The 135,442-nt window shown below is 56.6% G+C and overlaps 8 protein-coding genes across 20 annotated transcripts; 3 read left to right on the top strand and 5 right to left on the bottom strand.

The window, feature by feature from the left end:
- Positions 1-561: 561 nt before the first annotated feature.
- On the bottom strand, positions 562-6,959 carry LOC147597402 (actin filament-associated protein 1-like 2). Of its 6 annotated transcripts, none has more exons than XM_086767810.1 (18): positions 6,809-6,959; positions 5,405-5,599; positions 4,249-4,377; positions 4,087-4,146; positions 3,910-3,986; positions 3,586-3,676; positions 3,294-3,511; positions 3,037-3,216; positions 2,736-2,819; positions 2,478-2,571; positions 2,190-2,407; positions 1,971-2,101; positions 1,773-1,893; positions 1,577-1,670; positions 1,313-1,462; positions 1,064-1,224; positions 869-982; positions 562-783 (listed from the first exon to the last, which is right to left on the bottom strand). In XM_086767810.1, exons 1-18 carry the CDS (start codon positions 6,822-6,824, stop codon positions 757-759), a joined length of 2,160 nt encoding a protein of 719 aa, XP_086623936.1. In that variant the 5' UTR covers positions 6,825-6,959; the 3' UTR covers positions 562-756. The 6 variants fall into 6 exon arrangements, with proteins under 6 accessions (XP_086623936.1, XP_086623935.1, XP_086623934.1 ...); XM_086767809.1 differs by having other exon boundaries at positions 869-979; positions 1,577-1,673; XM_086767808.1 differs by having other exon boundaries at positions 1,577-1,673.
- Positions 6,960-7,079: 120 nt separating this feature from the next.
- Positions 7,080-17,865, bottom strand: DMTN (dematin actin binding protein). Of its 4 annotated transcripts, XM_086767817.1 has the most exons (17): positions 15,880-16,092; positions 11,910-11,973; positions 11,540-11,596; positions 10,970-11,044; positions 10,694-10,849; positions 10,542-10,586; positions 10,321-10,429; positions 10,131-10,187; positions 9,903-10,055; positions 9,691-9,800; positions 9,497-9,602; positions 9,336-9,400; positions 9,200-9,248; positions 9,007-9,014; positions 8,693-8,752; positions 8,521-8,601; positions 7,080-8,431 (listed from the first exon to the last, which is right to left on the bottom strand). In XM_086767817.1, exons 3-17 carry the CDS (start codon positions 11,555-11,557, stop codon positions 8,318-8,320), a joined length of 1,206 nt encoding a protein of 401 aa, XP_086623943.1. In that variant the 5' UTR covers positions 11,558-11,596; positions 11,910-11,973; positions 15,880-16,092; the 3' UTR covers positions 7,080-8,317. The 4 variants fall into 4 exon arrangements, with proteins under 4 accessions (XP_086623943.1, XP_086623940.1, XP_086623941.1 ...); XM_086767814.1 differs by lacking the exons at positions 7,080-8,431; positions 8,521-8,601; positions 8,693-8,752; positions 9,007-9,014; positions 15,880-16,092 and adding an exon at positions 17,781-17,865 and having other exon boundaries at positions 9,162-9,248; XM_086767815.1 differs by lacking the exons at positions 7,080-8,431; positions 8,521-8,601; positions 8,693-8,752; positions 9,007-9,014; positions 15,880-16,092 and adding an exon at positions 13,472-13,493 and having other exon boundaries at positions 9,162-9,248.
- A 2,587-nt stretch (positions 17,866-20,452) lies between these two features.
- Positions 20,453-25,144, bottom strand: FGF17 (fibroblast growth factor 17). Of its 2 annotated transcripts, XM_086767883.1 has the most exons (5): positions 24,780-25,144; positions 24,558-24,594; positions 22,556-22,733; positions 21,425-21,531; positions 20,453-21,090 (listed from the first exon to the last, which is right to left on the bottom strand). In XM_086767883.1, exons 1-5 carry the CDS (start codon positions 25,142-25,144, stop codon positions 20,794-20,796), a joined length of 984 nt encoding a protein of 327 aa, XP_086624009.1. In that variant the 3' UTR covers positions 20,453-20,793. The 2 variants fall into 2 exon arrangements, with proteins under 2 accessions (XP_086624009.1, XP_086624010.1); XM_086767884.1 differs by lacking the exon at positions 24,780-25,144 and having other exon boundaries at positions 22,556-22,700; positions 24,558-24,581.
- Positions 25,145-27,216: 2,072 nt separating this feature from the next.
- On the bottom strand, positions 27,217-28,800 carry NPM2 (nucleophosmin/nucleoplasmin 2). Of its 2 annotated transcripts, none has more exons than XM_086768007.1 (8): positions 28,719-28,800; positions 28,511-28,596; positions 28,299-28,418; positions 28,129-28,222; positions 27,795-27,931; positions 27,569-27,597; positions 27,419-27,455; positions 27,217-27,261 (listed from the first exon to the last, which is right to left on the bottom strand). In XM_086768007.1, the coding sequence occupies exons 1-8, from the start codon at positions 28,780-28,782 to the stop codon at positions 27,217-27,219; spliced, it is 612 nt and encodes a 203-aa protein (XP_086624133.1). In that variant the 5' UTR covers positions 28,783-28,800. The 2 variants fall into 2 exon arrangements, with proteins under 2 accessions (XP_086624133.1, XP_086624132.1); XM_086768006.1 differs by having other exon boundaries at positions 27,795-27,901; positions 28,117-28,222; positions 28,719-28,782.
- Positions 28,801-30,823: 2,023 nt separating this feature from the next.
- Positions 30,824-32,874, top strand: PBDC1 (polysaccharide biosynthesis domain containing 1). 3 transcript variants are annotated; one of them, XM_086767902.1, is made up of 6 exons: positions 30,824-30,880; positions 30,966-31,031; positions 32,010-32,069; positions 32,149-32,289; positions 32,373-32,484; positions 32,606-32,874. In XM_086767902.1, the coding sequence occupies exons 1-6, from the start codon at positions 30,863-30,865 to the stop codon at positions 32,725-32,727; spliced, it is 519 nt and encodes a 172-aa protein (XP_086624028.1). In that variant the 5' UTR covers positions 30,824-30,862; the 3' UTR covers positions 32,728-32,874. The 3 variants fall into 3 exon arrangements, with proteins under 3 accessions (XP_086624028.1, XP_086624026.1, XP_086624027.1); XM_086767900.1 differs by having other exon boundaries at positions 30,847-30,880; positions 30,948-31,031; XM_086767901.1 differs by having other exon boundaries at positions 30,850-30,880; positions 30,951-31,031.
- Positions 32,875-34,167: 1,293 nt separating this feature from the next.
- On the bottom strand, positions 34,168-64,566 carry XPO7 (exportin 7). The gene is made up of 27 exons (XM_086767903.1): positions 64,399-64,566; positions 62,634-62,727; positions 61,640-61,806; positions 59,450-59,542; positions 56,054-56,158; positions 53,626-53,791; positions 52,994-53,067; positions 51,525-51,644; positions 51,106-51,252; positions 50,125-50,297; positions 48,858-49,051; positions 47,676-47,781; positions 46,229-46,364; positions 45,209-45,282; positions 44,019-44,099; positions 43,436-43,499; positions 42,153-42,261; positions 41,578-41,684; positions 40,997-41,085; positions 40,162-40,269; positions 38,998-39,080; positions 38,244-38,458; positions 36,990-37,128; positions 36,496-36,656; positions 35,186-35,284; positions 34,778-34,905; positions 34,168-34,681 (listed from the first exon to the last, which is right to left on the bottom strand). The coding sequence occupies exons 1-27, from the start codon at positions 64,564-64,566 to the stop codon at positions 34,588-34,590; spliced, it is 3,294 nt and encodes a 1,097-aa protein (XP_086624029.1). The 3' UTR covers positions 34,168-34,587.
- Positions 64,567-80,323: 15,757 nt separating this feature from the next.
- On the top strand, positions 80,324-84,766 carry DOK2 (docking protein 2). Its single transcript, XM_086768052.1, has 5 exons — positions 80,324-80,467; positions 81,429-81,725; positions 81,858-81,966; positions 82,355-82,536; positions 82,608-84,766. The coding sequence occupies exons 1-5, from the start codon at positions 80,405-80,407 to the stop codon at positions 83,496-83,498; spliced, it is 1,542 nt and encodes a 513-aa protein (XP_086624178.1). The 5' UTR covers positions 80,324-80,404; the 3' UTR covers positions 83,499-84,766.
- Positions 84,767-104,770: 20,004 nt separating this feature from the next.
- GFRA2 (GDNF family receptor alpha 2) lies at positions 104,771-128,192 on the top strand. Its single transcript, XM_086767840.1, has 9 exons — positions 104,771-105,063; positions 109,413-109,727; positions 112,218-112,301; positions 116,084-116,432; positions 124,821-124,930; positions 125,013-125,153; positions 125,236-125,411; positions 125,750-125,803; positions 125,996-128,192. The coding sequence occupies exons 1-9, from the start codon at positions 105,024-105,026 to the stop codon at positions 126,122-126,124; spliced, it is 1,398 nt and encodes a 465-aa protein (XP_086623966.1). The 5' UTR covers positions 104,771-105,023; the 3' UTR covers positions 126,125-128,192.
- Positions 128,193-135,442: the final 7,250 nt, after the last annotated feature.

The following is a 135,442-nucleotide window of genomic DNA, read 5'->3' on the forward strand; positions in this document are numbered from 1 at the left end:
CCCCGTCCACACCTCACACCGGGATGGGGATGGCCCCCCATGAAAACCAGGCACCAGGACAAGGGCAGCCCCTTCCCCAGCTCACCTCTTCCCACGATGTAACCCGGTAAAAGCCAAGTTTTATGAATTTTTTTTTTTTTTTTTTAATCCTTAAAAAAAAAAAAAAGAAAAAAATGTTTCTGCAGTGAAAAACAAGCCATGACGAACAGCTGCTGGAAAGCAGCCCAGGGCACAGCCCGGGTCCCAGCAACTCTGGGAAAGCTGGGTCAGGGGTCTGCAACTGGGTGCCCCAAGCAGCCCCCTGCACTCTGCGTGTCCCCCCCTAGTTGCTCAGTCTGGGGTGTATCTGCACCCACCCATGTGAGCGGGGGTCTCCAGGGGGGCTGGGGTGCTGCTGGTGTGACCGTTTGGACCGGACCCGCGTTGAGGACAGAGCCAGTGACTCATGAGGTTGCAACTGGGAAATTTGTGCCCAAAACCCAAGGTGCTGGGACAGGCGAGAGGGCAGCGAGCCGAGACCCCCAGCCCTTGTGCCAGAGAAACCAGAAACCCACAAACGGAGAGTTTATATGTGTGTGTGTATATATATATCTCTATATAAAAAAAATAGATGTGCGTAGTCGTAGCGTTGATACTGATGGTTAAAATCCAGGATACCAGGCTGCTCCTGCACGATCCACGTGCTGCCGAGAGATGCCCGGGCCGGCAGGTACGTCTGCGGGGCGGGAGCTGCCCCGGGGGCTGCTGCGGCGTTGGTCACATCGCAGACTTCATCTCCCACTCCTGGAGAGGGGCCGAGACGAGCGGTCACCCCCTCAGCATCCCCGTGCCACGCGTGGTACCCAGCCCACCTTCGCCCCGCCGGTACCTTTCTCTTCTGCAGCACTTTTCCCTTCTCCACGATGACCGGGGAGGGAGATGGTTTCAGGGCGCTCTTGGCCGACGCCGTGCGCTTCAACAGCGGTGCGAGGAATGAGCCCTGCTGGAAAAACGGGGAGAGGGTGATGCCTTCCCTCTCAAACCCTTCATGGGCCCTGCAGCCTGTCCCCGGTGTGCCCCCCACCTCGGAGGCAGCCGAGCTGGCGGTGGCCGCGATGTGGCCCTTCAGCGACTTGCCGATGGCCAGCAAGTTCATCTCGGAGCCGGCTTTCAGCCTGCCTTTCACGCGGCAGGCCCTCTCCAGTTGCCCCACCTTCTCCTCCAGTTTGGGGAAGGCTCTCTTTCCTGCAAGGACAGAGGGGACACTGCCAAGCCCGGGTGCCAAGGGCCAGGCAGCCCCCGGCACAGGGGCAGAGCCCCTCTGCGGTCTTACCGATGAAGATATCCAGCCCATCCCGAGCTCCTTTCCTCTCAGGCAGCGTCAGGGTGCGCTGGGATCGGGAGAGATCCCTGCTCCGGAGCTCAGGGCTCACCTCTGCCCGCTGCGGGCTGGTGGCCCTGCCCCGGAGAGCCGCGGCCGACGCTGGAGAGGAAGGATGCTGAGAAGGGCACCATGGCCTTCATCCCAACATGTGGGGCTGGGGTACACGGGGGGACCCCACTGCTCCCTAGGATGCAGAATCCAGCCCCTGCTCACCTGCCTGCGAGGGCAGGGCGTTGCCGCAGGCAGCGGTGGGCAGTGCGGACACGGGTCTCCTGCGCTGCCCTTGCACGGCTCGGTCCAGGCTCTGCTGCTGCGGAAGGAAGCCCGTGGGCAAGCGGCCACGGTGGGAGCCAGTCCCCCTCGCCCTGGGGCTCGTGTGGAAGGGCTGAGGGGCGTCGGAGGGGGTTACCAGCTGCTGCAGCCGCTCCGTGTTGGAGTAGAGGTGTTTGGGGGTCTCAGCTGGTGGGAGCTGCCCGAAAGGGTCATCCATGTAGGTGTTGGGGGTCGGGACACGGCGCAGCAGCAGCCCACTGCAAGCAGGAATGGGGGTCCCGTCACTGGAGGAGGAAGGCTGGGATCGGCCATGCTCTGGCCAGGGTGTCCTTACCCCGCGGCAGGGCAGCTGCCGGCATCGCCCAGCCTGGGGGTCTCGGCGCGGGAGCTGTCGCCGGCCGGCTCCCCTCCTCCCCTGGCCCGCAGGGTCTTCAGCCAGGCTTCCCGCTCCTCATCCGAACGGGTCTGGTGTGGGGCAGAGGGTCCAGCCTCAGCGGGTCCCCCCCAAGTGAGGGGTTTGGGGGGTTGTGGGGGTGCCGGGGAGGTTGCTCACCTGCAGCAGGGCGAGCTCCCGGCCTCGCTGAGCGATGCGAATGCGAAGATGCTGGGGGGAACCAGCGGCCGCCCCCGGGGACACCTCGCAGCCCTCCAGCCGCAGGGCGCAGACGGGGCGCTGAGTGCTGCCCGGCTCGGGGAACATGCGCAGGGCTCCCCGCCGCACCGCGCACCACAGCCGCTGCCACCGCCCGCGCAGCCGCACCGCCAGGAAACCTGCGGGACCCCCGTCAGCGGTGGCATGAGGTGCGGGGACACCCCCTCGCCCCGTCCCCACGCACCGCACCTCCTTTGGCATCCTCTCCGGGCTGCGGGCTGCGGGCAGGGCTCTGCTGGGAGAAATCCTTCTCCTCCTCCTCACCGCGCTGGGGCCTGGCAGCCTGCGAACAGAGATCCAGAGAGCCCCTTCCCCTGCAGCTTTTAACCCCCCTGCACCCTGACCCCCACCCCACGGCAAAGCATCACCCAAGGGGGACAGCGGCAGGGGGAATCGGGGCATCTTCTTGTCATGCTTGGGGGTCCCGGGGGAGGACAAGCGGCTCACCCTGCCCAACCTCGAGGAGGGGGACGCTGGGATGCCAACGGCTGCCAGCCCGCTCGGGGCATCGCTGCTGACCTCCTCGATCACCTGCCAAGGAAGAGGGAAGCGCTGCATCCCTGGGCTCCCGCTCCCCCATCTAACGGGGCTCCAGGCACCCCTGGGGACTGGGGACAGAGGGGTTCTCCAGACCGCCATCCCCAGCCACCTCGGGAGCACCCCAGCAGGGCTGTGCCCCCCGTTTTCTCCCCGCCCACCCCTCCCTCCTGCCCACGCAGAGCTCTGCCAGGCTGCAACACCTCCAAACCTTCCTCCAGTCCTCAGCCTGCTGCCGGCTCTGGAAGCCGATGACCAGCGCCTCGCCCGCCGTCCCCGTCACCTTCAAGGCGTGCGGCATCTTCTTGCCACGCTTGGCTTTGTAGGCGACGCGGCAGCCTCGCAGGTCCAGCTCCAGCGCCGGCTGCAGGTCGGCGGCGCACCCGAAACACTGCGGGGGCACGGGGGGGTCAGCAGAGCTAGGGGACCCCGCCCCCACCCTCTATCCGTCCTCCTCCGGCCTCTCACCAGCAGCACGTGCTCCCGGATGATGAAGAGCTGCTTCGTCCACTGCCCCAGCCAGCGCTTCCTCCAGAGGAAGCCGCAGAGCTGCGCCTCGGGGCGGCCGGGGGGCTCGGCGCCGAGGCCGGCGGCCGGGGGTCGCCGCAGGTAGTGGGCACGGTCCGTCACGCCATCCTCATCCTCGTCGTAGGACTCGTAGTGGCTGCTGTCGGTGTCGGTGCCACCTGAGAGCCAGGACGGAGTCAGGGTGCTGGGTGCACGAGGGTGCTGGGGGGGGGGGGCGTGGTGGGATGCTCACCGGAGCCGGAGCATCTGCCGCGGTCAAGGGGTTCGGCATCCTCATAGGAGTCATCGGGTGGTGGGGATGGTGAGGCGCCCGGCACCTTGCTCTGGGGAGAGAAGGGGTGCTCCGAAAGCGCTGCCCCCCGGGTTGAACCTCGCAGGGTCCCTGAGGGGCTGCTGGGGGGCTCTGCCTGGAGCCGGCAGGCAGCACCGGAACCTTTCCAGCCTGGCTGGTCCCCTGTGCAAGCGAGGAGCAGTGCCGGGATGGCTGCTGGGTCCCATTCTCACAGCCCCCCAGGCATTCCCGCAGCCCCCCAACCCCTCCGCTGCCCACCCTTACCCCTCCGTGCAGGCTCAGGGTGCTGGGTGGGGGGCACTCGCGGGCTCTCCCTCCCGTTGCATCCGCCGTCCTGGTTCCTTAGGGGGGGAAGAGCAGGACTGGCAGCTGTGTGCCGGGTCCGGAGCATCCCCAGAGCCGCCGGTGGAAACGGGGTGTGGGTCAGGGTGTGCGACTCACCCTGCGGGGTCCCCGGGGAAGGCGAGAGGCAACGCATGATCATGTACTCTGCATCCTCTGCTGCGGGGGGAGCACCCAGTCACAGCCCCGCTCCTGGCCCCGTCCCCGCGCTGCCCACCGGGCTCTGACCGCGGTCCCCCCCACCCGCAGACCCACGCTCACACGGGGGGCTCTGTAGTCGGGAGAGGAGATCGGCCACCGATTTTTTCTTGGCCCGAGCCGCCGCGCTGAGGCTTTCCCGGTCCAGGATGAGCAGGAAGGATCGCAGGTCCGACAGCAGCTTGTCCAGGTCTGTGGGGACAGGGACAGGGACAGGGATGTGCCATCACACCGTGTAGAGGAGGATGAGGGCAGGGCTGGCAGGGGGTCTCTGATGGCGGGCAAAGAAACGTGGGGGTTACGTGCCCCGTGCCCCCGCTCCCGGCACCTGCCCCGGCTCCGCACAATCCCGCTATTGATGGGCCTGGAGTGCCGGGTGAGGATGAGGAGGGGGGACGGGGACCTGAGGTGCTGAAGGCTCCTCTGTGTGTGCTCACAGAGCGGGTTTGTTCCCGGTTGGGCGAAGGGAGCCATGGCCGGGGGCTGCGTCGGGCAGCCCAACGCACTGCTCCTCTGTGCCATGGAGGAGGAGGAGGAGGAGGCATGGCGCATGGGAGCAGCGGATGAAGGCTGCTCCAGGCACACCGAAAATGCTGAGCATTCACCCGCTGCCTGCTCCGAGGGCAGGGACCGGGGTCGGGGCTCAGCGCCAGCCGGGGACCCCGACCCTGCTGTGCCAAGGAGAAGGGACGGAGCAGGACAAGGAGCTGCTTTGTGCCTCCTCGCCTGGCTGGGGAAGCCAGGAATCCCACGCCCTGCGTGGCGGGATGCTACGGCACTGCCTCCGCCCCGTCACCCCCGAGATGGGGGAGACCGCGGCGGTGGAGCAGGCAGATGCCCCCCGATCCAGCCATGCATCTCCAGGGGGTTTGCATCGCTCTGCTCCGGCTGCTCTGAGCTTTCCTCCTTGCTCCTGGCTGGGATGAAAACCCACTGTCGAAACCCACTCCCTCCTGGCATGTCACTCCACTCGGCTCCCGGCCTCCTGCCCTCGCCATCCCCCTGCCATTTCCCAGCTGGAAGAGGGACAACCCCAGTGAAGCTGCTGCTGGGCTGCTGCCCTGGTGACACCCTGTAATGCTCCGGGTGACCCCAGTATCCCTCTGCCCTGCCACATGCCTGCATCCTGCTCCACTCCGGGCTGGCGGGGATGCCACACAGCCCCAAAGGCAGGGGCAGCCCCCAGGGAGGCGAGAGTGTGTGGGGGAAAGGAGCCCACCAGTCCCACGTGTGTCGCAGGGGACGTGGGTGAAGCCCCTGCAGAGATGCTGGCATGGGGGGAGCACTATCCCCCTCCCCGGCGTCCCCGGATGGGGAGCACACACCCCTGCCCGGAGGGAGAGGAAACATCTGGCAGGGCAGCGAGGCTGAGCAATGCCGGAGCTGGGCCCAAACATCTGGATTTCCCTGGAAACTGGGAAAGGGAAAGGGGGGATCAGCTCCCTGGAGGGGCTGGCGGGGTGGGCTGGGGCAGGGGCCGGCCGAAGGGACCTGCGGACAGATGGCAAGCGTCGGGGTGACGAGGACTGTCCCCCGTGCCCGTTGTGCCTGGCTCTCCCTCTCCCTCCCTTTCTCCTCTCCTCCGCCCAGGCCGAATTCCTGGGCAATGACATCTCCGTCCACTCGTCCCCCCCCGCATCCTCCCCCTGCACTGCCCCCCGGCAGACCCCGATACCCTTGGTGGGGCAGGGGACCCGTGCCCCACGGTGCCCGGCCGTGCCCGCAGCCCGGTGCGGAGAGGGCAGGGGCTGCCCTCACCCGTGAGCCCGCGCCAGCTGCCTGCGGCCGGGGGCCAAGGGAAGGCAGCCGAGATGAAAAACAGCTGCCTGGCTCCCCGGGGCGGGAGGAAAACGCCCCCCAAAACACACAACCGCCTCCTAGCAAAGAGCCCTGCTCTTTCGGGACGTGGCCCAGCGCGATGGCATCCTCATCCTCGGAGGAGGAAGGAGAGGGATGCCCAAGGGATGCCAGGGGAGCGCACCATCCCTGGGTGATGCCAGCACCCGGGCGATTCCGGGCTGGCACCTCTGCCCCACGGCCACGTGCGTTTTTCTCCATGCAACGAGGTGCAAGAGATGCCCCGGGCTCAGCCCCGCGGGGTGCGGGGTGGGGGGGGAGCAGCGGCTCAGGGGCACCCCAGGACCCCGCTCCGGCGCTCGGGGCGGCTCTCGCCCAGCGCAGGATGACTCAGAGGAGGAGGCCGGAGGCCGTCCTGAGCCCGGAGCTGCTGCTGACCGCCGAGCGACCGGTCACTGTGGGGAGGCCCTGGGCAACGGCTCGAAGCCCGGGGACCCCCAAATTGCCCCAGGGAGGGTGCTGGAAGAAGCGTCCCGCACCCTGCCATGGCACCCTGCCATGTTCAGGGGCACCCGAGTGCCCGTCCCTGCTCTGACACCCACGCCTTGCCCCCCTGCACCCCTTCCCTCCCTACAGCCCCACACACCCTCCCACTGCCCCGGCCCCACGCTCTGCAACCCCCCTTTTTTCCCTTCCACCCCCCCCCCCCCTTCGCACGCATCCACCCCGCACCCCCTTTACACGCACCCACCGCCGTGGGCACCCCTGCTCCACCCCACGCACACCCCCTACCCACTCTTCACCCCCCCCCACCCCCGCCCCGTACCTCTCTGCCGGGCCATGGTGCGGGCGCGCTCACATCGCGACGGAACCGGTCCCGGGACCGGTACCAGGACCGGGGGGCAACGCCGTCCCCGGTCCGGTTGGGTTCGCCCCCGCCCTGCGGGCCCCCAGCACAGCCCGACCGGGGCGGGAGGAAGGCGGGGAAGGGCTCCGCATCCTCCTCGGATCACCATCGCCATCTGCAGGGACCCGGGGCCGGGGGCGGGGGGATGGATTTGGGAGGGGGATGAAGCAAAGCAGCGGAGCCAGGCGGGTTAAAGCCATTTCACCTTTAATTGTAAGCAAAAAAACCACTCTCACGCGGATTCTCCGACACCAGCAAATAAAATAAACTCTAACAAAACAAGAGAAAGTGAATCACTGTAGTCCAGTCAGAAAACAACCCATAATTATATATATATATTTATAGATACGTCGTTTGTAGCAGTGAAAGGCAAGTATGGGCCAGTGATTTCCCAATAAATTACATTCTTTACATCCCAACAAGGTCTAGCGGCTGGAAAGTGGCTGGAAAACAGAAACCGGGGAGCGTGGGGGGCCAGGGGTGCAAAGGCAGAGGGATCCTGCCCGAAAATCGTGTGCCTGAAGAGGGGGTGGGAGAGGTGTGAGAAGGGAAGGTGCTGCCCGGTGCTGAGCCCCGCTCCGTCCTGCCCGGCCGCATCGCCCCGTTTCGTCGCCTCGGTGCGTCCCCGATGCGTCACCCCGCTGCGGGTGCATCTGCAGTTCAAAATGCGGCAGGAGCTGCCCCGGGGTCCCACCGGGACCCCCACTCCGCCACCCATCCCACAGTGCTCTGAACTTGCCGGCATCCCAGCCGTGCCCCTCGCCAGCCCGGTGCCCGGCAGGTTTTGGCAGTGAACGTGTCCCTGCGGTCCTGGCTGCAGCGGCTGGCGCAGGAGGGACCCGGGGGGGATGTTAAAAGGGGGGCTGGAGGGGGGCAAGGTGGGGTGCAGGCCTGGCTTTGCTGGGAGCACATCGGTCTGGCAGTGAGTTGGCCTCCAGGCTCTGCCCAAATCTTGGGGTGAGGGTGTCGGGGAGCAGAGGGACACCGTGGGGGGCAGAGGGGCACCCCGAGTTGGGGGGGCCGAAGGCAGCCAACCCCAGGGAGAAGGGAAGCCGCCCCGCTGCCCACACGCCGGCGCCAGCATGCTGCCGGCCGGCCGAAATCAGAGCCAGGCGCTGCCCCTGCCAGCGTGCCCGGGGCAGGGACAGGGGGGCACAAAGCACAGAGACCCCCCCACATCTCCCCTCCCGGCTGAACCGTGCCTGCTCCACGTCTGCCCCCAGCCCCATCGTCCCGCTGCGAGCCAGGCGGCGGGGGCAGGTTTGAGCCCCCCCTGCCCCGAGCCCTTTTGTCGCAGGAGGAGCGAGGTGGGGGGCAGAGCCGGGGGGGCTGGGGGAGAGGGGAAGGGGGGATCCTAGTAAAAACCGGCTGAGAGCCCTAAAGCGGTTACACGGCGCGACACGGACTGAGCTCGGGGCCGAGGAGGGCTCAGAAGAGGAAGGCTTTCTTCTTCAGCTCGTTGCGCTTCCAGAGGGCCAGCTTGCTGAACTCCTCGGGGGGCATCTCGAAAACCCGCAGGAAATCCTCGGGGGAGAGGTGGCGCTGCGGAGTGGGGGAACAGGAGGGTGATGGGGTGCCGGGTACCCCCCTACCTCCGCATCCCACCCCCCGACCCCGGTTTGGCCCCCTACCTCCAGCCTGGTCCTGTCCACGCCGGGCGGCAGCTTCACGCGGCCTCGGTTCGTCACCATCAGCATTTCGTAGGGGTAGATCTGCAGGGGGTTGGGGGGGGCGAGGCTGTAAGACCCTCTCCGCAGCCCCCCTCATCCCCGCCCAACCCCCCCAGCCCCCAGCCCCTCTCACCTTTTGCTCCAGCATGCTGGGCAGGGAATTGCCTCTGTCCATGCGTCCACGCTGGCCGTTCTGGGAGGACAAAGCCCAGCGTCAGCCGTGGTGACCCCCACCCCCCCAAAAGGGCTGCCCTCTCCCACCTGAACAAAGGTGATGGGACTGGCACACCCTCCTCCCCCTCCCCACCTCCAGCTCTCCCCTCCAGGACCCATCACAGGGGTGGCCCTGGTGTCTGTGTCCCCCCTCCCTGGTGTCCGTGTCCCCCCTCCCCGGCATACATCACCCTCTCGTTGGGTCTCCTCACCGGCAGCCGGACGAGCGCTTACCTGCAGGCCTGGAAAACAGAGAGGAGCAGGACTCAGCCCCGGGGACCCCTCGCTGCGTCCCCCCACCACCCTCCCCCAGGCCCAGGAGATGGTTTCCCACCCTCTGCTGAGCCCAGGCTTCCATCCCAGCATCCCCCATCCCTCGGGACACCCTTGCATCCCCCGGGACATCACGAGGGATGCTGATGCTCACCCGGACTGCCCTTCTCACTGCCTGCCGAGCTGAACTCTGCCGACTGCAGCTGCGAGGGGACGAGGGGAACAGCATCAGAGCAGGGACCACCCCCCAAAAACCCCCTGGGAGGCCACGCGGCTGCCTGCCCACTCACCCGGGTGAGGGTGCTCCGGCCGGAGGCGGGCAGCGAGGAGCTCTTGTAGCTCCCCATGTGCAGAGCTACGAGAGAGCAGGAGAGAGTCAGGGGGTGCCGGCAGACAGAGCCGCCGCCTAGGGATGGGGAGGGACGGGATGCGGGAAGAGCATCCCACGTACACGTATGGAAAGGTGTCCGGTCTGGCAGCGAGCGGGTTTTTCTCCGAATAGGGAGAGATTTCTCCATTTCCTCCTTCAGGATCAGCTTCCCGAGGTTGGAGGTGACCTGGGGGCGAAGGGACACGGGCAGGGGGTTGGTTCCAGCACACCCCCAGCCGCTCGCAGGGTGCCCGCCCACCTGCTCTGCCCCTCACCTTGCTCAGCTCCTGCCTCTGGAGCTCACGTAGGTTCTTCATCTCCTCTGTCAGGTCCTCTTCCTCCTCCTCCCCTCTCTTGGAGGCCATCCGCCTCCTCCACTCCGTCTCTGGGGGAGAAAAGGGGACATTGTGTCCATCCCCAGCACTCCTATGGGGCGTCTGGGGGGAGATAAACCCCCTGGCGCAGCCCACCCCCTCCCCTCGCCTACCCACGACGGCCAGGGACGGGGGGCACGGCCAGTAGTCGGTCTCGATCTTGGCGGGCTGGTTGGGGTCGGGGGGCTGCGCCGCCGGGAACTTGGAGGATTCGATGATCAGGTCCTCTATGAGATGCTTCCCGTGGTGGGCGCCGGGATGGTGGTCTGTGGGGTGCGGGGGGGGGGGGTGAGACAGCGCCCTGGGGTGCCCCTTCCCGTGGGATGGACACCCCCCCTCACCTTTCTGCCTGTAGATCGGAGGCTTCTTGTATATGTTGAGCTCTGTCGTGTCGGTCTCTGCACGGAAAAAGGGAGTTGGGGGGCTGGGAAAGGTGTTTGTGCAGACCCGCTGCCCGGACCCCCATGGTGGGTCTGTACTTGGGGTCGGGGGGGGCCCTGAGGGGGGGGTCACGGTGCCGGGGGAGAGTACCGGGTCGATGGAAGTGCTGCACGCTGCTGCGGGCCGAGCTGCTGCTCTGGCGAGAGGTGGGCTGCGGGGTGCTGCCGGGGGTCCGGCTCTCCAGCCATTCCCGGATGACCTGCGGGCAGCGAGACCCCGGCAATTGGGCATCACCGCCCTCCTCCTCTCCTCCTCCTCCTCAGAGCCCCCGTGTGCATCCCAGAGCTGGGGCGAGCGGCATCGCTACTCACCTCCGGAGACGGGGGAGGAGAGATGGATTTGGGAGACAGTGAGCGCTGCAGAAGGCAAGAAGGGATTTATTCCGGTAGCCCCACAGAACCATCCGTCCAGGGGGGCTCCCAAAATCAACCAGGGGACGTGGGTGGCCCAAGGGGACCCTCACCTCTCTGCTCCGCGGCAGCTCCACATGCTCCATGAGCGAGTAGGTGAAGTGGGGTTCGTAGATCATCAGGTCGGGGCGCTCGATGTCCAGGATCGCTTTGTCCTTGGGGATGGCGGCCAGGTCCTTGTAGCCCAGAACCTCGTTGTCCATTTTGGCCTGGAAGGAAGGGAAAACACCTTCGGTTTTGGGTGTAAAAAGGGAATATTGGGTAATGGGGAGTGTTGGCCCTGCCGGGGTGGTGGAGGGGGTTTGGGGAGGCACAAAGCCACCTCTTACCACGATGCTGGAGGGCGATCCGGGGACGCTGGACCCACGGGAGGAACAGACGCTCCCAGGGGAGGTCAGCGGTTGCTGGGGGGAAAATGGGAGATTTTAGCAAACATCGTCCCCGGCACAGCCAGGGGGACACGCGGAAGGAGCTCAGGGTCACGGTCAGGACCCCAGGGCATGGCAAGGGGGGGGGCCCGGGGACACCCCTGTGCCCCACGGACCTCAGTGCACCGGGGCAAAGCGCCCTTGGGGATGGGGTGTTTTTGGATGGGCGCTGGGGTCTGCTTTGCTCCAGCGTCGCGGTTCGGGGCAGGGGACACCCGGGAGGTGACAGTGGCCTGGCCGGGACACGTTGCCACTAGATGGTGCTGCCAGGCTGGCCTGGGAGGAGGAGGAGGAGGAGGAGGAAGGCAGGGCCCTGCTGACAGCATCCCAGGGTGACTCTGCCCATGTCCTTGGCCACCAGCCCCTGCCCTTGGCCACCAGCCCCTGCGGCCCTTCCCTAGGTGCAGGGGTCCCACGGCTCCCAGCTCCCTGCCAAGCCCCCCCAGCACCCTGCCCATTGCCCCCCCTTACCTTCTGCAGTCTTTCCATTCAGCTGTGGGCTGGAGGGGCTGTGTCAGTCACAGGGTCCTGCGTGGGGAGAGAAAAGCTTTTGGGGCACTGCCAGGGTGGGCACGGAGCACCCCGAGGTGCCCGACAGCAGGGGGCTGGGCAGAGCCCGGCTCCCCATCGCCCTCCTGCCATGGGGCTGAGCCCAGCAGCCCCCCATGCACCGGACTCTGATGCGTCACGAGGCTGGCATGTCCCCACCACCAAATATTGACGCACTGGCAGCAGGACAGGCTGGCCAGAGGATGCCATTGTCCCCCGCGATGGCAGAATGGCTCTGTGTCTGCCCCTGGGGCAGGGGAGAGGTACGGGGGCATGCCAGACCCCCACTCACCTCTGCCTCTGTGGCTCCGCATCCCTCTGGGAGCTAACGCCGGGCTGGGGCTCGGGTGCTGCCTCTGCGATGGAGACAAGAGAGGTGATGGTGGCTTGGAGGATGATGAAGGTGCGAAGCTCAGCCTTGTCCTCCTCACAGACCCCCCTGATGCCCGCAGCACCCTGCGTGCCACCCCTGCCCGTACCGGCTGCCGGCCCCGCTGCTCGGCGGCTGCTGACGAGCGCTGGCAAGCGGAGCAGAGGTAATGAAGCCCTTTGTCCCCCTGGCAGCCAGTGGCCTCGAGAAGGCTCCAGCGGCCGCGGGACGGGGCGTGCTCAGCCCCTGCCCCGCAGCCCCCGGGGGCCTGAGCCCTCCCTGTGCTTTAAACCCACAATGCCGCACACAAAGGGGAAAATTCCCCATTCTCCTCAAAATTTCTCCTTTCAGATGGGAGGGCGTGCAGGAAAAACCTCGTGCAATCCGGGCAACAACAACAACCACCCAGAGCCCTCCAGCCTTGAAGCCCACCCCCTCCACCACCACCTCTGGGGACCCCCAGCCCCGCTGCCCCCCAGCCCCACGGCTCCCAGCGTGGATGCAGAATCCATCCCTGAGGGATGCAGAGGTGGAGAAGGACCAGAGCATCCTCCAGCTGCTGACAGCCAGCCCAGTTGCGAGGTATCCCCCTTGGCTCGCTCGTCCAAGGGTCGAGCCGGGACAAGGAGGCTCTGCCAGTGGCTCCTTGCAGACCACCCTGCCACAAATAACCCCCAGTTTTGGCACTGGGAGGGTCTGCGGGACCCAGTGCCGGTGGGACGGGAACCCCCGGATCGGCACCGAGAGTGGCACAAGGCTGCATTGTCCGGGGAAGCGGCGGCCGCCTCGCGCACCCATGAGCTCACACTTTCCAGCGACAGAACCGGGGCAGCCCACCGCCTCCAGCTCGCGGCCCACCGTGGCGCAGGGGGCACGGGAGGGCTGGGGGCAGGCAGTGGGGACGCAGTGGCGGTGAGCAGATGGATGAGATAGCAAAGAGCAGGAGGCAGGGGAAGCGGCGGGAGGGTGGGTGCGGGGACGCGTGAATGCGGATGCTGAGGGCGAAGGAAAACAAGCCGGAGCCAGGGGCGCGGAGAGATGCTGTGACGGAGCCGAAGGGCTGGCGAGGGGTGCTGGGGCTGCACAACCAGCTTGGGCACGGTCCGCCCCCCGAGCCTGGGGACATGGGGACGCCTTATCTGGGGCAAACAGGGAGCCACCGCCCCGATGGCAGCCTCGCTCCCCATGGCAACCTCCAATCTCCCCAGCAGCCCTCGCTGGCAGGTTCCCCGCACGCTCCCTTGCTCCCAGAGATAAGGCCGGCCTGGCGCGTGTTTGGGATTTTCCTGGCCAGGAGGGCGAGGGGGAGCGGGGCGAGGTGGGGTGGGGTAACGCCGTGCCCCCCTCCCAGAGCGGGTACCCACGGCCCTTGGCCCGGAGTGGAGAGAGAAAGGCGCTGGGCAGGGATGCGTAGGAAGAGGAAGAGCGATGGAGGGAAGGATGGATGGACAGACAGACGGACCATGTGCGGGCAGGGGGCTTACCGGGCTGCAGGGGTGCCGCGCGTGCTGGGGGGAGGCCGTGGGGAGGGCCGCCGCTGCGGCGGGAAGAGGCCAGTTCCCTCCTCCCCACCCCGAGGAAATCCGGATTTGATTTTTCGCAGCCGCCAAAGCCATCAAGCTGCCGGCAGCCGGGCGGGGGGCCAGGCTGCACAAACCCCCTCGCTTTGGGGGGAGCAGGCAGGGACGCCCTCAGCCTTCCTCCCCTCACCCTCCTCCTCCTCCTCACCGCCTGCCCTGCCCTTGCCGTGGAGCTGGGCACGGGCACCCTGCAGCTCCCGCAGCTGCCCCGGCTCCTCGCCAGCGGCGGATGAGGGGGGAACACGACGGGGTCACAAGTTCCCCGAACAGACGGTTCCCGCCAGCCCTGGGAACGGCGTCCGGCACTTTCCAGCCCAGCCCCGGCCTCCGCCTCCTCCTCCTCCTCCTGCCACAGACCCCGAACAAACACGGCACGGGAGAGGCAGCGAGCATCCTCCCGGCCTGGCCGGGGGGAAACTGAGGCACCGCCGCACAGTGTGGGCCCCACCAGCAACTCGATCGCAGCGGGGCCGAGGCGGCGGGGAGCACGTGGGTCCCCGACCCGCGTCTCACCGGTGTCCGGTTCCTCCTTTGTCCTGTTTCTCGTCCTTTCCCTCCCCACTGGAGCATCGCCCGGCGACCCTTCGGCTATTGACAGCCCATCGCTTCCGTGCCGCTGCACCCTGCCCAGGGGACGCCTCGGTGGCCTTAAAAGCCACCGGCTGCCAGCGCCTGGCCCCTGGGATTTTTCCATCCCCTGGGGCGGAGGGTGCACCCTGTCCATCTCCCCTCCCGCAGACACAGGGCTGCTCCGTGCCTCAGTTTCCCTGCCTGGGGAGGGGGATAGCAGCAATCTGCCCGGCCCATCCTGGAGAGGTTGGAGATGAAGGGGGCATTTCCACCTCCTCCGGCTGCTCCGTTCCTCCCATCCGAGGGATCTGGGCCAACCCAACTGCTCTGCTGGCCACCAGCCCTGCCGGGAGGCTCCGAGCCCCCCCGGGTTTAGAGTGGGGATGCCCAGCCCTCTGAATGGGGGGATCCGATCCTGGCCCCCCTGCCCTATACGGCCTTGACGGCCACGCTGCTGCCCAAAGCAGGCAGCGGCTCACGTGGCACGTAATCTGGGATTAAAATGGGATTAGCCTGCTCATCCCACACGCAGAGGGGCCGGGAGGGACCTGCCAGGGGTCTGCGTGGAGGACGCATCTCTTCGGGGCTCCTGGCATGGGTCTGGGGATGACCCTGGACCCCGAGGAGCCCCCAGTTCTACAGGCCCCGGGCGCAGCATCAGGGGATGCCCTGTGTTGAGCACCCCGGGGTGGCAGGTCCCCGGGTACCCCGATGCCACACACGGGGCCGCCGCAGCGAGGCACCTGCCTGGGGGGACACTGGGCAGGGGGATGTGGCCGGGGGCTCCCCAGAGCCCAGGTGGCAGCTGGTGGCCCAGGTCTTCTCGGGAGAGGCTGGGCTTAGCCCAGGCTGACCACCAGCCCCACACGCCCACGGCCAAGAGCTGACCCCCCCTGTGGGAGATGCCCCCCTCCACGGCCAAGAGCTGGGGGGGCTGAGCTTTGCACCCCAGTTTTCCCCTCCCAGGTAACTCCCCAATGTCCCGGGGGTTGGGCAGTGGGAGTTTGGCCCCCTCCATGCCTTGTCAGTGGGGCTGGGTGTGGCCAGGAGAAAGGGGCGGTGGAGGAGGGGCTCCAAAATCCCATGCCCATGGCAAGACCCCGATTGCCACAGCCTCACCATGCTGCACGCAAACCCCGTCACAGCCCGCGCCCGGGGTGATGGGAACGGGGCTGAGACTTCACAAACTCACTCCACAAATGGGGCTGGGAATGGCCTCCTCCCTGGGGACACAGGGTGTGGATAGCAACGTCCGTAGGGAAGGAGGGCAGGCGACGTCGCTGCTGGGAGGGGGTGTCCCGGGGAGGGGTGTGGGGTGAAGTGGGGGTGCTGGGAGAGCTGCGCTGCCAGGGAGGGGACACGGGTGGGGGCCCGAGGAGGGGTACATCCTCCCGCGATGGAGTCTGTGTCCCCGCCTTGGGTCACCGCCCTCCCTGTCCCCACGGCCCCCCCACGGCAAGGACAGCTGCCTTTGCAGTGCCGGGCGTGGAGGTGGGGGGGGACACGGCAGAAGCCGAGGGACGAGACGTGGGGCTGTCTCCAGCCCCCCCACCCCCCGAGAACGGGGGCTACGCAGAGCCGGGGGAGGGGGAGCGACGGCACCGGGACGGCGACGGGAGAGCAAAGCGCGGCCGATGCCGAGACCCCGATGAACCGGCCCACCCACACCCCCCTGGCCGTGGGTCCCCCACCCGTGGCCACCTCCCTCCTCCCCACCGAACGTCGGGGACGCGGCCACTCACCTAGGGACGGGGACACCGCATGCCTCCAGCCGTGGGGATCTAGAGGGGGACGAGGGGGGCACCCCTGGCCTCCTCCGCTCGCTTTGGCTACCAAATTACCCCGTGGGCTGCTGGCCCCGCTGCCCCGGCTGCGGCCGAGCCACCGGCGACGCGCTTGCTGCTGCGGCGCGCATCCGAGAGCGTGACAGCGGGGCGCGGGCGTGCGGGCGGGTGCGTGCGGGCGTGCGAGCCTATCTCCCAAACCCAGCACCCCCGGGGCTGTGCCGCCCGCCGCACCGATAAACCCGCTGCGGGGGTGCCGGGCTGGGGCGCGCGTGGGTGAGTGGGTGCGTGGGTGGGTGCGTGGGTGGGTGGGTGCGTGGGTGCCGCTCGCCTCTCCCCACCTCGGCTGTGCTGGCTCGGTCTCTTTCCGAACAAGAGGAGAATTAGCCGGCATCATGACGAAGCAGTATTGGCTCCCGCCGCTTCCCCGGCACAAAGAGGGAGGAAAACATCCACAAACCCGGCCTGCCGCACAGAGCCCGGCCCGTACCGGGGGTCCCCAGCACCCCCCTCCTCCAGCCCCCCCCGCAAACAGCATCCCCTGCGCCCCCCACCACACCCAGGCTGGGGTGTTGGCATCCCCGAGGCGGGGGGGGGGGGGTGGGGGGGGCTGAGCACCCCACTGCGCGTGGGGTGGGCTGGGCTGCAGGATGGATGGTCGGTAGTGGGCGAGGATGACACCCCCAATCCGGCGCAGATCCCAGTCTGGGGCTGGGGGGGGGTCCGAGAGCGGCACCCATCCCTCACTGCACTGGGAGGGGAAACGGCAGGAATTTCCATCTCCGGAGCCAACGGAGCCCAGCAACAGCCTGGGAGGTGTCGAGCATCTGCTAAAAACCAAACCCTGACCTCTGCAAACGCTGCCCTGTCCCGGGAAGAGCCCCCCCATCTCAAACCCCCAGATCCTGGGGGGCCGCAGTGCAGCCCCTGGGCTGGGCTAGAGCAGGGAGGCTGTGGCCACCCTCGGAGCCCCTTGGCACATGGGCTTGGCCCAGAACCCATTGACTGGTGAGGGACTGGTACCACGGCTGGACCCCCCCCCCGGGGGTGGCGGGGCTGCGTTGGTGCCGCAGCACCGGGAGCCGGTGTCTATTCCGGGCTCTGTGTGGGAGAGAGCTGCCTGGTGACAGCAGCTCCGTTTCTGGATCCTCTCCCCGGCGCCGCACTCGATGCTGTTTGCTGCCTCAGTTTCCCTCCTGGCTCAAGCGAGGGCTACCGGAACCCCTGGATGCACATCTGGGGGGATGCATGCCCAGGGATGCGCATCTGGGGGGGTGCACACCCACGCCCTTTGGCGCCAGGGCCAGCCTGGCTCATTGGACCAAGAGCACCACGGCCTCGGCCCCGAGGTGCCCCCGTGCCCCGACACCGGAGGGGCTTCGCCAGCCCCAGCCGCGCCGGCCGTCCCCTGGGGCCGTGCACATGAATAATCGAGGCTGCGGCTGCCTCCTCCGTGCTAACCCAGTTTCTCAAGCATGAAGACGACTGCAGCGGCTGCTTGGCGGCTGCCACCTGCGCCTGGGGGCCGCTCGGGTGTCTGAACCGGCCACGGCGCCCGCCGTGGGCTCGGCACCCCGCACCGCGTGCCCAGGGCCTGGGGTTGCCCGGAGGGAGGAAGGAGTTTGGAAATGCGCGCACCCTGCACCGGCCGGACAGCCGGGCACCACGCGCTGGCTCTCACACCCTCGCGTGCGCCCACCGCGCCTGGACACGCTCACCGCGTCCCCCCCGCGTGCCGCCAGCCCCACAGCATCGCCCCTCATCCCGGCGATGCCCTTCAAAGCCAGACCCAGGACAAGCTGCTGCCAGCCCCCTGGCAAGGGGGGGTTCTGAGGGGGCAGGGGGTAGCAGGGCCCTACCTTCAAGCGAGCCCATGGCCTGCCGCAGGCAGCTCTGCCCGTCCGCCGGGAGCCATGCCTGCGCCGAGCATCCCCTCCCCTGCGCCGCACCGCACGTTGCTACAGCGACCGCCTCCCGCCGCAACCGGCTGGAGCCGAGCGATGGAGGATGTGCAGGAGCCGCCTTCGGCCTCGCTGAGCGATGGAGGATGTACAGGAGCATCCTTCGGCCTCGTTGCCCTGTGGGACAGGAGCGAGGAGCCTTCCCGCAGCCCCAGGGTGGGACACAGCCCCTGCATCCCTCCACGAGGCAGCTGCCCGACCCCAAATTTTCCCCTCTGCCCCATCGCAGGGCTGCTGGGTTTGCAGGGAGCATCGCCCCAGAGAAGCCCAGTGGCAGCAGCCTGCTGAGGGCTGGCCTGGATGTGTCCCATGTCCCAGGGGACACTGGCCCCTGCCCCCCCCAGTGATGGGAGGCCTCTGTCGGGACTGGGACGCTGCGGGGTACAAGGACCACGGGGCCGTGGCCGGCAGCAGGGCAGGGGGCTGTCACCCATCACCTCCGCAGTGAGGTGGTTGCTCTAGGGTCATGCCCACGCTGGCCGCGCAGCCCCCCCTGAGCATCCTAAGCCCCCCCAAGCACCCCAAGGACCCCCAGCACCCCCCAAAGCAGAGCCTTGGGAACGGCTGGGCATGCCGCGGCGGGGCGGGACATCCTCCAGTGCACTTTCTGCACAGAGGACATTCCTGTCCCCACCTCCGCCCCCCGCCCCAGGTCTCACCTCAAAAAACAAGAAAGAAGCAGTGTGAGGATTTCCCCCCCCCCCCTTTCCCCGCTCATAATTAAAAAGGACTCACCCTTCCGAGCCCTTTCTATCCCGGGAGGTCGAGAAGAAAGAGAGGGGAGGAAGGGGAAAACCCTGAAAGAAAAGAGAGGAAGGGCTTGGGAAGGAGAAGAGAAGGGGGGGCGAAAAAGGGACAGGGAAAAAATTAAAGCGGAGATTACACAAAAGGAACTCCTCTACCTTTGAAGCTAAATTGGGGAGGGGGTGGTGGGGTAGGGAGGGTCCGGACCCAGTCGGCCCCTTTCTCAAAGCCCTCTCCTTTCAAGAATGTCTCGAATTCCTGCGGAAACAAGGAGCCGGGGCTGTGGGGCCGAAGGAAACGGGGCGCGGGGGGGGGGGGGGGAATAAAATTACCCCAGCCGCTCGGCTAATTCCTGCCCACCACACCTGGGCAGGCAGCGCCGGGCGCATTGTTCAGCTGTAATTGCTGGGTGTTGCATTTCTTTTTCTGCTTTAAAGCTTCATTTAACTCAAACTGTTATAATTTTCTCCCCACCGCCCCCCCACCGGCCGTGTCCCCCCACCCCGCATTAGGCTTTGTAGGGGCTGGGTGAGCCCCGGCGAAGGGATTACCTCCTCCCCGCCGTCCGGCTGCCGCCTCCCAGGGCCTTGGCGGAGGGGAACGCAATTACGGGGAGGGTGGGCCGGCACGGGCTGGGGGCACTGAGCTGGGGGTCGGGGGGGACAGGTTGGCCGGGTACCACGCCAAGGGCAATGCCGTGTGGGGAAGCAGCCGGTACCACACCAGGTACCACACTGGGGGTGATGCCATGTGGAGAAGCAGCGGGTACCACACTGGGTACCACAGCAAGGGTGATGCCATGTGGGGAAGCAGCTGGTACCACACCAGGTAGCACACTGGGGGTGATGCCCTGTGGGGGAAGCAGCAGGTACCACATCGGGTACCACGCCGAGAGCGATGCCACGTGGAGAAGCAGCGCATACCACCCTGGGTACCATGCTGAGGGCGATGCCATATGGGGAAGCAGTGGGTACCGCACTGGGTACCACAGTGGGTACCACACCAGGCGCGATGCCATGTGGGGAAGCAGCAGGCACCACGCCAGGTACCACACTGGGGTTGACGCCACATGGGGAAGCAGCCGGTACCACATCGGGTACCTCACCGAGAGCGATGGCATGTGGGGAAGCAGCCGGTACCACACTGGATACCACACAGAGGGTGATGCCCTGTGCACCAGGATGCAGCAGACACCCCAGGGCAGGGAACAGGGGAGCACAGACAGGGACTGGGACACAGGGAGGCCCCACCAGCAGCCACCCTCATCCCCCTCCCATGCGGCATCGCATCCCCTCCCCGGGGTGGGCGAGGAGACCCTGTGCCTGCAGCCAGGCCTTAGCACAGGAACGAAAACTCCCCCAGTCCCCAGCAGTCTAGACACTCGCTTTTATTTGCCTGGGGGTTTCCTCCTTTACACAAATGAATTCCAAAGTCTAACTGTTTAGGCCTAAAACCGACTCGTAAAGGAAACAGCAGAGCTTGTAAAAACGCACAAACAACCCATCCAAACCAATAAAAATAACCTAGGGGCAGTTCCACTTTGGCCAGGGGAGGCTGGTGGGCACCCACGCGTGTCCCCACGCCTCTGGGAAAGGGCACGGAGCATCGCCTCCAATAAATAAGGCAGAGACCCCATGGCTGTGGGGATACAAGTGCTGGCCCCGGGGTTTGCATGCCTGGGGACCCCCAGCCTCCCCTCTGGAGACAGACAGACTGACCAGCACCCCACACTCCCCATCACCCCACTGATCCCGGGGCTCTCCATCCCACTCCAGTGGGAATGTCCCGTGGAATCGTGGCCAGTCCCATCCATCCCTGGCACTGAGAACCAGATCGGTGTGGGACAGGGCGTGTGGATGGGGGCTCGCAGCCCTCGGTAGCATGGGGACAAGTCTCTGAGGGGCTGCCAAGGGGGGCTGGGCAGAGGGGGGTGTGGGGGGTGAATGTGGGTACCACAGGATGCTCCGGGGATGAAGGGACCCAGTGACCACGCCCGAAGGGTGCGCTCCCCGACCTGCCCAAGACGAGTACAAAAATAGAGCATCTTTTGGAAAAAGTGAGGAAAAAAACAGTGCTGAAGGGTGCCGGCAGAAAGGGCAGAGCCTGGCGAGGCTGAAGGCTTTGAGGATGAGGAGGGGCAGTGCCCAGCCAGGGGCGAGTCCGGGCGTTACGTGCGCGGGCGAGGGGCTCGGGTGCGGCGCGTGCGGCGCGTAGGGGAGGATGAGCCCACGAACTCGAACTGCTTCTGCCGCTCGGCGTTGTTGGGGAAGGGCAGCTGCCCGCGGTAGAGGCGCTTGATGAAGTGGGCTTCCCGCTGGTTCTGGCGGCTGCGGGAGGCTTTGCGGGGCCGGCCCTTGCGCGTGAAGGCCATGTACCAGCCCTCGTAGCGGGCGTTCTGGAAAGCCGTGTAGTTGTTCTCCAGCACGATCTCCGTGAAGATGCAGTCCTTGCTCTTCCCGTTGGGCTGCGGGAGATGGAGAGGGGCACTTAGCACCCGTGGGGACGGGGCTGAGGGCGTGGGGATGACACCCCCCACCCCATCCCTGCCGCTTCCACCATGAGACCAACCCCAGCACCCCACGGCCAGGTCTCCGGGGGCTTCTCCTTGCAGGAGCTGGTGCTGAGGGAGGAGAATGGGCAGTGGCAGCTTCTGGGGGGCAGGGAGAGCCCCCCACCGCACCACCCAGCCCCTATGACTTGGGACTAGCCGAGCGTCCTGGCTCCAGCTACCCAGTGGGATGCCCAAGCTGAGCTCCGGGGACACGCGGAGGGTGAGTGTGGGGGGGACCAGGACTCACTTTCCCGACGAGCTTGCCCCTCTTGCTCATGCAGATGTACTTCTCGCTCTCAGCCCCCTTGATGCGGACGCGGCTCCCGAAGGTGTCCGTCTCCACGATGAGCTTGGCTGCGAGGAGAGGACCAAGGAGGGGGGAAAAAAAAACATGTCCCACAGGGGCTGCAGCACCCTCACCACCTCCCTCCCCTTCTCCCTGCCTCCCTCTCCACCCCGGCATCCCTCCCTGCCCATCGCCTGCGGGGCCAGGAGGATGGCGAGCCCCCGCAGCCGCGGGATGCTCCCCAGCCACGATGCTAAAGAGCCTTTGTTAAAACCCAACAGAGTCAAACCGGGCGTTGGGGAGAAAAACAGCCACTTCCACCCCCCCACCCCGCCCCCGACCCCAGCACATCCGCATTGTCGGTGATTCAATGGGTTCTCCAGGGCCAGACCGAGCCCAGCGCCCGGCGGGTTAATTATCCTTGTCCTCATTGTTTGTCTACAACGCAGCGGCGGCTGCGAAACGTTGGGAGCCGACACTGAAACCAATGACCCCGGCCAGCCCCGCGTTCCCGACATCCCGAGCCGGCAGTGAGAATTCAGGGAAAGACCTGGAAAGGTGGGGAATCGGCCTCGCCGCTCACCGGCTTTTGAAAAAGCCTTTCCCGAAGCTTTTGGATGCTTTGCAGGGATGTGATGCCCATCAGCGTGGCGTCAGGGCTGGGGAGGCCCTGGAAAACCATGGGGAAAGGTGATGTGGCCGGGGTGGGCTGCCCATCATGTACGGATATTTAAGAGGCTGATGCTGGGATCTGGTGATTCTCCTCCCGGAAAAGCTGCCTGTCTCACACCGGGAAGAGATTAGAGAGCAGAATCCCTGCATACAGAGCTTATAAACGCTGCGTGGTACCAGGGAAATGCGAAATTTGGAAGTTTTGAGGTCAAGGCTGGCTGGGTAGGAGCTGTGCTCTCATGGGAGTTATTTAGCAGATTTTTTGGGTATAAAACCACCCAGCTGGGGCGATGAAAACCTTCCTGCACCCCTCATTCCACCCGCAAATCTCCTCCGGGAAGGGACGTTTCCCCAGTTTTTCCAGCCTACGTCCATCCCGGGCTGCGGATCAACCCCTCCGGGCAGCCGGCGGCCCCTTACCGAATTTGTTGCCGTCCTCGGCGGTGGCGGTGATCCTTTTGCCGTTCACCTGGACGTGCTTGCCGCTGGTCCGGCTGTAGAGCTGGTACTCCCTGATCTGCCGCCGGCTCAGCTGGTCGCTCACGGCACCCTGGTCCCTCACGTACTGGTTAAAATTAGGAGACGGTTGATTCTCCCCCTTTGTTTACAAAGGGAAAAATAAAATCAATTTGTTTTGGAGAGCCGACGGCAAGGGGACGGAGCGGGGAGCCCGGCGGGGCGGGAGGGCTGGGGTTGGCCCCCGGGGGGACACGGAGATGGACCCACCACCCCCGTTCGTGGGTCTGGGAGAGCCCCAGCCATCGCCAGCCAAACTGGTCCCCTGCGAGCAGCGATGAAGGCACTGAGCAGACACTTTGGACCGAAAAGACACTGGTGCAGTGGGTGAGGAGAGGAAAAAACGCTGCTTTGCACCCCATGAGGAGGATGCAGGGTCTCCAGGGAAGGATGCTCTCCTCCGGGCATGGTCCCCTGGGATCGGGGTCGAGCTGCAGCTGCCGGCCCCGGACGGATGCTCAGCAGCATCTCCTGCTCGGGCAGCACCCGCTGCTCCCGGGCGGGTACGAAGGGCAGGCTGGGATGCAAGGGCTGAGCTTGCAAAACACCCCCTGGGACCCTCACAGTGGGGTAAGACCCACCCAAAGCCGGGCTGGGTGTCCCAGGAGCGGAGCTGTCCCCTCCCAGTCCATCCCAGCCCCGGGACCAGAGGAATGAAACATCTTGTGGACCCCAACCTGCTCCGTGGCTCACGCTAACGGGGCAGCACAAGCTCACGAGGGTTATTGTGGGGTAATTAGTGCAGATGAGTTGGGGAGGGGGGGAAATTAGTGCTGGGGTCAGCCCCCATCCTCACACTGGACTCAAACTGGAGCATCTTAAGGGAAGACTTGGTTTCATCCCGGCGTGAATGGGAAGCCGGGGCTCAGGGTAACATCGCAGCTGCCCAAGGGATGCTGGCCCAAAAACCAGCTCTGAAACGGTTGTGGGCCCGGGAGCTCACCCCGCAGGGATGCGTTTGGGGGTCTGGTGCCCAGTTTGGGGTGCACAGCCTCGGCTGGATGCATGGGACCTGCGGGACCCCTGGGCCGCAGCATCACCTCGCTGGGCGCGAAGCCCGGCGCAAGGGGACACGGCCCTGCCTGCTCTTGCAGAGGGGGAACAGCGGATGGTGGGGGGCACTGCCTGCCCCCCAACTCCCCACCACTTTTGTCTGCCCCTGGGGACTCATTTCCTGCCAGGATCCACTTTAAAGCCTTTGGGGCTGGCCGAGGAGGTGGGCTGGGGGAGCGGCCCCTCTCCATCAAAGGCGGTTCCCTTCCCCTCTCATTTTCAAAGAAATAAAAGCATTTACCTTGGGAAAAGAAAAAAAAAAAAAAAAAGAAAAAAAAAAAAGAAAAAAGGTCCCGAGCAAGTATTAAGGCTGCTGGGGCCGGCAGCTACGGGGGTTTTGTTCGGGCTCTGGAGCAGAGGGTGCTGATATGGAACAGTGCATTTTAATAGCCACTGCCTTTCTAAAGCACACAAAAAGGGATGGTGCAGCCGGAGAGGGTGGGGGGGAGAGAGAAAAGGGGGGGGTCTCGAACCTCACACCACCCCAGCTGGCGTGATGGGGGACACCAGAACCTGCTCTGCCCCGTTAACCCCCTCGGCAGCCGGCCTCGGCGCGAGCCAGGGCAGCGTCCGGCCCCGGGAGCTCAAGGCTGAGGGATTTGGCACGTCCCGAGCAAGGCTGCGAGAGATGTATCGCCTGTCCCGGGACGGCTCCCCCACCGCCTCGCCCCGGGCCCCTCCATCGCAGACCCCCCGGTAGCATCCCGTTGCGGCCCCTCCCGGGATGATGCTGGTGGGCACAGGCTGGTACCCAACCCCGCCAGCATCCTTCCCCCCGCCCGCAGCTGGGCACCGCTCAGGGTGGGCGCGTACCGGCCGCCTCATCCCCCCTTAGTAAAAGATTTCCACGTACCTGGGTCTGACAGGAGAACATGAGGAGCTGGAAACATCTGCGGTGGGAGACCAAAAAAAAAAAAAAAAAAAAAAGAGAAAAAAAAAGGGAGAAACAGGGAGGTTTGTTCAGGGTTAGTTGTTTTATCTTCTCCCCCCCCTCCCCCCCGCACAAGTAATAGAATAAATAAGAATAAAACTCCTGATAAACCCGGGTGGGGAAGAATTGCGACAAGGGGCTTACATGGAGAGGTTCTGCAGGGTGAGGGGCTGCATGGCGCTGGCCGAAGCCCCCCAGACACCGGCATGAAACGAAGGCAACGGTGACGGGCTCTCCGCAATCCTGCCCTCCCTCACCGCCGGCACATCCCCGCCGGGGCAGGGAAAGCCGAGGAGCAGCCTGTCCCCTCCTTCCTCGGGTGATCCCCCCGTTCGGGGCGGGAGAGGGAAAAGCGGGGTGAAAGCCAGGCTGCGGCCGCGCCGGCGAGCCCACGTGCGATGCCAACGTCTTCGGAGCAGCGGCGGCGACGGAGCATGGGGGAGGCAGCCGGGGTCGAGTCCTCTCCTCCTCCGGCCCTGCGGGCTGCGTGTCCTATGCTTTGGGGACATCCAGATCCATCCTGTCCCCAGCCTCCCCACCCCATCAGCCTCCCGTCCTTGGGCTGGACCCCAGTTTGCGTCTCGCTCCAGCAGCAGCTAGAGGGAAAAATTGTCAAGGGCGGCCCCCCCGGCTGCGTCGAGCCGCCAGCCCCCACCCGCTCCCAGGCCGGCGATGGGAAGTGTGATGCGGGCAGCCTTTAAAGGTTGGGGAGAGCCCAAAGAGGGGCCGAACCCCTCCCGGGGGGCAATCCGCACTGCGGAGGGCAGGAGGATTGGGAGGGAAGGAGGAGGGGATGGGGGAGGCATGGCCGCTCGGGGTGTCCCCATGGCGGAGAGGAGGATGGCGGGGGGGCATTGGAGATGGAGGGTGATGCTGTGGGGCACGGTGGTGGTACTGGTGTGGGAAGAGCCCCCACCGTGGGGAGAGCCGTGCCGGGCCTCGGGGCGAGAGGATGCTTTTTGTCACCCTCCTTTCACCAGGCATCACAGGGAAAAGCACCGCAGTGTTTTTTTACCAGCTGGTTTAGCACTGGGGGGGGGGGGGGGGGGGGGTGTGTGCTCTGGGGACCCTGTCGCAGCCCCCCACGCACCCACCATCATCTCCCTGCATCAGGCATCACCTCCCCGTCAGGAGACAGAGGCCGTGCGCCCCTGCACGCTCCGTTTGCCTGGCCCAGGAGGTGCTAAACGCCCCATAAATACCCCGGCAGGGAGCTGGGGTGATGCCCCGGGGGGTAAAACACCCCTGGGGGGGGTCCCAGAGGGGGTCACACGCAGGATGAGGGGTTTGGTACAGAAAGCTTGTGCCTCAGTTTCCCCATCAGCACAAGGTGGGTGTCAGCCCCACAGGAAAGGTACGACGGAGATGGGGGGGTACCCACACCCCCCCCAGTTGTAGGAGGGTGGGGGGCCTGGTTCAGTGCTAACAGCCCAAATTAGACCTCCCCTGGTGCCTTCTCACCTCCCGGGCCAGGAATTCACCCCAAACCACATTTTGCAGCCCCCAATAGCCACAAGTACGTCACCCACCCGGCTCAGGGGTCTCCTTCCACCCCAGCCCCCATTGGGGCCAGCAAACAGCCCCCCCCCCCCCCTCATCCTACCCCTGGGCTGTGCCCCCGCCCCCCCCGGCTGTGGGGGATGACTGATGGCCACAGAGCCATCATCACACCCAGCGTGCGACCCCCCGGTGTGGGGCAGAGGGTCCCAGGGAGCCATCAACATGCTGGTGGGGGTCTGGCTTGTGCAAGCAGCCCCCCCCGGGGCGAGGAAAGGCTGGAGGGACAGGGCTGCCTGTCAAAACCTTCTGCGTGTGGCCCCTGTCCCCCCTCCCCAGCCCCATCCCGCCACCCCAAACGGGGCACCCTGCTCCCCACAGATGGGGACAGACCCCCCCCCAGCCCTGGCTCAGCCCCCCCCTGCCCCACACCTGGAGCGGACTAAAGCCTGCCTTTGTGGTGGGCTCGACTCCCCTCTCCCAGCCAATTTGAGGCACAGCAGTGTCCCCCCCCGCCCCCCACCCCATGCGCTCCCGAGGGGCGCCGGGCCCTCCACAAACACCCGCTGCCTCCAGCCCAAGGCCGGGTCAATGGGTTGCAATCATCTCCCCGCTGCTCCCTAATCCCCCTTTGTCTCCTTTTCATCAAGACCCCTTACCCCCACGCGGGACGGCGGCGAGGGGGGCTGCAGTGCCCCCCCACCCCAACCCGAGGGGAAGGATGCCACCAGAGCCAGGGCACAAGGCTCCTCGTGGTCCTCAGGGAGGCAGGAGCATCCCCTGGACTAGGATGCAGGATGCTCCCACACTCCCCCCACCTCCCCCAGTCCAACCCCCCCACCCCAGCACAAAGAGCCAGGAGTGCAAAATCTCCTTTATTGGGGAACACCGACACCAAACCAGCAGCTTTCCGGCCTCTTCCGCACCTGGAAGGGAAGGAGGAAGGGTCTCCCATGCGGGCATCCCAGGCTGAGCCCACTTTGGGACCCCAGCCCCACTCAGCTCCCACTCCCAGCCCTGTGGGGACCCTCACACCCGGCCACCCCGTCCCACCGTACCTGGCCGGGCTCCGCCGCAGCTCCGGCTACTTCTTCACTGCCACCTTCCTGCCCCGGCCAGCTCCTTGCCCCTGCGGGCAGGGGGGCACTGCTCAGCCCGGGGGGCACAGCCCAGCCCGGGGGGCACAGCCCAGCCCTGTGTTTCCCCCCCCATTTTTCAGTTCAGCAGCCCCTTCCCCACCCCAAGAGCTCCCAGTCGCCATCAGCGAGCATCAGCCCACGTCCTACCTTGCTGGGAAGGGGATCCTCGGGAGAGACGTTGTTCCTGCTTGGGGGAGAAGGGGAGGGCTGGGATTAGGGGGGCAGGGTCCCGGCAGGGTGGGGGATCCCCTGCCCGGCGGCGGGGCCGGTGCGTGGTTTCCCCTCCGTCGTACTCACAGCTCCTCGTCCTTCTCCAGCCTCTTTTTCTAGGGGAGAGAGAGGAAGATGAAGATGGCAGCGCCAGGTGGGACAGGGGCTCACTCCGGAGCCTGTGGCTTTTCCTTCCCAAGGGATGAAGATCCTGGAGCAGCCCATCCCCGGGATCAGGGCATGGGGATGCTCCCAGCAAAAGGGGCTGCACCCCCATCCGCCCTCCATGCCCCCCAGCCAGGGGGGTGCTTACCTTGGCAGCGCTGCCCCTCTTGGCAGCTTGGCCCTTGGGGGGCTTCTTGGAGGAGGGCTCTGCTGGCTCCTCTTCCTCAGCATCTTCCTCTTCCTCTTCTTCCTCCTCTTCCTCATCCCAGAACAGGTTGGGTATCACTGCGGGAGAGGCTGGCTGAGCCCCGGCTCGCAGGGAGGGGGTCGCAGGGCAGCGGCACCCCAGTACGCACTGGAGGAAGGGGGTCACAGGGCAGCAGTACCCCAGTACGCACTGGAGGAAGGGGGTCACAGGGCAGCGGCACCCCAGTACGCACTGGAGGAAGGGGGTCACAGGGCAGCGGCACCCCAGTACGTACCAGAGATGTGCTGCCCACTGATGTAGAGGGGGCCGGAGCCGGCTCGCAGGCGGAAGGTGACCGGAGGCGTCAGCTCCAATCCCACCAGCATGGTCTGGAAGAGAGGAGCGTGGTAGCACCCAGTGGCTGCAGCCCCGTCCCCGGGGTAGCCCCCCGCCCCAAGCACTCACCATGGGCAGCACGGAGGGCTTGAGGGTGGCGAGGGGCACCGGGGCGTGAGGATGCCCCTCCTCAGCTGGCACGATCTCCACCACGTGGAACTCATCCCGCGCTGTCTCCCCCAGGCAGATCTTTAGGGAGCAGAGCATCGTATCGCCCTGTGACGCCCATCTGGGCACCCAGGACCCCGAGGTTTTGGGGAGGGGGACCAGGGACCACCTACTGTCCGCAGGGCCAGCTGCTGCTCGCACTGCCACTCCTCTGGCACCCGGAAGGTGTAGGAGTCCTGCTCGCTGCTCAGCTCGCACCCTGCGGATGGGTGGGTGTCAGAGCGGGGCTGTTCCAGCCTGGGGGGGTCACAGGGGAGGGGGGAGCAGCCCAGTGAAGCCCCCAGCCCCACAGGGATGCTGTGGGGGGGAACTAGTGCTTACCCCAGATCAGGGACACCAGCTTCTCGGACGGGCTGTTGATGTCCGTGCTGTCCGTCAGGGACATGGCTGCAGGATGCCTTGACCTGGGGAACACACAGTGGGACCCCCTGGGCTGTGAGACCCCCCCCCCCCCCCCCACCAGCTGCAGCCCAGGACCACCCTTGTACTCCCCCAACACCGTGTCCCCAGAAGCAATGCAGCCAGTTACTGCTGCTTTACTGGGCAGCTCACCCCCAGACTCAATCTAATGACCAGCCAAGAGCAGCCCCCAAACACACCAGCAGCACCCCCTGCCCAGGGGCCTTATAGAGGCAGAGGAGACCCCCACCCAATTACCCACCCAATTAGCACCCCAGCCCAATGAGAGCAATGAGACCCTCAGGTGTGTGTGGGCTGCAGCTCTGCCCCTCGTCATGGCTAACGAGCAGGGCAGCCCCTCCATCCCAATCCCGCCCTGGGGGTCCCTGCAGAGCTTCCTGGTCCCACAGCACCCCAAAAGCTGCATCAGCATCCTACTCGGGGTGTCCCCAGCGAGCCCCAGCCCACAGCAGGGCGGTGGTGAGGGGGGTTCAGTGTCCCCCCGCTGCCCCAGCCCCCTGCTGTGGGTACAGAGAGACCCCTCGGGGGTCTGCGGGGCACCCCAGAGCTCCGTGGGGCTCAGCAAGAGCAGGGAGCCAGCCAGCTGGGGTCCTGCCCCGCGCCGCCCCGGCGTGCCACGGACCCCCACTTCCTGCCGTCCCTGTCACCATAAATTGACACCCAAGTCATCTGCTGCTGCAGCTGCCCTCTCTGCAGCCCCTTCCTTGCTGGTTTGGAGCTGGAATAACGTTAAATATCTGTAATTTAAACAATCTGCCTTTGTCTGAGCCACCGGTCACGAGTGGCGTCCCTCAGGGGTCCGTGCTGGGCCCGGCCCTGTTCAACATCTTTGTCGGCGACATGGACAGTGGGATAGAGTGCACCCTCAGCAAGTTCGCCGATGACACCAAGCTGTGTGGTGCTGTTGACACGCTGGAAGGGAGGGATGCCATCCAGAGGGACCTTGACAGGCTGGAGAGGTGGGCCTGTGCCAACCTCATGAAGTTCAACCAGGCCAAGTGCAAGGTCCTGCACCTGGGTCGTGGCAATCCCAGGCACAAATCCAGGCTGGGCGGAGAATGGATTGAGAGCAGCCCTGAGGAGAAGGACTTGGGAGTGCTGGTGGGTGAGAAGCTCAACATGAGCAGGCAATGCGCCCTCGCGGCCCAGAAGGCCAACCGCATCCTGGGCTGCATCAAGAGGAGCGTGGCCAGCAGGTCGAGGGAGGTGATTCTCCCCCTCTACTCTGCCCTGGTGAGACCCCACCTGGAGTACTGTGTCCAGCTCTGGAGCCCCCAACACAAGAAGGACATGGACCAGTTGGAGAAGGTCCAGAGGAGGCCACGAAGATGCTGAGAGGGCTGGAGCCCCTCTGCTGTGAGGCCAGGCTGAGAGAGTTGGGGCTGTCTGTGATGAGGTGGTGGAGCACTGGCCCAGGTTGCCCAGAGAGGCGGTGGATGCCCCATCCCTGGAAACATTCCAGGCCAGGTTGGCCGGGGCTCTGAGCAACCTGATCTGGTTGGAGATGTCCCTGCTCCTGGCAGGGGGGTGGCACTGGGTGGGCTCTAACGCTCCCTTCCCACCCAAACCATCCTGGGATTCTCTGAAAGGCCATTCTGTGACCACCCACTGACGGACCCTCTACCCAAACCGCGCCCCCCCCGAGGGAAGGCAGAACAGGATCGGGCACGCGTGCTGGTTTCCACGCTGCGCGAAGAGACCCTGAGCCGTAATTAAAAACAAAATAACAAGGCGCGTGTGTTCGGCGGCTGAAGATGCGCGCGTTTTGTGTACAAACAACAGACAATTTGGGGTGCGCCGCCCCGGGACAGGCACCCCCACCCGCGCGCGGGGGCCGAGATGGCAAACAGCCCCGCTCCGCGCGTGGAGCGCCTCCTTGCCCCACGGACCCGCATTTGGGGACCACACCCCCACCACGCCCCCCCCCTGCCCCGCCGTGGGTCCCTGCCCGCCGCGCCCCTCCCGTCACCCCGCGTGTCCGCCGTCCCCCGTGGGCGCAGGCGCGCGTGGGCGGGGCCGCGGCGCCGTTTCCGGCAGCGCTGGCGATGGCGGCGGCGGGGCTGGTGGGGTTGGCGGGGGCGTGGGAGGGGGGCGTGGGGCTGGTGGGGGGGGGTCCCACCGGTCCCTCAGCAGCTTCTCCCCGCGCAGGGACCCGGCGAGGCCGCCGCGGCCGCTCACGCCCTGTCGCTACCGGCCGAGGCTTTCGGGAACGATGTGAGTACGGGGGGGGGGGGGGGTCCCGGTCCTCGGGGGGGGTCCTCGGTCCCAGACCCGGTCGTGGAGGATCCCAGCCCTGGGGTGTCCCCAGTCCTGGGTGGTCCCAGCCCATGGGGGTTCCCTACACTGAGGGAGGGGGGGGTCTCAGCTCCAGGAGAGGGGTCCCAGCCCAGGAGGGTCCCAGTCCTGGGGAGGGGATGTCCCAGTATTGGAAGAGGAGGATCCCAACTCGAGGAGGGGGTGCGTCCCGGACTTGGGAGAGGGGGTGGTCTCAGCCCCAGGGAAGGGGTGGGAGGGATCCCAAGTGCAGGGCAGGGGGGTCCCAGTCCTGGGGTATCCCAGTCCTGGGGGATCCCAGCCCAGGGGGTTCCCTACACTGGAGGGGGTCTCAGCCCCAGGAGAGGGGTCCCAGCCCAGGAGGATCCCAGTCCTGGGAAGGGAGAGGGGGAGTCCCGACTCCAGGGGGGGTGGTCCCCAGCGTTGGAGGGGTCCCAGCCCCCCAGGGAAAGGAATGTCCTGGGAAGGGGTGGGAGGGATCCCAGGCACACGGCAAAGAGGTTCCAGTCCTGAGGGATCCCAGCCCTGGAGGGTCCCAGCCCCAGGGGAGGGGATGTCCCAGTCCTGGGGGATCCCAGCCCAGGGAGAGTCCCTACACTGGGGGGGTGGTCCCAGCCCAGGGGGATTCCCTGTACTGGGGGGGAGGGTCTCAGCCCCAGGAGACGGGTCCCAGTCCTGAGAGGGTCCCCAGCACTGAGGGGGTGTCAGCCCCTAGACGGGAGGGTCCCACAGGGACGGGGTGTTTGGGGGTCTGCGGGTCCATAGCATCACCCATGTACCCCCACCATGGCTGTGCTGGGGGTCTGTCTGGCCCCAGACCCCCACATGCCATCCCCATTTCCCCCTGTACCCCCCATGGGGAGGAGAGGACCCTCCTGGGGTGCGCAGCCCTGCCTGACCCCACTCCTGTCTCCGCAGCCCCGCGTGGAGCTGGCCTGGGCCATGAAAGCCCACCAGCATGCCCAGGTCTACTTCAACGTGAGTCCTGGGGGGGCCGGGGGGGTGGTGGGGCTGGTGGGGGGCAGGTCAGGGTTAATCCTTTAGTCTTGCTGTGTAGCTCATTTCCTCCGTGGACCCCAAGTTTCTGAACCTCACCAAAGTTGACGACCAGATCTACAGCGAGTTCAGGAAAACCTTCAGGGACCTCAAAATCGACGTGCTCGACCCAGAAGAGCTGAAATCAGAGCCTGCCAAGGAGGTAGGTGGGGAGCACTGGGGAGGGGGAACCCAAATTTCCCCCCTCTCCCTGGGCTCCAGGGGCGCGGATGCTTCTCTCCGCAGAAGTGGCGCCCGTTCTGCCTGCGGTTCGAGGGGGTGGTGGAGGATTTCAACTACGGCACCCTGCTGCGCCTGGACTGCCGCAAGGACTACACCGAGGAGAACACCATTTTCGGTGAGCGCGGGCTGGCAGGGCTGGGCTGGGGGGGGCAGAAGAGAAGAGGGGTGCGTGAGCCTAGGGGAAGCCGAAACCACAGATCTGCTCTTGTTAATTTTTTCCTCCCCTCTTTTTTTAGCCACCAGAATCCAGTTTTTTGCCATCGAAATCGCTAGGAACAGAGAGGGCTGTAACAGCGTCGTCTACAGCAGTGGCAGGGAGCCGGCGGCCGCCGCGGCAGAGGAAGCGGCGTCGGGGTGAGGGTGGGACGAGTCCAGCCGGTGCTCAGCCGAGGAGGGGCAGGAAGCCCCCTTCCCATCCCTGCCGGGGAGCGGCTCTCAGGGGGGAGAGCAGGGCTGTACCTGCCTTCCCTCCTTCAGTTCAGACTGTAAATAAATATCTTTTTTTTTTTTTAAAAAAAAAATTATTTGTGCTGCGCTTACCCAAAACGCTAAGTATGGCTGGATCCACCTCGATTTTGGCTGGACCTCCACCTGCAGCGCTCAAGGCCCCTGTGCCAATCTACCCCCACAAATCAAATACGCTTTGTCTTTTTTAAAAAAAACAAAAAAAAACCCCACTTTGTTTGGAAATCTCACCCCCCCGCAGCAGGCAGGGGTCGGCTCCTGCCCGCGGCGCACGCGGGGGCGCAGGCGATGGCCAGGCAGACACGGCTCAGTAGAAACCATTGAAGTTTTATTTGCAGTCACAATGCTTACACTGTATGCAGCAAACACCCTTACAAGTCAACCGGCAATCTGCTCACGCGAAAAAAGGACCCAACACACAATCGCCAGAGGAAAGAAAACAAAAAAAAAAAAACCAAAACAAAACAAAAAAAGGGAATAAAATTAAGAGGAGGTGGTGTCTGGGAAGAGAAACTGAAGCCCTAAGGACTGAGTGTCGGTGGGCAGAGCTGAGCAAGAGGATGCACACGACTAGCAGCAACAATAGTGGGAAAAGTACAAGGCAAACAGGTTCCCTCCCCTATCAGCTGTCCTCAGAAAGTCGATTTGATATCCAAAACATTTATTATGGTGACTTGGAAAAAAATGGAATCATTTCAAGGGGGGTGTTAAATACTTCATGCTAGGCAAACCTTGTTATTAAGAACCCTCCGAGGGCGCAGGGGCCAGCCGCGCTCCTGAGGCTGCGGCAAGCTTGTCCGCAGCCCGAGCGCCCCACGCGTGCTGCCTGCTCAACTGAGATGGGAAAAGAAAAAAAACAAAAAAACACCCACAAAAAAACTGAAAGGAGAAGGCAGAGTGAGGAGGTCCAGGGGGAAGGAGGCGAGGGCCCTGCGAGAAGCGGGTTGACGAGGGGACGGCGCCTACAGCTACAGCGGGGGAGAGGAGAGACACCCACGAGCAAGCACGAATGAAAGATCCCGCGGCATGGCTTAGAGTTCCTAATAACAAGGGCAAGACGGTACCAGGGAGTCGTGATTTCCAGGGGCTTAATAAGAAAAAATATACATTTGGAATTTTACAATGCCTTTTTCTTGTTGTTGTTGAATTTTTTTTTTTTTTTTTTTTTTTTTGCTTCTCTCTACACTTGTCACTAAATATATCTCTGCACTTTCACACACCCACCCCTCGCCCAGTAAAGCTTCAGGCCTGCAGGACACGCTTTCCTCACTCGCATACACAACCCTCACGCCAGCACCGGTGCACCAGGACTCTGTAAAAATTTCAATCACGCTTTGTTTTTTTTTTTTTTTGTTTTCTTTTGTTTTTGTGTTTTTTTTTTTTAAACTGAGTCAATATAAACCTTGTTCAAAATGTTATGAAAAAATGTACATGTTTATACAAGGCAGGCTGCAGCAGAGCGCTGGCGTTCCACGCAGACATTCGGGTAGGGAGACGCTGGATTCTTGCACCTGGCTTATGCCCTTTCCACCCCCTCCCACGGAAACAGAAGCACCCTGCCCTGGTGAGCTCAACAACCCCTTCCTGTTCCCTCCTCCCTCGGGACGTGGAGTACGGCCCAAATGGAGCGCCGCAATCCAGCCCTGGGGAAGAGCAGGGATTAGAAACGCCCTCTTTTCTTTCCATCGGAAACGGTAACCCCTCTGGGCCAGGCCAAAGAGATGCTGCTCTGCAGAGGTGGAGTTGGGAGACGTCAGCTCATCATGTCGTTGCTGTTCACGCCGTAGGTGGAGTTCTTCATGGAGTCGTTCACCTCTCGCCTGAACGCCGACAGGTTTTGTGTAAACCTAAGGAAAAAGCAGAGCAGTACGTCACAGCAGGAGTTTTGCTCGCCACGAGGAGCGCGGACACCGAGCTGTGGGCTCAGCACGCCCCACACTGACCTGTCCCTGTTCTTGGTTAGGAGGTTGCGTTCGATGCCTTCCATGAGGTTCTCAAAGCAGAGGTGCATCGCCTGCTGTTTCTCTGGAGGCTGGCTGTTCACTATACTGTTCCTCAAGTCAGAGAAATACTGGGGGAGACAGGAGAAGGATGGGTTGATTTTCAGAGGAATAGCCAGCTTGGCTCTGGGACACAGGATCATAACATCCCTCTCAGTGTGAGGAAACGAGTTACAGCTCCTCAAGTGACTTCTAGGGCTGGACGCCCTTCCCTCTACACACGGTCTTCTCCAGTCCCCACTTTCCAACCACCTGCTCTGACACCCCTCTGCTCCCTTCAGCCCGACGGCTCCCGCATCTCCCAGCCCAGCCAGCTCCTCCAGCTGCCATCGGAGGGTGGGACGTTTTTACCTTTTCGTTGAGCAGGATCAAGCCGAGCAGAGGCCGAGACATTGACCACTGGTTCCTGCAGTCCTCAAAGATGATGATATTCAGCACTGTTGACAGCATCTGGAAGAGGGAAAGCCAGGTTTAAAGCCAGCTCTTCCATCCCAGCTCTCTCCTCACCTGAGGAGGTGCTGAAAGCTGCTAAGAGTATTTATTCCTGATGCACTCCATCCTGTCCCAAGGCAGCCAGGGGAAGATTGTCCCATCTTTACTTAAAAAACATAATAGCAAGCGCTTAAATGTAGAGAGCATAAGCTGAGGGGTCCACACTAGGGGCGTCTGCGTTCCCTTCCACAGGCTAAAGCCAAAATCTAAGCTAGCTGCTTTGGAAGATGCAGTTTCTCTTTTTATCCTCAGAAAACACAGCTTCTAGCCTAAAAAAAGCCTGCTTTTCTCTGCATTTGATCTATCAGCAAAGGTGGAACAATATAGCCTGCTTTCACGTGGGAGTCGTGCTGACAGTTTGACAAGTACCGGCGAGCAAGGTTGGATAACGCCGTCAGAAATGCACTGAGCGCTGCTGCTCAAAGCAGCACAAGACAGAGAGAAGACAAATCCCAACAAGCTCTGTGTTTATCAGAGGTGTTGGGGAAGGAGGCAGGAGACAGATGGCAGATGTGCTACCAGCATGTAAAAAACTCCATTATCAAATTCACCCCGCAGAGGTCGTTCCGAAGGCAGGCGGAACGGCGAGCCAGGGCACCAGGCTGCACATCCAGCTTTCACGTGGTTGCGACACGAGCGTCGCGGCAGAGAGATTGGTCCCGTACGCTGCAGTCCGCGCAGAGCCTCGTTAAGCATGGGGACCCCACAGGGCCTGCTCTGCTGCGAGTGCACATGTACCACTGAATTGTTCCAAGGATTTAAACAACCCCCCTTTTTTTTTTAAAAGCAGAAGAGCGCACGCTCTCTGGTTGAAGGTATCTTTGCTGGCTTCATTTCTATGAACTGCCAGCACCGTCCATAACTATACCTCTCTTTAAAAGAAAAAAGAGAAAAGCTCATTCTTGACTACTTCCTTTTGTATCTGAAACGCAGAAGTGGTGCTCCTTGCACATGCCCCCGAAGCATGGCTTTGAATCGGACCCACCATATGATGAACGCGTAGGAGAAATGCAACACTAGCAAAAAAATCGTTTTTGCTCCGGAAGAGCCTGAGGCTCTAGAGCAGGGAGCGTGCAGCCTCTGTATTACATCATGCTAAGAGAATTCAGGGCTCATCGGGGAGTTCACCGTGCCGTGCCACAACAAGGCCCCACGCCTTCGGTCTTTACCTGCTGAATCATCTCTGGGTGCTGCTGCATGATGTGCAGGAACCGGTCGCTCTCCTGGGTCAGAGGTGTGGTCCTCTTCTTGGTGCTGCGAGACAGCTGCTTGAAGAGATAGGTGACAATGTGGTCCAAACAGGAGCAGCAGCCTGTGCAAACCATGGTGTCTGCAAGAACAGGAAAGGGGAAGATATTGGGGCACTGCCAGCATTTCCCTTGCTCTGATCCAACTGTGCGGGCTCCCAGGGAAACACCACCATTTATCTGGGTCCTTTTAGGGACTCTGCAAGCAAGAATCACCTGAGCCTAAACAGGTCAGCAACTTCCTCACTGATACATTCACTATCTCTAACGCTCCAGCTTTAACAGAGGTGAAACTCCACCCATTCACAAGGAATATCTTCACTTATCTGTTAGCCCGAAATACCACGCACTCAAAGCAACCAAAATCTTTCCCCACTTCCAAATCACAGCCCGAAGACCACAACAGAGGTAGTTACCTAGTGCAGTGAGGCCTTCTGAAATGGAAGAGAGAATATACATGATTACATGAGGCTCCAGACTGGCTATAAAGTTCATGTGGTCCTGGGTAAGAACTTCCAGCAAGGAATAGTACGACTGGCTGAGCTTGGGATAATCCTGCGGAGAGAGAAAGAGAGAAGGACTTTTAAGGCCCCATGGCTAGCCTGTACCCATCAGTTAAGGCTTCCCACTAGACCCAACCCATTCATTAATCACCTGAAAACTGCTTACTGGATCTCCTGGAAAGAGAACAAACCAATCTCTCACAGCACAACTCGTGGGCCAACGTATTTCCCCCCTTTTCCCCTCATCAAGAGCCTTCCAAACAGGCTCCAGCAACAACGGCCCAGCAGGCTCCCAACACTGTTCTATCAAAACATCTTTCCCCACCGCTTTGCTCTTTTCTGAACGGGGAGTGTTAGCTGAGTAATGCCAGTGCCGGAGATGCAGAGACAGGACTGGCTCTCCAGGTGTCCGTGCAGAGTGCCAGATCACATCAAAATCAACGCGCGCGGCGCTGGGCTCAGCAGCCTGCGCTGCAGTCAGTGCCACAGATCCCTCAGCAGCCCCCACACTCGGGGGGAGACTCTGCTGGGAGTCCTGCAAAGCGGCCTCATCTCAAGAGCAACGGTTTGGCCACCAATAAGTTAAATCACGACGTGCTGAATGCAGTCATGGAGATGGCAGCAACTTCTTTCAGATCCTGCTGTGGTAATAAGATAGGCAAGACTTGGGAGGAACATATGCTGCCCTCTCTCCTCGATATTTTGCCAAGTAGGACTGTGCTGCAAAATGGGTTTCTGTTTATGAGGTCTGGATAGGAGCAAGACTCCGTAGGTGGATGTCTTCAGCAAGCAGGTTGTGCTGGAACTGCTGATGCATCCAGATTTCTGCCCACAGGCAACACACGGAAGAACAATCCTTCTCTCGGAGGAACTGTTTTTTTCAGGTAGAAGAGCAATCATTTTGTTAATTGCTCTGCTGAGACTCGAGGCATACCCCACCGGAGAGCTCAGCTGAGTAGGCCCTTGAGTGGTAGGCTTACAGCCTTCAAGCAGGACCTGCCGCCGCACATTCCAGGAGCTGTAATTTCCTGCCGTCCTGCGCCTATAGCTGGGGTTCCAGCAAATGGCACAAGTCTCTGTGATTGAAGTATTCCTTTACCGTATAATCTTCCAACCCTGCCTTCCCTAGCCATGTGTTTACACCACTAATCGCAGGTGTCGGCTTACCAGAAGGTCACTGTGAGGGATGGAAAGCAGAAGCTTGATAAAAGTTTGCAAGGCGTTGTCCAGTGCATCATCCCCGTACAGACGGAAGACCCCAAAGTTGACGTAGCTCCCACTCAGTGCAGCCTTCAGCATCGAGAAGCAGATGGAAATCCCCTTGAGCTTCAAGGCATAGACCTGATCCTTCGGGACCTCCCCAAGCGTTAAGATACGGTTTCCTGCATGAGCACAGAAACAGACTCAGTATTTCGGCAACCACACCAAACCCTTTCTTCCCCAGGGTGCAGGAAAAAGAAAAGTAGAGCCACGAGGAGTGACTGAGAAGTCAGACACAAGGACCAAAGACTTATTACCCAGCTGAAGGTTAAGGAACTTGTTAAAGTGTGGCTCTACTAGAACCATGGAAATTTTGCTGCGGAAACAGGACAGCATGAGGGCAGGACTGCTCTCCATTTGCTGCTCAGGTTTGCCCGTGTCACCTTGCACGCTCACAGGGGGCTCAGCTGGGCTCCTGCTCATCGCTGTCATTTCCTTCCTCGTTTGCACGGCAAAAACCCTCCCCTTCTGCTTCTATCCAGCACTTCAAGCAGAAGCATCTCCCTGTATCTAAGCATGCGTTCCAGCAAGCGATTTGGCACTGCTTCCCAGCCTGGGCTCGCTCTCCGAGCTGGCAAGGGCCCCAGCCCTCCTTCCCCAAGCAAGCGGAGGAGTCAAGGGCAGACCGAGGCTGCCCAGATCCCACCTGCTGTGCACTCACCATACGTAGTTATCATTTTACTTGTTTCTCGGAAGAGCAGGATGCCATTTGGTGAGGACACATCAAACTGCAGCCGTTGGGATCTAATGGAAAGACAGGGAATAAATTGGAGGTCAAACATACCCGGGAGTGAAAACAAAGCCAATACTCCAGTACTTCCACGTGCTGCTGTGTAGTGGGGCACCCTCCTCCCAGGGCTGCTCCCCAGAGTTCAACAAAACACCCTGGTCTGGTAGAAAATACTGCTGTTCATTACCAAAGCCAGACAGGACACAGCCGCTTAGGGCCAGACGAGCTCTGCTGTCGCAGAAGAAAGGGCCTGTATTTCGCAGACGTTAGGAATATTACAAGATTGACGTCGGAAGCCCTGTCTTGGCACTAGTCACTAGGCTACTGTACACAAACACAGCGAACATCTCGGGAGCGGCATTGTAGGGCAGGCTGACTAGCTCCTATTCATAACACCACCGAGAATTCAGAGCTTGGCATTTTTTCCCCTACAGTGAACAGATCTTACAATTGAAGTGCAGCGAGTTGTCCAGTTCACCTCTGAAATGAGTGGGTGTATTCCAGTAAGGTTTGTCCCGCTGCAAAGATGCCACTGGGATGTGGCAAACAGTCTGACAGCACAGAGTCAACTCTCAAACGACTGCGCCTGAACCTCATGTCCCTTCCTTTAGGGTTGTGTTCAACTGGCTGTAGGCCAGAGCAACATCTTGGCAGCCTTCCACCGCCAGATTAGACAGCTTCTGAATGATCTGAATAGCGTCAGAGGTACCTCTCTGCTGGCAAAAAGAGCTGATGCTCTGAAGCAAAAGTGGTCATCTGGCTGCCAGACAGAACAACGCTCATTTTAAACACAGGTTTTAAAAATTAACGTGAGTTGCCTGCCTCCATCTTAGAGTGCCGTCCTTGGAAGCAGACGCTGAACAAATTCAGTGCTTATTGATTGTGTCTCTTGGTCTGAGTCATGGCACGACTGATATCTGAACTGTTAGATGTTTTTTCCCTGCTGAAACAACGCCAGTTTCCCCCCCTGTCCCCTTGGCAGCCTTTACAGCATAAACAGACCAGGCAGAGAAAACACAACTGGGCACCACCACCCACACAAAGCAGTGGACAGACACAAAGCCCCGCCAGCTTTCAGATGCTGAAGGTTCGTACCTGTTATGTACCAACTCAGCCATCAGTTTGAGGACAGGTGTAGTGCAGGCTGGGTCATGGTACCACAGTTCAATTGCCCGCTGTAGGATTGGCATGTAGGATGGGTAGCTGCAGGGTGAAAGCTAAGGAACTTGGTTGCTTTGCACGAAGAGAAAGGGTTACAACTTCTACCAGAAAAGGGGTATTTTGTGTACCGCACCCAGATCTTGCAAAGGAGCTTACTTAACAAGGTTAAATAGAGATACTGCTTGCTGGGGTCTGCTTTATCACAGAAAAAAAAAAAATAATAATAAAAAAATCTTAAGTCTGTTGAAGGAGTTGATACACACTTCTTACACAAGCACAAACCAGAAGCAAAAAGGTTTTGAATGAAAGGGAAGACAGATACAAAGATCTGTCTCTGCAACAGACAGCTGACCTTCACAGGCCAAAGAGAAATCGGGAGCCCAGATACTGTGCTCTTTAAGCAGCTATGCTCTCATCAAGAGGACAAAGATACCAACTGCTGTTGGTTTTGGGGAGCAAGAGGAAAGCTTTTGTTGCTGCTGAGACACAAGCATTCCATTAGAGGCCTTTGTGCTTTACAGGTCAAGTCTCTTTAGGTCTATGGGAAAAACCTCAACAGGCCAGCTTTGAGCAGATTCCCAGGCTGACTCGGTTGCAGACAGACCAAGTCAAATCTATTTTCGGGCTTAGACACAGGACACCGAGTACTACAAACGTGAAGAGAAATCCCAGTCAGGATTTAGCAGGGAAAACAGGGCCCTTGGATGCAGTCAGAGTTCTCCCCTCTGACAGACAGGAAGACTCCAGTTTTAGTGCAACAGAAGGATACATCCACTCAAAGAGCATCATGAAGCTGGTCTTGGCATTGAAGGCAAAGGCTATTCCCCTCAAGTCTCTCACCAAACCAACCAAAGTTCTCTGTATTGCAAAAGAAAAAGGATGGTAAAACATAAACACATCCGGATCTCTTTCTCCCTGGCTCCACCAGCCCAGAGCCACTTCCCTTCCTCCCATCCCAACAGCAACACAGCTTTTCTGTGCTGGATGCCAATTCCAGGTTAGGCAGCTCTTCCTCTTCAGTGCCAGAAGCCCTCTTTAATCGAAGCCAGTGCAGTGACAGTACTGGGGTATTTCATTCCCAGCAGAACGGAAGCTAGCAGACGAAGCTCACTGCTCCAATTATCAACTACACCTAGGCCCCAGGGGATGCAAGGCACACCACCGCTTCCCCATACACTGAAATAAAAGCACCTATCACTCCATCACCTACTTGTCTTGTTCAGAGTGCAGCAGAATGGCTCTGCTCTGCAGGAGTTACTTGCTCTTTCCTGTCTGAACTGAAAATGTCAAAGCCCCTCAGGGAAAGAGCAGTGAGAACATGGATAACAGGGAAGGTCCTGCCAAACTCACTTTTGCCTCTTGTTCGTTGAAAGTATTTGTGCTGAACATCTGTGCCACGGTCTCAAAGGCAGCTGTGAGGGGAAGCATGAACTGCTCGTACTGATCCTCATCTTCCCCTGAAAGAAAAAACAGGAAATCAGGAGGAAACAGACCGCACATCCCTGCGCCCTGCAGTACTGCCTGTGCTAGGGATTCAGGCAGCGCTCACCCACAGAGCTACAGGCAGAGACCACAGGTTTCCAGACGGGTGATCTATCACTGACAATATCTAACTTAGAGAAAACACTTAGAAAAAACCCTGCCACCTCAGGAAAACATCTGGAATATTATGAAGGAAAAATTTAGTCCCAGCCTCAGTGCCGTGCACCTCTGGACTAGCTGTACGCAGCAACACGGCATCAAACCCACTCTTGAGCTTCTTTCCCCTCCTTTTTCTTATCCCCATTTGGCTTCTCCCGTTCCAGCATCCTTTCCTGCAGGAGCTTACAGCTCCCTGAACAGCAGGACCTAGCCTACCGCAGAGCCCAGCATCCAAACCACAAAGTCATCATTTTGCTCTGGCTCCCAAAAAAAGACCCGCGTACCTAAATCCACCATGAGAAGACGCCCAAGTGCAGTGTAGAACGTAGTCCGACATCTCATGTCAGTCAGGTTAGACTGATTGTTAATGCCCAGGAAGGAAAAGTGCTCACTCTGCAAACGGAGGAGAAGAGATGGGTTAAAGGGGAGCGACCACCTCGAACGGGCTCCTTTATCAAGGGCTGAGGGTCCCTCATTCCTCTCGCTCATTCTCAGCCTGGGCGAGGATGAGAAGCGGCGAGCTACACGGTTATTTTGCTGACGGCCTCGCATCTCGGAGAACAGGCCACCAGAGGGCAACAGGCACCGCGCCTGCACACCACAGAGCGGCATCCTATCTGCTGGCAAAGAAACCGGTGCTATCATCTTTCATCTCGGAATTCCCCAGGACCAGAGGAACAAGGAAGCCTTGCTTTGCCTCCAGAGCAGAGAAGCGATCTGGCCCCTTACTCATGGGGACCCTTCAGGCGTTAAGGCTGTTGAAAACCAGTCCTCTGCAGGCAAGTCCCCAGTTACTCTGCCCACGTTCTCCACGGAAACAGGAGCCCCAAACAACGCAGTCTGAATGCAGCTTCTGGACCAAACGCAGGATATGGGACTGCCTGCAAAATATCCTCTAGTTCAAGAAACACAGCACCTTCTTCAACCAGTCAATGCAAACCTTCTGGATGCGGTGCTGGCAGTGCTATCGCTACAGCATCGGAGCATCAAATGACCACAGGCTCCCAGAGGCCAGGCAGAAATCTGATACTTTGCTGCCATCTTCTAGTTGCTCATTCTAACGTTTTTGATTTCAAGTCAGCATCCCAGATCTGCACAGGGCGTACCATCCCGTAGTGACCAAGGAACAAGGCTGCTACCCTGACCACTGCAAGTGATGGCACTTCCTCCAAATCAGCACTGAAATGCTCTTATATTTTGCATTAAATTACACAAACAGTGCTCACTGCTAGCTGATACTGCTGCACATGCAGGCAGACATCTCACACATTTCACTCTGGAGATGGCAGTCTTTCTGTGGAGAGTAAAGTGACTCCCACATTAACCCTTCGGGGATGAAAGGTACCACATCATTACAGTCAAAAACTGAGGGGCAGGCTTTGAACAAAGAGAGATGGAACGCAGATCACATTTTTCTAGAGGCTCATCTAGCACGATGGAAGCATCTGGGAAACAGGTAAACTTCAAAAGTGTGTCCAGCCGTTAAAATTAGGGGCTTATCTCAGCTGCACAAAGGCAGACGGAGGAGTGTGCCGCGAGACGAAAAGCAGAAGGCGAAAGGACTTACCGTGTGATTGTTCAGCATGAACTGTACGGCGCTCAGTTTCACCAGCTTTCTAACACTACTGTATGTAAAGGGGGTGTTAAGGAAGCAGCAGAGTCAGCAGAAAACTTCTAGCAATGCTTGCAAAGCACTTTCCAGGGCAAAACTGGAAGGTGATGTACATCTGTATTACTCGATATGTTCTAGCCTCCCTTCCATTTGTTTCAAGCAAGTTACATACATCTCTACTGCAGGGATCTGCAGCGACCATTTTTACTTACTCTGTCAGGAAGAACAAGTAGAAAATCATAAGGCAGAGTGACTGTGAATAAGTTAACTGTGCATGGTAAGCTACAAAGCAATTATAATCCAAAATAATAAAAAAAAAAACCCCTACAATGTTACAGCCATCTACTCCAATTCAACAGCTCGGTAAGACGTTGACCAAGCATTTGCACTCTGCTCTTCTCACCACCCCAAAGATGAAGCAGTCCAGAAATCTGCTACAGGCAGAGTGCTCCTGTTCCCGTCGAGCATCTGAGTCACTCTTCCCCCATCCTGAGGTTTAAGCGTCCTGCGCACCCAACAGCTCTTCCGAAAAGGATATCCAATGGAGAGGTCATTGAGCAGCTGCAGCGTCTTGGAGGTGATAGGCTCGCATCGACCCCAGTACTTCAAGTTGGTGATGCTAGGGAAGAGGAGAACAAGGACGGATCAGAGGGGTTTGCTCTGCTTCCCCTTTGCTGTGCGGCGGATTCTTTCAGTTCAAAAGTCACCCAACATCATCAGCTCCACCCTCCACCGAAACCACAGACATCACAAGCCACAAAATATGGGTATAAAATTACTGTACTTACATTTGGTTGACTAGAAAATTATCCTTCAGATAATCTTCACTACTTGGGTCCCAAGCTACACTGGCCCATACCCAGGCCCTTGGAATTCTGTGGCACTCCAGGGCTGGTTTCTGCAGCAAGGGTAAGAGAATTCTGCGGCAGTGACTACATGCAGACGTATGCAATTCTGCACCTGCACCATCCACTGTCAGCTGCAGAATTCTAGTAGCCCTTGCTTCTTCCAGGAGAGCCATTTCACCCCTTGGGGATGACGCGCAGCCAGGGCGCGTGAGGGTAGTAGGCAAGGCCCCATGCACGTGAAGACGGGGGCGATGCTAAAGAAATTAAGGGGGAGCTAGCGGCTGCACGTCACCAGGCGCACGGCACTGGGCGTCAGCACTGGAGCTGCTGAATTGGTTCAAAATATTAATTGAGTCTGCCAAAGACATGACAAAAAGCCAGTTGCCAGGTTCGGTCCAGAGGAGAGCTGCCAAGGAACAGGCTGAACAGGGTGCCGACCAGAGTGGAAGGATTTTAAGAAAAAGACTTGCGCTACTCTGGTACTGAACAGCACAATTTGCAAAGAAAACCTCTGAAGGAGCGTCCCCTCCCCATAGAGCTTTCGTGGCTGGTGATTGCCAATAGTCAAGTGACAGGGCATGAGTGCTTGAGGCTGTCCCCTCTCTCACTTTGGTTTTACTAAGCAGGCACTTGAAAGAGAATCCATAATCCTGGTGTACGGCTTATTTTTGTGTCTTCATAGCCCAGGCTAGAATCCACGGTGGGTAAATCAATCCTGGATAGCGTGTGTGACTTAAGCCCTGAGAAAAGCTGTAATTCTCTCACATAGCCAGATGTTCCTGGCTTTAGACTGAACAACACTCCCTCATATTCCAGTTTTCCTGGTTACACCTTCAAATAAACCCTGGAATCTCTGATGCCTGCAAGCAAGAACACTTACATTTTTCCTATGAAGACGCTCAGGACCATGGTCTCATCATTCAGCCCCAGGACCTCTGAGAGACGGCGGTACAGCTGGAGGGGGGGGAATAAAACCAAACCACCAATTTAAAAGCTGTCAACAAAACAAGTTAGTATCAAGGATTATTTCTTTTTCACTTCTTCTCCCTCTGTGGCACGCAGGCCTAGGAGGGTGCATGCTCTGGGCTTTCCTAGATCCGTCAAACAATGCACAGAGATGCTTGTGATCTGATCCAGACCAATACTCGACCTAATCATTGCTTCCTCTTGTCTACCGCTAGTCTTGGCAGGTTCAGAATCTGTATGCAGAAGCTAGGCACTTGCTTTTCCTAGGGAAAGGGAGGAACTGTGCTCCTCCACCTACACACAGTATCTTAGTGAATTTGTCTGAAACTCTAAGCCCCTTGTCACATCACTGCTCCAAAGTCTCTGGGGTGGGGAGGGAAGGTCATAAATCATTGGAAAGGAAGAGAGTCTAATTCTGAAGCAATGATGTTCCCATTCTTTTTTTTTTTTTTAATTCAATAAAGGCATTTTGCATCTTAAAAGATGCACCAAGGCATTCAAAGCGCAGTACATCTAGAATTGCCTTGAGATGAAGAGAGCGGATATTTATCTTCACTTTAGAGCCGAGGAAGCAAGGCACAGATGCTCCTCATGAGTGTACGAGGTGGTGCGACTTGCACACTTTCACAGGTACTCATTTGAAATCACAGCAGAAACCTGGCAGATAACAAAACTGAACCCAGGTCTCCAGTTCCAGGCTAGTGTCATAGTCACTGGCTCCTTCCTGATGCACACAAAACACCATTTCCAAAACAGCTCAGGGTTTGCAACATTAATACTGGACATGTATCTAGAAAAGACAGCAGTCACGTCTCTCAAATAATTTCAGCTATTGAGAAAAGAAAAAAGGCAATGCTACTTGCTTTCATTTTAAAAGGGAAGCTTTTACTGGACTTGGCATGGCCAAAGGGATACAGCCAATGGGACTGATTACCTTGGAAGACTTCTGCACCTGATCTCCGATATAGATCTTCCGGAACTGCTCAAAGAAGCTCAGCATGGCAAGCTCCAGCTTCTCATTCCCAGCCTGCGCCAGACGAGAGTCCGTCAGGTTCATCAGCTGCAGCACCCTGGAGAGAAGTGGGAAAACCAGATTTTGCTGCGGGATGCTGGGAGAGATGAGGGATCTGTGGCACATGGTGCGTTTCCAGGCTGCATGCAGCAGTATTTTTTACTTTCTGTGGGCATTGCCATTTTGGGCAACTGACAAAACCAAAACCAAGACACTGACTAGGGCACATTCTTCTGTGCAAGGCCTTCTCTATCCCTTCTAACAGGGCTGCAAGGCCTTGGTCTAAATTTGCTGCAGAAGTGAGTTTCGGGTGCCTTAGCACACTTACCCAGTGACTGGTCCATCATGTTCTCAAACCCACCTGAGAAAGCACTACCAGTTCCCCTCACAAGAGCCAGACTCTAACCAACACTCCCACTTCCGTTTGGCTTTTGGTGTGAGCCCTGCAGAAACAACGCTGTGACAGGTGCACGGGCTCAGTGAGCAGACCTTGCTGGCAAGGAAGGGGTGGAGGGATTTTATGTTAAATAACACACATGCAGGAGAACAGGGGGGACAAAAGCAATGATATTCTTTGTTTGGCAAATGTCAGAGTGAGAGAGAAGATAAAACATAAGGAGACTTCTACGGACAGGTATCGCGTACGCTGGCACTAAAGGTAGCTGAAATATATACGGAGTCTCATTATTTCCCCTCCGATAACTCATCAGCTATGTGGGAAGCCAGGGCTTGATGCTTTCTATTAGCCACGGCTCCCCAACAGCCCAGCTTCCACACACTCACAGTTCAGCTCCTTTTCCTACGCCAGCTTCCAAGCAGAGCAACTAGGCTCTGGACCAGAAGCCACTCCGAATTGAGTCAAGGTTGTTCATGAGCTACACGTTCTCACATCTACCAAATAAAGCTTGCAGTGGAGAGGACTTACAACCTCAAAAAGGCAGCATGTGTTAGAAGACAGTATAAAGTTTGACTGTCACAGAAGAGCTACAATATTCACAGTGTATTTAAGGACAAGACCCACTTTGGATTATTAACTAGGAAAAAGACTTTTCCCCCTACTCCAGCAAAGAACCCTCATGCATTTAGTTCTATGCCAGTGCATACATTTAAGTCTGGTATAGTTCCCTTCTCACATGCTCTTCCCCTCTCATTCTCTTTCTTACAACCCAGGTTTCCAAATTTAGCCAAGCCACAGCAGAAGTCTGCTGATTGGCTCTAACCGGTGCCACCAATCTCTTCCTTCAGGATGGCCAATTCCACGCTGTTCTTTACAGTGAAGAGAGGGGAAGAACATAGTGTCAGTTTCATAACAGCAATTCTTTTGTTGACTTCAATAGTAGAGCAGCTAGAAAACAGTTAGCATCCCTACCGACAAACCAACTCGCCATCCATCGCATCCTGCTCATCCGTGCTGGCGAACGAGACCCTACCACCAATCACTGCCCCGATAATATAGACGAGCCACGTCAGGCGCCCTGAAACCAACAGAGGACATCAGAACCAAGCACGTCACACATTACATGGAGGAAGCTGAGGAGATTTGCATTTTATATAGGCAAAGACAGGATTCACAAGGACTATCTTTCTGCTTTAGTGCCCATCTATACCAAAATTACTGAGTTTTCCACTTGGTGGAGAACAGGCACGACTTTGCTAGCGAAGAAACAAGAATGTCAGGTCTGCCTGGAAGATTTTCGTTACTTAAAGCTCTTCCACTGCAGAAAGCCACTTTCTTGTAAAACTGTATTCTATGTATTTAAACACGTGCAGGTGCCAGCAGGCAGTGTTTATTCTTTCAAAGTACATGTGGCTGGTGGGGAAGTCAACATCATATGGCATTTGGCCCACCCAAAAAAAACCAGATCAGACAATACTGTTTCAGAAGGAAGAGGAACAGTTTCCATCGTTGGGCTGATGCGCTCAACTCCTCCACTGAAGAGGAAGCCAGCCGCACTGTTATAGAGGGGGCATAACATGGCCATACCCGAAGCTCCAAGGAGCTTCTTTACGGTCAGTGCCAAGCAATTCCTAAACCAAGCAGCTGTGCAAGTACAAAACCTCCACGCTGAACCCTCCCAATGCTGCAGACAGACACCTCCTTCAGACAGTGACACCAGCCGAAAACCTCACTCCCAGTTACTCATTACCAACTACGTGTTGGTTTCTGCCACATAGCCAGTGGGGAGGTTCAAATGAGTACTCCATGTCCTGCCTCAAATAAAAGAGGGATGGGGCAGGCAGTGCTGCCCACCTGTGGATGGGGGAACATCCTCAGAACTTGTCTCTGAAAGACTGGGCAGGGAGATAACACTAGATTTCCCCAAAAAAGGAATGCAGTCAGTTGTAGGACAGTGATATCTTCAGCCAGCACTGCTCTGTGCAATGGGAGTGTCTGTCCACAGTCAGAAATATTCTACACCATACAGGCACCTCCTCAAGGGAACATTTGTGAGATCTGCTTCCCCATTTATAGATTTCACCAGGAATGCAGGGTCTGTACTTTTGAGAACAGGCAGCCTATCGCAAGTTCGCAGGCCACAAACACGCTCACCTTCCTGCACAGCAACGTCCATGGGGCTGGCGGTGGCACTCTGCAGCAGCTCCTGGTAGGACTGGGCTGACTGGTCGAAGAGCTGCACAAGTAGAGCGCAGGTCTTCTCGTACTCGCACCGGCCGATGGTGGACAGCTGATCTAGCTGCTGTTGCACCAGGCCAGTATCATCCAGTGGATCCTCCAAACCATCCCTAAGCAGCAAGAAAGCAGATTAGAAAAGGAATTTAAATGCAGAGACAGCCTAACACATAACATAAGCTTATTTCTATCAGGTGGAGGATGCTTTTCCAGGCATACAGCAATGCCAGTGACTAAAGCCTCTGCCTCTACTGTTTGTAATGATGGAGAGCTGCACAGACTGACGTAACTATCTGACCGTTCCTGCGGCCGTAAACCAGAATGGTAGTGCTTCAGGTGGAAAGGTCATCAGGACCAGCAATGAGTAAGCTCTTGTTACATCTTTAACATTTATCCAGGGCTTTGAACAGAACATGCAGTGCCAAGAACAAGGTCTGCATAACAAAGCTTTCCATCTTTCTCAGTGTCTTAGTTGCCTTTTCTTTCAGATACACTAACCTCAACACTAAGTTCATTATGAACTCCAGAAGTAGCCAAACCTGCTGTTTCTCCCTAAAAAGGGATAAGCCAATCAGTCTTCCTTAAGAGAGGCGTTATTTTTCTATATTTGACCATTTGTTTTCATTAAATACAAACACACACAAGGTGGAATTAATCCCACACAAATTCAGGCACTGCAAGAGAATCCTGTAGGCTGCCCCTACACTCAAAGGGAAAAAGAAAGAAAGAAAATAAATAAAAAAAAAAAGACACTTTAAGGTATAATTTGCACCATCCCACAGCAGAGATTTAAAAATTAAGTGAATCACTTTGCATACTCAACTCCTCTCTGCTACAAGGGCAATTCAGAGTGTACATGGTATGCTGCAGATGTATGATGCTAGGTAAGATGAATTCTACCCATAACACATGGGAGACCATTCAGATCAATCCCAGCCACTTGAGACCAAGCAAGGTCAAAAAAAAAAAAACAAACCAAAAAAAATACCCCAGCTTAAAAATGTCTTTTTTTTTATAAGAGACAGAACATGCGATTTAGGTAAGGGTCCCTTAGAAATCCTTTGGTGACTCACAAAACTTCCTGCAGTCACGCTCATTGTTAAAAGAAAACTCAGAAGAGACACACTAGAGCCTTCAGCCTCCGGAGCGATAAGCAGAAGTGCTGCCCTCTCTCTGCTTTTCTTACCTCAATATGATGTGCACAGATTCCAGCCTGGACGTGATGTAAGCTTTTGTGACTTCTGGTGTGTACGTTTCGAGCATGTGAGGCTCTGTGGCTTTAACGTAGGGCACTGACGCAGCCAGCCGCTGCCACAAGCTTAGGAGATAGTGAACGCTGTTCGGCGCAAACTCCCAGTGCTTCCAGGAGCCAAGAGGAAAAAAAGAGGCAAGGAAACCACCAAGTTATGGCCTTGATGATTTTATCCATATTATTGAGACTCACGTAGCACTAGATATGGCAATATCTAAAAGCTTTAACGATCCAGTTGCCAATTTTAACAATGAGTTTCAGTTCACACCTGAATTCAGTGGGCATTATCAGCATTCAGTAAAGACTGAAAAATAATCCCAAGTTCCTAGGCTGTGTAGCTGAGCCAAAGCCTTTGGCCCCAACTACTGCTCAGCTCATACTGCAGCGTGCCGCCGACAGCTCCCCAAAACAGAACAGTTTAAAGTTGTTTTCCAGATAAATATTACAGTTTAAAAAAGGCATTAGGTAAGCTCTACTTTTTTTAACCATGTTCTGTGCAGGGATACAGTTACAAGTTGTACACCAGTGGAAAACTCAGTGGGAATACGGCATGATATTCACATTACTAGCAATTCCTGCAACTGCATTTTAATAGTGGAGTGACACATAATTCTAAAAATAAGCCTTATTTAAGGTTTTTTTTTTTTTTCCTCTCCTCTGCTAGGACATGGAAAGACTCTGGAGGCATAGCAACCTTGCATTGCCCCACATGCCGCTCCTATTCCATTCACTAGGAATTAACAGAATAATCAATGCTACATCGCAGGATTCTGCCACAGAGTCTGCAGGGTTTTTTTTCAAAAATAACATCTGTTCTTCGCCCCTTAATTCACTAGATAAGAGAGTCATAATTTTGTCTGAAGAGAAGACAAGGGGCATACACACCCATCGAGGGTAAGCAGAACCATTTTCTACCTGCAGGCTGGTCACGGTGAAGTTGGCAATGAGTCGGATGACCTCGGGGTAGTTCTCCACCTTCACCAGCTCTCCCAGCTGGTAATTGCTTTTCAATCGGGCCAGCAATCGGCAGAACTCGTGGTAGTTATTTGGGTCTGACAAACTCTGAGACGGAAAAAAAAAAAAAAAAAAACCAAACAAAAAAAACAGAGGAGAAGAACTGAGAAACAGCATTATTTCGCAATGTAATGGCAGTCTGTTACAAGAGGCACAGATACATGGTGGAACGGTAGGAAAAGGAAAAGAGCAGCAAGACGTTGCACCCTTCTCCCCAGTGGCACAAGTGGGATACGTATGCTAGAAAGTATTTTTGGGGAAGAAACTTGATGCAGAGGAAGAAGAGGCACAATTCCACTCCCTGCATTTGAAATACTCACCTGTGGGTTTTCCAGTATTCGTTTAACTCCATCAACGAGATGAGATAAAAACTTTGCTCTTTCTGCATTGTTGAAGAGAGACCTACGTACAGAGGCTATCTGCACTAAGCAGGATAAAACCTAAAGAGGCAAAGAGAAGAAATAGAAAGGGAAGGATTACAACAATAAAATGAACAGGACATCTCCTTTTCATGACACAACAAATTCTTTAAGCCTCATGCTCCTTTGCATGCTACACAACAGCTCCTTCACCTTTGCTATTCTGTGTAAAAGCGTAGAAACAAATTACAGCAGAGATAAAAATGACACCAGCCAAAGGAACGTCTCCATCCCAACAGTCAAAGATATGTTCCAAACTGCTCCCAAAAACGACGGGATTTCTTTAGATGGAGAACACAGATCGCCTAAGACTGAAAATACACTAGGACTGGCAGGGAAAGCTGGTAAACCTAACACAGACTTGGAAAAGTATTGCACAGGATAGAAGACTAGCAAGAAAAAAAAAATTTAAATTGTTCTCAGCCCAAACCTTGAAAGTTATGACTAGCACTGTGCAACCCTTATCCCGAGGCAAAGCCCCGTTTCCTCTGCCCAGTGTAAGGACTACCTGCTCAATTGCTAAGCCTCTCGTTCTTGCTGGCTCTTACATTTACTGAGCAAAGAGGCAGGACAATTAGAGGCATAATTGCTTCAGATTTCTATTGAGCAACAAAAAAAAAAAAAAAAAAAAAAAAGAAAAGAAAAAAAGAGTCTCATAACTTAAAACATCTCATTAATATTTGAGGCCCTAAACTCAGAATTAGCAAGTAACCCTTCAACATAATGAACACTGTTGAGAGTCTCAGTGGAAAAAGTACTTCTGAAGGACCCTTCCCTCCCTAGCCACAGGGCGTGTTTTCATTGTAGCATTAATTATGAAAAATATTTATCTGATAGATAAATGCCTAGCAGGCAATTTTTTAAAGAAGAAATAATCCAACTCTTGGTTCAGTTGTGCTATTGGCAGTTTCACCCAACTGGGACGTGGCCTAGTTTTTTTAAAGTGTGGAAGGAGAAATTACATTCCTCAGTTGTGCTCCCAGCCTTCCTACCTACTCACAGTATGGTTTAACATCAACTCAGCAGCACAGTGGAGTGGAAATAATATAAGTTACATCCCTCAAAAAGGACTTCTTGGAAGAGCAAGCAGGCAGACTCTAAGCTACGCAAGGACAAAGAAGTAGGTTAGACTTCCAGCAAACGAACTGGTCTTAGGTCAGACCCAAAACCTGCAGATGCAGCAGAACGACCAGCAGCAGCAGCACCGGAGCAGCCTCCCCGTTGTTGCTGTAACACAGCAGCGCCATCAAAGCACAGCCGGCTGTCTGAAGTCAGCTTGTGGTGTTTTAACCACCAGCGAGTCTCCCAGATAAATCCTACAAACGCTTTCTGGTAGCAGAGTCTGTCAGGAAAATAAACTTGAAACTTACCAGTGGAGAAAATGAAGGAGGGATGGAATGATAGAGATCAAAAAATAACTGAAGGGTCGAAGAATCCAAGAATGCTGAAACAGAACAGAGCATTTTACTGAGAACACCTCCGTTTACTGCTTTCCATAGGTCTAATGCTTATCTTATCAACAATGGCACGTGTTTACTTGTCACATGAAGTACCACACTATAAGAAAGTTTCCAAAGCATTTTACACAATTGCCTTTCCCAGAAAGAAAGTAAACCCACTGGTACTTGGTACTAAGACAAAACTACAACAAAATATTTTAAGAATGCTATCTATGAAGCTGCCTGCAAAATGACTGGTGAGAACAGGAAGGATGTTGAGAACAGGTGCCCAGTTGTTTGTTATCTACATTTCTTTAAAAAACCCAGCTTACTCCTCCTTGAATTAGCACATGTAAGACTGAAAGGGTAGAGGAATGTTTTTATAGCTCGAGACAGTCAATGCAAACTGAACTGCATTTGTAATCGCAACAAGGAAAGGCTGGATTTTACATCTGGCATGGTACGCTGAAGTTTATTTGTTACGTACAGAGAGGGCTTTAGCAAGTCATTCATGCTTTCAGCTGGTATGCTGTAGATTAGCCCTCTACCATCAGCAAGATTACCTGATCTCCAGCTGGTTGGGATCTGCACAGTGCAAAGATCATCTGAGGACTCGTCTGTTGACGTGCCAATGAAGTCAAAGTTCAGGCAATTATGTGTCAGCTTAAGAAGCTGCATGAGCAGACCATGCTGGCTTTCATCATTTAGATTCAGGTTCTTCCCAGAAGCCTAAAAAAAAAAACCAACCCACAAGGTGACAGCTGAGTTTGAGGCAGCAATTCAACTTTAAACAGGATGTGGCAATCACAAGGATCACATGCCACAAGCACTGACCCCAGCTATCACACACTTTTACAGATAGCATGTGTATTTACACGCTTGGTCTTTACAGGACATGGATAAATAGACAGTGCTTTCTTTTTCACTTGGCTTGCACTGCACAGGAGAAAAGCAGTCAGGCTTGTCAGCTTGCAATTATACTGCGAGATTCAAGAGATAAGGAAGTTCTTATGAAGGTTAAACACGAGAATGCATTTTCTGCCTGACAAGCACTTCACAGCAGGGAGTCTCGTTGCTCCACCTAACACTCACATGGAAATGAGCGTATTTGCTTCTGCCGCACGGATGATCTGTGCGAGTCCTGCTCCGGCTCCAGTGCTCTGCTACGGGCAGGGCAAACGTGGATACTCTAAGGTGACACAAGGAACTCAATGGACACGAAACGCAAGGTCATTTCACTGCAGTTTAAACGTAGCACTCAGGTCTGTAGTCTGGGGCAGGCCAGCCTATCCTTTGGATCATCGCTCTGTACTTAAAACAAAACTAACTTCTTCCAGCTTAAGTCTACTGCAAATAACACAATGCCCTGTGCTGACACTGCCAAAACCAGTGCCAGTGGTTGCTGGAATGTCTTGCTCGCTCTCTCCACTGTACCACAAAGCCTTACACTTCTGCAGCTGCCTAAATGAGCCCTGTTTTACAGACATGGATACAGACGTGAGCACTGGTTTCTCGCAGCCCAATCCTCCCCACCCAAAAGGATCACCTTGGAAACTTCTGCTCTATACACAGAAGCTTGAGACAGCTACTATTAGACAAAAAAAAAAAAAAAAAAAACCAAAAAAACCCCCAACCCTAACTTGGGTAGCAGGTGTTTAATCACAGGAAAATAAGGATGATGCACAAGACAACAGATAATGTTCCAGTCTCTCTTAAACCACAGCACCTCGAGAAATAAAAGCAAGATGATTAAGAGTTAGAGTGGAAAACTAGAGGCTTCCTCATAGCTAAGTTCCCATGGTCATGCACCGTAAGTACTGTGGGCAACAGCTCAGCCAGAGCTACAGCACAGGACAACAGTGAGAGTGCAGTTCTGGGGACACCAAGGTAACAAGGTCTGGTTTACGCCTCTTGGCTGAGTACCAGCACTGGCTGGAGGTTCTCCAGCAAGTCTGGGCAGTCCTGCCTCCACCTCCCCAGCCACTTCTTTTCACAAAACTAAAGGAATCCTTTTATTTCTGAGACCTCTAATTGACCATCAAATACACCTGAAATAAGCCAATTAATTCCAAAGTTAGCAGAGCTGCTGTGTTTCAGGAAGATGGGTGCCTGGAAAAGGATGACTAGTGTAATTGTACAAGTCTTGCTTCCTTTAGAAACCAGGAGAAAAAAGACCAAATTACACCCACGTACCCATCTTTATCACTGACAGAACCAGAGCTGCTCATTTGGAAATATCTTTTAAAATAAAATTTCCTTTTCCCTCTTTGTGCTATTTGTCAGCTTTGACACTTGACTCAGCTGGAAGGATAAAAGTTAAACTAATCAAATCTGTGCTACTGCCTCTCAGTTTACCGGGGCAAGCTTTCTCATGAAGGGCTAATTCTTGAAGGCACTATTAGAACTCCAGATTAGCTTTTTGGAAAACAAATCTGATGCAGAACCAATAGTTCTCTTCAGATAAACTATGTGTTTACAAAACACGCATGTGCTGAAAGAAAAACTGTTTTTTTGGGGATAAAACCCAGCGCTACTTGCAGAGTATTGCTGCCTTGTCCCAAGATAAGCATTTTTAAAGCAAGTTAACTCATGTGTGATAATTAAGACAAAATAAAAACCTAGGGAACATGAGTCAGTAATATTTATGTGTTAAAATACCAAGGACAATTTTTAGTCTCAATCTACTAGACATATCTTCACTAGCATTTTTTTTCTCTCACCATGTGGGTTTTAAACCAAGGTTAAAAAAGAGACAAGGGACTTACTCTACACAAAACCTCTGTCAGTTCTGTAAATCAAAGATACTTAAAATGTAAAACAAACATCTTAGCTCTTTCCTAAAGCTTTAAGACAGGAAAGCTTAACCTAAGCCTCATGGTCCAGGCATGTACGTTCAACGAAAATGGTGGAAAAGAGGTATATTTCTGTATTTGTGTCACGTTCGCCCAACATACAGCCCCCAAGAGAGATGACAAACGCCTGCTTCCTTACCTGTTTCAGTAAATTGCATGACAGTGTGAAAATATCAAATAAGGATGAATCTCGGAAGGAAGAGGCTATTTTCCTGTGCTTGGTCAGTGGATGAGTAGTATCCGCCTGAGTAGAGAGAAAACAGCGCTTAGATCGGAGATGCAGGGTGGAACAAGAGCCAGCAGAACCTGCAGGAACCCTGTTGAGCGCTGGGACGTCGAGGTCTCCCTCCCCAGACCGATGTGACACCAGCTGGCTAAACCAGGAGGATATACTGCCACTAGGATATGTGCTGCTACTGCAGGACAGTGGTTTTTCCATGGAAAAAATCATATTGCTGGCTGATGACAGGACTTTTCACCTACAATACTTACAACGCAGTTTCACTGTAACCCTGCCAGAAAGCAGAGTGGGGTTTACTCACAAGTTCATTTAAATCCCTTCCAAAGCAGAATCAACAGCAGCATTTTCAACAGCACTTAATTCATTTTAGAAGCTTGAACGCTGCTTTCTGAAGTGCTCCAAACTCCTAAGAGTGAAATCCTACCTGAAGCCGCTGGGCAGACACATGGTCAACTACTAGCAATTATAATTCCCCTCCTGAACCTGCACAGACGAGAAGAAAACTAGAAGGAGAGTTAACCAGTGACAGCCAGTTTGGACTTTGCTGTATCTATTATAAACTCCAGTTCTGGACCTCTCACTGCATCAGAATAAAAAGCTGACATATGATCTAAGAGGCAAATACACACATCTTGCTTTATACTGGGTAACAAAGTCTCCAGTTGATTCAATCAATGCATTCTAGCATGGGCCAGCACAAGCAAACAGCAGTATGACTTATGTCACTTCACAGACTATTTTCTAGGAAGAGAAGAAAAGTGAAGCGATGCTTCCCATCTTTGCCATTTATTCGAACGCAGACTGGCAGAATTCCACTTGCCCAGGATGAGTTACCTGATGGGCAGTCAGTTACCACAGGGCTGGAGCCTTCTTGCAGTGGCACTCAACATGAATCTCCATTTTCTTTCCATTTTCTTTATGTTTCGCTACTCTACCTGTGTTAACCTTAAATCCGCACACATCTCATCCGGTACTGCAGGAACCAGTACAGCTCTAACCACCGCAGACCTCACTTTAACATACCAACCTTCACAACAACCCCATGGAGGATGCAGACACTCTTGTCTCTTTTATTACAGGCGAGAAAGAGAAGCCCTGCATCACCCAGTAGTTGGTGGCAGATCAGAACTGGGCCTAAAGTTGTGCAGTGCTCTAACAACTGAATTATAATCCCTCAGCTCACGCTGTTAGATTTCAGGGTCTTGAAGAAAATGAGCATTATTTACTCTCTCCATGTTTATTCCAAATCTCATGTATTTCTGGGCTTGTGGCAAACGAGCATTTCCTTTTCCTTCACCGCAACGTCACCTCGCTTAAATCAGTGAGCTTCTACAATACACTGGACACTCAGTACCTCTGGGCAAGCCTGTGCAGTACTTACAGGATGAAAACTGACACTTCAAAACAAGTTACCAGTGCTCTACTTTATTTGTACTGTGAGCTTTTGGAACAAAAGCTTTAGTAAACAGAGCTCTAGAAAACCCAGCTTTCAGGCTATGTAGATGGAAGTCTAAATAGTTCACAAAAAAAGTCTGAAGAGAAGCCCCAGAAGGGGTTTTTGGGTGGGTTTTTTTTGCTATACACACATACATGACCCCACTCCGATGAGCGGGTACGTTGGCAGATTTATTATTTTGCAAGTAATGGCAGTTCTAGACTTTCTAAGGTGAGTCACTGGATCCAGCCCTGCGCAACTCCTGGCACAAAGCACATTTAGGAGTGAGTAGTAAACTGTGGCAGATTTAACATCCAAGATATTAGGAAGAGATTTGCGATCAGTCTTTAACTTCATTGCTTATTTTAGTATCAACCCATACAGACTCTGGAACTGGGATAGGGGACAGTTTCTGTGCCGACCATCCTCCTGCAAGCGGAATCCGTAGCCCTCTACAAAGATGCCGATAGATACATATTAATTTATAGAGGTGCACAGACTTGCTTTCATCCTCGACGCAACGAAGCGAAGGATCGGCCCTCTGCGGAGATGGAGTTAGGATTGTGCAGAAGTCTGGGCAAGGAAACGGTGACAGTGACAAGACACGGCTTAAGAGTTCGGAGGAGAGCTCTGGGTTAGGATATACTGATCAAGCCAGGCTTGAAGAATCAAAGTGAATTTGGGGTGTGAAATGGATTCGGGAGCCATTCAAATGGCAGCGTAGGGGTTTGGCTTCAAGTCCAGTGCAAGAAATTGCTGCTTTGCCCTGGCCAGGACAAAATCTCCATTTCCAGTTCTGAAAACAATTTGTAATGATCCTTCACATCCTACTCAAGGATCTCTCAGTTCCAATGCCTAGATTAGACAATATACCAGCAAAAATGACAGGCTAGTTTCCTTAGTAAGATGCTAAAATTAAAACACCTTAGTTATACCTGGTCCTCTTCGCAAAATTAGAGATATTTATACACACGGCAACCCTCACATTGTCCTAGGACTGTGGTAGCCATCAAAGGTGTCACAGCAGCCTGCCTGACTCATTAGGAAAACAACGTAAGCTTAGATAGCACCAAGTGAAGCCACTTGTTCCAGCTTTCAACATAAACACCGAGAGGCAGCATAACATAAGAGGGCTCTACAAACCACAAAACTATCTAACCTGGAAAGACTTCTGCACCAACACCTTGCTGCAGCCAGCATGACTGGGTGCCACGCCAGAGCACCACGGACTTGGCGTGCCCAGTCTTTCTTCTGGCAGTCACCCAGAGCCAAGGCTGTGTAAGGGACTCAGCACCCAGCCCTGACAAACGGGCAGAATTTGAGAACTACCTGCTGGGAACACTAGGAAATTCAGTACTGAACAAAAAGGATGCTTTATAAATCTGCACGATCTGACACATCATCTTTGTTTCATCTCTCTCGCAGTACAGAGGAGGGCATGCTCCATTCACTTCTTGGCAGAAGAATGCTACAAGCAGAAACAATGCACAAGGATGACAACAGAAGGTGCTAGGGATGTCCCCTCACGCTTGGGGCTTTGTCCTCACTAGGTAGGCCTGGCTAGTTGCTTAGTGTTACTTTTCCTTTTTCATCTCAGAAGTTTACATCAAAATATGAGAGAGGATGGAAGATGCCAGTGAAACAAAACAATTCCTCAGGACAGGAGGTTTCAGCATCTTACCACAACAGTAAGTGACTGTGTAAAAACAACAAAAGAAAAAACAAACAAAAAACCAAAACACTCACCACACAACACCCCCTCCTCACAAAAAAAAAAAAAAAAATCCAAACAAAAGTCCCCAAACAATGCACACACACAGCAGGACACAACAATATGAATGAGAAAATTGGACACTTACTTCACTGAGGAAGGCTGTAGCACTTACTTGATTAATTTCATTAGTTAGTTGGGACAGGATTGTCACTCCTATGATGCAGTGCTCTACACTATCCTGAGGAAGGAAAGGGGGACAGGCAACAGTTAGCGTCATGATATTTTCATGAAGCTTCACCCTCATTCAAGGACCTTTCTGCTTGGAAGATTTCTAGACATATTTGTCTAGAAGTGCTTTATCTTTGTAGTATTGTAACTGGAAAAAAGCCCACGAGCAAAAGCAAGCAGAGAATTTAAAATGTGCTTTTAAAGTACTCGATGCTGTTAACAATGCAAAAGGTCTTAAAGAGTTCAGTAACATGAGCCAATAAAAACAGGCACCTTGTATTTAACAGTTTACTCAGAATTTTTGTGTTATGCCCTTACTCTGAGAAGATTTATTTAGATTTTTTTTTTTTAAATAAATTTGTTAAATTTTAACAGAGGTTGTGGTACAATGGGCAAAAATTTCGGCAACGCTAGGATGAGTATTAAAGTTGCCAGATGAAAACTCTGGAAAATAAACTTTTTCCACCCCTCCCTTTTTAAAACAACAGACCTTGAACAACACGAGTAGCAGCTGACCAAGTTTCTCCACACACCCGCCCCACACCCGTCCTGCCAAGGAGGACGGCCTATCTCCCAGTGAAGGAAGCCCATTCTTCACGGCCTGCTCAGCCTCTGGCTGCACTCGAGACTGCCAACAACGGGCCGATTGTGAAGTCAGCCTGTTACCGATCCCTCTTCACCAGAAACGGTAATCCATTTATCAAATGATTTAAGAGAAACAACCAGCATTGTTCCTTTGCCCCAGTTTCTGTTCTGTAACTAATAAATGATGTTTCCTGCCTAGCTCCACCACCTTGCTTTGCACCTTCTGCACAAATTGCCCTGATCTTCAGCTTTAAAGACTTAACTCATCTGCAGAGAAACCGAAGCACCTTTAGGACTGGGACCGTGGCCACTTCTTTACTGGAGCCATCTCTTGACGACAGTCTCAGTATTTACATGATCATATTTAGACAGAAGCCACTGGAAAACCCTGCTGAACCATGCATGTCTTTTAAAAAGTGCAGTCTCCTGTACGCTTTAGCAGCCAGAACACGTAACTTGAGCAAACGGGAACAGAGCCAGCGAGTAGATATTCACACCATTTAATTAGGTTCCTGATTAAAAAGCACACATTCCCCATGTCAGGAGCTGGGAGAGTGAAGAATCTAGCTCTGATAGTTTCAGCTAAGAGCACCTAGAACTATTCAGGACAGTTTCTAGCCCAGAAAGGAACATGATCTTTAAATAACTTCACACCTTTAACATCCTACTTCATTGCAGACATCTGTAAGTGTGTAAAATAATAGCAGTTAGCCTATTTCCTGAATGCCCACACTACCACTCCAGAACGAAAGCCTTGTACACATTACATCTTTTCCACACGGGGAAGAATTCCTGGTCATTTTACTCTCTTCTCTTATCTTCCTCCAATTTTTTATTTTTGGGACAAATTCCAGAGCAAACAAATCCGAATTCATGGTGTTACAGGATTTAATGATCTCTCTGGGAAGGAGTTTCAGTCTGGAGGCAGCTGTTGATAAATATACTGTGGTGACAGCAGGTACCTTTATGAAACAACAGTCAGGACTTCTAAAGAAAATTGTTAACAACAACGTTTGTGCAACACAAGTTTTAAGCTACATTTTGTTATGATAACTCAGCTAAATATCAAATGTGACTCCCATGGATATATCACCCCTTACAGTGAATGAAAGCAAGTCAAGCACAGCACATTTCCCTCGTAGACTACAAGCCCACGTTTACCATTTTGCACTAATCAGCATGGTGTGTTTAAGCTTGAGAGCTTGAAAGAAGAATCGTGCAACCAGAATGCTAGAAGACTTGTCTCACCATTGCATACAAACGGTGGCAGTTTCCAAAAATAAATCCCTGCCCCACCAAACTTGAAATCATAAAAACTGACCTGTCCTGCCAGTTGTCAGTTGCTTAGCCTTAATAGTCACTATTCAATCAACAAATGCCCAGATGAAAGAGTGAACAGAGGATAGTAAGGTGCAAAAAAAAAAAAAAAAAAAAAAAAACACCACAAAAAAAAAACCACCCCTGAAAATGCATGGACTTTCAAATCCTACACAGTGTGTATTCATCTTACAAAAAATCTGACCTGTAAAAACCTTGTGACATCTGTGATCACGTTCCTGAAGACATATTCATCCTTCTGACAGTCAAACCAGCCCAACTTTGTGATCCTGGCATATAACTGGATTAGTGCTTGTGTGACAAACGTTGCCAGCTTCGGCCTAGTGGCAAGGTAGTTGAGCACATAGTTCCCTGAAACACAGAGGAGGGGTGTATCTGTAGACAAAAACTCAGTAGATGGAACTGAAATGGTAACACTCAGGAAAAAGCATGCTTTTGAAAGCTGTTAAAAAAAAAAAAATCAGTGCAGTAGTGAGTCAGATACAAAGGTTGACCTTTTACTTCCACCTTTAACATACCAAAGCTGCGGGACAGATCGGGACAGCGGTTAGAGACAGGTGAGAGCTTCTCCCCACAAGCCTAACTTGTTTTGTATTACCAGATTAAGGCCAATCCTCCATAAGCACATGTAAATAGCAAGAAAAGGTGAAAATATTTCAAGAGCTGTCCTCAGGGAGGATCATCTACCACATCATTTGTAGTAGGCAAACAACGGCATTCAGACTCTTTCCTTGGAGCGAAGGAAGTACCAGCCAATCTCAGGAAAGAGCGCTGTGACAGACTGACTGCTCCCTTAGGAAATGCTCTAAACGATGTCTGAGAGACCCATAAAGGATTTTCAGTTTTGAAAACACGTCCTCAGAAGAGGCAAGCCCCATGCATATTTTATACTCCAGAAGAAACTTATCCAATGTAACTGGTTTATTCACAAGACCACAGAGTTGTCATTCTCTTCCACCCGGAAAAGTTCTGTGTATTTAGCCTTGAACTCTGTTAGCTGACGATATGGACGAAGATGCCGCCTAAGAGAAATATTCCTTTGCCTTCTGGCATCCTGTACCTTAGGACGCCCAAACTGAAAAGCACAGTAGCTTGGAGAAAACCTCCCACCCGCAGATGAAAGTCCACATGACAAACACTCACATTATTTGGTTAGAAAAACTAAGCCTTGTACTTACGAATATCTATTCGTTGTTCCAACGGTAAAGGGTTGTTTGTGCGTGACACGAGTTTTGTAAGGCATGTAGCTGCCAATAGCTGGGAGTAGGATGACTGTAAAGAAAAAAAAACATCCCAAACACAGAAGTTTACTGCACATTTCAGGACAAGAAGATGAAGCAGTAATGCTGGATTTTAAGCTGATTGCACTCTGGAAATTTGAGTTTAAAGGATTAAGTTAACTGGTAAGTCTAAATACTCTACATAGCATTTATTCGATGTTTTTATAGACGCTAAAGTAAATCAAATATTTGAAGAAAGTGTCCAAGAAAGAAAGCAAAAGCTTTTAAAGAGGAGGCAATGGAATCGCTACTGAAGGCAGGAATAAAACTGCAAGCATAGTCAACACGGTTACCTTAAACACCACGCCTGAAAAAACACAATTAGCCCTCTGAGCCATAGGAGTACGTTACTATATATTAAGCAGCACTTACTTGATTACTAAATACAGGTCAAAATGTATTGCTTACAGAACCACACACAGACCACTGAACTGTAATCTAATTCAGGGACACAAACGATGGCATTCAACCACCTAAAGCCTTTGGCTGCACCCGATTCCATAAATTACAGCGAGGGAAATGACAAGATTTTGCATGCTAATTTCTGTAATATACAGTACCCTAGAAAGCTCAGTATCCAAGGTGCAGGAAACCTATTGATTCCAACATTCCCAAGGACAGTGAGGCATAAAGTGAGTCAGATCCCAGACTGAACAAAAAACCCCACAACCCTCTGGCAAGGGTCAGAGAGGCAACGGATCACATGCAGAGAATTAAACTGGCCTTCAGGAACTTTCCTTAAAAAAAATATTACTTGTCCTCAAGTAAATCAGTTATTAGTTCCCATCAGAAGAGCTTCAAGTCAGTTTGTTTTGAATTCACTGGACTTCGAATTAGTTAATTTAGTTGTTAAATTTGTTTTGTGTAAGTTTGCTAAACCTGTTCAGCGTCTCTCTTCCACCCCTCCCTTCACCACCATCTCCTCCTGGAGGACTTACTCTTTACAACAGGCTGCTATTTTTGTGAACAAGGCTCCAATCTGATAGATATGAAAGCTGGGTGCACATCGTGCCAAAAGTCAAATCTCGCAAGATCATGTGGCAAAGCCATTTTAAACATTATTTGTGCTGATACAAATTCAAAACCAAATGGCCACTTAAAAAGAAGAAAGCTAAAAAAGTCAGGCAGGATTTACTGCTGGCATACTTTACATCCTTTCCGTAACACTAATTCTAAAGCACATGATCTAATTTTCCCTCTTTTAAACTGCTGGATTATTAAGGCAACACTATAGAAGGGGCAATTTTCCAAGGAAACATTCCAAAAGAAACACTGCCAGTTTTCTCCCCTATGAATCTCTGAGCACACACCATTTTCTCCCCAAAGCCTCCAGAGAAGGCAGCGATTCCCACAGCCTATGAAATACCGCTGCCATAATCATGTTTTCAACTTAAAGCTTGACACGTCTGGGTGGTAGCCTGCGAAGAAAGCAGCAAGGCCCACAAGACATCAGAGCTGACAACCGTTTGCAGCAACCACTGCAGCAGCATAATTAGCCAGCAGAGCCAATGCTTTTTTTGGCACAGGCTGCCCACAAATTGAGATACATGAAAGCACACTGGGTACGGAATATAAACACTGCATACCAGACCTTGGGGCTATTTCCCTTATCAATGCCCAAAATATCAAGATACGTTTTGGACAATTATGTTGTTTTACATACACTCCCTCTTTCTAGAAGAAGCTGGCACTTGCTCAGGCAGTCTGGACTGTTGGTGAACTCAACCAAGGCTTTCTCTGCCTGGAGTCGTGTCGCAGTGTCTGTGGTCTCATACAGCTGCTTGCACAGGTTCTCTAGCTGGGCTAGGCTCTGGAAGACAGGAAAACACATCAGTTAGAAACACGAGGTTTTGCGGTTTAGTTATGCAGCAGTTTAACCCAAGTTATACGTACACACATATAACTCCACTGTTTGCGGAAAGGAAGGAAAACACTCAACTCCTACTTGGTTCTTCCGGGAACTAGACACATTTAACCTACTAAATTACCTGTAGAGAAATTTCACAGCTACCTACCTCTTACACCTGACAAAGTACCACGTCACCTCCCCATTTTCTGCTCAACTGCCAGGGTCAGCACTCACCCAGCGTGTACACACCACACTGTGTGGCTGATGAGGTCTGGAAAACCTTTCCCAGCTCGTGCTGTAGTGGTGACAATCCTAACCCATCCATTTTAAATAGCAAAAAACATTCTCACATCTAGTCTTTGTGTCAAATTCCCCACAAACTTGGTTTATATTCCCTTTGCAGGGCACCGTAACAGACTTCAGCATCCCAGGACGCTGGAAGTATCTCATTAAATCTTCTACACTACACATGCAGAAAAATACCTAAAGCAGAACAGAGCAAAAGAAGAACGGGATGGATGCCTTTGAGTGGCATCTCTGTGAACACCTTCGAAGGGAAATAAAACTACCAGGCAGATTCTGTGTGCTCAAACAACTGGAAAATATTTGCCATAAACTGTGATCCAGGCAGATGGTTTCCCCCAGTGAAATCTCAGGTGTCCTAGTTAAAAAGTGGCTTCCAGATGGATATAAATATTCTTTCAGGTTCTTACTGCTAGATTAATAAGCAGGTATTTTCAGCTGCTTTAGGGCTACATTCTAGGTTTCCGGGTAAATCATTAAAAGCATACCATAACTTTTGTGCTTTGACTTCCACGTTTGTAAAAAAGAATAGCATCGGTTGTCTAAAACGCACCGTTAAATGCCCCAATAATGACAGTTTTCCTGTGAAAAAAAAAAAATCACACACATGGAAAAGCTAGTCCAAATTATCCAGCAACTCAATAGAGAATAAAAGTGCACTTTATTCACATGAGATTAAGCCAACCACCCACACCAGGTTTTAAGCATTTTTTTTTAATACCACGTCTCTTACTGTGCAGCGTGTCCCTGTCCAGACAATCCTCAAGTTCAAATTCACTCAACAGCTCTTCCTCACAGTATCCCCAGATACGCAGCTGCAGAGGGGACTGTGGGATGGAGTGTTTTAGGGCACAAGGAGAAGTACCAAAGCCTACAAGGGCAACTCAAACGGAAAGCTGACGTTCAAATTTGGGAGTTTTCATCCATTATTTCAAGTTTGTGAATGGTAATTTTATTTTTTAATTTAATGTGCTCAAATATCCAAAAAACACATTTATGACAAGCTATAATCTAACTAAATAAATTTATCTGATGAAAAACATTTATGTGTAATTTTTAGGGTTGTCTCACCAATAAACTTCTTTCCTCCTCTTGTGCCCTAACTCTATTATCTCTCACACAGACAGGCAGAGCAGTTGAGCTGCTCTGACACTGTGTCCCAGGTTAAGTTTTCAGTACATTTTAACACTGTCAGGATGAGGGCAGCGGAACTCCCCATGTCTCTGCCAACGTGGTAGAAATCACGCGGAGCCTTACTCCAGCACCCAGCTTTGAAAGTCGAAGACGATCGGGTGTTAGGGGTAGCAAGTAGGTGGGGATTATTCCACTACGGAGACCGGGCAATACCTCCTCACTCAACCAAGATAAAAAAAAAAATACCATTTAGTATAACGATTACGCAGGGAAGAGCTCTGCATATGCTAGATAAGGACTAAAGCATGAGACAGCAGAGTATGGGAAAGCGGGAGACACTGGCATTCTGCTAGGGCTGCGTTACAGCACAGAAAAGTACGCGGCCGGTGAGCTGAGAGGAAAAATAGCACTAAAGTACAATTAAAACTAACCAAAAGTTGTGTTCATTGCTCCTTTGAGAATGAACAGCTCCAAAAATTCTCTGTAAAAAGAAGAAACCAGTCCTTTGCACCTAGGGAAGGCAAGGAGGCACTGATGAGAGCTCAGGGTAGCGGGGAGTCGTTGGGACGGGGAGCAGTTGGGATGGCATTTTAGGAGAACTGCTGAGTCATGGGAGATAGCCCCCAGTATCAAACACCTCCTCCCTCGCCCTGCCTTCCGAATTGTTCTTATCTGCTCCTCGCACGAGGGCACTGAAATCCCAGGATTTTTCTACAGTTGTGCATACCATATCCTATTAAGAAATACGTTTAAAGTGCTTCACGCAGTAACAAAAAAAAAAAAAATCCCACGTGGTCCAATCTCTCTCACATATCACACCACAACGGCTAAATGACAGCGTGAAGCACTGGCCATCCCCCAGCTAGGAGCACGCGTTTTAAACGCACACTGAAAATCCCAAACTGCCGCTGAACTTTTCACACAACCACCTCTCAGCTCCAAGCTCAGTATAGACGACTGTCACTTTTCCTCCAACGTGTACAAACATTTTTTCCCCCCCTCTGAAGGCAAGACCCAAATAATATCTATGCTTTTTCTCCAAAGTGTGGCAATTCATGCTTATCAATGGAAATCTGCATCCTATCTCAGCATTCCTCTAAATGCAGCTTCCAACATGCAGCAGAAGAGTTTTTCCTCTGCATATGGCACCCTGTTTGTAAGATGTTGGCCTCAGATGCTCGTCCACTGAGAGCAGCTGTGAAGCTCAAAATGTGGGAAAAAAATGCCAATCTATCAGTCTCATTTATACGACAAGCTACAAATAAAACTTGTCGCTGTTCAATGTTTTTCCCACGGTGAAGATAAGCAATGTGTGATCATCTTTAAAATGATAAATACTACAAGGAAAGTAGCAGCTACCTAAAAGGAGGTCCCTGGGGGTGGCTGTGGAATTGATCCTATATTACACGGTTGCTTAAGCAACGCTCTTTACATCCAAGGGCTGCAATAAGCTCTAGGCAGGTTTAGTTCAATAGAGTTTGACTTTGCCACGCTGACAGTTCCCATTTCAGAAAATTGAGGAAACGCACGCTGTGCTCAGCGTACGCAAGCCGGCAGAGCCAGACAGTAAGCAGGAGCGTACGCAGTCAGCTCTGATCGCTCAGAGGGGAGCAGGCAAGCAATAACCCCACAGATTCAGACATCTAAAATGGAATATTTAGCTTAACAAGATCAATCCAAACTTTTCTGCTGCCTGGTGGTTCTTATCCTGAAGGATGTGCGCACATTGTTTCCAAGACATTCCTTCCTCCTGCCTTCTGGTTACTGACTCCCTGAGCCAGAGATCCTGCAAGATGTTTAATCCGGTTATTTTTGTCCCAAGCACATTCATCCATTTTAATATCCCCCAACTGATTCCCCCATATGTTACACTCAAAGTCAGGCTTTGCAGCATCAGGCAACGAGATGTCTATGTCCTTGCTCTCTACGTGCATGCAACAGGCCCCAGAAGAAGAGAGTTACCCGTGTACACGACATCTCGGAGGTAGGAAGAGCCCATCAGCTATTTTTCCCTTCCTTTGAACACGTTATGTCTAAGGAGTATCGATTTCCATATTTGTCAGTAGACACGCAGACCCCTAGCACACGCGGTGTTAAAGCGAGTAACGTGAGATGCAGCGCACGTTTCTCTAACGCTGCACCTGAAGCCTCAAGTTCACTTCCACGCTGGCATCGGAGCTGCACAGCGTGTGTCAGCTTCTGCTCTTCACAGCCGTAGACATTAGCCAGCTTTCCTCACCTGCTCGCTGACTTTACAGCGGAACAGGGAGGAAGCAGATGCAGTGTGCATTCAGGGCTCTGAAACGCTGTGTTTTAGCAAATGCAACCGTGCAATGAAGATGCATCGCAGCAGTCAAAGGGCCCTGGTGTTTTAAGTGACGAAGGCTCAGAAAATGCCTGAGGTCACTCGATGAATGTCAGCTATTTCAACCAAAAAATAAAAAAGCTTTTAAGCTGAGCCATGCAACTATATACCTGCCAAGGACCAGAATTAGGCACTTTGTAAGTACTCACAGCTGTAAAAATCAAGGTCTCACAGCTCACCACCCTCATTTGTTAAGAGAATCTGAACAACAAATTGCCCATTTCCATTTACCTTACTAATAACAGAGAAAGCAAACCTACCGCCGCCCTTCCAGCACATCTCAAAATTATTTATTGCAGCGGCGTTCTTGGGCATCTCCCTGCATCTCTCGGGGAATCAATAAAGAGCTCTCATTTCTTTCTCCAAGATGAATGGTCTTCAAGTTCAGACAGAGCAGAGCTGCCTTCAGGATTCAGCCTCGCCATTTTACTGTCCAGCGCTTTAGAGCGACTGCGCACACCACCCCACAGGAACACGTCAAATTAACACCAACGAGTTAGCGTTAATTTGAAGTGTTTATTTCACTATGACCACGTTCTGGGTTTGCACTTTCTTCATGCAGTAGCGAGTCTGACATCATGCACAACTCGAACTGCTAATTGGAAGGTCTGACTCCTACGGAAAGATGGTGGCATGTCTGTTGTCTTCTCTGAACACGACACGTAACTGTTCAGCGTTGCTCACCTGAATGCATAATTCCGTTAGAATAGGAGGTTTGTTTTAGAACAACCAGGAAAGTAAAACAACAGAGATGTGATGGCCCAAGGCACCCAGCTTCTGGAGTCAACAGGGATCATCAGAGGGAAAAGTGGGCAGGCTGAGAAGATGCACACAGATGTAGACTAAGGCAGCTATTTTTATTTTTTGCATGGCAAGTCTGCCAGCCATTCTCAAGGAAAGGTGAAGTTGAAAAAAAATCCACTTATTAAAAAAATATTTAAAAGTTAGCAAACTTCTGGAACAATAAATCACATGCTCTTTTGAAGAAACTGCCTCTATACTGCAATAGATTTCTACCAAACTTAAGGCCACCATTCCCAAGTCCAATCCCCACCGATGCTGCTGCAGCAATGAGCGATCGGTGGTGAGCTAACACCAGGAATGGACAAATTACTGAATTCTGCCCCCGGAAAAGTCTCCCTCTCCCAGTGGGAGGACTCAGCAGGGCCCTAAGCAAGGTCAGCAGCACAACCAACCTGGTAACTGCAGCAAGCAGGTGCAACTCCACTTCTGAGAACAGAAAAGGAGAGGCTGGAGCAGCACCAACACCTTTGCTACAACAATGGGAGAATGAGTCACTCCTGGTTTTCTTTACCTTTTTATTTATAAGCCACAGCTAATATACTGCTTCAGCAATCGCACACTTCTAACCTCTCTGAGAACTGAACGTTCCTCGTGTATCCGAGGGCTTTTCATTTGGCAAAGGCTGGCCGTTTCCTAACGAGGCCCCACCATAGACAGAAGTGTTTTCGGTATCATTAGGGTTAACAGTACAAACTGGACACCTCTAGGTGTGAACACAATTCTAGAGAACAAACAGAATCACACTTCAGGTACCTCTGACATCTTAGATAGTTATTTTGGAAAGAGACAGCCTATGTTTTGTGTCTCAAAAGTAGAAAACCAGGCAACAGGCAGCACAGTTCTTTGCCCGTGCAGGTCTGTGCCTGTGCAGCGCTGCCATACGGTGCGAGCAGGAGCTGGAGCTACGGAACAAGGCCCTTCTCTAAATGGTGCCATTAGCAGGGTAGTTTTAACTGAGTAATACGTTTTCTTTGAACTCTGGGACAAACAGCTTATTTACAAAATTACCTGAATGAACTGGAAATTGCTTTTGAGGTCACAGATCCCCCTGCTTGCTTTGCATTTGGTTAAGAGGAGGAACAAAAATAGTCCTCAGCATTGCCTCATCCCATCACATTCAGGACACGGAACAGAAGGTAAGGATTCTCATGGCAGATACCAGAGCCCAGGGAGAAAAACCAATGCAATTGCACTTCTGGGCAAGCTAGCTGCAGTGAAACAAGGTGGCTTTTAGATTCCTGGGTCTCATCATCTCCAACAGAGGTAACAGACAACTTTCAGGGCACTAGCTTTGTGGAACAAGCCACTTTCAGGTGCAACAATCAACACCAAACATCAAGGCACTGTGAACAATAAGCATTTTACCCAAATGGGAGTCAACTACCAAAAAACCCCTACCAACTCAAAACCAAGCTCCATGTATCAACAGGTCTGCAGCAGGCATATGGCACAAGCGTTTGTTTGAGACACAAAGCTGTGCTCCGAGATGATGGCTCAGGAGAAAATAGAAGTCTTCCAAATACCCCGAAAACTCCAGAGGGACCTCCAGTCACACGAAATACTAAAGCTACCGCAGGACTGCTCAACCTCACCATCCAGAAAAAGCAAAATAGTCCCAGTGCTGTGAATCACCTTCAACTCACTGGTTAAACTAGTGTTGGCTACAGACATTATCAAGTGCTAGAAGAGAAACAACAGAATTAGTATTTTCCAGTGCAATGTCCTTGGACTATAACTCCTGTAATCACTGTGTTCACAAACACTCTGGACTGGTGACACAAGGGCACAGAGTTTTCAAAGAGGAATTAAACCAAAACACTGAGATGATACGACAATAACCCGCCCCCCGTCCAAGGGGAATTCAGTAAACAGAGAACAAGTAAGTCAGAAAGATGGGCTGGAGAATAAGCCACGTAAAAGCTGCGTTCGAGAACCACACGTTACAGAAAATGCCACTGCAGGACAGACATAAATCCTCCGCAGGTCTAGAGTTGCGAGTCCACAGGGTACATGGATGCAGAGCTCATTTTACTGGCAACAGATAAAAAGGATGGAAAGGTCTCAAAGGTGATCCTGAAGCAGAGGTATTTAGCAGAAAAACTGAGGCTATTTCTTTTACAAACTGATCTTGCAATGTGAGAAAACACAGTCTGCTGGTAGTCCTGCTACAAGATAAAGTGACTGAATGAGACATTTCTCAACTAAGAAAAATCTTTCTGACGATCTTACCTAATTGGTGATCGGATTTTCTTGACGCCAGGTAGACAGACTGGAGCAAGAAGGGTTGCATGAGGTGCAGAAAACAGTACAGGGACAGGAATTCTGAGCCTTTCCTTGCAATAGCAAGAGTCTTCACTGCTGAGACCGCGAAGGCCAAAAGGTGTTTAAAAGTTCAGATTTCTAGATCACCTGCTTCTGGGGATCGGACTCCTCAGCCCCACCAGTTTCAGTTCAAGTTAAATAGCTGAGGATCGCTCTCTCCCTCCCAATATATTCCCCCATCAAGAGACCTGACTCCAGAGCTACAAACAAACCCAGATGAGAGCAAGTTAAAGCCTGTTCTCCACCGCTGAGCTACAAGGCCAGAGCCCTTTTCAGGTATAAACAGAGGTATCACGTTAATGAGCAGCACAGAAACGTCCACGAAATGCCTCACAACCCTTGTCCCTTATACATAATTTAAAAATTCCTAAAACAACGTTATTTTAAATCTGGCAGCTGGAAGGAAAAAGGCAATTATTAGTGTCAGACAGCCCAAGCCCTTCAGATTTCTCTACGGTTGCACAATGGCTGTAAGGGTGTCAAAATACCAAGTCACCTTGCACTTGTGTGCCATGAGCATACGGAAAGCAGCAGCAGCGACGGTGCTGATCAGTCAACACAACCCGAGCACGTGGGCTCTGCCAATCACACGTGAAATAAAAACAATACAAATTAAATACAACAACAGAAAAGAAAGCAATTGCTACTGACCCTACCTGGCTGTACAGATACATACACACGACAGACTCTCTTTCTGACCTGCTAAAGGGGGAAAGAAACATTCAAAGGATCCCCGTTCCCATTTGGAAAATAAATTAAAAAAAAAATCTCCTTTTACAAAATTCATCCAGTAGCCAGAAGTTCCTCATTACAAGACATCAAATTAAGATACTATTCAAGCCCCCAAAATACCCAGCTGAAACAGGCAGGTAAGGTCACAATTTGCATGTGAATACCTTCTTGTTTGATTTTCTTGTTCTTGTGTTATTAATAAATTATATAAGAATACGGAACCATATGTTAAAAAGAGAACTGTAAACTTTAATTTAAAAAGTTCAGCTAGAAACCCACAATTACACTTTAAGGTATCAAAATGCTGCGAGCAGAAGGAAGTGCTCTTACACTACATACACAGTTGAACTGACCTCAAACAAGGGAAGAGGGGAGAAGGCAGTCTGTTAAAACATGAAACGTGTTTTTCTCTTCCAATGCTAAACCATAACGTTTTGCTCTCGAGCTGGGTGTTGATTTACACGCAAGACTCATACCAGGTAAGTCCCGGTAAGCCAGGCGGCCCGGCGGGCACGCAGCATAATGCTGGTTAAACATTACGTGCACAAAACGCGCTCCTGCTCCAGGTAGTGCAGCGCGATAGAGGACGCGGCACGCGGGGACGTCCTGGCGTGGTGCTCTCCTATGCCCCCCAGAGCAGCTATAAACAACAGGAGGACACAGGGCAATCACTGGTCAATCGCACCAAAGAAATAATTCAAATTGTCAAAGAGTTGCTAAAGAGTACTTCTTGTTCACAGCACTCAGCTGTGGCACGTCATTTTTCTGAAGTGCAGCACGTATTTCAGCCTGGAGAATTACTTCTGATTTCCAGAGCAGAACAACAGGCGAGGGGAGAAGGAAGAGGAGGATCAGACTATCAAAGCACATTTATAATGGAGATCTTACATCACCCAATATTCAAAGAATGCCACCAGTAAGATGTCAAGCACCAGAGCGTAAAGCTGATGTTTTATTCTGACCGCACCAGGGCAACGAGCTTCCCAGTGGCAAACCATTACCGGAGTTAGCAGGGACCATGAATAAACTTCACATTTTGTCCTTAACGAGAAACAAAGGCAAAAATGTCAAGCTTCTGCTGAGATATTTTCCGGGTGATTTAGCAACTGTCCTCCAACAGTACCTTTTATTAGTTTGTTTGAACTAACACCTACTAAAAATAACCAACACCACCACCATCGTCAACAACTGCACGCACGAGGCCACACCAACCATCAGTTCAGTGACAGATCCTTAAGGTCTAGGTCTGACTTTGAAGCGGTAAGAAGCATTTCATTAAAACTCTTGCCTCTAAGAAGGTCTAAGCCCTGCGTTCCTTGCACAACCAAGAACAGGGAGAACCCAAAGCAAGCCAGAAAGGACCTGTCTCCCGCTAACTGGACAATCAGTGGGCGCTGACTTAAGGCTACCAGAGACAGGATGGCTGTGAGCAGCACCTTAACGCCTTGGTGTGTTCGACTCCTGCTTTTCCAGAGGTTACACCAACCAGGTTGGACTGGAAAACTAAAAAGTTGAGGTGGTCTTTCCCAAGACTGCAAATCCATTTTGAGAAAAAGCCAGCTGTGTACAAGTTAGATGAGCAAAAACCACAAAATCCTTCTTGCAAATCAAAGCTGAAGATGCAGAGTGTGTCACAGGGGCTAGGTTGTACCAGCACTGCTACTGCACCAGAGGTCAAAGATGCACCAGTGTAATCACACTGGGAAAAACGAGAGGCACCAGACACAGACGACACTGGTTACTCTTACAAACAGATCTAGATTCTTACAACCAAGTCAGACAACCGTATCACCGGAAAAGCATTGCAAATTATTCATAAATGTCTTCTTGAAACCACAGCTTAGAAGGAGGAAGACAAAAATTACATTTTTCGCTGGCAATTTTAAGTAGTAAAAATGTACCTTCCTGAAATTCGCTTTAGTAGCCCTGAGCCCTGTAGACTCATAAAACACAACCGCGCTGCCCAAAACAGAGGGCAACAAGATGTTATTAACAGTAATAAAGTTCTTGAGCTACAGAGTGTTCAGTGTTCTCTTAAAATGATTAAAATGGACAAATCCTCCTTAATTGTATTAGCCTTGGCTACCCGAGGGAACACAGCTCAGTTGCTAAAGCGGGGAGAGGAGACCAGCCACCTGAGAGCACGCTCACAGCCCCCGACCTGGCCGCTCCGCTCCTCTCTGCTCTTCTTTTCCTGTCGTAGCAGGCACCCAGCTCACGCCAAACTACGCTTTGCCTTCCCTCTTTGTGCTACAGAAGTTCTGAGATCTCCAGGTGAACTGTTACAGATGGGATTATAACCTAAACGCAGAGCAGCTTCAGCTCACCGAGTTCTGTGACAAAACCTCCCACAGGCTTCAACGAGGCCAGGATTTCACCCCGAGTCTGTTTCTCAGCAGGCTGCCAATGAGCATGAAAACCCACAAGGAAGCCACCACGTTCTCCTTTTTTTTTTTGCATCTGGGCTGCTTCAGAACACGATTCTCTGGAGGAGAGGCACAGCAGGTTGGGTCTGCTGCCACGGCTGCCTGTTGGACACCTTACCTGCTACCTAAGGGAACTCCAAAGTACGCTCCAGATGTCAGCTGGGGGACCGGGAATAAACTGTTGGCCCTGGAGTCCCCAGAGATGAAAAGGAGCATCCACTTTTATTACATCAAAGTTCGGCTGCTGAGATCTTGAGATACTGAACTGCAACTCTACACCTCCACCTTGCAGCTGAAATCCAACCCTGAACACCTACCGCTGGTATTCTGCGACTTCAGTGCTAACCATGCAAACAGCGCATAACTTAAGGGAAAAAAAAAAACAAAAAAAACCCCCAAAAAACAAAACCAACCTAATTTGCAAAAGAAACGCTGCCAGCTCTCTCTTTAGCCGAACCAGTGTTCCCCTCTCCCCAGGTCCAGAGCACTCCCTTGGGCTATTCTGAGATAAACCCAAGTCCTAATTAGAGCTTTCAGGGAGCCCAATGACACACAGAAGGTAAAAGCCTGAACGAAAACAAACGAAAAGGTATTCTAAGCAATTTCTAGCCGGGCAGCAGGCTACATCGTGACTCTTTTACCAAGCAAGTACAAGGTTACCAAGATATCAAATGGGAAACACGCATCCCAGTCTCCAGGGTTTCCTCGGGAGCAAGCTGAATGTTATAGATTTCTAGAGCCAAATTAGATTTTGTGTTTGAGCCAAAACAACGTCCTTTAGAATACAGAAACACACAAGAAAGGAAAAATTTGGGTCCCATTAGGGATGGAGAGGGAATTGCCCTAGGAAACAGTCTTGAAATAAAACAAGTTGTGTCCCCTTCGGCACCCGAATACGGCACAAAGGAGCCTCCAACACCAGTGAGAAAATCCCCGTGTCCTTCCTCCTGCGACCCGTTCCTGTGAATTACCACCACGCAAGGTGGACGTGACACCAGAGCGCCTACCCAAACACACTTTTATATGATTTTTATTTTTTTTTTTTCCCCACTGAGCTTCCTCCACAACTGTATTGAGATGAAGGAAGCCACTCCTGTCTGCAGCCAGCCCGGTGGCATCTGGAGGCCCCTGCAGAACTCCTGGACCTGCACAAACACACAATGCTCCGAACAGGGAAGTTTTCCAGCTTGGAGCAAAGCTCCGTCAGCTTGTTTAACAGTTAAAGAGATGGAAAACTCAGTGTCAGTCTCCGGGATTTGAAAAAAATCCAGTCCTGAACCTAAAATCAGATAGCACAGAAGCAGAAGAAAGGGTGCAGTTTCCTTTTAATAGAAACAATAAGAAATCCGGCAGATTAAAAGTAGACATCCCAGCACCAGTCTTGTTACCTCTCAGTGGCCCAGATTTCTTTCATTTCAACTTGCAGTCAAGCTACTGAGAACAAGCAATATTCCAGGTAGAAGTGACAACTATTCTTAATGCAATGATTTTTAAAACTGAAGACAAATGAAACATCCAATACAGAAAATCACAGAATTCTACCATCATCCTACAACAAACATTCTCCCACAGGAATATTCGCGTTCACTAAGTGCATCCCACTTCAGGTGATGCTGACAAGACTTGGAACAGACAAATATTAATTCAAAACAAGGCCGTATGAGCTCTCTGAGAAGCGGAAAAGCGGGTGTACAGCAATTTGCTTTAAGACCGTAGAACTCCTTTTGAGCTACACAAAATCATCTGATTCCCTCTGCTCCTGTATCAGTAGCACTGCATCCTTTGTTTCCAGACGCAGAACGGTCATCCCTCGAAGAGCTGCTCAACAGGAAAGCGCCACAGCCAGCTTTGGCTACGCAATTCTCACCAACAAAACCGCTGGGCTCGCTCGCAGTTTGCATCAGGTCTATTTTTTAAAGACAAGACCACGATATGCTCTAAGTTTGTCTTTATGCTTGCTGTTACTCTGTGTTGTAAAGGAGATCATTTCAGCACAGCTGCAGTCTATAAACAATGCTTTTGTGCGTGATCACGTATCAGCACGTCAGGTGCAGCTCCGGGAAGTTCCACTGTGAACACATAACACCCAACCCAATGCTCTGACAAAGCAGCAGCAAGACTTTACTGACCTGCTAAACTCTGCACAGCTTTTGACACCCGGTATTTATTTGCAAACCTCTGCTCCCATTAAAACAGGACCAACTCCCACGGCGTACGCCGTAAAAACCACTCTCAGTTATTCACCCTGATAGCCAACGCTGTTATCCGCGACACTGATCAACGAGCGTTCCGTTAAACGAACGCGATGTTTGGACGGGGGGGTCGGTGCAACTTAGCTCAGATCAGGTCCAAAAGACCGGTGTTTCGGGCTATGGGAAGACCCCTCACCAAAAATTTAATCTGTTAATAAAAACCTCTACTTCCTCCAGCCACAAAAATCCATGGTTTTAAAGGGAACCTCCTTTCTGAAGGGAACTACATGAGGTTCCTCAGAGCTACCGCTCAACGCCTTCACCTGGAGCAGAGAGAAGACAAGACAATAAAAAGCCAGCAAACCTCATCCAGTTCCAGTACCTAACAATTTTGTTCGCTATATTTGTCCTGCACAGGAACTGCACCAAGCCGCAGGTGCCTCAACTATATTTGCAAATCAGTTTTCTTCCGAGTGGAACATCTTCCCAGCCTCTGACGTTAAACTTTAACTCACCAAGCCGAACCCAGCAAACGCAACCCCGTTCTGGCCACTCAAACGTCCATTTGCTCAGTTCAGCATTTAACAAAGAAAAGCAGGGTGCGAAGGACAATTTTAAAGCAACGAGAGCAGCCGTTTCACCCGCCTTCAGGGTGGCCAGCTAAGTTTTAAAGGTAGGGCTCAACTCACGGCAAACAAAATCAGAGTTTCTTCAGTAAATTTAAATTGTTTAATAACGCACTAGTTCCCCTCCTCCCCCGAGATTACCCAAGAGACGCTAGCCAGCAACCTCGCCAGACAACCTGAGCGCTGCACGGCTCTATTCCGAGTTAATAAACTGCTCACCCTTGTGGTTCGCAGGGGTATCATGTGGAGAAGATATTTATTTAAAAGTTGCACAGATAATATGTAACCACCAGTGTCATTGCACTTCAGCCAGTCTTTTGGACATCATGCAAATCCTCTGCAAGTTCGACTAGAATATTATGCAAAAAATCCTCGCCGTTTACCCCAGCTGCACTTATTTTTACTTTTTCTGTCAGTGACAGCACTGACTCCTCCGAGAGTTTTCCACCCTGCTACGCAAACCTGACTCGGTTAAAGCCACTGTCACCTTCGATTCGCCTCCCGGCTCCTGTCCACGCCAGCAACGCGTTTATCCACGCAGGGGTTTGTTTTTAATGCCACTCAAAACACATTTACCTAAACGCCAGGTCTCCCTCGCAGCTGGAAAACAAAAACAAACACGGCTGGGAAAAGCGAGAACGCAAACCCCAAAGCTGGGGCGAAGGACGGCGGCGGCAGGGGCCAGGCTCCAGCAAAGACACCGGGAGAGGGGAGCCGAGACGGGGCTGTGACAGCCGCGGGGGTGCTGGAGCGGGGCCGGCTCTTCGTTTCCAAAACGGGGGGTCCGAGTTTCCTTTCCCCAAGCGTTTGCGACCGGCGTTGCTACAAAACTGCACAGCGGCTGCGGGAGGAGGCGAAGGCCGCTCGGCCGGTAAACACCGGCGGCTGCAGCGGGTGAAGTCGCCTCGGGGAGGCCAGGCCGGGCTCGGAGTGGCGGGGGGGGGGGGGGGGGGGGCGCGGGAGGGGAGGCCGCGCCGCGGGCCCAGCCAGGCCGCTCGCCCCCGCGCCCGCCATGCCAGTGCCCGCGGCTCGCCGCCGCCCGGCCCACACGCCCCGGCGGAGCGGGACCGCGGTGGAGTGCGGGGAGACGAGGACCTACGACGGCACTTCCACTGCGGGGCCTGCGGGCCAGGCCTCACCGGGCCAGGCCTCACCGCGCCGGGCCGGGCCTACCCGCGCCCCCGCCGAGGCCCGGCCCCGCAGCCGGCCGGGCGATGAGAGGAGGGGAGGAGAGGGGAGGCGCGTCCCGCCCGGCCCCGCGGCGCGGCCCCCCTCACCTGCACATGATCCGCCATTTTGCTCCATTCATGCTCCGCTCCCTCCGCCTCCGCCGGGCCCGGCACGCGCCCGCACGCCGCCGCCGCCCCCCCCGCCGCCCGCGCCGCTGCCCCGCTCCGCGCCCGCGCGCACGCGCCACGGCCCCCCGCCGCCCACCGCGCCTGCGCAAACCGCCCGACTCCGCCCCCCCCAGCTCCCCCCCCCCCCCCCCCGCCGCTGAGACACGCCCAGCCCGCCCCGGCCCGCTGCGGCGCATGTGACGTCATGACGTCGGCGACGCAGGGGAGGGAGGGGCGGCGTTTGTTGACATGGCGCTTAAAGGGGCCGCGCGGCGAGCGGGCCTCGCGCCTCATGCAGCTTCCTGGGTCGCCAGTGTCTCGAACCGGTGCTCCCAGTATCCAGCACCAGTCCTACCAGTTAACACAGCCAGCGACAAGCCTCGCGACCCAGCAGCCCTTGCACCAGTGCTCCCAGCACCAGTGTCCTCAGTTCCCTCCAGCGCTAAGCACCAGTGCTCCCAGTGCACCCAGTGCCCTCACAGCACCAGGGTTCCCAGGGCTCCCAGTGTTCCCAGCACCAGTGCTCCCAGTGTGCCCAGTGCCAAGCACCAGTGCTCCCAGTTCCGCCCAGTGCTCCCAGTACCCAGCAGCCAGCACCAGTGCTCCCAGTTCCCCCCAGTGCCAAGCGCCAGTGCTCCCAGTGTGCCCAGTGCCCTCACAGCACCAGGGCTCTCAGTGTCCCCAGCACCCAGCACCAGTGCTCCCAGTGCCCCCACTGCCAAACACCGGTGCTCCCAGTATCCTGCAACCACTCCCCTGCACCCAGTTCCTTGCACCAGTGGCCTCCAGCCACCCCAGCCCAGCACCAGTGACCCCCGTTGCTCCCAGTTACCCCAGCCAAGGGCACGCCTCCTGCCTTTGCCAGCCCTGGCCCAGCACCGAGGCGGCAGCCGGGGCCCTGTGGTGGCGGCTCAGCCACCACCCGTCCGGATTCCCAGCCCCAGCACCCGTGGGTGCTCCCGCCGTCCCCATCCCGTCCCTGTCCCGCGTCTCTGGGCACCAAACAACGCCCCGGTGCTGCCTGCAGCCCCCTCTTCCTCCCTCCTCTGCCTTGCCCCGTTGCCTTCTCCAGCTCGCTCTGACCCCCTTCCCAGTTGCACTGTGGCCGGTTTCAGGACTGGAGCGCCAGGCCACCCTTACTGGGAGCAACTGGTTTGGCCTGGGAGGGCGTGCAGTGCCTGTGAGCGGGCAGAACAGCAGAGCCGGGGGCTTGGCTCAGCCCTTGGAGCCGCCTTTGGAGCCATTTCATGGATGGGGAAACCGAGGCAGGGCCGTGGCGGGGCTCCCCGCTGCCCGGCGGGCTCGTGGCGGTTCGGCGCGGGCGTGCGGCCCGCTGCGCCGGGGCCGTGTGGCCGCCGCCCTTTATGGTGACCTCGCAGGAGCAGGAAACCCGCGCCGCGCGAGAGTAGGAAACAGAAGCTCCCGACCGCACGTCACATGCTGAGACGGCTCGGCCGGGCGCGACGGCAGCTCTGCGGCGGGACGGGGGCGCGCGGCCGGGACGGGACCCCCCCGCAGCTGTGGGGCAGGGGGGCACGGCGGCGGAGAGGGAGCGCGGGAGGATGCTGGTGGCTGGAGGATGGAGGAGGCGGTGGTGAAGCAGGGTGTGCTCTACCTCCAGCTGCAGCAGACCTTCGGGAAGGTGAGGGGGTGCCGGGGGCGGGGAACGCCGATTCCCTGGGGAAGAACCCACGGGGGGCTCGGCTGGGCTGGAGGCGGGGGTACAGGGGGGCTCCCCAGCCGTCCGTCGGCTCTCCACCAGCACGTCGGGCCGGTGGGGACGGGCAGGGGGCTGGAAGGTGTCAGCAAAAGAAGGTTTTGTCTTGGTGGCACCTTCCAGCCCCCTGCCCGTCCGTCCCGGAGCCGGAGCCGCGGCGCAAACGAACGCAGCTCCCGGAGCCCGCTTGCTTCGGCGGCTGATGACGGCCGGGGTTTGGCAATGGCTCCAGCCAACGCTCCTCTTGTGCAAGAAGGGGAAGGAGCCGCCCGGGCACCTCCAGCTCGGGCAGAGTCTTGCTCCCCGTGGCCACGCTCCGCAGGGGCTCGAAATCCCGCGGGCAGCAGGTTTCCGAGGCAGCGGCCGCCACGCTCGACGCCCGCGGCACATTCCAGAAAGGCTCCTTGTGAAAAGGTGCCGCGTTTCGGCAAAGCCTGCAGGTTCCGGCAGGTCTCCGGCGCGGGGAGCCGCCGTGGAGGATGCTCTGGTTTCCGTGCAAGACTTCCTCTCCCGCCGCTTCCCCTCTCACGCGCGGTGTGCGCGGTGACTCGCTGCCTCCTCGGAGGGCCAGCCGGGAATGGCTTCACAAGTTGGTGGTTTTAGGGAAGATGGAGCACAGGAGGAGCGGAAAGTCCTTCGGCAGCGGCGGGCGGCTTTCGGGTGCCGCAGCGTGGGGGGAGGCGTGGGATGGATCTTGGGGAGGCTGGGATGCTGCCGGTGCCTTTCCCTGTGCTGCGTTTCCTACGGTTTTCCCTCCTCTGCCCAATTTATCTCACTGCCCAGACCCTGGAGGGGTTTGCTCCGGGCTCGTGCGTGATCCCAAGGGGATGAAACCTCCCAGAGCTGGTTGACGCTGGGTTTTCACTCCTTTCCCTGCTTCCGGCAGAAATGGAAGAAGTTCTGGGGCATCTTGTACCGGGAGAGCTCCTGCTCCACCGCCCGCCTGGAGCTCTGCGAGGGCTCGGCGCCGCCGGCCGCCGAAAAATCGCGGAAAGGCGAAGGCAGCAAGCGGCTGGTCAAGTTGAGCGACTGCGTGCATGTGGCGGAGGCGAGCGGCGACGCCGGCTGCCCCAAGGAGACCGTCCCCTTCCTCCTGGAGACCACCGACAAGCGGTACCTCCTTGCCGCTGAGGGCTCCGAGGCGGCCGGCTGGATCCAGAAGCTGTGCGAACTGGCTTTCCCGGTAGGATATCCCAGGATAACGGGGGCAGGGGATACAGCGGGATCCGCGCGGGGGAATCCCGGGGGTTTGCCGGGATGGGGGAGGCGGTGGGGATGCTGTGCCCTCGCTCACCCGCTGCTTTTTCCCGAGCAGAGGAGCCGGGAGGAGCAGGCGGCGGGCAAGGACGGCTGGCAGAGCTCGCTGGGCGCCAACGGCGAGTTCTCCATGGAGGAAAACTCCCTTTACAGCTCCCGGGGCAAAGGTGGGCAGCCGGCGGGTCGGGAAGGTTTGCTTGCGTGGGAGGCGGCTGGCGTCCCGCGGCGTCTTGTCACCTCGGGTGGTTTTGCACCGGGGTACAGCCCCCGCCACGGCTACGTGCGGGCGGTGCAGTGAAAACCTCCTCTCGAAACAGCCTCTTCCTGCTCTGCGGTTTGGCAGGGCTGAGTTTCGCTGTGCTATCGGGCTGCTGCCGCCTGGCCGGAGCCCTCGAACCCTTATCGGCCGGACGCCGCTTCCCCCACCGCCCTGGCTGCGGACGGTCATGAGTCCCCCCCCCCGGTACCTCTCTGGGGCAGGAGATGCAGCTTTGCTCTTGCAGCGAGGAGCTCTGCTCCTTGCACCCCTTAAACGCCGCCCTCCTCCATCCCCAGCCGGCTTGGAGCAGGCGTTCGAGGTGACGGTGAGGGCCACCGAGTCCTCCGAGCGCTGCCGGCTCTGGGGCCGATGCATCCTGCGAGCCAGCGAGGAGGCACTGGAGCTGTTGGATTTCCAGACCTTGGCGATCATTTACAGCTGGCCCTACCGCTTCCTACGGCGTTTCGGGCGGGATAAGGTAAGCGGGGTCCGGGAAGGGCGGGCTGGCAGCGGGCTGCGGGACGGGGACCTGATCCTGTCCCTCCCCAGGTGACCTTCTCCTTCGAGGCCGGCCGGCGCTGTGCATCTGGAGAAGGCAACTTCGAGTTTGAGACCAGGCAAGGCAATGAGATCTTCCAGGTGATCGAGTCGGCCATCAGCATGCATCGGGACCGGGGGACCGAGGAGCCGCGGCGGGGCGGCCCCGGTGACGACGCCTCCCAGCCACTCGGCCACGCCAGGATGCCCAGTTGGGCGCAGGGGCCTGAAGAGCCCGGCGGCACCAAGTGCCCCTCGCTGGAGCCCACCCGGGAGGGAAAAGTGCCGAAAGCCAAGCCGGCGATGTCTCCCGGGACCGGGGAGCCGTCAGGCGCCTTCCTGCCCTCCCGCGTTCCCGACTGCCCCTACGCTGAGCCCTGCAACTCCCTCCGCCGCGGAAACCCCCCGATGCCGGAGAAGGGCCGGAGGCAGGATGCTCCGGCAGAGGTGGCCGTGGAATCCGAGTACGCCGTCCCCTTCGACACCATCGCCAAGACCTTCGTGGCCCGCAAGTTTGGCAACTTGGCCCACCGCCCCGAGAAAATCCCCGACCCCCTCTATGACAGCATCGGGGAGGCGGGGGAGCAAGCGGGCAAGCAGCCCCCGCCGCGCCCCACCGCCCTCAAGCCCGACCACATCTACGACGAGCCCGAGGGGCTGTCTGCCCACACCGTCTACGACGAGCCCGAGGAGGTGAAGGGGGAGGCGTGGAGGCTGCAGGCGGCCCCGGAGGAGCCCGCCGGGCACGAGTACCCCTACAACCCGCAGCGGGACGACTACGCCGTGCCCAAGAAACCCGTCCCGCTCCGGCAGCCCTTCCTGCTGCAGGGCAAGGAGTGGCTGGGGGACTCCGAGTACGACAACGTGGCCCTCAAGTTTGCGAAGAAGAGGAACCTGCAGTGAGCGGGATGGGGAAGGAGATCCTGGCAGCACCCCCCCGACTCCATCCCGCCACCCCCACCCCATCCCCGGCAGAGCTGAGACCGCCCCAGCTCAGCGCACCCGTGGCCCGGGCGTCCCGGCGGAGCGGCGGGGCACATCTGGCCAGCTGCGGGGCCGGCAGCCGGGATGCGCCCGCTGGAGGGCACTGCTCGCCCGCGTACGGGCACGGCTCCCTCCCGCAGCCACTCCGCCGTCCCGCTCCCTGCTTCCCAGCACCCCCAGACCCGCACCCCGCAGCCTCGGGGGGCTCCCGTGGACCGGTCCCCGAGCCCCTCGCTCGCCAAAGCTCGGGAAGGCCAGCTCCGTATGGCACGGATCCCCCGTGCGCATCCCTAGGGATGCAGTCCGGCATCCCGCCACGCAGATGGACGATGCGCAGCTGCGGGATGCTCAGCCCGTGCCGGATGGTGATGAACACCCCGGGGATGAAGATCCCACACGTCGGACGGGGCCGGACGATGCGCTGCCCGGGGATGCTCAGCCCAAGCTGGTGGGCGACGCACACCCCAAAGATTCACGTCCCACCCCGCGAGCGCAGCCGGACGACGCGCAGCGCACACAGCAGCACGCTCTGCCTGCAGGTTTCTGTTTGCCCTTGTGAACCGCGGCCGCACGCAGTCCCCAGCCCCCAGCCCCGACCCCCCGGGCCCCCCTGCCTGCTCTCGGCCCCCCCAGCAGCCAACGTCGCGGCTGGGGCTGGGTACCGGCGCCTGTCTCAAGGTCACGCCACATCCTCGCTCAGCCACGGCGGTGGCGTAAATCCCGACTATCTCACCCACGTTTTTATTTTCAAGTTGTTGGTTTTTTGTTTTTTTTTTCATAAAACCACTTTTCAGCTCCTCTGAATTATAGATGAAATACTCAGCTTTATTGTCATGGTGATTTTTGGCTCCTCTCCTCCCAGCCCAGTGAGACCAGTACGTGGCCTGACACAGCCTGACTCGCTCTGGGTCAGCATCCTCCTCCTCCTCCTCCCGGCCACCTGGGACATCCAGCCCCGCACAGTGAGGGCCACCAGTCCCAATTCCCCATCGGCTGGTGGTCCCAGATTGGTGCCCATCACCCCGGACGGGCCATCGCCGGTGCGCACCGGCTCCGTCGCCGCGACGGAGGGACTCGGGGAACCGCTGCCGGTCCCCCGTCGCCCGGGCAGGTCTGCATCCAAAGGGAACGCAAAGGCATGAATTATTTATCTTCTCTTTCAATCAAATAAATGCTTAGGTGCTTGAGTTAATTTCCTGGTTCCTGAAAATCCAAAGTGCAGACTTTTAATAAGGCAAATTAAGTGCTTTATAGGTTACGCTGATTAAAGCTCCGTATCAATCTATCTGCCACGCGCTGAATCGAAGGGGCCGGGAAGCAAACCGGTCCCCGGCAGCCGCGTTCCCCTCGTGCAGGCAGCGATGGGCTCACGTGGGGCACAGGGATGCTACCTGTGCAGAAACACATTAAAAAAAAAAAAAGAAAAAAAGAAAAAAAACAAGTTTCTGGGAGTTTTTTTTCAGTGAGTGAACGTCGGATCGAGGAAGAGCCCGGAGAATGGCAGATGCTGCCGTGCCCTGGGAGCTGCGGACGGCACGGGCGGAGGTTTGGGAGGCGGCAGGGTGCACTGGTCCTCAGCCCGCGGCTCCCCGTCCGTTCCCGGCTCTGTTCCCGCATCCCCATCCAGGACTGCGGTGATTCCCGCCTCCGGACCCTGGGTGACCAGGACACGGCCAGGAGCATCTGGCAGGGTTGCCGGCCTGGCCAGCCGGAGCGATGGGCAATCCCGGCGGCACGATGCCATCCACCCAGAGTCAATTGCTTAAGCACACGCTATTATTAATTAGTGCTCATTATGGCGGTTATTTATTATTAATCAGTGTTAACACAGTCCTTCTCCTCGCCATCCTCCAGCCCGGCTCCCTGCTGCGATCCACGCTCCGTCCAGCCGCCTCCGCCGCTATTTTTCTTCATTAACTGAAGAAATGGAAACACCTTCCGGACTTCACTTAAAGATCCGATGGGCCTAACGAGATTTGTACCGTGCCCGTCAGGCTAACGAGGCAGTCGCTGCCGGTGGCACTGATCAAATTTCACGGAGGCAGCGGCACGGGATGAATCGCTGCCGGATTGCCCCGTCTGCAGGGAGGGGGGTTTAGGGTGGAAAAGGGGATGCGTCCTCGAATGTCCGGTCCAGGGATGGGGGATGCAGAGGCTGGAAAAGCCCTTGGAGTGGCTCAGCAAGGGGCTGGGCTGGAAAAAAAACCAAAATTGATGGCGGAGAGGGGAGGAAGAGATCACAGCGCAAAGCCCCAGAGGAATGGAGATCAATCTGATTAGGGAGTTCTGGTCGTTATTGCGTTACGCCGATGATACATCGTTTAGGAGCACCGCTAATCACAACAGAGATGCGCTCAGAGCTTTTGGGGTCCCTGCCTCCAGCGAACGCCCCTGCCCCTCCCCCCGCCGCCCTCCGGGAGCGCAGGCTGAGCCGCATCCCGGGGCGAGGGGCACGGACCCCGTAGGGAGAATCCCAAGGGAAGGCTGGGGTGGCAAGGCTTGGAGAGGCAGCGGGAGAAACGAGGGATACAGGCATCTCCGGGATGGAGAGGACGGGAAAAAAGGACGGAGCGAGCTCGCTGGGCAACTGGTAAGGGGATGCTGCCCACAGCCACGATGCTCCCAGGACTGGGTGTGCTGGGACCGTTTCCCCCCTCCCTGCTCTTGCCAAGGCAGCTCCTTTTTTCCATCCCTGTCTCCTCGGATTAGAGACGCGCTCGTTCAGGCAGCGCGCTCGCCGCTGGCCGGCCGAATCCCGGGCGCCGCGGTGCAGCGGCAAACTGCATTAGCGTCTCGCCGAGGAGGCCCTAATGCTATTAGGAGGGAGGCATTAGAGGTGCTAAACGACGAGCCCCTAATCAACCCCGGGATTTATCTCAATCACGCTCCCCGCGCGGGGCGGAGCGGGGCCCTTCATTCAGAAAAAAATTGCCTAATTGGGAGGGTCTGGATTCTCTCCGCCTGTCTCGTTTCTGGAGCTCTGGAGCTGCCGGCTGCTTTCTTGGGATGGGGAATAAACGGGAGCTGATGGTGAGGGGCAGGATGAGGAGCAGGGAGGTGATGGCTGTGGACCTCCTATCGCCCTCCAGCCTGCTTTTTCTTTCCTTTCCCGTGGCTCCAAGAAGCGTGGGACTGGTCATCACTGGGATTTTGCAGGGATTGCAGCGGTCCAGGCTCTGCTGAGGACTGTACAGGAAAATAAGTGGGAAAAAGGAGGTTGTTTTGCCGTTTGCCCACCCCTGCATGGGTGTCCTGAAGGAACTGGGCTGCCTTCCCGCCCTTGGCTTCAGCAAAATTAATTGGCAATTACCAGGAGTCCATAAACCCCAGCCTTTCTTGGGGAAGGAAGCTGTAAAAGCCGCCCGTCCGCAGCCGTATTTCCTTCGCTCCGCATTGATCCCGTGGCCTCTGCTGGCCACGGCGCGGCTGTGGGGCCGTGCGCTCAGCCCCCACGGACCCGTCCCCATCGATCCGGGGACCTCGGCCAGCCCGCACCCCCCTGCATCCCGGAGCATCGCTGGGCTCCTGCTAGCGCTGGGGGCAAATTCCCAGGCTGGTGCCACTTGTCCTCCCTCTCCTTCCCATCCATCTGGCGATATTTATGATGGCTGCTGTGGGGAAAAAAAATTAAAAAAAATGGGTGCAGCTGCAAGGGGCACATCACAGCATCAGCGATGGTCCCAGCAGCAAAACGCCACAGGGCAGGGCAGGGTTTGGGGAGCATCCTTCTGCGAGATGCAGGGATGCGGGATGGCACGGCTGGAGTCTCCTGCTGGGATTTGCTGAGGCCAACGCGCTGCGCAGCGAGATGGGAGAGGCTGAGGCTGCGGGGAGAGCGTGGGTGCAGAGCCTGGGCTGAAGAAGCAGCCGAATTTTGCTGCTCGGGCCTGGAGGGGACGAGGAGGGACGGTGGCCAAGGGTGTGGGAAGGCAATTTGCTGCTGGTTCTGGTCCAGGGGATGGCTGCTCTTACGGAACAGCGATCTCGGCGGTGCTGGTGGTCTCGCTGGGCTGGGGAGGGCAACGGGAGCAGGGGGCAGGGTTCCCACAACCCGCGGTCACCCCGAAAATCCCTCCCTGTCATCTTCCGTCCTCCCCCCCTGCACCCACGGAGCCGTCGCGGGACAGGTTGCGTTTAAAAGCCAGGATTGAGTCCCGAGGTTTTTAAAAGCCCTCGGCTCCCATATGGCTCTGCTGCAGCGGATGTGTTTAGCACGTTCCCTTCGCCTCGATGCGCGCTGTTTGAACAAAAATAACGCTCTGTCTGTTTTCCAGAGCATCCTCCGCACGCAGATTTTTGTCAGGGCTGCAGTATAAATATCCCCACCAGCCTCCCAACACCCACCTGCCCAGACTGATGCTTCAGTGAGAAAATGCCAAAAAAAAATCCGCCCTCCGCGCGCATCCGCTGACGGCAAAAATTAAACGGCGAAGGAGGCTGCCAAAATCTGCCCTTCCCCGGCCGGGTCGGCGCCTGGGAAGGGTCCTGCTCCGCTCGCTCGCTCGGCGGCTGCGGGTTTGGCGAGGGGACCCCGGGGTCCCTGCGGGTCAGCGTCCCCGCGGCGCGGGGCGCGTGTGGCCGGTTATTAAAAGCCGTTCCCTGGCCGGTGTCACGCCGTCCCCTCCGGCTCGACCACCTTTCCCGGGGACTCGCCTCGTTAGAAAAGGAGCCAGGAAGCAGCTGAATTTCCACCCTGCTGCCCTCAGTTATCTCTGCGAAAGGGGAGCCAATTACCAGCAGCTGGCGAGAGCCTCGAATTATTATTAATTTCAAACAAAGCATATGCTTTGTGTTAACAATCCTCCGCGCTGTGGCAGAAGGGCCGATGCCGGCCAGATGGCTCCACGCGCGGCGGCAGCGACGGCTCGCCGGGAGGTGTGCGACTCCGCCGCCGTGCCCGCCGTGGGGTGAGCCGGCAGCGGGAGCCCGGGGTTGGCGAGCGGCGATCTATCCTCGCTTAAAATCCGAGGAAAATCCCCGGGCGCTGGAGCTGACGTCCTCCCGGCATCCCTGCACGCGGGGCGAGGGAGCGGGGAAGCTGTCGTCCCTGGATCCGGCGGCGAGCTCCCCCAGAGATGATGTACGTATATATAAGTATAAAAACATAAACATATATAAAATATAAAATATTAAGGCAGGTTTGGTCCCCAGGCTGGCGAAGGACCTGCAGTCCTGACAGACGGAGGTGGATCCGCTCCCGCTGCTCAGCTTTAGGGATGCTCAGGGCTGGTACCCTCCCTGCCCCGTCCCAGCGCCCCGCAGGCAAACCCCCTTGCTGGGATTTATTTTGGAGTAGAAGATAAACAGCTTTTCCTTTCCATCCCAGGGCTGGCCTGCAGGGAAGGGGTTTTCCAGCTCAGCTGGGTTTGCGGAGGCCTGAGCCGCCCGCGAGGACGTCGATGGGAGCACGTGGAGTGGGAAACGACGCTGATGGGTGTTGATGCAGAGTTCAGAGCAGGGTTTTCCTCTTCGGAATGCAGCGATCGCGTCCGAAATAGCTGGTGGGAACATAGAGAACGGTTTCTGTTTTTCCCAGACGGCGGCAGCCAGCCTTGTGGGTTGCACTTGCACGGAGCTGGGTGGGCTCAGCCGGGTGCCGTGCCCCTGGAGAGCACCGAGGGGAGCAGGTATTCCAGGAAAAAAAGGTCTTGGATATGGATATAAAAAGATGGATAACAGGAGGTCACACTCAGACTCCTCCCGGCGAGACTTTTCCGGGCAGGAGGGTGCAGGCGTCGCTGCCGCAGCCGCCGGGGACCCCCAGGAAGGGGGTGAGAGGAGCGGCAGGGTTTCCTGAAATCCCGCGAGCGGAATTGGGAGCGAAGCGTCTCTGGGGGAGAGGGGTAAAAATAGCTGCTGCTCCACGCTAGCGACAGGAGCGCGGGAGGTGGAGCAGCTGGGGGGGTTATCGAGGACAGGCTGCGAGCGCTGGGTTATAAATAGGTGTAATTACTCGAGTGGGGGCACGGCACTTAATGAGGGGTTGAGCTGACACCAGCGCGGTGATTGCACCACGCTTCCCCAGCACGGGGCGGAGGAGAGGTTTGGACCACGGCCCAAAGCCTTCCAGCAGCGACGGAGCCCCGGGAAGGAGCGGGTGCCATCACCACGTGTCCCCGGGGACGCGGCGGTGCCGGAGCGTCGCAGGGATGGGGGGATGCTTCGTGCCGGGGCGGAGGTGGCGGCTGGGGAAGGAGAGATGCTCACATCTTAATTACGCTCCCTGCCAGCGCAGTGGATACCTGGTGACCGAGTAATTGTGGCCAGGAGCTGTGGGCAACGGTTAATTTTAAGTAAAACCCGCGGCTGCCGGAGCTTTCTGCACGAGGGAGGCTCTTCACCCCACAAAAGCCGGCTCTCGTACCCCCTGTGCCCTCGCACCCCTCCTGGAGATGCGCAGGTGGGCTGCCCGGAGTGTCAAAACCTGGGATTTTCCCCCATCCCAGCGCTGCTCTAACGAGGAGGGTGAGGGATGGGGAGAGGAGGAAGAACAGGAATAAAGCATCAAGAGGGAGAAGAGGGCTTGGGGGGCGGTGTGTGGGGCTGGTGCCTATGGAGAGGACAGGGAAGGGGGCAGATCTGTGGGGCAGGAAGGGGAAGACCGGACCACCTCCCTCCCCTCACCCTGGCATCGTGGCGGTGGAGCCGCTCCGCCTCGACGTGTAACGGGAAAGCTCTGCCTCGCTCAGTCATGCAGCTGGGCTGAGCACGGGAAGAAACTCATCACACCCAATTTCCAAGGCGTGAGGTCCCAAGATCGCTGAGCCCAGACCCCGTTCACCATGGGGGGCGCGGGGCAGGATGGGCCCGGGTGCGGGTGGAGCTGACGGCCGCTCCTGTTCCTGCCGACCCAGCCGGGAAGTTTGAGTCACGGCGCCGTCGATGTGTGTAAGGAAGCAATAACGGAGCCGAAGCAAAGCTGCTTCGTGCTTGGCGGGATTTATGGAGCGCAGCCGGCCTCGCCTGACATTCCGGGTTCTTCCCTTGTGTCCCAACCACGGATGTGCCTGGGAAAGTGCCATCTAATGCACATCCATACCCAGAGCCATGGGGAGCCAGAGGAGCCTGGCGATGCCAGCAGAACAGCACCAGCTTTATCTTCAGCTCCATCCTGAGAGGAGAGTGAGATGTGCTTTTTCTCTTGAAAAAAAAAAAAAAAAGGGAAAAAAAAATGCACGCTACCTTGCCATGCCCCAGCCGAGCCCAAAGCCAGCCCTCTCCCCCCTGCCAAATTTTTATTGCCGCCCCGGCTCGTCGGTCCCGGCTGGGAGGCAGCTGTGTTCCCAGAGCTGGGATTTGGCCGCTGTTACGGGGCGCGCCCAGCCCGAAAGCGGCTCCGAGCCGGTGTAGCAGAGAGAACTCCTGCTGACTCCAGGCGTCTGCAGCCATCCTTCCAGATGTGCAAGGAGCTCTGGGACGGGAGAAAGACTCCGCTGACCGAAAAAGCATCATCATCGCTGGCCTTTTTGAGGCTCACAAGCTGTGAAGATGGTGAATAATGAGGAAAAACGGGATCCTGAGGGGCTTTTTCCCACTCCAGACTCTGCCCGTCTCCACCGCGCCGCGGTACCCGGGTGCCTCGCCTCCGTCAGCACCCGCAGCATCCCCGGCCCTTGGCTTTTGTAGTTTGTTTGTTTGTTTGTTTGCGCTTGCCTGTCAGCTCCCCTTCCCACCGGCGTCCCAGCTGAGAGCAGATCGTGCGCTAATAAATTCTGGATTGGCAGCCGCGCCCGGAGACGGGGAAAAGCTGCTTGAATTACAAAGGCAGCTTCGCTTCTGTGCCCGGGTTTGCTTCTCCACCTGAGTTTCCTCTCCTGGGACAGGGATGCTGCTCGCCGGGGCCGCTGTGGCCGACGGCAGAGGCAGGGGATGGGCAGGGAAGGCGGGAGGTGGGATGCAGGGAGCGGGATGAAGGAGAAGTGATGGGACTTGGACCACGTTCTCCTGGGCTGGTGTTGCTGGTGGTCTGGCTGTACCCCGATGCCCGTACGCGTGTAGATGGCACACGTGGAGCCCAACCAGCCCAGGTCACTCCGCGATGCTTCCCCGGGATCCAACAGCCAAGATTAGGGCTGTTTCCTTTTCTTCCGCGAGGCGCGTAATCCCCCGCCTTTGAAAGGCGCATCCTCCGCTTGATGCTCCCTGACATTAATATTATCGTCTCCAACCAGCCGCAGAGCCCAGCTGTCGCCTGCGATTAGGGCGCTGACACAGATCGCTGCAAGATTTCACGAGCGTCTCATTACCGCCGGCTCCGGTTCGGCACGGCTTATATAACTCATCTTGCATAAACCTGTCACCGGCGGGAGCCGCCGCGCTGCTCACCCCCCGTGCATGCTGATGAGGGGCAGAAAGGGGGAGAAGAAGGCTCCCAGGTCCCCTCCATCCCTCACCGCCGAGCTCCCTCCAGCCCAGGGCCTTGCAAGGAGGATTTTCTTCCTCTGGAGCATCCTATTCCCACACCGGACAGCGCGCACCGGGTGCTATGGGATGGCAAACTGGTTATACTGGCCAGGGAGTACCTTCCAGGGGCATCTTTTGGACTCTTTCGGAAAGCGCGGTGGGTTCGTTAGCGGCCTCAGACAGGCGGAAGCTGGCTGTTTTGCTGGTGATGGAGTGGTTTTTTGTGTGTGTGTGCGTGGCTGGTCGGAGAGCTGCAGCACGGTGGCTCCCGAGCTCTGCCGCACGACTCCAACCCCGCTCGCCCTTGCACCCGGGACTGGCGACCGGGATGTTCTCGTCGCCAAGCTCCCTCTGCACCCCTCTGCCGTAAGGAAAAGGTGTCAGGGAGGGTTTTTCCCTGCTCTCTTCATTCCTGCTCATCCTTGCGTTGAAGGTGCAGCATCCTGGGTCTGTGGCATGGGTGCTGAGCAGCCTTTGAGAGCAGGATCAGGACCTGGCCCCCAGCTCTGGAGGCTTGCACATGAGATTTACGCTGAAACCAGTAACACGTCCCCCACGGCAGGGCCTTCCTGCCCTGCAAAAGCACCAAGGTCACAATCCGTCCCCGCTGGCATCCCCTCCCCGTGTCCCGGGCTCCAAAAATGGCTTTTGGGACAAAAGCTCCCAAAAAGGTTTTGAGGTCCCTGAGCACCCTGTTGTGTTGGCGCGGGGGTCCCGGGCCCTGGCAGGGATTGGGAAGATGACTGCTGCGCTGGGTGACCCAGCCTCAGACACGGAGCGTGAGGGGTCCAGCTCCTAAATCACTGCGGCAGAACCCCCCCTGCGCGGCCACGGCATTGTGCCCCGGGCTGGAGCAGAGCTTGCGATGCGACCCTGGTCCCCGAAGGGCTCGTCAGCGATGCCGGCAGAAACCGCGTCGCCTCCCTGCAATTAATCAATTCTTTGTAAACGAAGGCAACCGCTGCTCGTCGGCTGGAAAACGCCGCTGCCGCTCCCCTCGCCGGGCGTTCTGAGCCGAGACTGGCAGACAATTCAAATGAGTGTCTTGGATTTCTCTCACGACTCGATCTTTTTTCCCCCCTGTTTTCAAATATTTTGAGCTTAAACCTCCCCCCAGAGCTCCCATCCCACGGGCCGGGCGTTGTTTTGCCGGCGGCTGCATCTTGGGTGATGCTGAACCACAGAGGAGCCGTCCGGGCTGTGCAAAAGCCTTCGCCAGCGCTTGTGCCTCGCTCTTCCCCCCTTAATCCCTCTCCCCGTACCCCTGTGTTTGCCGTATCCGTTCCCGGCAAGGTTTGGGATCAGGCTCCCGGTAAACAAATGAGCTTTGTGGAATGGGAGCTCGCCTAGTTGCTATGTAATTATTTCCACGCTACCTAAGCGATAGGTGAGAAATTCATTTTCTTGCCAATACATTTAGTGTTCCCCAACGCCTCAGTGCCAAAGATGCAGTTGCGATGGACAGAACAGCCTAATTAAGAATAAATCATTAACGGTTGATGGCAAGGGGAGGGATAAACTCCGGGTCGGCTCCTCCAAGCGCTCCCCTTGCCTTGCTCCACGTGGGTCGCGCCGGGGAGGGACGTGGCCGTGGTTTGGGCACATGCGAAGGTCCCGTGTTCACCCTGTGGGCATTGACACTGGCTCCACCACCCTAAATTCCTGCTCGTCCTTCCTCCATGCCCCTCTTTCCCCTCTCGCCCCGGCGCGGGGAGCGGCGTCACGAGCGACGTGCCGATCCTCCGACATCCGTTCAAAACACCCGGCCCCGGCCTTATCGTTAAACGCAAATGCTGGGGAGTAATTGCAGGCGGTAGCAGCGAGGAGAGAAAAACGCGAGGGAGCCCGGGAGCAGCCGTTAGATGGGAAAGTGGGAAGTCTAAACCAAACACGGACCATTAGGCCGTTTTCCCGTGATAGTGCCCGGCATAGCCGGTTGATCAGGATTTCTCTTGCATTGCTCGGGAAGGAGATGGCAAGAGATGTGTTAAACCCCAGCGGCCCCTCTTCCCACTCCATTTCAGAAGCCAAACTCCCTTTTCCTTGTGCCCCAGACCCGGAGGCGGGCAGGGATGGAGGCGAGGTGGGAGCCTCCAGCCTCATCCCGGCTTAGCCCCGCTAATCTCTGCTTGTCAGCGCCGCCGAGGCTCTGTCAGCTGCCGGCGAGCGGGGCTGCAATCTGCCTGCTAAATCTGACAGGATAATTAAAATCAGGTAGGGAGATGGCTATCACCTCATTTTTTCGACACCCCTTCCCTCTCCCCGGCTCCCAGTTCACCCGCCAACCCTCCCAGGCAGTCCCTGCCTCCTCCTCCTCCTCTGAGGAAGAAGAAGCAGACGGGCTCACCGAGCTACAGGTTTTGGGGGTCTCCCTGTGCCCCCCGTCCCCTCCCCGCACAGCGCAGGGACCCTCCCAGCCATCTCTGAGGCTCCTCTCCAGCCCTGCCAGGCTGCAGGAGCAAATTCTCCGGGGGAAGGACAACACCGCGATCAATTAGAGGCATTAAAAAAAAAAAAGGAAGATAATTTTATCAATGGAGAAATCCGAGGCGGGGTGGTGGGATTCTCTGCTCTGGGTAATGGGAGCATCATGTCTCCAATTAAAGTTGGGAGGATTCATCTCGGAGCCGGGGCCCGTCAGAAGCTGACATTTATTAGCCTGTCAAAGTCAATCTCTTTCAAGAGCCAAGCTCCCAGACACGCTGGGTGACGTATCCTTCATGCCTCTTCTGCCAGGGCACCCAGTTTTGGGTGGGCTTTTTGGTTTCCGCCTTGTTTTGTAAACACCTGGGGCACCTGCCAGCCTCTCGCTCGAGCGATACGAAGAGGTACGGACCGGGGATGCCGTCAGTTTAATTGACCACGGCGAGGGCTGGCACCCACGGCAGCGTCTCGTACCCGCCGTGCGTGGAGACTTTTGTTGTCCGCACATCTCCAGCCAGGACTATTTTTGTTCCCCTCTCAATTCCAGTGATGGAGATGTGGGTTTTTTTGATCTCCTTCAATGCATCCAGCAAAAGAGGGTGAAAAAAAGGTTTCCTTTGTGCCTGCCTGCCAGTCCGGTGTCCCGGGGGGGGTCAGCTCTGCTCCCCAGCCAGCGCCGGCGGTGTCAGCATCCCCGGGGAGAAGTGACCGGATTGATGGCTCCTACTTCTTTCACGGCTCGGTGCTGGAAGAACTATTTTTATCCTCTCCTTTTACCGCTCCCGGCTTCCCTACCTGTCCGAAGGGATGGAAGGGGTTTTATCAGAGCTTTTATCCCGATCCTGGGATGTGCTTTGGATCCTTTCGCCCCATTTTTCCCCTGTCCCAGCTGCGCGCCCAGCCTGGGGGTCTGTGGCCGCTTTGCTCGGGGATGTCTGGGGGCTCTGCAGCTCTCAGCGTGTGCCATCCCGTATCGATCCCTCCTGCCCCTGTCTGAGCCGTTCCGTCCCAGTGATTTATTGGGCTGGTTTGGAGATGGGAACGCGGTGTCTCTCGCTGAGCCCGACCCTCTTTAGCATCCCTGGGGAGGCTCCGTGGAGCAGGAGCGGCGTGCGGATCCGTGACAGCCGCATGTGTGGTGGGGGATTTATCCTTCCCCAGCAGCAAAACCGCCCGCACCCCAAAGCATCTCCCCAAGCCGGGTGGACGCTCCCCGTTGCCTGGGTGCTGGGAGGAGGGGGGGTCCAGGGCTGAGCACCCCCAGGGGACCAGGATTCCTGAGCCTCTGCCCCTCGCCCTCGCCTGCCGCCGTGGATGAGCCTGGTCAGATGCCCTGTTACTGGAATTCAGCCTCCCCGGAGCTGCCTGGACAGGGTTATTACAGGATATTATACAGACCATTTGCATGGCCACCTCCAGGTCATTTCGATCACTTTAAGCTACTTATCTGCCCATTTTCTTCCCCATAATATTTGCCTAATTCGATTACTCTGCAGCCTCAGCATGCCGCAGTGAAATAATCAGGAGATATTACCCAGAGCAAGTCGACTGGATCCACGTTTCCAGCTTGCTTCTCCTCCCGGCTGGCTCGCCTGCGGGGCTCCACGCCCGCCCTTGCTCGGGGACATGGGGGGACATCCCCAGGACCTGTCCCCACCGCTGCTGCCCAGGAAAAACATCACAGCCTGCCTGTCCCCTCTGTTCACCGAGCATCCGCGGGCTCTGCCCAGGCACCCACCGGCTCCGAGGCCGAGGTACCAGCCCACGCCCAAGGTGCGGGGACCCACGGCTCGCGTCCGGAGGATGCTGGTGCTTGAATTTCAGGCCAAACAGGAGGGGTTGGGCACCAAAGTCCTGGAGCTGAGCGGGAGCTAGGCTGCAGGGAGGGGAGGTGATGCTGCTGCAAAGAGAGCAGCTCCCGACCGACCCATCGGAAGGGTTTTTGGGGCAGCGGGAGGGTTGGATGCTGTTGTGAGGAAGACCAAGGGCCAGCCAAGGGGAGAGGCTGAAGCACAGAGAGGATGGGAGAAGGGAGCTATTGGCCCTTGACACGGCTTGGAGCCACCAAATCCTCTTCCAGGCTTGTTCCAGCCACAGCAGCTCCAAGGGGAGCCCTGGCAGGCCAATCAATGCCAGGCCGCTAATGAGAGGCCCTGAGTTAATTGGCAGGAGCGGCTGCCTAAATGAAGATTCAGTATGCGCAGGAGGAGCTGGGCAAGAGCCTGTTTTCCGAGCTGGGCACATCCAATTTGTGTCTGCAGCAGCCTTGGGAAGCTCAATTAAGCCGTCTCTGGCTTTTCTAATCAAACCCACCCCCGCCTCCCCCCGGGCCTGGGGAGGGGGGCACGGGCAGCGCGGGCACAGGGCTCCCTGAAATGTTTTCCTCTCCGGGAGCAGAGAGCTTTCCCCTTGGGTCCCCATGGCAGCTCCTTGCGGATGCTGGACTCCAAGAGGTCCAACGTGCCGCTGCGGTGTCCTTGGGGCTTGCAGACCCCGCGGCAGGGGCTCGGGGGCCGGCTGAGCATCCCCCACCTCTCCACGTCAGGGGGATGGCCTCGCCTGGCACCCAGGGACCGTTCGCCGGAGGATGCAGAAACATCTGGCGCACACCTGCAGCTGCAGAAGCGCGGCCCCGTGCCTGCGCTGTAGGAAAGCTTTGGGCTCAGGCACCTCGGAGGGGCTCCCACCTCCTTTTCCGCCCCGGGAAGGGGCAGGGGACGGCGTGCAGGAGGGCTCTGCTCCATCCCTCTGCCGGGGAAGGCAGCGACGCTCAGCCGGAGGCGGCTGCGTTTCCCTGCCTTCACAGCTTATTAGTATTTTGTTATTATTATTCGGCTTTTAAATAAAAAATGCATGCTCTCCTTTGCAGAGAGGTAGGGGGGTTCCTGGAAGAGACAGGCTTTTTTTTTTTTTTTTTTTTTGATGATGCTTGAAACGGTTTTCCCAAGGGACGCTCGCTTTGAGCTGGCAAGATCTACTTCTCAGAGAGGGTTTTGATTATTTGGAGTATTATCATTGTTCTTTGCACCCTCTTATCCTCCCTGACGTTCCTCAGAGGAACCGAGGAATAAATGACAGTGAGACGTGTGCTCGGGCTGGTTTGCAAATGCCGCGGGCGTCTGTGCCTGCGGATACGAAACCATTGCTCCGCTAAAAGGGAGACATTTCTCCGGGGCTTTGTCTATCAGGGATCCCCTTCCCAGCGCCTCTGGGGATGCTGGGCCAGGGTGCTCTGTTTGGATGGAGATGGGGATGGGCTCCTTGGGCTCTTCCCAAAGCTGGGATCCTGCAGCCGGGGCTCCTCCGTGCTTGGCTGAGCTCTCCCTGGCCCTGCTGGGTCTCCCCAGGATTATTTTCCCCTGCAACCACCCTTGAGAGCATCCTCAAAGAGCAGGAAGGGATCTCCTCCGTTAAATGCCGTTCCAGGAGCTGGAGAGCCATGCCCCAGCCCGTGCTGGCCCTGGGGACCACGGACACTCACCCCTTGGCAATGTCCCCAGGGCTCCCCATCACCCCGGACATCTGAGGGGTGTTTGCATGTGGAACGTCGCGCCCAGGAGGAGTGAAAGCTGGAGAAGCGGAGAAAAAGTGGCCGCAAGCGCCTCAGCCAGCGTGAGAAAGCCTGGAGTGACAGGTAGTGATCAGCCTGGGAAAGGATGCTCCTGACATCAGTCTGGGAGGAGGGCGATGCTATAAATACGCCTGCTGACACAGCAGGCAGGGCTCGGAGTGGAAGAGAGACAATAGAAATAATCGAGGGACGTGGGGATATCGCCGGGGAATGGCTTTGGACATCTCCCGTGGCGTTTTCCTGGGGGTCTGTCCCTGTGCACGCTCCGATGTCCGACGCTGGGGTCACACCTTCCGCTGCGGCCGTTGCTGCGGCAGAGACGCCGATCCCAGCTCTCCCGTCTGGCCGCGGCCTGTTTTTGCGAAACGTCTGGGGTTTCTTCGCTGCCTTCCCAGCCCGGCAGCCTCGGAGGTGGGAGGGCTGCCAGACGCTGGGGGAGAGGGAGCGTCCGCGCCAGCGTGGGATGGGGAGCCTCGCCCGGCACCCAGGGACCGCTGGCCGGAGGATGCTGAAACATCTGGCGCACACCTGCAGCAAAGCCTGTCCTCCCCCATCCCTCCCAGTCCCTCCGAGCTGGCACAAAAGGACGCCAATCGCGTGCCAGATGTCCCGAGGGATAAGAAGGCAAATGTGCTCCTGAGGAAGGCGGCAGGTCCCCGACACCCCTCGCATCCCACCGCCACGGAGCAATATCTCTTTTCCTGCCGAGGGAATCACAGCACTGCGCCGGCAGTTAGAAATATCCGGTGACAGCAACGGGCTTGCTGGGATTTCAGCGTCCTATCCACCCGCTGCTTTGATTTTCCCCTCCCTCACCTCTTCCCCCACCCCGATCAAACCCTTTTGGCTGCCCGGCCCTCCCTTGTACCACAGAGAAAGGGAGACATCCTGCGTTGGCATCTCTTGTTTCCTCCTTGCCGTCCCTTCTGTTCCTTTTATCCCTGTCTCCGCTTCTTTCCCACGATGTGAATTTCCCTAACAGCTCACAAAGCCACCCAGCTGCTATTTCAAGCTCCCAGTGCCCGGCTGAACCTTGCAGAGGTTCACCTTGGGTGGAGGGAGGAGGATGGGATGCTGCTTTAGGGTGTGTTTCAGGACAAAGATTGGAGAATGTCCTTTAAAACGACACCGGATTCTGGGATTATGCCTGCAGAGACGCACTGAGCATCGTTTGCTTCAGCAAAGCCATTCAGCCCCCAGAAATCAGGAGAAGGGGAAGAGCTGGCATTCCCAATCTCGAAGCCTTGGCGCCCGAGGAGGAGGATGCATGGAAAGGGTCCCCCGAGGGGGAAGGGGAATGTTAGGGGGGATGAGACCCAGGCTGCAGCCAGGACCCCCCCTCCAGAGCACATCTCTGGGTGCGGGAGGGGGTCACCCAGCCTGGGCTCCTGAGCTTTTAGCGAAATTTGATTTGCTTCGTTGCCTGATGAGGGCTGAGTGCGTGACGCAGGAACCAGCCCTCATTATCCTGCTTTTCCCCGCATCATTTCCAGAGCATCCGAAAAGCCCCTTTCCTCCTCTCTGCCTTTGCCTCCATCCCCGCGCCCTTGCTCCGACGGGAACAAGGAGCTGCTTCCACACGGAAAGGTCTCTTGCTGTGTCCCAGGGGGGTCCAGAGCTAAAATTTGGGGTGTCCCTGCCCAGCAAATCCACCCTGTGGGATGCTGGGCTGGGAGCCTCTGCGCAAACACTAAGGAAGGAGTGGATTAAACAAATATGTTCCTTTGCAAAAAAATCCCGTTCAGCTCGGCGTCTCACTCAGGTGCCGTGGGGTTTTGTTTAAATGTCAGCTGTAATTTGGGGCTGCGGAGGCTGACGAGCGCGCGAGCATGAGAGCTGACAGCTCGGCTCCGCGCGTCCCAAACGGAGCCGGCTGGGCCGATTGTCCCTTCTGAGTGCCACCGGCTGAACCGCTCTGCCCCGTGCGGGTCACTGCAAACTCTGAAAAACCCATCGAGAGGCGGGGAGCGGCTGCAGCATCCCCTGAGCGACCATGGGATGTGACGACCCAGCATCACTGGCAGCACCTTCCGGCTCCCCAACCCTGGGACACCCTTGAGTGCCGGTGGGATGTGTCCCCTGTCCCTGGACACGCTGCCACCCCAGCCTCCTCGATGCAGAGGTTGCATTTTAGGGATAACCTGGCTTGGAAATCCCCGGCAGAGTGGGACCTACTCCTTCCCGCTGCCCACACGCGCGGCATGGCAGCTCGCGGCATCCATCGGCGCCATCGGTGCGCCGGATGGATCCCTGGAGCATTTGGTTAGCGGGGAGAATCATGTCCTCCTTGAACTACGGCTTGCTTTCGGCAGGACAGAGCTGGGAACAGGATCGATAGGGCTGACGGCTGTCACCGAGTCACTCTCATTAGCGAGAGCCGCAAAATGAGCCAAGGATGGGGTGGAAGGGGAGCTGCTGGCTGAGCCAGCCAGTGATGCTCTCGGTCCGGCAAATTCGGGACTTGGCGACCAGCCCTGTGTTCATCCAAAGGGAGATTTGGGGTCGGCTGGGCTCCTTTTCGCTCAATGCCTCTGCAGGTACCACTTTTTCCCCATTCCATGATCTCCAGAACATCAGTCCCCGGGGAAGCAGGGGGAGGAAGGTTTCCCCGGCAGAGGATAAAGAGGGAGAATCAGTTTGGAAAAATGGCAGGGAGGGAAAAAATAGCCTCTGCTTTGCATGGAGCTGTCGGGGCCCATCAGCGTCGGGGCGTTGTAAGGACTCCTGTAGCCGGTGGCTACGAGCCGGCTGCTGTCAGCAGGCCTGCAAACGTGATCCCCAAGGAGACACCCGGAGGGAGTGGGACTGCTCTAGGGTGAGCCCCGATGGCGCCGGTGGATTCGGCCCCTGGGGACGGGCTCTTTGAGGGTGCCCTTGGCTGGAAAACCCTGCCGGGACACCGCCTTTGAAGGAGGATGGAGATGCAGGGCTTCCCCGGCTGCAGACGAGCGCTTTGCGTGGCGAGGAGCCATGCAGCCTTTGCCCGTGGGTGCCCCCGAGATGGGGAACAGCGTCCAGGTCCTGCCTTCCAGCCGTCCCTGGGACCCTGCAAACCATCAGAAGTGCGATAAAGCCCCCATGGGACCCATGCTGCTGCCAGCCCCTGAAATCCAGCATCTCTTGGAGAGCGGAGCCAGGGTACCAGCGGAGGGGGAAGCAGCATCGCCGTGAGCCCCAGACACCCGGGCAGGGATGCATCCTCATCCCCTCAGCCGGGCATCCCCTGCGCTGCCCCTGCACCGGTTGCAGGCGCTGGGTCACCCTGGAGAGGTGCTGATGCTCTTCTCAGAGCTGTGGGGACCAGGAGAAGGCAAGGAGCGTGAGGGAGAGCTCTGGGGCTGCTCCTGCCCCCCACGGATAACTGTTAACATATAATCCATCACTTCAACAACGCTGGCTCCCATTAACGTGATAACGTTTGGCAGAATTAAAGTCTAAAGTCAGGAGGGTGAGCAAATCCAACTCATATTAACAGGAGTTAAATGGAAGGAGGGGAGAAATCCTCCTGTTACATTTATCAATTTCTGCATGGAAACAAAGCCCGGCTGGAGGAGATCCGTCAGAGTCTCCTCGAGAGGATGCTCCAGCCGCCGGGAGCGGGGTCCTCTGGAGGTAGAAGACAATTTGGGGAAGGGAGCAGCAGCCCTTGCCTGGCACCCACCACCCCTCACCCCCAACGCGCCCGGCAGCGGGAAACACCAGAGCAACTGGCAGCAGCGCAGGCAGCCGGCGCCAGCCCGGCCGCTGTGTTTCTGTAATCGGCTTTGGCGAGCCGCCTCGTCCTTCCACAAAGGGGCTGAATTCGCCCAGCGCCGTGGCATAATAAAGTTGTTGGGTTTGGTTTTTGTCTTTTTAAATTTTTTTTCCCAAAGGGTAAATATTTGCAGGGTTGTGTTGGTGCTCGCTCCTCTTCCCTGGCACGAGGATCCCTGGCAGCTCTCCCTCCATCCCGGACGCCTCTGCCTCCCATCCTCCTCCCTCCCACCCTGACCAGCAGCTCCTCAACGGCCACGCAGCTTCGCTCCAGACAGAGCCCCCTTTGTGCTGCCGGGGCCGCGGAAGGGGAAAGCCCCCACAAAAAGCTGCCGGTGGAAGAGCCGCCTCTGCCATCCCACTCATCTCCCCTTCTCCCGAAGGAGAGCGCGACCTTCCCTGCCCCCAAAAACGCCGGCTGGTGGGTGCGATGCTTCCCGTGCCAAGCCCCTGATTTAGGGAGCTCCCGGTGACATGGGCTGTAAATTCTCCGGGAATAAATTCTAAATGAGAGGCCAGGTAGCTGGCTGCTCCTGATAACGCTGGAGCGGGGATGTGCCACAAGCCAGGTCTGCAGTGGGAGCACTGCTGGGATCAACCCTGTGGGATGCGATGCTCACGGCCCCCACTCCATCCCTCCATGGGTGCTGTGGCCACGTTAATCAATGCGCTCAGTCAATTAACAGAATGAGCTGGATGTGTTAATGTGTTCCCAGAGCTCCTCTGCAGGCAGGGACAGGGACAAGGACAGGGGATGCAGACTCCGGGAAGGTTTGGGGATGGGCTTGGCTGGACATCACCCATGGGAGTAGGTGGGGAGACCCCTCCCTCAGGGCTCTGGCACCGCCCCGGGTGGGGAGCCCAAAGCTGGGGGCCCTGGGGATCTCTGATGGCCTCTGGGGACACAACACAGGGAAAAGCCAGGTTGGAAGACGTGCTTCTCCTTGGTGAGAGCAGCTATGGGGACGAAAGTCCTCTGAGCAACGCTCCAACGCAGCCTTGAGCACGGGAAGGCAGGAGAGGGAGAGCTTGGTGAGGCCAAAGAGTGGAGAGAAGAGAGGAGAGCAGTTCCCTCTTCTGGTGGAGGAAACCCTTTCCCTCTGCTCGGTTCTGAGGTGGCATTACCGTGGGTATGAATGCAGGCATCTGCCCTCCGGAGCAGAGGTGCCCGGCAAGGGGCCGGAGCTGCTCTCGTTCCCGCTGTCAGGATCCATCCCATCGACACAGCTGGGAGGGTGAGCGCATCCACAAAAGGGAGAGAGCAGCGGTGGCTTCTTTGTGCTGGAACTGGCGCTTTTGGGTGAGCTTACTGCGGGAAGACAAGTGTAACACCCAGCGCAACCAGCCGCTCCCAGCCCTGACAGAATCAAAGCGATGGCGGGCAGCTAAGGACACCGCTCCTCGCTGCTGTCTCCATTCAGGCTCTGTGAAAGCGCAGGAACATCCTGCTAAGTCAGAGTCTGTGTCTTTGGTTCGTTTTCTTTTTTTTTTTTTTTTTTTTTTTTTTTTAAAGAGAAGTCACGCCAGGGAGAGCAAAGAGCAGGAGAAGAATAGGATGGGGAAGGATGTTGTCAAATGGGAAGCCTCACCAGTGCGGATCGCTCTGATCTGGTGCTTGTCGTGTGTGTCCCCCCCCTCTTTCGTTCTGTCTGAATCTCTGCTGGAAGAGCAGCGCGATCCCACGCGCTGTTTGCCGAGGCCGTGTGCCAGCTGGTCTCTCAAAGCCCCTTGCTCCAGAGACAAGGTTATAGGGACCGGGGGAGGCTCAGCGCGGCATCCCCCACTGACCCCACGGCACGGAGCACGCGCTGCCTGTGGGGCTTACGAAGAGGGGCTGCACCCCCCGCCCCGCTCCTGCTTCCCTCATTGCATTGAGGGGAACGGAGCAGAGCGTCCTTCACTGTGCTGCTTGTGGTCTTCGTGGGTTCAGGGCCAGGACCCCCACCACAGGCACTTGGAGGGTCCTGACCTCAAACCAGGGACAGGAGAGAGGGGCTCCACCACCTCACGCAGGGCTGGGAGGAGGAGGAGGAGGCCAGAGAGCTTCGCTGTCCCTCTGCAGCGAGGACCCTGCCTGCTCATGAGGGCTGGGGAGCAGCAGAGGGGTCGTGGCGGGGAGGACCCCAGTTCTCAGCCCCGGCTGAGTGAGGTGCTGCTGCCTGCGGAGCCTCGGACACGAAAGAATAATTCCCCATGCTGAATGTACATGTGTGTGCACGTGCACACGTGTGTGCAATGCCTCCCACGCACCCTGGCAGCGGGGACCGCAGATCAGCTGGTGGGTCCCCATTTGGGTGGGCTCCCCTGCCTCCCGCCCCCCCGGCAGCTGGTGACATTTCACCGATCTGGGGACGAGGCACCCATGCCCCCGCGCCCCGATGGGTCCCCCTCTCCCATCCCCACAGTCGGAGCAGAGCGGGGGCCTGGGGCTGGTCCCAGGGGTGTGTGGAGAAAAGGGAGGGGGGTCTTGCCCTTGGCTCTGCAGCAGTGAGGTGCCCCGGGGGTCCCTCATTTTGTGCAGGCAGGGTCGGAGGGTTGGGGGGGCTGGGGGTCTGCACAGAGACCCCCCCCCCACCAGCAGAGGGTCGGAGGGAGGGCTGGGGAGCCCAGGATCTGCAGAGGGAGGGAGGAAGGAAGGGAGGAATCGGGAAGCAGGGGTCTGCACATAGACCCCCCCCTCCCAGCCCCCTGCCCCAGTGGATTTGCAGAGGGAGGGCTGGGGAGCCGGGGGTCTGCACACGAGACTCCCCCCCCACCCCAGCCCCCTGCCCCGGTGGATGGGCAGCCGGGGGTCTGCGGAGGGTCAGAGGGAGGGCGAGCTGGGCAGCCGGGGGTCTGCACACAGCCCCCTGCCCCGGCGGAAGAGCATCCGCGGCTGCGCTGCCCTCCGCGGTGCGCATCTCCCGGGCCGGGCGGAGGGGCGGAGAGGCGCGGGGAGGGCAGGGGCGGGGAGGGGACGGGCGGTACCGCCGGCTCTGCCCCTTCTCCGCCGCCCCAGGCTCGGCACACGGCGCCGGGAGCCGGGCGGAGCGCGGTGCCCGCCGTGCGCGCAGCCCCGGAGCGCGGAGCCCGGGCGGGGATGCGGGAGGCGGGGAGCGGCTGAGGGCCCCGGCTCCGCGCCGGGCGGAGCGCACCCCCCTTCTCCTTGGCAGCCCGCCGTCCTCACCCGGATTTGGGATCTACCTGACCACCTTGGGAATTATCATTATTTTTTTTCCCCCCTTTCCCTTTTTTCCCTTTTTTTTTTTATTTTTAATTTTTCCACACGTGGAGGAGCGCGTGGATTTACTAACATGATCTTGGCAAACGCCTTCTGCATCGTCCTCTTCGTAGGTGAGTGGCCCCGGCGTGGGGGGGGGGTATGGCAGATTTGGGGGAGTGCTCCCCTCTCCCCCCCCACGGGTGAGGGGCTGCGGGGGCTGGGGAGCGGGCCCGGCGCTCCTCCGAGGCGGGCACTGCGTGGGTCTCGGTCTGCATCGCGAGAGGGACGAGGATTTTAACTAAGGGCAACTTTATTTTCTTATTCTCTATCAGACTTAAAAAGGGAGGGGTGGGGGGGACAAAACCCCGACCGCCCCATCGGGGCAGCCCCCGCCTCGGGCACCCCACGGCCGCGATCGCCACCCGTGGGAGCGGGTGGGATCGGTCACCAGCGCGCGGAGCCCTCTTCATCTTTGACCCCCTGTCTCCTCCCCAGCCTACATGGATTCGCATTTTGGAGGATATCTACCCCTCTGCCCCCCCAGCCTCCCACCTCCCAGCGCTGCTGCCGGTCCCCCCCCCCGCCCCCCCGCCCCACCCGTGAGCTCAGCGTGGAGAATCGGTGTGGAAAGTTGAGCTGCTGGCATGCGTGCGTGTGTGCGTGGGGAGCTGCTGTCCCTGCCGTTGCGATTCCGTGCGCGTTGCTTCGGATGATGTGTGAGTTATTTCGGAGCTCGGTCCCTGCCAGGAAGCAAGCTTCGCGTTTCTAGGGCAGCCTCCTGCGGAGACGGGGAGCGTGCAGCCAAAAATGGGGAGAAATCAGAGACCGTGGTGGGTCTGGGGTGAAAAGGGCTGATTTTTTGCCCCTCCTGCGAGGCTGGGTGCACGCAGGACCGTGACTGGGTCGCATGCCGTGGCGTGGCCCAGACGCCGTTACGGCAGCACCCGTGCCCTGACGCCTCTCCGCGGGTGTGTGCGTGTGATCCCCGGCACATTGCGGCAGCGGGCACCCGGAAAAACTCCCCTAAGCTCACTCTGGCTGGAGGACCATCACCCTGCCTTTGGGGACGGGAACAAGGGACAGGGACCTCCAGGATGCCCCGCCTGAGGCGTCCGAACCGTGGCCCATTTGCCCTTTGCAAGCAAGGTTGCGTGAAAGCAAGAGCCTCTGCCCCCTTTCCCGGGCACCCCGAAGGTTTCGTGGGTGCAGGGGGGCTGTCCCCCCCAGCCAGGGGAGCTATGACACCGGGAAGCCGTACCCCCAGGCTGAGCATTAGGGATGGGGACCCCATCCTGCCGGGAGAGCGGGAGCTGGACGCGGAGGAAGCCCAGCTTTTCACATCTGGGCTCTTTTTTCCGACGAGCCAAAAAAGCCCTTTGCTCGGGAAAAAAAAACGATCGCTGCCACAGCAGCCAGGCTGGAAGGCTGCACGTTCCTGAGCAAATTTATTTTTTTTTTGGGGGGGAGTTGAGTTGTGAGGATAAATATTTACCTCTAAAGCTGCCTGCGTCCAAAGGTCTCTGGCAGGACCAGTAAAAGGAAAAGTGTATTACAGCTGGAGGAGAGGCAAGGCAGCCTGGCGCTGCTGGGGGAAGCGGCGGGAGCGAGAGGAAAGCGGGCCATCGCATTGTTTGCTGGCTGCCTGGCTGTCGGAGGCTTGTGCATCTGCCTGCAAATCCTCGCTCTGCTCCGGCACCCCGGAGACTGCCGAGGATTAGCTTTAAATTCTCTGCAGATGTTTTATTGATAGGAGTTTAGCGAGTGTGTGTCTGTGAGGCGATTTTTTTGGGGTAGGAAAAAATCTCCTCAGCCTGTGCCTCCGTCCAAACCCCCCACCTTGCTCCTCTGTGGGGGTCTGCAGAGCTTTTCCCGGCTGTGGCAGCGTTGTGAGCTGGGGGGAGAGAAGGCCCCTGGGGAAAAAACCCCGACCCAGCAGCCAGGGCTGAGCGTGCTGCTGGATTTGGGGGGACAGAGCTGTCCTGCATGGGCCGGGAGCCGTGGGGAAAGGGCTGCTGCTGCCATTCCTCCTCCGGCGGGATGGCTCTGTGCCACGCTCTGGGGGCTGCTGGCACTCCTGGCTTGGGTGCGGTACGGGATGCTGCAGACACCTTCCCGGGCACCCAGCGTCCTGCTGTCTGTGAGGCCATGGGATGAAGATGGAAAAAGCTGGGAGGAGGACGAGGCAAGCTCACCGTCACCCCGGTGCGTGGATTTACTGTTGGGCTTCCCGTCCTGGCCCGCCCCAGCACTGGGTGAGGGTGCTGGGGCCCCTCACAAGGATGCTCCATGTGGTCCAGTGCCTTTTGCACCAGGGCAAGGCTGCCTCCCTGCCCAGCTTGCCTGCCAGCACCTCCAGTCCTGCCTGGGAGGCCCGTGGAGCCAGGAACGCGGCCGGAGGAGAGGCTTTGGACGGTATTTTGGGAAGAGGCTTCACGGCGTCGGCTGGAGAAGATGGAATTGGAGCTGAGAGCTGGGCTTGCCCAGGGCAGAGAGCTCAGGGCGAGCACCAGACGGATCTGCAGCCGGGCTGGGTGTGGGCAACGGAGGAGGAACGGCACATGGTGGAGCTGTGGGATGGCTCTCCATGCCCGGGAGCCCTTCGCTGCGGGAGGTGGTTGTCCCAGCTGCTGCGCTGGGTGCCTCGGGCTGGCGTTTCCGGACGTATAAGGGTGCAGAGCCCTTTCTGCTGAGAGCACCAAAGCATCATCCATCTCGTGGGGAGGAGCTGGTGTTTCTGCCCTGAGGACCATTTGGGGATGCCTACCAGTCCAGGAATGTGCCTCGTGGATCCTGTCTGCCTCCCATGTGGAATATAATCCTGAAAGGCCGAGGAGGGCCTTCCCAAGGGACATCTGCCACCCAAAATTGGATCTACCGTGGGCGTGGGGGCTCTGCACCTGCTCCTGTTCACCCGGACCCCCTCCAGACCTCTCCGGACCCAAGGGTGCTTTTTCGGGGGCGTCGATCAAAGACCAGGAGGACGGGATTTGTCCCGCGGCCTGACCACAGACGGCGGAGGTGTTTCCACCCAAGGCTCCTGCCCACCCTAATTTTTCACCCCTGGCATTGCCTCATCCCTTCCACAGAGCCGTCCGGGCCTCGAGCATCCTCCCCTCTCCTCTCCCCGTGGCCTGAGCAGCGTGGGGCGAGGTGGGCGCTTGCTCCCGTGGGCACTTTCTCCCGTGGCCACTTTCTCCCGTGGGCGCTTGCTCCCGTGGGACGCAGGAGGCAGGGGACAGGTGCCCACCCCAGGGTGGTGGCAGGGGACCAGCCCTGCCTGCTTGGGGGAAGCCGCTGCTGGGGCTGAGCGCCGGCCAAGCGTGGGAGCTGCCTGCGTGTCCTGGTGCGTGGGGGGGGGGACACACGAGTGGCCCTTGTCACATGCCTGTAGGTGTCACTGTCCCCCTGCCATACCCCGGCTGGGAAGGGGCTGGGAGCTGGAGGTGGAGGTTTGCTGTACGCGTGGGGAGGGGGATGCTGGACCCCAGGGCAGTGGGGTCTCCCGCTGCGTCACCCTCCGGGGTGGCAGAGGGTGCCCTCCGAGTCCCATCGTGCCCATCTTTGCCTGCTCCAGGGCTTTGCCTGCCTGCGGTTGCAAACTGGGAGATGGGGGGGTCAGGAATGGCAGGGGGGGTCCTGCCCACCCCCGGTCCCCATCGTTTGGCTGGTGCAGGGGTGGGGGGACCAGCTGTGCCACCGCAGCCTGCCCCACCTTCCCCATTTACCAGTGATGGGACGGACTGGTGGCCTCGCCCAGGGTTGACTTGGCAAGAATCTATCTCAAAAAGCAAAAGAAAACGAGAAAATGATGGAAATGGCGTGAGAGCTGAGGGCGGGGAGGGGAGCTACTCGCCAAAGGTCCAAGGAGGAGCCGGGTGAGCTGGACGGTTGCCACGCCAAGGGACAGCTTGCCCGGAAGCACACAAGACCATCTGCAGCCCTGCCAAGCCCCAGCGCTCAAAACCCCGTGAGTCAGATGCCCTGAAAATCCCGTGGCGGGCCTGAAAACGACGAGCAGCGAAATAAAAACCAAGCGAGTTTGGATGGGCTCGCTGCTTCCCTTGGCTCCGGAGAGGTCGTGCGTGGAGCTCCGTGTCCCCAGGCACCGGCGCTGGAAACACGCTGCGTTTGTTCGTTTGCCTGCTTGGTTTTAGTAAGAAACAGAAAGTCCTGTGGCATCGCACGGCTCCGGGAGCCCAGGCGTTGGGTTAACCCTCCGTCTCCCCCGCCCCGCGCCTTGGGGCGCGTCACCGCTGCTGGGGTGTCCTGAGATATCCCGCTGGCGTTCTCGGGCCGTGGGCTGGATTTGGCGGGGGACACATCTGGGCTCGATTTGGGCGCAGTGGAACGATGCTCTCCCTCTCTCTCTCTGGGGTACGGGCTGATGTGTGGGGTCCCGAGGAGGGGACGCGATGGGTTCTCGCCCTCCCTCACCTTCTCTCTGCCCTCATCTCTCCTTCCTCCCACGCCCATCGCCCAGATGAGATCCTCCGCTCGCTGGCTGGCCCCCCGTCCCCGCCGGGGCAGGACCCCCATGGCTGGCGGGTGCCCGTGGACTGCGTGCGAGCCAACGAGCTGTGCGCGGCCGAGCCCAGCTGCAGCTCCCGGTACCGCACGCTGCGGCAGTGCCTGGCCGGCCGCGACAGGAACACCATGCTGGCCAACAAGGAATGCCAGACGGCCCTGGAAGTGCTGCAGGAGAGCCCCCTCTACGACTGCCGCTGCAAGCGAGGGATGAAGAAGGAGCTTCAGTGCCTTCAGATCTACTGGAGTATACACCTGGGGCTGACCGAAGGTACGGGGCAGGGCTCTGCGGGGCTGCCATGGGGCGGAGGGTGCGGGTCCTGACCCACCTCGAGGTTGGGAAGCGTCTGGGCACCTACAAGCCGGGGCAGGGCTCCTCTCCAGTCGGGCTCCTTCCCTCCCTCCCACCCCAAAATGGGAGACGTGACCGGAAGCAAGGCTGGGGCACTGCTTTGCACCTCGGGACCGGCTGTGGGGGTCTCTCGGGGTGCTGAGATGGGGTCTGTGGGCTGGGGGCGTGCAGGGAGGGCTCGCTGGGGTCTCCCTTTCTGGAGAAGCGATGCACCAGAGCCTGCCATCATCGCAGCCCAGTGAAGGAGTAAATCAGAGGCTGGAGCGCTGCGGGTAATTGAAATTGGATTTTGTTAGCCGGGGGCTGGTTTGCTGGTTGAAGGCGGGATGATCTACAGCCCGGAGGCAGAGGAGGGCGGCAGGCATCGTCCCCTCGCCCCTCAGCAAACCGGGGCAGTTTGCTGGGCTCGCGGGAAGGAACCGGCTGCGAGGGGCTCAGCTGGTGCCAGTGGGGTTTGCTTTGCTGTCCCACGGGCTCTACCCCCTCCCACCACCCTCGCGCGGTTCTGCCGGGCTGGTCCTAGCCCGGAGAGGAGCAGAGCCAGTGCCGGTTTCACAGCGTGGATCCCTTCAACGGGCTGACGGCTGGCTCTGCGCGTGCAAAACCAGGGCATGGCGGCAGCGTGTGCGCAGCGATTTCAGAGGGCTTTGTAAGCATGAATGAAGGATGCTTTGCTGCTCGATGGATGCTTTGCTGCTCGATGGATGCTCCAGGACCTGTACCTGCAGGAGGAGGAGGTGGGAAGAGAGGTGATGATACCAAGTCTTAAGGAGAGAGAGGAACTTTGGGGAGATGCAGCAGGTCCTGGCTCTAAGGGGCACAAACCGGTGGGTGTAAAAGCAGCGAGGAGCCGAAGGAAGACCCTGAGCTCTGCCTTTCAGCAGAGAAGCTGTGCCCAGTGGCCCCCGGTCCAGCCCCTCGGCTGCGGGAGCTGCCCTGTCCCTGCCATTAAGGAGGGCTGCTTTCACTCCGGCCTCATTCCCGGAGGTTAATTGCATCTCAGCGAGCTCAAGAAAAGTCCACTGCCCTTTTAATGCTCAGTAATTTTCCTAGCAAGCAGCAGGGTTCAGCTAGTATTTAATTATTTATTGCATTGGCAAAGCAATATACCGGGAGGTTACCGTGTTTCCTAAATGCACTTTAATAACGGTGCAATTTGTCATCGGAGCACCGGGAACCACGGCCAGGCGAAGGGGGTCGGGGGCTTCGCGGGCCGCCCGGGCCGTGTTTCCTTCCCCGGGATGAGCATCAGCCCCCAGCCGCCCTTGGCCCCCGCGGGGGCTATCATCCCCACGCAGCGTCGCCCACCGTCACCCTGAGCGCGGCGGCAAGGCCAGGAGCGGGGTGATGGGCTGGGGACAGGGTCTCCCTGGCTCTGCCCTCCCAAATTCCCAAGGGAGCTGCTGGGCTCGGAGCAAGCCGTCCCGCACGGCTCCCGGCCTCGCCATCAGCTTGTTTTCCAGCACAGGGTTTCAAGTGGCTCCTTAATTACACAGGATAAACGCTGCCGCTTCGGGCTAATAATAACTCTGCAGAGCACGCGTGGGCTGGCGCGGTCCGGGCTGCCGGGCTCCGTCCCAAGCCCACCCGCAGGGAGGGTACCCTGCCCGAAGGGCGGCCGGGCACCGAGGGGATCGATGCTGGGGGCCGCTGGTCAGCCTCTGGCTGGGGCTTGCCAACTCCAGCCGTCGATTTTTATTTTTATATCTATTTTTTTTTCTGTTGTTGTTTTCTTGTGGCTGGTGGGGTTTGAGAAGAGTGTTTGTGGCTGGCTCTCCCAAAACCAGCATCTCCTGGAGACCCACGAAGGGTGGGCAGCAGGAGCATCAGGGGCCGCTTTGCTCCGTCCCAGAGCCAGAGGGGTTCTGCTCCCGGCGGGGGGACAGGTCTGTATTCCACGCCCCCCCCCAAAATATTTCCATTTTCCCAAAGTGCATCAGACGCTGAGCAGAAAACAATCCTTACAGTGTTTTGGGTTTTTTTTAGGCAAATGCTTTTTTTTTTTTTTTTTATTTGCAACAACAGAAAAACAGTGCGGTGTTGTGTACAGACCCTAAACCTTCCAGCTGGCCCGGGCTCTGCGGGCGGATTCACGAAAGGTTTGACCTTTCGCATCGGAATTCCCTCAGCTCTTGAGGCCGGTTTGAAGGCAGCCGCTGCCAGACCTGACTCGCACCGACCTGCCCGCCTGGCCACCAGCAAGAATTCACCTGATTTGGTCCAAATTGGGTTTTTCCTTTCATTGCAGGACAGCGATTTAAATAGGGTTTCGTTTTTCCTCTCCAAATCACGATTGCTGTGCCGGGAGCGTGCCCGCGCCCGGCCGTAGCCTCGCCGGTGGCTGAGGTTACTCGCTGTGGTTTTTAATTTGCTTTTTCTCCCCCTTCTTTTTCTTCCCTCCCGCTCTAGGAGAAGAATTTTATGAAGCTTCCCCCTACGAGCCGGTCACCTCTCGTCTCTCTGATATATTCAGACTTGCTTCAATTTTCTCAGGTAATAAAAACAACATGCTTCTGCCATTTTATTTCCTCCTGCCCGTGAACATAAGACCTGTTACCGAGCTCCCTGGCAAGGAGAGCGTGCAGCTCCTTCCCCCGTGGTTTGGATTTTTGGATCTGATGCCTTGACACGTGCCCCCCCTGCAGCCAGCTGGGATGCTGATGCTGGGATGGAGGGGAGGGATGCTGGGGCTGGAGGGGAGCGATGCTGGGGCTGGTTCCTGGGTGCTGCTGGGGTTTGATGCACTTTGGGACAGATCCCCTCTGTTTCAGACCTTCCCGGTGGGATCAGACATTGCGGGGAGCCCCGGCTGAGGCGGGGGCTGGCTTTGAGCCCCTGCCCGGCGGCGATGTTGGAGCCACGGGTCGCAGCTCCTCGGGCTTCCTATTTCCCCCCAGGCTGTGATTTGGGTTTTTACCTTTCGGACTCAGCTGCCTCCAGCCGTGGGCTGGTATCAAACAGCTGAGAGGCTGGGGAGCTGTAATTCCCCTGGTTTTCTTTCCCACCTGTCGTCTCGGCGTTAGGCAGGGGAGGAAGAGGAGACGCACGCTCAGCCCAGGCGCTGAGTTGGACCAGACCCTCCCATTGCCCGTGCATCGCTCGACGTGAAGCATTTTGTCTTCCAGAAGATTTGGGATGGGCAGGACACCCTGTAGCTTGGGAAACTGGGAGGGGACCCTGTTTGCTGTCCCTCTCCGGGGCAGCAGCTCCGGGATGCTGCTGGGAGAAGGATGCTGAGCCCTTCGGAGCATCTCTCTGCCTCCATGCCCTCCTCCTGGGAACCCAAACTCCATCATCATCCTCAGGAACTTTTTTTGCCATCTATTTCCATGACAACCCTCCTGTGTTGCCACCACCCCCCCCCTTTTTAAATTAGGTCACGCAATGCCTCGGCGTCTCCTTGCTCTTCCTCCTCTTAATGCTTTCCCCAAGAGCCGTGTGGGTTTTGGGGGTCCCCGTGTCCCCAGACCTCACAGGGTGCATGTGGCGGCGCCTCAGGGACCCCGCGCCGATGCTGTGGCCCCCCACTGCCCGCGGCCACCCCAGCTGACTTGGGGACATTGCAGAGGAGGGGTCGTGACACCGTGGCCCCTCGTCACTTGCTGGGTTTTAGCTCCGGAAACGGATTTGCCAGGCTCCCTCTGGGGAGCTTAGCGCCGGTTCGGGGATGACGATGCCACCCCCTCCCGTCTCCCACACGCCTTTTTGGATTACACGAGCGTCAAGGAAATATTTTAGCTGCTGGGAAAGTATGAAAAGCAAAGTGTCTGGAGTGGGGGATTATTGGCTGATTTATTCAGAAAAGCAGAGCGAGAGGAGAAAGGAGCCTGTCTGGCAATTTTGGGTCTGGGGGAAGGGGGGAGCTGGCTGTTGTTAAGCTCTGGAGATGCTTCATCCACCCCTCCTCTGTCCCCCTGGCACGGGGATGGAGTGATATGAGGGGCTGCCCCTCGGGACCCCCAGCCCCGACCTGGAAGCCCATGCAATGGAATCAAACAAGCTGTGGGGGTAGCAGGGCGGGGATTACCTTGCTTTTCCAGAAAGAATGAGTGGCCACGCACGCTGCTCTCATCCCTCGTGCCCTCGTCGCAGCCCTCCCCGTGCACGGGGCATTGGGCTCCCGGACCCCCTCCGTGGAGCGGAGCATCCCGGGGCCGGCGCTGAGGATGCAGGAGCCTGCCCGACGCAGGGGAAGGAGGATGAGGGTCCGGTTGGAAAACCAGCCCCGTGCCGTGTTTCTGCCCGCGTGGGTGCCAATTCGGAGCGGCGGCACCCAAGAGGGGGTGGGTGACAGACGCTGCCTTCCTCATCGCCCTCCTCCTCCTCTTCCTCTGACCCCATGCTGCGCCGAGGGGCCACCTGAACCCACGGAGGGGACGGCTGGTGGCGCCAGGTCTCCCGGCGCTGCCCCCTCCCCGGCTCTTTGCCCCCGTTTCCTTCTCACCTCATGAAATTTTCATGCCTGTGCTTTATTAATGAGCTCCCCAGAAAGCCTGCGCTTCCCAGCCTCGGCTCTATTAAAATGCATCCAGGTCCCCGCAGGTCTCGGGCGGGGCAGGGCAGGAGCGATGCTCCGCAGGATTCGACAAGAAGCTGGCGCTTTGCGCAGATCCCGCGCTTGCGGGAGAGCCGCGCGCTGGCCGCTAACCGCTCGCGGGGCTCGGAGCCAGGGTGGCCACCAGCCCGAGCGCCGAGGGGGCTCAGCGTGTCCCCCTTCAAACCCAGGAGCTGGTCTGGGCAAGGAGAAAGGAAAGTCGTGTGTTCCCTGTTCTCTGCAAGAGTCTTTTTCCCCTTCTGCTCCTCTGACATCAGTGTCATGAGCTGTCTCCATCCTCAGCCCTCGGCTGGGGGGTTCCTGCTGCAAAATGGCAATTTCTGCCCTGTCCCATCCTTGGGGAGGCTGTGGAGCCTGGAAGCACTTCTCTTCATGTCCTTTCTCCCCGGCTTTATTCCCAACGGGGCTCCGTGAGGAGCGGGGAGGAGGATTCTCCCCTCAGCACGGCGCTGGTTCACGCTCAGGCCATCCGTCGGCTCAAACGTCTCTCTTAGCTCAGGCGACCTCTGCGCCTCTTGCAGCATTTTTCGAGGCAGATCTACTTCCACATCACGCATCATAAGAAGAATTCGCTTTACGTACGTCTTACCGAACTCCCTCGCCCCGGGAAGATCTCCACGGAGATGTTCCTCACTGGGGTGACACGATTGGTGTTTTGAGGGCTCTCTCTGAGCAGCTTTGCTCCCTGCCCCGGCTCTGGTGGCTTGGGACATGGGTCGGGTTTGCACTGGAGGGGTCATCCAGCCTCGCCTTTTAACTGGGACCCGTTAAGGAGGGCAGGGCCGTGGTTGCGGCTCCCGGCTTGGAGGCTCACAACCGTGGGAAAATGCGACAAAGTTGGGTCCTGTGCTGCAAATGCCACCCCAAAATGTGCTCACCTGGGGGAGGCGGGCGCTGTGCTCACCCAGGCGGCTGCCTGCTGTTTGCTAATTAGCAGGGCCCTACAAATACGTCTGGTAGGAACCCCTCCTTGGTGCCTTCATTTGTCTTTGCCAGCAGAAGCTGGGAGACAATGGAGGGATCCATGGACTTGGCTGGGCTGCGGAAGGGAGGAAATTAGGGATGTGGTGGCTGGTGCAGTCAGGTGGCTTCTAAAATAGCACCTGGGCTGCTGAGGGGTGATCCATCACCTTGACAAAAAAGAAACCTTAAAAAAAAAAAAAAGAAAATTCAGCGTTTGTTCCCGTGCGGTGGTTTGGCTTCCTGTCCCCGTGCGCTGCGTTTGCTGATGGCTGGGATTCCCGGCGGCGGATGTGGGATCTGGCCGGTGTCCGGCTTCATGGCAGCCTTGTCCTTGGCTGAGCGTGACCTGGTTTTGGGGAGCCCCTGCAGAGGATGCAGGAGCTGGGTGGCCCTGTGCAGCTCGGTGCATTGTTCTCCTTAGAAGCAAGCTGAATAATTATTCTTTAAATAATTGACAAGAAAAAATTTAGATTGCAGATTCATGAGCTGAGTTATGAACTGTTTGACCAGATCCTCTTGGCTGCAGTTGGTGTGATTTAACCCCTTTCGTGCTGGAGGGGACCTCCAAATTGGGCAGGGGGATGGAGATGAAGGAGGGGAACCGCAGCCGTGCATCCAACCCCCTCCCCGCTGCCAGAAGGTGCTGGGGGGTGACATTGATGCCGGCCACCTTCCCTGTAGCATCTCCCCAGCTTGCGGGCACCTCCCCATCCCTCCGTGCCGTGCTCACCCCTCCTCCCTGTTGCTCTCCGGTCAGGAATGGACCCCGCCACCAACTCCAAAAGCAACCACTGCCTGGACGCGGCCAAAGCCTGCAACCTGAACGACAACTGCAAGCGCCTGCGCTCGGGCTACATCTCCACCTGCAGCAAGGAGATCTCGGCCACCGAGCACTGCAGCCGGCGGAAGTGCCACAAGGCTCTGCGCCAGTTCTTCGACCGCGTCCCCAGCGAGTACACCTACCGCCTCCTCTTCTGCTCCTGCAAGGACCAGGCTTGCGCCGAGCGCCGGCGGCAAACCATCGTCCCCTCCTGCTCCTACGAGGACAAGGAGAAACCCAACTGCCTGGACCTGCGCAACACGTGCCGGACGGACCACCTCTGCCGGTAAGGGCTGCGTCGGCTTCTCCCAGCCCATCCTGGTGCTGGGCGGGGGGGGTCCTGCAGACCCTGGAGGGGTTTTATGTGGGGCCGTGCCTGGATTTGCAGTGCTCTCTCGTTGCGTGACCCTATTCCACGTTTATTTGTGGCATTTTCCCGGTGCCGCGCGGCGCTTGCTGGCTGGGTCTCCTCCAGTAACGGCTGGATTCTGCGTGTGAAATGGGGCAGGGTTAATGGTTTTTGGCTGCTCGTGGAGAGGTTTGTGAGATGAGGCGTGGCCTCGAGTTGATCCGCCTTTGCTGTGGGCTGAAATTTTTTGTGCTGAGGATGGTGGTGCACTGGCCCAGGTTGCCCAGAGAGGTGGTGGATGCCCCATCCCTGGAAACATCCCAGGCCAGGTTGGCCGGGGCTCTGAGCAACCTGATCTGGTTGGAGATGTCCCTGCTCCTTGCAGGGGGGTTGGACTGGGTGGGCTCTAACGGTCCCTTCCCACCCAAACCACTCTGTGATTCTGTGAACACATGGGGCTGCGTGTGGTTTGCAAGCGTGGGGGCTGCCAACTGGGCCCCTCACCGGGCTGCTCCGAAACCCCCAGTGCCAAACCACGGCTCTGCCCTTCCCCGTGCTTGGCTGGGAAGGCTGCGGTGGGGCAATGCCCCCCAGCAACACTGGGGATGGGGTGGAGGTGTGGGGCAGAACCAGAGCGGCTGGGTCCTGGGGAGCGCGCTGGCTCCGGTCCCCACCCAGCACCGCCCCGTCTCCCTGGGCTGAGGAGGGGCTGAATGCACAAAAAACCCAGCAAAAATCCCTCAGCGAAACTTCACGGCTGGTGAAATCCGCTCTTTTCCCCGCGGCAGAGCAAAGGCTTTTGTTGCATTATGAAACTTATTATTCATACGGCAAAAAAACTCCTGTCACCCTCCGGGGGCTGGATCAGCCTCGTAAAGAACGTATTTCCGAGGAGGAGGAGGAGGAGGAGGGTCTTTTTGCCATCAAGGTGATGGAGTTTCCCAGAGCCCGGCGGCGAAATAAATAAACAATGCGGCTTCAGGTCCTCCCCTGGCTGCGAGCGCGTGTGTTTGAGACGTGGGAATGGGGCTTTTTGTCAAAAAGTCACGCGAGAAGCCCGGCTCTATGAATAAAAGATAGCGGGGCCGCGCCGAGTCGCGGCCGAATTCCCGGCGGCGGGCCTGACGCTCGCGCGGCCGTTGAACGCTGCGGATGCGTCCGCTCTCGGAGGGGGATAACCGGCGCCGGGGGGGACCGGAGAGGCCACGGAGCTGCCGGGTATTAATTATAAGCCCGTTCCTGCGTGAAATGAAATTCCCCTGGGAAGAGGTGAAGCAGCGAAGGGGGAAGCGTGCAGCTGTTTGCTCCCAGTTGGAAATGGGTTTTTCCGGCAGGAGCGTGGATGCTGCCTGGGTGGGGGCTCTCACTCTGCAAAGCACCCCAATGTGGCATTTTATTTTTTTTTTTTTAGGTATCCAGCTTTGGGTGTGGGCTTGCAGAGTTTTGCCTTAAACTCTGGGCTGGCCTCTCCCCGTGGCGGGGCGATGTGGGGCTGCGCGTGGATGCGATCCTGGGATCTTGGGTCCCATCCCATCTGCAGCTCTGCCCTGGGGGGGCTCCGGCACCTGGGCTGAGGAGGTGAAAAATAAGGATATTTCTCTACTGATGTTGCCTTGCAAGTGAGAGAGGGTCTGTTCTTTTTTTCTTTCTGGATTTTGGGGTGGAGAGGGCTCTGGCAGAGCCTTCTAGCAGGGGCTGTGCGTGCCCTGCGCTTTCTCTGGGAGTGGGCACGCACTCAGCCTGCGCGTTATGGTCCTTGCTGGTGTTCCCCACCTTCCATCTCCGTCTGGAGGTCTCCTTCCATCTTCCACCCCAGCGCTGCCCCAAACGCAGGTGGGAAGTCACAGCTCCCATTGCCATGCATCCAGTTTCCCCAGTTAAAGCTGGGCGTGGACTTACCCGCCGGCTGAAGCCTTCTCCCACCGCCTCGTCTCCTCCTCCGTGCACATTCCTGGTGTTTCCCAGCTGCTCCAGGCCAAGAGCACCTAGTGAGCCTGGAAATCCCAGTTTCAGGAGCTGAGGGACATCTCGGCTGTCCAACCACCCCGTGGGTAACGCAGCCTCCTCTGGCAGCTGCTGTTTGTGCTTTGGCAGAGGGTTTTGACTGATGCCAGAGGTATTTAGGGTGGATTTGGCTTGGTGTGAGGTGGGTCTCATCCAGCAGAGATGCAGGAGTCCCTGCACCCCACGCAGGCCTCTCCAAACTCTGGTGTGCGGCTCCAGGACCCCATGAGATGCTGCTGGTCCCGCTCCGGGCTTTCCTGTCCATGCCTGTGCTCATCCGGCATCGCGGACTGATGCTCATCCTCCTCATCTTCACATGGGACTGGCAAGGGCATTGAACTCGGAAGCAGATCGACAAGATGCTCCTAAACCCTGAAGCGACAGGAGATGAGATAATGTCCCTGCGCGGGCTGCGGGCGTAATTAAGCCTCCTGGCTGGACGCCTAATGAGCGGTGAAGCCCTTGGCGCCAGGATGGGACTTTGCAGGGAGATTTTTGCTGCCATCTCAGCATGGTGAAGGGCTCATGGGGATGACCCTCAGAGGGGCTGCTGCTTCTGCAGGACACAACCCCCCTGAGGTCGCATTGCTTCTTTCCCAGAAGAAGCAGCGGAGTTGGGGGAAAAGGGCAAATTAATGGTCCGGCGTGGAAAATTGTCATTCTGGAGGTTTTCATGGCTTTCTGCCGCTGCTTTCCAGCTGCGTGGGGCTCGTGGTTAAATGGTCGTTGAACCCCAGCCCCTGTCCCATCAGTGGTCACAAAGCTGGGGAGATAGCCACCAGCTCTTCTATCACCACTGATGGAAGGTGATTTTTTTTTTTTTTTTTTCAGAATGCTTTGGGCCAGGATGTTTTAAGCAGTGGGCAGCATCCCGGCACGGAGCGGGCTCCGGATGACCTGGGGGTCCCTGCGGCTAGGACGCATTGCACAGCGAGGCCGAGGGCATGATGGGGCCAGGATGCGGCCCCCCAGCTCCCGTCCATCCCTGCGTGGGCTCAGGTCCTGGCAAGGGCGTGCTCTCAACTTGCGCCCTTCCCTCCCTGGGAATGGGGTGCCAGATCTGGGCTGTTCTAGGCTGAAATCCTGGGCTTTGCTCCAGGCGAAGCGATTTGAATGATCTTGACCCACGAGGCTGCTAAAAATCCCCGGTGAGATGCCCCAAGCCCCTTCGCCCAGCTCCCGGCCGTGACACCAGGAGCAATCAGGCTCAGATCGCTGCAATTTGTGAAGCTTTTTGTGCCGGGAAAAGCTTTTCCCGGCGCGACGGAGGAGCCTGACAAACTCCCCGAGCTTTGCATCTGATTGCAACCGACAGGTTTTAGCTCGCAGAACGCAAAACCCTTTTGCAAAACACTAACCTCAGCGAAGGGGAAGGGGAAGGGAAGGGGAGAAAAGAGCTGATTTCAGCAGCTGCCGTTTGCTGTATTTTTTCATCTTGCATCAGCAAGTCGGGAACACAAATAATCTGGTCTTATATGCTTCAGTGATGCCGGTGCTGAAGGATTTCTCAGCCTCCGCTGGCTGTAGCTCCTCAGCATCCGAAAGCAGGGTGCTGGTTCAGGTGCCTGTTTTTTTTTCCCCATTTTCAGTGAATTTTGGGCTGCGATGGGGACGGACCCCTGTCCCTGTGAGTGTTGGTGAGGTGGATTCTGCACGGCGGAAACCATCCCTCTTTGGCCGGGCTCGGGATGCTAATTTGGGAGCAGTACCCCGGGAGGCTTGGCTCGGGGCGCGTGCCAGGGAATGAACGGATCCAGGCGGCCTCGGTATCGATCAAACACCAAACATGGGAACAAAACCGCTTTCCTTGAAACCCGCGTCCTCGCCTTCGCGCCCTTTGTTTGGCACGGGCGAAGTGCCGTCTGTAATGGATGTTCCCTTCATCGCAGCGGAGCGGCGGCTCAACTTTCTCATTACGCCGGGTAATGAGAGCGGCTCTGCTGTCTGGAAAGGAGGAGGAGGAGGAGGGAAAAATGCTCCTGGATTTCCCAGCGGCGCTGGGAGCGGGCAGAGGGGAGCGATGCTCGAATCTGGAGGGGATCAGGGTGGGTCCCCGGCGTGGGTGACCGCAATAACCCGCTGCGGAAAGCCTCCAAATCCAACCTTAAATCCACAAATCCCAAAGGTTGGTGGCTTTGGCTTCCCGATTTTGGGAGGTGGGGACAGAGGGGCAGCACGCCCCTGCAAAGGCAGCTGGAAGGGATGGTGGAGCTCGGCCTCGCTGAAGGCTAAGCGAGCTCTTAACACAATAATAAGTCAATTCCCACTGAATAATTAACTAGAGAGCCTTCATAAGTATTGACTTAATGTGACAGCAAGTCTATACTGACTCAGGGTTTGCTTATGTAAACACAATCTCCTGTTCGGCTTAGTTAGCAGTTCAATGAAATAGAACAGTCCTTCAATTAAAATCAAATGATGCGTGCGTTTAATTCTTCTCTCCTCTTACCGGGTAATGATAGGGTTTGAGCATAGGCAGGAGGATAAAAAAAAAAAAAACACCAAAAAAAAAAAACAAAACCCAGTCTTTCATCACAGAGAAGAGCAGTTGAATCAAAATGCAGTGTCTTAAAAAGATGTATGGATAACTAAGCTGCTTAATTAACGGCTCCTAACTTAGCAGTTGGTCTGTTGTCTCTGATTCGGGGATTTTTCTCCTTTACTTCTCTCTGATTCGTTCTCTTTTCCCGCTGCGCCCATCTCCCTGGGCGAGGGGCGGCATCCTACAGATGTGCCCATCCTACAGAGATGCTGCGCTACCGCAGGGACGTGATTTTCACTAAAAAAAAAGGAATAAAGCCCTCCTGGCTCATACCAGAACGGGCGACTCCAGCCTCCAGAGGTGGCAGATAGCTTTTCCTGGATAAAATACTTATTTCCGTTGATGATTTTTTTTTTTTTTTTACTAGCTTTGGTAGAGGGTCATCCAGAAAAGTGGAATTTTGCTCCGGCTTCCCTCGTTTCTTTACCTGATCTCCATCCCCAGGGCTCTTTGAATTACCTGACCACCGCTCTTGGTGTCTGAAGCTAGTTTTTATTTTAACTTTTTTTTTAAAATCGCAGCATCTCCTGGCTTTGAAAGCAGAGCGAGCGTTGGGAGGAGGATGCCCAGCAGGCCTGTGGGTTTTTCATGTCTTGCTGAGTTTTTGCATGTTGTCGCAGCTTCTTCAACAAGGCGCGTTCCCGAGCCGCCGCGCGACGCTCCTGTCTATTAAAGCCATTTCTCCTTGTTCCTTGTAAACTGCCTTTGAAAAAAACCCAGGTCTGGAGTAATCTGCGCATCTCGGACATTTTCCACATGAAATATTCAAGAGCCTGATGCTGTTCGCTTTGATGGGCGCTGAGTTATTACCAGCGCAGGGCTTGGACTTCTGGTAGGCATGCGGTGATGGGAACAATTAGCGCCCAATTAGGCTCCTTGCATCTGTTCTGGGATTTTTTTTTTTTTTTCTGCGTAAAAAAAAAAAAAGAAAGAATCAGAAGTCCTCTGATGGGATGCACGAGGTCCCCAAAACAGGGATGTATGCACCGGGGGTGGATGTGCGCTGCGGGGCCCGGGTACCGGGGGTGTCTCTGGGGCTGGGCAGGGAGAAAGGGGGATGTCGAAGCCCCCGCATCCCCGGGGCTGCCTCCCCTTGGCATCATCCGGCTCTTTCCGCCCAGAAATCCAGCGCGTTTTCTAGATGCATCAAAGAGAAGCAGCTTGGAAAGCCCTCACTTTGAAATCCAGCACTTGGAGCGGGTTTGGGATGTGATCTATGTGTGTATATTTATAATTAATCTTTGTTAATCCCTTTTTTCACTCCCTATTTTTTTTTTTCCCCCTGACTTGGAGGCCTTTCAGGAAAATAACACCCTGGCCGAGGCTGCGCCGTGCCGTCGCCCTCCTTCCCCATCCCTGACCCGGCTGCCAGCCCAGTTCTTCCCAGTCCAGCTCTGGCCTTTGTGGGCAGAGACCGGCCAGACCCACCTGCTGCCGCCAGCCGGCAACTTGGCACCCGTTCCTCCCATTTCTTCTAAGATGGACTTGGCTCCCTCTCCTTTTTATTTTTTTTTTCCTTTTTTTTTTTTCCTTTTTTTTGCCCAGGCACTTAAAAGCAGAAATCTGAGAAGCCATGGGCCAGCTCCAGCAAGGTTTATCCCTGGCAGTTAGAGTCTCATCCAACGACTTGCAAACTCATTGTACGTAACAGAAAGAGCGACATCTGGCTTGGATATTCTGGAAAGATTACCAGCTGGCTTGTCATGTATTATGAAAAGAATAACATTTGCCTGAGAGGATGCTACAAGCCGGGAGCGGGGCCCCGGGGAGCAGCGTGACAAATTTTCGTGGCGCTCGGTGGTGAACTTGCCAGAGTTCTTTCCGAGGACTGACGTGCCTTCGCCTCTAATTTGGGGAGAGGGGAAACGCTGTCGGGAACTTTATTTATCTCCCGTGGAGGGGAGGAGGAGGAAGGAGTCTGGATACGGTCACGTGGTGGGGATTGTGTGAGAGGAGCGGAATTGGGGATTTTTCTGCTCTGCAACTCCCCAGTGGGGGGAAATAAATGGGGGTCTGGCCAAAATAACCAGCACCTGAGCTGGGGGAGTTTTGTTTCCATGTCTCAGGAAAGCTGTGCAATCCCCCCCTTTTTTTTTTTTTTTTTTTAATTTTTTTTTTATTTTGTACTTGGAAATCAGTGCAGCAGTCCCCGCGTGCACCCCCCCTGTTACATCTCTCCCAGAGGTGATGCCGGTTGCGTTACTGCTATTTATTAGCATCCGATGCGTAGAAGAAGCGCGGCGGTACCCGGGAGCCCTATCTTCTCGTCGGGAGCGCTTGAATAACCCAGATGAAGAGGCTGACCTTGCCCTGGATCGTTGCAGCCCGTCGGGAAGGCTGTAAAGTGGGTCAGGCAGCCGGTGTGAGTGGGGAAAATAATCCGGTTCGCACCGCTGGCAGGCGAAAAGCTGAGCGCGACCCGCGTGGGATGCAGGAGGAGAAGGGACCGAGCACACATGGGGTGATGCTGGGGTCCCCGAAGGACCAGGGCGGCCCCAGAAGAGGCTCAGCTGCTCCGGTTGCGTCAGTGGCTGTGAAAACCCCGTGAGCTGGAAAAAAGCCCCAGACGGCTGGAAGCGGCCGAAGTCTGCAGGAAACCGCTGCGTTCCCGCGTGGAGCATCCAGCGCGCTGGTCCAGCCCCGAGCAGCTGCGCTCCGTTCCCTCTTCCCTCCTTTCCCCAGCGCGTAGCCCACGAAAGCGCGGTGGTAGCCCCACCGCTCCCTCAGCGCCCTCCGGCCTGGGTGGGATGAAAAGTGCAGGGTGAACGTGAGGTATCACTGCAGATCCCTTCTACTTCAGTCAGTCGCTGCTTCGTTTCTTCCTCCGTAACCTTCTGAAACCAAATCATTCCTATTTTTAAAAAATAACACAGTTTCTACCCTTTATTTTCATCAGCTCCTATGGCTTTAGGCAGGTACTGTTGGATGATTCAATCACTGGTTGGACAAAGATGACATTTAATTAAGAAGGAAGGAAAGGAAGCTGAAGGAAATAATGTATGCCTCCTTCTTTCTATACGAAGTGTGGAAAAAAAAAAAAAAGAGCTGAGGAGGTTTTCTGTTGTGAAATGCAAGGTTTCATCTACAGTGTCAGCAACTTGGCTGCTTCGCCGCGATTCCTCTCCGTGATTGAGACCCAGCCTGAGCCACGGCTGAGTCAGGCTGGAACGCTGCTGCCCGTCCATCTGCTCACCTGGTCCATCTGTCCAGCCCCCTCTGCATCCTTCCCGATCCCTTTATCCTTGGTGATTCGCTTCATCCCAGGAAGCATCCCCAGAGCATCGCGTGGCAGGCGTGTGATGCGGCTACGTGGCCGCAGCGGGGTTTTGTGTCGGCAAATCTCCGGTACACCTGGAAATAACCGCGCTTCCATTGCTTCTCCTGCTTCTTCCAAGCGATGAGAGGAGATGGGAAGGGGTAACCAAGCCAGTCGTGGGGTTAGGAGTGGAAACCTGCTTTTCTTGTTCCTTCTTTATTCCTCCTGGTCCAGAGCTGAGTCTGGCAGGAGGGCAGGCAGGGCACAAGCATCTCAGCCCCAGGCATCCTTGCCAGGCCTTTTTTTTTTTTTTTTTTTCCCCTCTTCTCAACTGCTAAAGAAGAGATGAAAATGTAAACCCCAACCTCAGGCATTTTAATTGCACTACAAGCTTTAACGTTTCAGGGGGAAGATAAAACCAGGCAGTGAATTTTTTTTATGGTCCATCCTCAGTGGGGTACCACCCCCAGGAGTTCAGATCTCCCCTCTCTATCCCATTTATCCTCTCGCTCTTTGCCCCCAGGTCCCGGCTGGCTGATTTCCACACCAACTGCCAAGCATCCTTCCAGTCCCTGACGAGCTGCCCCGGGGACAACTACCAGGCGTGCCTGGGCTCCTACGCCGGGCTCATCGGTGGGTGCCGGCGGGGACGGGATGGGGAAGGCTGTCTCCCACCACAACCCCTTCATCCCTCTTCCTCCTTGCCCGGGAGCAGGTTTCGACGTGACGCCCAACTACGTCGATGCCAGCACCGCCAGCATCACCATCTCGCCCTGGTGCTCGTGCAAAGGCAGCGGCAACATGGAGGAGGAGTGTGAGAAGTTCCTCCGAGACTTCACAGAAAACCCTTGTCTCCGTAAGGCACTTCCCCGTCCCCCTCCTCACCCCGCCCCGTCACCGCCAGGGTGCAGCCCCCCGTAAATATCTCCCACCCCTAGGAAACGCCATCCAAGCCTTCGGCAACGGCACCGACGTGAACCTCTCCCCCAAGAACCCCTCGCCCCCCGTCACCGTGCCGCCCAAGGCGGAGAAGAGCCCTGCCTTGCCCGATGACATCAACGACAGCAACACCATGTACGACACCAGCGTCATCACCACCTGCACCTCCATCCAGGTAGGACCTGACCCCCGTCACCGCGGCAAAATGGGGGGCACAGGTCTGATCTGGACCCTTGGTGGGTCCACCAGCCAGGAGATCGGCCCGTGGGCAGTGATGGGTCCTGCCCAGCGCGTGTCTCGGTCTGGATGCCCATCGGGATCCATCCGTCCCTGGTAATCGGAGGTCTTCGTGCTGCCGGGGGGCCTGGCTTCCATTTGGGAAGCGCATGGGGAGGCTTCACGCTCCACCACCACCTTGTGCTCTGAGCCCCGGGGTTTGGGGAGCCCAAATCTCGGGATGTGACCCCGGGTGGCGCGTGCCTCCCCTGAGCCTTCCTCCCTTCTCCTCTCCAGGAGCACGGACCCAAGCTAAACAAGTCCAAAGAGCAGAGCCTGTGCTACTCAGAGGTACGTTCGGGGCAGGGAGGAGCAGGGTGCTGGGAGCCGTTTCCCATCGCAAATGGCTCGGGAAGGACCAAGCGCTGTGCTGGGGACCGCTGGCTTTGCCAACCGGAGGGCGAAAATAGGCTTTTTCTGAGTTCGGATGCTTTTTTCCCCCAAAATGACCCTGGTGACACTCTGCTCTCCCCTCGCCCGCAGACCCAGCTGACGACAGACATCATGCCGGACCAGAAAACCTTCGTGGACCAGAAGGCAGGCGGCAGCCGACACCGGGGGGGCCGGATCCTGCCCGTCGTGCCCGTCCTCCTGCTGAAGCTGGCGTTATAGAGGGGCGAGGACGGCAGCGGCCGGCGGGACGGGGACGCTTGCAGGAAGCGCGCACCAGGAGCGCCCGCCGGCGCGCTCGCTCTCCCCTCGGTTCCCGCTGCGGCGATGGGAAAGGGAAGGATTGCCTGGCGCCGGAGACTGAAACGCTCCGGAACACCGGGGACGCCGAGCCCGGGCACGCCGGGCGGCTGGAAAACCCTCACGGCGCTGGGGAACTTTGGTGGTTTTCTTCCTATTTTCGTTTTTCCCTTTTTTTTTTTTTTTTTTTTTGGCCTTTTATGGTGCGTTGGGTTTCTTTTCTCAAGCGAGAGCCCACGGCTGGCGGCAAAACCCCCGCCGCGTGCCTGGCGGCGCGGGATCCAGCGCCGCGAGTGGCACTGGGGAGGGAAAACAAGCGTTGAGCGGAGCTTCGGCGGAGCTCGTCCGCGGGACCCGTCAGCCCGGGTGCGCCGGGGCGGCTGTGGGGACGGCGAGGTTTCCACACCGGAGCATCCCAAAGGATGGACGTGCCGTCAGGAGGCTCTTCTGCATCCTGCGAAGGGACTCACTGGAGCGCTTGACATCGTTATTGGGGTTTTTTGGGTTTTTTTTTTTGTTGTTTTTTTTTTTTTCCCCGTGGTTGGCGAGAGTTTTAAAGTGGAAGAGAAAAGAAACTACTGCCCAAACGTTGTGAGGTTGTCCTGATGTTTTCAATCTGTCTCTTTGAGGGGGAGATTTTTCTTTTGTTTCTTTTTTTTTTTTTCTTTTTTTTTTTTTTTTCATCTTCATCTGGGTTGGGATGGGATCTGACCCATCTGCGGGCAGAAACGTCTATATGTTCCTCTCCATTTTCTTTCTTTACTATATATACATATATAGTGTATGTATATACCACTCACCTATACCTACATATATGTATGTATATACATAACCATATACATCTACCGTGTGGCTTTTTTAGTTCTTTTTTTTCCTTTATTTAAAAAAAAAAATGCTCAAGTGGCAACAACCACTTAAAAATGTATTATTGTAAAGTTTATTTTTTTTAATAATGTCTATAATGGAGAAGAAAAAAGAATAATAAACCAAGAACAAGCGACCGAGGAGCGAAGCAGCACCCAAAGGCGCGCTCGGCACGGCGTCCGCCTCTGCCCGGGTTTGGGTCCAGCCCAGCATCCCGAGCCCGGGGGGGGGACCTGCCGACACCCAGGGATTTGGGTCAGTCTCGATATTTTGCAGTGCTGCCAGCGATTCCCTGGCTGTTTTGCTCCGGGAGACGAGCAAACAAGCAAACATTTCAAAGGAGCTGACACGTTCCCGTGTGGCAGGTTATTTTTTGTTCTCTGCAATAATGTTGCTTTTGAAAATACCATCCCATCTTTATTCTTTTTTATTTTTTTTTGCTTCCAAGCAACATGACAGTGCTTAAAACCGAACCGAAACATTGAGATTTAGGTCACACAAAACATTGAGTTTCTCGAGTCAGACAAAGATAATTTTTTTTTTTTTTTCCCCCCCACTTTACTGCTCATGCCAGGGAGCAGAAATATCAACCCCTATCCAGCTCTGCCTGTGGAAAATGGGATGTGGGGGGACGTGGGGATGCTGAAATCTCAGCTGAGGGACTGGTTGGGCTGTTTGCAGGGAGCTGGGCGCTGGTAGATGGGGAGGGGTGGATATATATTCCCTTTTGCAGCACGGAAAAAGAAAAAACACGTTTGATGTGGAAGTTGGCGCGGGGAAAATAAACGTGTCACGTCTCTCGCCGGAGTCGCGGCGCAAACCCCGGCTGCTCTTTACCATCTTCCCTCCTCTAACAGCCAGGAAAATGACAGCTCCGAAGCGGAGAGCCAGATGTGCTGAGCGGTGTGGCACTGAAAAAAAAAAAGAAAAAAAGCCTCCGGGCACGGAGGGCGGCGATTGAGGGGGTCTCTGGCCAACGTCGAGGTTCCTCGTGTGCAGGGTGAGCCGAGATCCATCCCGCTCGAGCCGTGTGGCTGAGGTTTTGGCAGGGGTGTGCGGACCCCTGAGCACCAGTGCTGGGTTTCTGTAGGAAAGGGGCTGGGAAATACAGTGGAGATTGCTCTTCTTGGTGGTGGTTGGTTTCCTTCCTCCTCGAGAAGACTAGAAATGCCCATGGCTTTTCCAAAGGGAGCAGGAACTCCTTTTTTTTTTTTTTCAGAAAGATCAGGGAGTGACATCTCCATCCCATAGTTGATTCCACATCTGCTGCCGGATGGGTACCCACACCCCATCCTGCTGCCTTGGACCTCGGGTGGATGTGCTGATCCTGGAGCCCAGGACGCCGGCTCCAAGATGCAAAATCCTGGCGAGTTATCCTCCCAAAGCCTTCCTAAGGCTTCCTCTCCAAAGGCAAAGCCGTTCCTGGAAGGAGGGCGAGGGGACGAGACGCTCTCTGCTTGCCAAGTGGTGGAAGGAGGCTGTGGGAATTCATTCCGGAGGATGCGATGGACCTAATGCTGCGTGCTAAATTCCTCCTTTTCCTGCGACGGGATGCGTATGAGGATTTTGTTGGCATGATGTTGTTTTGGAAATGGTCTTTCTCAAGGAGCAGCAGGAATGGAGCCCTGTGGGTTTGGGGGTCCCCAAGCCTCATCGCGTCTGGGTTTGGAGAGACCCCGCGCGCTGGAGGAACGCTTGGAGACCTTGCGCAGGCTCCGGACCGCTGCGACCCTCAGCCGAGCAGATCCTTGGGGAGGGATGGGTTGCTGGCAGCGGACATGCTCTCCTGGTTTTTGGCGGGTTGCAGCTTCAGAGTGCCTGGAGGAAGAGAAACCAGCCTGCAAAATCCACCCGTGGGCACGGCCCCGAGAAGCTGTGTGGACCCGGTGGCTTCTGGATGTCCCAGCAGCTGCAGGACTCGCGACTACCCGAGGGCTGTGACACGCCTGGGACCAGGACTGCCTGCAAACGGGGTTTTTTTTCCTCCTCTTTTTCTTTTGCTAACCCACATACTCCAGCTAAACCAAGTTCTCTGCTGTGTGGGTTCGGGTTTGGTCACCCCTGGTACAACCCCTTGGATTGTGGCCCGTCTCACGGTAAGGGCAGCTGCAGCGGCACGCAAAGACTCTTCCAACGTGAGAGGTGATTAAAAACAGATGGGATGGCACCTTTGCCCTCTGTAATTAATTTGATGTTCTCCTTCAAGCTCTAATAAGCATCCAGACCAGCACGGTGGAGTAGGTGTCGTCTTCCTCCTCCTCCTTCTTCATCCTCCGTTAAATAAGTTATCACCTTGGGGCACTCCTGACACCTCCAGGTTTCTCAGAGCAGATACTTTTGCCTCATTGACTTTCCTGAGCCGCCTCACTTAACAAGAAATAGGGCCTTTTTTCCCCCTTGTTGTGCTGTGTTTAATTGCAAAGACATAAAAATAACCTCTCACCGGCCGCGTGGCGATGAGCAGAGCTGCGGGCTGAGGATCAGGATGCTTGAATTTAGAAACCTCCTGATCCTTGAGTCCTGAAGTTCGCTTGATGCTGTTTCAGTGGGGAGAGAAAAGGAAACCAGTCCCTTTTGTTAAATAGGAACAATTCCAGTAAGGCACCAAGCATCTCAACTCGTCGTTATCTGGGATAATCTCACCAGAGGAGGAAGCTGGCAGAAGGCTCAGTGACGTCTCCGGCAAGGAGAAGAAACCAGAATGGATTTATTTTCTTATCTTCAATAGTGTAATTGAAGCTCTGGAGACTCTCACAAGTCCTGGGGCCTTGGATAACCCCGTGAGATTGAAAGGATTTGGGAGAGGAGGATGCCGTGCGGCAGGAAAACCAGGACCCTCAGCTTCAATCTGGGGGAGCAGCTGGAGAGGTGCTGGGGGGGATGGACTGGATGAGCCGAGTCCCAGCGCTGCGGGGCTGGGGTCACCAGGGAGACAAAAGGGAACTTGGCCTCATCTGGATGCAGCCCCAGGTGCTGTCCCAGGAGAAGAATCATAGAATGGTTTGGGTTGGAAGGGACCTTCAAAGGTCATCCAGTCCAACCCCCCTGCAAGGAGCAGGGACATCCCCGACTAGGTCAGGTTGCTCAGAGCCTCATCCAACCTGGCCTTGAGTGTTTCCAGGGATGGGGCCTCCACTACCTCTCTGGGCAACCTGTTCCAATGTTCCAACACCCTCATCGTAAAAATTTTTTTCCTAATATCCAAAAAAATTTTTCCTAATATCCAAAGGGTATCGGGGGTGCCCCAGAAGACCCCAAAGCTCATGGGAATGGTTTGAAAACATGGAGAGGTCCTGCTTTACGTATAAAACTGTAATTTTCTCATCAGCATGAGCATCTAAAACCTCTATTAAAAAAATACATATTATTTCAGTGACACCCCGATCTCGCCAGGCCATGACGGCGGGGGCTCCGAGCCCGGGCGCTCTGCCCCAACTGGTCCCAGCCGCAGCGCGTCCCCGCGGGGAGCCGGGCTGCGGCATCGGCCGCGCTTCTCTCAATTACCGCCCAAACGGGCCGCGTTCCAGCAGCGATTAGCAGCCTCCAAGGGCCTCCCGTGTCCTGCGTTACACTTTCCTAATATAATTACCGCGGTAAATGAACGATGAATTAAATCAAGGAGAAAGGCGAGGGGAGGCACCAGTTGTGTGCTGCTGCCAGGGGTCACAGCTCCGTCTCTCCGGAGGCAGACAATCCTCTTGGCTTGCTCAATGCTTTTCTTTTTTTGAATCTTCTTCCTTGGGAAGGGGATGTCAGCAGGGCTGGGGAGGAAATTCCCGGTGAAAAGGCGCGGGGAAGCACCCGGATGGGCCCTACAGCATCACCCTGCTGCCAGGGCTGCGGAGCTGCTCGAGGGGTGCGCAGCCCCCGCGCGCGGAGATGGTTTCCAAAAGTGTGTTACGCTCGGAAACCAAACCCTCGTTCCCTTCGTCAGTGCCGGGAAAAAAAAAATCTCTGTGGAAAGCAGGCACGGAGAGGGAAGGCGTCGAGGAGGCGAAGATGCTTGGGAGCGCTGGGCAATGACAGCGGCCGCTTTGGCACAGACCAGTCACCGCCACAGACCAGTTACCGCCACAGACCAGTTACCGCCACAGACCAGTTACCATCACAGACTGCCAGCAAGCAAAGCGCTGCTTCAGCTTGTGGAAATTCAGGCTGGCCGGAGCTCCGGGATTCCTTTTTCCTGGCGCAGGGATGCTCCAAAGCCAGGCTTGAGAGCAGCCCCTCCACTTTCCCGGCGTTCCCGTCCCCTCTCCGCCGGGGAGGCTGATAACCCCCGTCCAACCCGAACCCAAGCCGGGGTGCGTTCCCCAGCGCATCCCGCGTACATTAATTACAGGAAAGAAAAATGCCTGTGCTCCCGGTTACTGCGCAGCAGTGAAAAATGACTGCGTGTAAAACATGTCTGCTAGATAATTAACTTCATCGATAATTTCTTCTTCATTTTGACTCAATTACTTCCTTGAGATGAGAAAGTGCTGAGAACACTATTTATTTTTGTTTGCTGTTGCATAAAACAATGCTTGAAGAAAACCACTAAAGCTTTTCCAGAGAGATCCTCCTCTTCCTTCAATAGCGGAGCCAGGGAATAAATCGCGTTTAATTCTTGCTCCAGAGTTTCAGGGTAGACCTGTGCATCACGTCATGGTAGATAGGGGAAAAAATAGCGGCACGTTAGCTTATGCCCACTAATGATTTCACCTTCACCAGCCTGGCTTGCTGGGTTTTATTTTATTTTTTTTTTTCTTTTCCTCCCTGGGGTGTTCGCCTCTGCTGCGGTCGCTCGCCGCCGACAGCCTAGCCCAGGTTTTCCGCAGGCAGGCGTTTCAAGCGGCGAAAAACTCCCTGCGCTCCTCGCGGGAAATGCCAGCCGGTGGGAGCGCTGAGCCAAAAAAAAAAAAAAAAAAAAAAAGAAAAGAAATATATAGGAGAAAAACTGTTTCAGAGACATTTTTAAAAATAGCTCCCGTTTGTACCAAAATTACAAAAGTACCGGCAAACTTGGGGGAAAAAGCGCTTTCTAGAAAATCGGTCTCGCTCCGGGGGTCCCTGCCGGGAGGGCAGTGTGTGGCGGCTCCAGGGTCCAGCAAAAGCAGGGAATGGGGATGAAAAAAGGCTGGAGAGGGATGCAAGGCTTTCCAGCGTCCCCCTCTCCCAAACTCAGCAACTTTGCGGACAGAGCAAACCTTCCCCAGGAGAGGAGCGGGGCTAAATTCCAGTAAAACCGTCTGGTGACTGGGATGAAGGAACAACCCCCTCGTCTTCCACCAGGAAAATCGCAGCCACCGGAGTTCTTTTCTTTAACCTCTGGCCTTGGGAAGAAAAGCAGGGATGTGAAAAGCAGCTCCTGGGCTTTGCGTGGGGTTGTATTCAGCAAATTATGAAATGCTGCTGTAATAGTTCACCGCCGGCTGTGATACGCGGTGTATCACCGTGGGGTGTTAAGCGGGACAGGCTCCGTCGGTAAAGGAATCCATCAGGTTTAGCTGGTGTGTCTGAAAGGGCTGGAAAATTTGGGGAAAAAGCTGTTTAAAGGCTCTGCGGCGAGCGGCTGCCAGGTTTGTGCTGCTAGGGCCAAAGCCGGGGCAAGGCACGCGCGGAGGGATGCTGTGGGGCACGCTGGTGAACTGTCCCTCAAGTGCCGCTTCTTCGTGTACGTTAATTAGCCTGGGTGGGTAAAATTAAGCACAGGCTCTTCTAATTCCCTGCTTGGCCATTCCTGACAGAAGCGGCAGCGGCTGGGGTGACGAGGAGGATTAGGCAGAGAGCTGGGGAGCAGCGGGTGGTTGCGGGGTGAGCTGCAAACCCTCGGGGAGGCTGCGGATGGACCTCGCTGGAGCAAAAACCCATCTGACCCTACGAGCACCATCGCCTCTCCTCGCTTTCCGGCGTGAAGGGAAAAACCCCGGGCTGGCAGTGAACTGGTTAAGGTGCCCTGGTTGCAGCCCTGTTTTGCTGGGGTGCTGGTAAATGGTGCTCCAGCCCCAGAAATCCCAGTTCCCAGACCTCACCGCATAAAAGCGGCATTTTGCAGAGCATCCGCCCCCCTCCGGCTTTTTTGTGCGGTCGAGGGGGCCGATCCCCCGAGGGGCCGCGGGAGGGACAAGGGCTGCACTGTGTCCTTCGGGCTCTGTGGCCTCAGGGTCCTCTCGGTGACCTTGCACGAGACTTTTTTTGGAGAAAAGCAAGCATGTGGGGAAGGGGGAGGCTTGAGACTGGCGAGCGCTGGGATTTCCCACCCGTGCCTGGGCGACGCTGGCGCCCTGCGGGTACCACTGGAGATGCCGGTCCACGCACGTCGCTCGCCCTGTCCCCAACCCAACCCCGGGCTGAGGTGTTTAGGAAGCAAACCCCCTCTCACCCCAGCGGGACGGGCGGCTGGAAGCCATCACGAGCCAGAGCCCAGCTGCATCGCGCCGGCCGCGGCAGCGCAGAGGTGTCCCGGCGAGCCGGCCGCGCGGCGAGGCAGCGGGTTTGGCCGGCGGTATTTAATTAGCTGCTGAACATGACGCGTGTTTTAATTCTGTGCGTTCGGAGACGTGCGCTGCTGCCCACACACACCAGTTGCCATAACAACTTTAATTTGTTTTCTAGCCTCCGCTCGGATGGATTTGGGGATTTTTGTTTGTTTGTTAATCTCCCTTCCTCCCCTCCTTTCTCCCCCATTCCCTTTTTTTGTTCTTTCTTCCTAATTGCACTCGCTCCCCCTCTGTTTCCCAGCGTTAAGAGGCAAAATGTCATTGCGTGGGTCCTGGACCCCCGGCCGGGCACCCGCAGCCCCGTGACGCAGCAGCCGTGATTTATCCCGAGCGATCCTCATGCAATAGCGTTTTCCTTCCCAAATTATAATTCCCCCAGCCCCCGATGGTTCCATGGGCTGAGGAGGGGGCTGGAAGCTGGGCACCACCAGGCTCTGCCTTCCACGGGTGGCTGAGCAGCGACCGGGGCAGCTCCAGGAGGATGCTGAGATGAACCTGTTGGTACCATCAGGTCTTTCCCCGTGGGAGGAGAAGGCTCAGGATCGGGATTTCTGGTCCTCACCCCTTCCCATCCTTATTCCCACATCCCTGCTGCTGCCGCTGGGGTCAGACCCCGGTCCTGCCTCCTCCAGCGCTGTGTCCAAACCCCGGCGTGATGCAGCTGGAGAACATGACAGAACGTTGCTCCTGCTCAGCCCGGGGACTCGGTTTTGTTTCCGCTGTGCTCCGGGGTTTCTCGGGAGGGAGGGATGGGCTGCGACTTGTTACGCTTGCATCAGAGCGAAACGATGCAAAAAAAAAACCAACCAAACCTCAGCACTGGCCAAACAGGGTGAAAAGCAGCGGAAAAGGGAAAACTGAAGTTATTTGCACCAAGACAGAGCAGCAGCAGATGCGCTGGGGACGTGCGGAGGCCGGCGGGGCGATGGGGAGCTGCTGGGAAACGGGTGACCTGGAGGAAGAAGAGCTCAGCGGGGAGGAAGGTCGGGCTCTCCACTATGACCTGAGGCCAGGGCTGTCATGCTGACCTACAGCAGCCGCCAGCCGGGTCCCCGGCTCCCTGCGTCCCCTGGTCCCCACCAGCCCGCCCGGTCCGTGACTTTCTGCCGAGGGGCTGGGCTGGGAGCGCTGGCGATGGCCGGGGTGCAGATGTCCGCGGCCCGGGAGGTTTTTGCTCCCCGAAGGATTAATTTGCAGAGGAATAGGTTTGCAGCAGGACTGACATCCATAGCAGGCTGAGCGAGAGCCCCGCTGCGGGGCGGGGTGCTAACGACTCCGTGCAGGGATGGAAGGGGGATGTTATGGAAAACCATTCCTGGGCTGTTGGCTTTTGCTGAGCCCTGGAAAGAGAAGGAGTTTGGGAGGAGGCTCAGGCACCCAGCCCCTGGGACAGGATCTGGCCCTGCAGCCCTGTGGTGGGATGAACCCTGCGTTTCCATCTCCGGATGCTCCGACATCACTTGGAAAATCACAGTGGTGTTTTGTCCCGCTGCATTTTGCACGGGGGATGGGGAAGGGTGACCATGGGCAGATGATACTTGGGGGTTTGAAATGTGCGTTTGTTGGTCTTTGGTCACCCCCACGGGCAAAGGGGATGCAGCACAGGGGGTGCAGTGGAAGCAGGATCTCACAGCCCGGGATGCAGTGGAAGTGGGGTGCAACAGCCCGGGATGGAGTGGAAGGGGGAATCAACAGCCCAGGATGCAGCGGAGGGGGATGCAGCGGAGGGGGATGCAGCGGAGGGGGATGCAGTGGAAGCGGGATGCAGTGGAAGCGGGATGCAGTGGAAGCGGGATGCAGCAGCCAGGGATGCAGCAGAGGGGGATGCAGTAGTACTGTACTCTTGGTAGCTGTGGTTTTATGGCTTCCCATAAACAGTCCCCTCCACCTCTCTCTC

Source organism: Chlamydotis macqueenii, chromosome 27 (genome assembly GCF_036417535.1).
Source record: "Chlamydotis macqueenii isolate bChlMac1 chromosome 27, bChlMac1.mat, whole genome shotgun sequence".
NCBI classification, from domain to species: Eukaryota; Metazoa; Chordata; class Aves; order Otidiformes; family Otididae; genus Chlamydotis; species Chlamydotis macqueenii.

Bases quoted from the DNA above. Each gene is read 5' to 3' on its own strand.
- LOC147597402 (XM_086767808.1), bottom strand. The intron at 3,987-4,086 runs GTGAGTCGCACA...TCCCCCCCTAAG, and splicing joins TTCCCCGGGGACCCCGCAGG to GAACCAGGACGGCGGATGCA. The intron at 3,512-3,585 runs GTGAGCATCCCA...CCTGGCTCTCAG, and splicing joins CGGCAGATGCTCCGGCTCCG to GTGGCACCGACACCGACAGC.
- DMTN (XM_086767817.1), bottom strand. The intron at 10,850-10,969 runs GTAAGAGGTGGC...CCTTCCTTCCAG, and splicing joins GATCGCCCTCCAGCATCGTG to GCCAAAATGGACAACGAGGT. The intron at 8,432-8,520 runs GTAGGGGGCCAA...CCCACTCCGCAG, and splicing joins TGGACAGGACCAGGCTGGAG to CGCCACCTCTCCCCCGAGGA.
- FGF17 (XM_086767883.1), bottom strand. From the start codon at position 25,144: ATGTCCCCAAAGCATAGGACACGCAGCCCGCAGGGCCGGAGGAGGAGA. The intron at 22,734-24,557 runs GTACGTGGAAAT...TTGTAAACAAAG, and splicing joins TGTTCTCCTGTCAGACCCAG to GGGGAGAATCAACCGTCTCC. The intron at 21,532-22,555 runs GTAAGGGGCCGC...CTCTCCTCGCAG, and splicing joins CGAGGACGGCAACAAATTCG to CCAAGCTCATCGTGGAGACG.
- NPM2 (XM_086768007.1), bottom strand. From the start codon at position 28,782: ATGTCCCTGACGGACAGCACGGACATCAACAGCCCGTCCGAGAAGCTG. The intron at 27,932-28,128 runs GTACGTACTGGG...CCTCTCCCGCAG, and splicing joins CAGTGGGCAGCACATCTCTG to TGATACCCAACCTGTTCTGG. The intron at 27,456-27,568 runs GTGAGTACGACG...TCCCCCAAGCAG, and splicing joins CTGGAGAAGGACGAGGAGCT to GAACAACGTCTCTCCCGAGG.
- PBDC1 (XM_086767900.1), top strand. The intron at 31,032-32,009 runs GTGAGTACGGGG...CTGTCTCCGCAG, and splicing joins CCGAGGCTTTCGGGAACGAT to CCCCGCGTGGAGCTGGCCTG. The intron at 32,485-32,605 runs GTGAGCGCGGGC...CTCTTTTTTTAG, and splicing joins CGAGGAGAACACCATTTTCG to CCACCAGAATCCAGTTTTTT.
- XPO7 (XM_086767903.1), bottom strand. From the start codon at position 64,566: ATGTGTTTTCCTGTCTTCCAGAGCCTAGCCCAGCTAGAGAACCTGTGC. The intron at 59,543-61,639 runs GTCAGATTTTTT...TTCCTTCCTCAG, and splicing joins ATGTCACAAGGTTTTTACAG to GATAGTGTAGAGCACTGCAT. The intron at 34,682-34,777 runs GTCAGTGTGGGG...CTTTTTCCTTAG, and splicing joins CTAACCAAGAACAGGGACAG to GTTTACACAAAACCTGTCGG.
- DOK2 (XM_086768052.1), top strand. From the start codon at position 80,405: ATGGAGGAGGCGGTGGTGAAGCAGGGTGTGCTCTACCTCCAGCTGCAG. The intron at 80,468-81,428 runs GTGAGGGGGTGC...TGCTTCCGGCAG, and splicing joins TGCAGCAGACCTTCGGGAAG to AAATGGAAGAAGTTCTGGGG. The intron at 82,537-82,607 runs GTAAGCGGGGTC...GTCCCTCCCCAG, and splicing joins GGCGTTTCGGGCGGGATAAG to GTGACCTTCTCCTTCGAGGC.
- GFRA2 (XM_086767840.1), top strand. From the start codon at position 105,024: ATGATCTTGGCAAACGCCTTCTGCATCGTCCTCTTCGTAG. The intron at 116,433-124,820 runs GTAAGGGCTGCG...CTTTGCCCCCAG, and splicing joins CGGACGGACCACCTCTGCCG to GTCCCGGCTGGCTGATTTCC. The intron at 124,931-125,012 runs GTGGGTGCCGGC...GCCCGGGAGCAG, and splicing joins CTCCTACGCCGGGCTCATCG to GTTTCGACGTGACGCCCAAC.